This window comes from Arachis ipaensis, chromosome B10 (genome assembly GCF_059453495.1).
Source record: "Arachis ipaensis isolate K30076 ecotype BB chromosome B10, ASM5945349v1, whole genome shotgun sequence".
NCBI lineage: Eukaryota > Viridiplantae > Streptophyta > Magnoliopsida > Fabales > Fabaceae > Arachis > Arachis ipaensis.
The window spans coordinates 143,085,354-143,229,532 of record NC_142435.1 but is presented as its reverse complement, the minus strand read 5'-3'; the positions used below and the strand labels follow the sequence as shown (position 1 = coordinate 143,229,532).

General features: G+C 34.5%; 11 protein-coding genes and 5 pseudogenes across 18 annotated transcripts; 10 read left to right on the top strand and 6 right to left on the bottom strand.

Moving 5' to 3' along the window:
• Positions 1–12,475: 12,475 nt before the first annotated feature.
• LOC107624195 (receptor-like protein kinase FERONIA pseudogene) lies at positions 12,476–15,324 on the top strand (annotated as a pseudogene). The gene has a single exon (XR_015881000.1). The product of XR_015881000.1 is annotated as a receptor-like protein kinase FERONIA pseudogene (transcript).
• Positions 15,325–18,236: 2,912 nt separating this feature from the next.
• LOC107624387 (uncharacterized) lies at positions 18,237–22,606 on the top strand. Its single transcript, XM_016326886.3, has 6 exons — positions 18,237–18,520; positions 19,093–19,474; positions 20,026–20,222; positions 20,513–20,657; positions 21,173–21,326; positions 22,290–22,606. Exons 1-6 carry the CDS (start codon positions 18,456–18,458, stop codon positions 22,313–22,315), a joined length of 969 nt encoding a protein of 322 aa, XP_016182372.2. The 5' UTR covers positions 18,237–18,455; the 3' UTR covers positions 22,316–22,606.
• A 1,032-nt stretch (positions 22,607–23,638) lies between these two features.
• LOC107624136 (small acidic-like protein) lies at positions 23,639–26,289 on the bottom strand. The gene is made up of 7 exons (XM_016326598.3): positions 26,134–26,289; positions 25,936–26,057; positions 25,809–25,861; positions 24,744–24,807; positions 24,583–24,625; positions 24,438–24,485; positions 23,639–24,181 (listed from the first exon to the last, which is right to left on the bottom strand). The coding sequence occupies exons 1-7, from the start codon at positions 26,218–26,220 to the stop codon at positions 23,864–23,866; spliced, it is 735 nt and encodes a 244-aa protein (XP_016182084.2). The 5' UTR covers positions 26,221–26,289; the 3' UTR covers positions 23,639–23,863.
• Positions 26,290–29,662: 3,373 nt separating this feature from the next.
• Positions 29,663–32,851, bottom strand: LOC107621367 (uncharacterized; annotated as a pseudogene).
• A 20,248-nt stretch (positions 32,852–53,099) lies between these two features.
• LOC148581978 (uncharacterized) lies at positions 53,100–56,541 on the bottom strand. Its single transcript, XM_088494774.1, has 5 exons — positions 56,470–56,541; positions 54,955–55,697; positions 54,779–54,866; positions 53,311–54,686; positions 53,100–53,181 (listed from the first exon to the last, which is right to left on the bottom strand). Exons 1-5 carry the CDS (start codon positions 56,539–56,541, stop codon positions 53,100–53,102), a joined length of 2,361 nt encoding a protein of 786 aa, XP_088350900.1.
• An 815-nt stretch (positions 56,542–57,356) lies between these two features.
• LOC107623148 (coumaroyl-CoA:anthocyanidin 3-O-glucoside-6''-O-coumaroyltransferase 1) lies at positions 57,357–66,489 on the top strand. The gene is made up of 2 exons (XM_016325306.3): positions 57,357–57,832; positions 65,539–66,489. The coding sequence occupies exons 1-2, from the start codon at positions 57,359–57,361 to the stop codon at positions 66,487–66,489; spliced, it is 1,425 nt and encodes a 474-aa protein (XP_016180792.1). The 5' UTR covers positions 57,357–57,358.
• A 7,472-nt stretch (positions 66,490–73,961) lies between these two features.
• Positions 73,962–77,695, top strand: HYD1 (C-8,7 sterol isomerase). 2 transcript variants are annotated; one of them, XM_016325307.3, is made up of 7 exons: positions 73,962–74,366; positions 74,628–74,726; positions 74,808–74,961; positions 75,765–76,061; positions 76,727–76,873; positions 77,000–77,108; positions 77,189–77,695. In XM_016325307.3, exons 4-7 carry the CDS (start codon positions 75,920–75,922, stop codon positions 77,454–77,456), a joined length of 666 nt encoding a protein of 221 aa, XP_016180793.1. In that variant the 5' UTR covers positions 73,962–74,366; positions 74,628–74,726; positions 74,808–74,961; positions 75,765–75,919; the 3' UTR covers positions 77,457–77,695. The 2 variants fall into 2 exon arrangements, with proteins under 2 accessions (XP_016180793.1, XP_020970077.1); XM_021114418.2 differs by having other exon boundaries at positions 73,972–74,366; positions 75,839–76,061.
• Positions 77,696–78,367: 672 nt separating this feature from the next.
• On the top strand, positions 78,368–84,396 carry LOC107622765 (PI-PLC X domain-containing protein At5g67130-like). 4 transcript variants are annotated; one of them, XM_088484729.1, is made up of 6 exons: positions 78,368–78,628; positions 79,446–79,583; positions 80,117–80,420; positions 80,541–80,764; positions 80,854–80,937; positions 81,014–84,396. In XM_088484729.1, exons 1-4 carry the CDS (start codon positions 78,512–78,514, stop codon positions 80,708–80,710), a joined length of 729 nt encoding a protein of 242 aa, XP_088340855.1. In that variant the 5' UTR covers positions 78,368–78,511; the 3' UTR covers positions 80,711–80,764; positions 80,854–80,937; positions 81,014–84,396. The 4 variants fall into 4 exon arrangements, with proteins under 4 accessions (XP_088340855.1, XP_088340860.1, XP_088340852.1 ...); XM_088484734.1 differs by having other exon boundaries at positions 80,510–80,764; positions 81,014–84,290; XM_088484726.1 differs by having other exon boundaries at positions 78,370–78,628; positions 80,851–80,937.
• Positions 81,157–84,014, bottom strand: LOC107622764 (receptor-like protein kinase FERONIA). 2 transcript variants are annotated; one of them, XM_088484720.1, is made up of 2 exons: positions 83,749–83,844; positions 81,157–82,967 (listed from the first exon to the last, which is right to left on the bottom strand). In XM_088484720.1, the coding sequence occupies exons 1-2, from the start codon at positions 83,842–83,844 to the stop codon at positions 81,306–81,308; spliced, it is 1,758 nt and encodes a 585-aa protein (XP_088340846.1). In that variant the 3' UTR covers positions 81,157–81,305. The 2 variants fall into 2 exon arrangements, with proteins under 2 accessions (XP_088340846.1, XP_016180270.1); XM_016324784.3 differs by having other exon boundaries at positions 81,157–84,014.
• Positions 84,397–90,271: 5,875 nt separating the features above from the next.
• LOC110268495 (putative ribose-5-phosphate isomerase 3, chloroplastic pseudogene) lies at positions 90,272–91,092 on the top strand (annotated as a pseudogene).
• Positions 91,093–91,751: 659 nt separating this feature from the next.
• On the top strand, positions 91,752–93,167 carry LOC148581977 (pentatricopeptide repeat-containing protein At2g17525, mitochondrial-like; annotated as a pseudogene).
• Positions 93,168–95,346: 2,179 nt separating this feature from the next.
• Positions 95,347–98,248, top strand: LOC107621903 (polygalacturonase QRT3-like). The gene is made up of 3 exons (XM_016323877.3): positions 95,347–95,675; positions 95,868–96,101; positions 96,929–98,248. The coding sequence occupies exons 1-3, from the start codon at positions 95,430–95,432 to the stop codon at positions 97,949–97,951; spliced, it is 1,503 nt and encodes a 500-aa protein (XP_016179363.1). The 5' UTR covers positions 95,347–95,429; the 3' UTR covers positions 97,952–98,248.
• Positions 98,249–100,314: 2,066 nt separating this feature from the next.
• On the top strand, positions 100,315–103,397 carry LOC148581976 (plasmodesmata-located protein 1-like; annotated as a pseudogene).
• A 16,865-nt stretch (positions 103,398–120,262) lies between these two features.
• On the top strand, positions 120,263–120,955 carry LOC148581975 (uncharacterized). The gene has a single exon (XM_088484708.1). It carries the CDS (start codon positions 120,406–120,408, stop codon positions 120,715–120,717), a length of 312 nt encoding a protein of 103 aa, XP_088340834.1. The 5' UTR covers positions 120,263–120,405; the 3' UTR covers positions 120,718–120,955.
• Positions 120,956–121,636: 681 nt separating this feature from the next.
• On the bottom strand, positions 121,637–127,686 carry LOC107621369 (uncharacterized). 2 transcript variants are annotated; one of them, XM_088484704.1, is made up of 11 exons: positions 127,282–127,686; positions 126,656–126,879; positions 126,461–126,549; positions 126,264–126,375; positions 125,996–126,156; positions 124,319–125,832; positions 124,167–124,239; positions 123,069–123,154; positions 122,656–122,761; positions 122,465–122,572; positions 121,637–122,003 (listed from the first exon to the last, which is right to left on the bottom strand). In XM_088484704.1, exons 1-11 carry the CDS (start codon positions 127,462–127,464, stop codon positions 121,879–121,881), a joined length of 2,781 nt encoding a protein of 926 aa, XP_088340830.1. In that variant the 5' UTR covers positions 127,465–127,686; the 3' UTR covers positions 121,637–121,878. The 2 variants fall into 2 exon arrangements, with proteins under 2 accessions (XP_088340830.1, XP_088340829.1); XM_088484703.1 differs by having other exon boundaries at positions 123,069–123,157; positions 127,282–127,635.
• Positions 127,687–129,285: 1,599 nt separating this feature from the next.
• Positions 129,286–132,172, bottom strand: LOC107623413 (protein SPIRAL1-like 1). Its single transcript, XM_016325661.3, has 3 exons — positions 131,963–132,172; positions 130,626–130,957; positions 129,286–129,645 (listed from the first exon to the last, which is right to left on the bottom strand). Exons 2-3 carry the CDS (start codon positions 130,923–130,925, stop codon positions 129,556–129,558), a joined length of 390 nt encoding a protein of 129 aa, XP_016181147.1. The 5' UTR covers positions 130,926–130,957; positions 131,963–132,172; the 3' UTR covers positions 129,286–129,555.
• Positions 132,173–144,179: the final 12,007 nt, after the last annotated feature.

The following is a 144,179-nucleotide window of genomic DNA, read 5'->3' as shown; positions in this document are numbered from 1 at the left end:
TTATTTAAGACAATGTTGGTATATTATGCTTAATTGTTTTAGAATGCTTTAAGTTGAATCTCGTGATGGATATGAAGTTTAGGATTGCCTTTGGCGTCCCAGGGTCCTATATCCTATATCACTGGGAACTGTTACCATACTGAGAACCTCCAGTTCTCATACCATATTGTTGTTGTATTTTTCAGATGCAGGTCGCAACCCACCCCGGTGAGTTGCTTTGGATGGTGAGAGAAAGCGGAGGATCTTGGATTCTTTTGGAGTCTTTTTGGTTTATTTTAATTATACATCTCTCCTTTTGTATTTTGTTTTGCCTAGAGGCATGTATATGAGAGAACAAAACTTGTATAAGCTATTTTCACCGTATGGTTCTGTATATCTGTATATGGCTAGCCAGGTCAAACTCCGCGAGTCGTGACTAGTTCTCTATGATATTATATACTTATCTTTTGTTATATCTTTTCTGTTTCTTATGCCTTAAGTTAGTGGCTTTGCTAGTACGTTTTACGCTTTGAAATCATGTTTTTTGAGCTATATCCTTCATCGGGCTTCTAGATTATACTATTCTTTCTATATATACAATATGTATGAGTTTAAAACTATCGTAATCTCTGATTAACCTTGGCTTTACGACGCAAAGTAAGGCTTAGGCTAATTAGGGTGTTACATCCATCATTTTTATCTATGTCAGCTTTACTCTAGTCTTGAATATAGGTTGTCATAAGAATCCAAACATAGATACCCTCATGCTTTATTACATTACATGAGATGCAGAACATAACGAGTCGTCTTGTGCATTATCAAACAATTTCTAATGGAAATGAGTGTCTTGAACTATTTATATCCAATGGAAAATAAACAAACAACATGCATATACGATCAATAATTAAATCTTCTAAATTAATCACTCCATGTTACAAGATACAATAAGCAATTGACTTAATTAACTTGGTTACATATAGAGATTAATACTTTGATAAAACTACACCTCTCTTTTAAATAAAACAGAGAAAGAATCAAATGTAACATATTACATATGACAATCTGATTCCATCCTTTTATTTCTTAATCCATTGATTATCAGACAAACACACCAATGTCAAAATCCTAACCCAAAAAAACTCCCCTAAAATACTCACAATCAAATTAAAGGTACAGAAATAAAGAATGATCGAACATCTAACTAATAAACTAAGAAATTAAATGATAATCACTGAAAACATAAACCTTAATAGAGAATAAGCATAAAAATTAACATATACTAACATGCAAAGCAAAATGCAAAAATGCATAAAAAAAAGAAGGGAAACCGAAAGTGAAGCAAAAAAACAAAGTATCATCATGGGTATAGAAATTTTTTTTTCATTATTTTCCTTACCTCAAACTTACTCAATGTATGTAAAGAGAAAATGATCGATGCAATGTGAAGTGGTTGAAGAGAAGAGAATCACGACTTCAATGAATCTGATAAGTCAGACTCGCAACAGCGCCATTGAAGAGATGAGAAAGAAGGAGAATAGTCCTATTATGGGGAGAATATGGTATAGTGGTTGTTTAACTAAAACGTTTGTCATCTCTTTAGCCTATATAACGTCGTTTTAGTGGAGTCCAGCGTGGCATTCTATTGTACGCATCATCTCTCCGATAATGACTCTGTGACGGAAACCACTGCAGGGACAAACATGATTAAAATTTAAAAAGTTTAGGCACTAAATAGAGGCAATTGAAACTTCAAGGACTAAATTGAAGCTCGAGTGTAACTTCAGGGACCAAATTGAATATTTTCTCAATGTGTAACTATGTAAGATGGAAATTATGGGGATAATGCCACATCTAAAATAAGGCAACAACTCAAAGTGCAACCCTTATATGTAGTTCACTACAAGAAAAACGTTGAGTACCATTGGATTTACTGTCAGAAAAATGAAAAAAATTGAATTTACCGTCGAAAAGAATCAGACGGTATAAACTTCGCCGGTAAATGTTTACCGTCGAAATTTTTTCGTCCGACAGTAATTATCGTCCGATTCTGCAATAGATTACCTGTTCAAAAAACTATTTGGTTATCAGAGAATTTTTTCGACGGTAATATTGGCACCAAGATATGTTGTTTCTTGTACTATTACCGTTGGATTATTCCAATCCGACGGTAATGTCAATTTAAAAAAAAAAGAAATAAATGATCAATTTTAATTTTTTATTCAAATTTATTTTTTACACAATTAATGGTCAATTCATAAATAATAAAAATCTATTATTTAAAATAAATAATACAAAGTTCAAATAAATTAAAAGTCAAGTACAGAAAATAAATACAATAAAACAATAAAACGAAAATACTAATAACTACAGATCCAGGTAGTCGTCGTCGTCGTCGTTGGTCCCATAGCCCTAAGTCGGCGGTGTAGAAGGCAGTGATGTCCATGCGCCACCAGCAATGATGCTGCCACCAGCAGGGTTGATGTCAACGATGTGCATCTTGGCCTGGTACACTTCCATCTTAGTCTCCATACGCTGAAGCCGCTCCAGTGATTCCCTCAACTTCAACCTGAGTTCATCCGTAGACGTCATGCGGGTGAGGATCTCCTGATGCCTCTCCCGGTAATCGTTCAGCTCCTGAGCCGGCTGGTGAAGGCTGCGCTGGAGCTTCTACACCTGCAGCTTCAAATCTACGTCGTCCTCGAGTTTGACGGCTCAACTAGTGGCAGAGCCTGACGATAGAATCAACGTGGAGGTCCGAAGGCTACTTGCAAAGAACCACCCTGACCGTATACGCAGTTTTTGTATGGCGCTGAGGCGGTCTCACGCTAAAATGCATCAGGATTGATGACTGAAGCTGCTGAGCAATAGGAGGTGGTGTCATCGCCATAAACAGAAGCACGTAGTTGGGGTTAGGGACCATGATGAACGGTTGGTCCGCTAAACCCACAACCTGTGACGTCACCGGGGTGGTCAGAGTAGAGGGAGAGGATCCAAAAGTCTTTGGGATACCGGAAGAAACCCTCCCTCTACCCCAACCACGAGTATGACTTACCAGCAGCCTAATCTGGCAAACTTCTACCTATCGTCATGTGTAAAAATAGCATACTAATTGACAGAAATTCAGAACAACAAATCAATGCTATTCAACAGTAAGTTCAACATTAAGTCAAAACTATTCAAACAAATTTAAGCAAATTCAACACAAATTCAGCATATTCAACACAAAATTAACAACATTATCCATCAATTCAGTTAATTTCCAACACTTTTAGTAATATAACACAAACTAATAATCCTAAAATCAATCTATCTTAACCACCTAAAATCAATATACTTGGCGAAAATTCTGTGTGTATAAATTACAAAAATATTAGCAAACAACTAGCAAATAGCTACGAAAGACAAACTACTAAAATCTTATTGCATGACCAGCTAAAGGCATAAGCACATGCTTATCAAAGCATCAATATCATTATCACAGAAACTATACACACATCCTAAATTTTCAAATCAACGATAAATTCAATATACTTGGCAAAAGAATAAAAAATTTACAGCAATAAATGATTTAACTAAGTGATTTTTTAAACAATACAACAACAAATTCAATCAATTTTCAACAATTGTTCAACAAAATAAATAATCTTTTAATATTAATTCACACAAATTTAACATATTTAACACAAAATCAACAATATTATCCATTAATTTAATCAATTTTTAACACTTTCAACAATATAACACAAACTAATAATTCTAAAACAAATCTATTTTAACCACTTAAAATTCATTAAAATAAAAAATTAACTCTAACTAAATTAACTAACTAAAATTAGAATATTAAAACAACCTAATCAAAACATAATTTGAAAACAAAAAGAATTAAAAAAAACCTTAATGCAAACCTACGAATTGGTTTAATTAATTTGTATAAGAAAGAGTCATAAATACGCACAAATTATGGATGTTAATTTATTCAATATTTTGAAATATTATGTATAAGATAAGAATTTAATATTGATGGTTGTTTTTGTTGATGGCTTTCTACTGTGCTCTACTGCTCATGGTTGTTTTGTGATGTTCTAAGACTCTGACATAGCATACACATATCAACATAGCAATTGACCAATTGTATTGAATTATTGAATTTCTTTTATGTTCTGAAATTATGTATTGAATTGTCTTTGGTGCTATGGTTTATGTATATATTAAGTGTACACAAAAATTAGTAAACAAAATAAAATATATATCAAAATACAAAATACGTATAGAATTATAGAAATGAATTAAATTTTATATATATATATATATATAATGACTAATTTTAGTTACTGATATTTTAGTGCGTAAATTGCATTTTTTATTTTTCTATATATAAATTATAATTGGAATGAGGCATGCCACGAATTGAAGCTACGGCTGGTGAAAATCCAGGTACCAATTAGAGTTCTCAATTTGGAAGTACCACTGGAATCGTTAGTTCTTTTGAAAAAAAAAAAATTACCAGGAATGCTCTTGGAAGTAGAAATAACTTAGGATGCTGAGAGCATGAGATTTCTGTAGAAGGAGATGTGAAAAAAATACGATGCAAACACTAGCATAAGATTTTATAGGTGGAGTTTATACAGTCAAACACCACTTTGCGGGACCTTGTTCCTTGTAGAGCTAACTATTACTAGTGAAATTGATAAGCAAATGTGTGATACTATGAGTAGTTTGCAAATGAATTTGATAATGGTGCGGTATTTATAAGCCACTAACTTATCGGTAAGTGCACCGGATCATACCAAATAATACTTTATGTGACTAAAGGTCGATCTCACGAAAATTGATGGATTAAGCAACAATAGCATTTGATAGGATTAGTTAGACAAATAAAAAATAGTGTTGAGAATTCAAAGACATTAAATAATAGCAAAAATATTAAAGATAGACAGATAAATAAGTTGGGAATAAAATATGGAGAAAACAGTTAAGGCTTCAGAGTTATCTATTTTCTGGATTGACTTTTCTTATTAACTAATTTTAATCATGTAAGATTTAATTCATAGCAAACTATTTGTGACTAGACCCTAATTCCTTAGACCTTCCTAGTCTCCTTTAAAATTCATCAACTGCCAATTTCTTGGTCAATTAATTCCAAACAGAGGGTAATAATCAAATTCTAGTTTATATGCCACAAGAATCCTAATTATCCAAAAATAAAGGGATTATATGTCACGTATCCCGTTAAATACAAACAATTAGAAATTCAGGATAATATGTTTTCAAGCTGTTGTTCAAGTAAAGAGCTTTTCCAAGTTATACAAGAACTCAATTAGAACATGGGTCATACTTCCGTTCCACCCAAATTCATAAAATAAAGAACGAAAACAATTATTGAAATATAAATCAAAACATGAATTAAAATAGAAAAATAATAATATCAATCTATACAATAGACAGAGCTCCTAACCTTAACAATGGAGGATTAGTTGCTCATGGAATATGGAATGTAAATTTGTATGGAATAATGTTGTGGAAAGTTCTTTTTTTGAACCACCATATTGGGATCCCTTTTATAACTAATCCTAATAATTTAAAAATCAAATTTCTAAAATTAAAATTAAAATAATATCTTTTCCTAAAATAAGATTTGAATTTAAATTCGAATTAATTAACAAGTCTTCAGCTGATGGGTGGGGACCACTTGATTTGTCCCTTCTGCAGCTTCTAATCTGTGATTTCTGGGCTAAGAACTGGGTCAAAACAGTCCAGAAATTGCCCCCAGCGTTTTTCTGCGTTTTCTGCACGTGGCGCATGTCACGCGTACGCATCGGTCACGCGCACGCGTCGATAGTCCTTTTTCGCGAGTCACGCGGACGCGTCGGTCACGCATTCGCGTCATTTGTCACAACACCAAACTTAAACTGTTGCTTGTCCTCAAGCAACCAAAAACTAATATAAGCTTAGGATGTGAATTTGCATGAGAATGAGAGTTCGATTAAGCTCATGTCTCTTCTTATAGTGGGGTTTACAACTGCAATCCTGAATAGTTTTGCCATCTCACTTTATCCTTTGAAGTTTAGAATGATTGGCATCCATAGGAACTCAGAATCCATATAGTGTTATTGATTCTCCTAGTTCAGTATGTTGATTCTTGAACACAACTATTTTATGAGTCTTGGCCATGACCCTAAGCATTTTGTTTTCCAGTATTACCACTGGATACATAAATGCCACAGATACATAACTGGGTGAATCTTTTCAGATTGTGACTCAGCTTTGCTAGAGTCCCCAGTTAGAGGTGCCTAGAGTTCTTAAGCACACTCTTTTCTCTTTTTCATCATTCTTTCATGAGCCAACAATTTTAACATTCATAAACTTCACTATCAAAAATATGCACTGTTCAAGCATTCATTCAGAATCACAGAAAATACCACCACATCTAAGTAAGTGAGACTACTCTAAAAATTAGATTCAAATTCTCATGCACTACATCTGTTCTTCTTTCTTTTTGATTTCAAACTTAGTGGAAAATACATGAGACATCTTTCAGAATTAAAGCACTTAACAAAAAAATTAAACTATAACCTATGAATCTACTAATAAAGGATCATGCAGCAAACAAAGCAAACTAGCAGAAAACCAAAACATACATAATAAAAGCGGGAAGAAAAAAAATAAAAGGAACTCAACCACCTTAGTTATCTGAGCGGTCATTTTATTCTTCAGGTTGTGCTCCTCTGTGAAGATGATTCGCCTCCCTTTTGGGGCCATAGGAATAAACAGAAAACCCTTAAGCGAAGCGTCAACACCAAACTTAAAGGTTTGCTTGTCCTCAAGCAAAGAAGAACTGAAAATAGAAAGAGACAAATAGTATTATGAAAGGAAAAGGAAAGGATAAAAGAACAAGAGAGAATATGGATTGGGAGAGAGAGAGAGAAAGAAAACTGGGCGGCGCAAACGACGCGTTCGCGTACAGCACGCGATCGCGTATGTCGCGCATTCTTCGTAATGACGCGTTAGCGTCAGGCACGCGTCCGCGTGTCCTGGATTTTGTGCGATTCGCGCGAAGCCAGCCGCGCGCCCGCGTGACTTTCTATTCGTATGGCTTGGGAGCCAAATTTTCATACGACGCGTTCGCGTCATGCACGCGCATGCGTGGATGGCCATATGTGCAACTGACGCGAACGCATCAGTCACACGTTTGCGTGACCAAATTTGTACTTTTAGCACACTTCTTGCCCCAAGCCGGCACAACTCTCTGCCCCCAAACGCTCTTTTACGTCGAATTTGCAAGTCACGCGTTCGCGTCGATGACGCGCCTGCGTGAATGGCGAAAATCACAAACGACGCGAACGAGTGGGGTACGCGTTCGCGTGGGATCGTTTGTGCGAAAGGCATGAGTCCAGCGCCACTCCCGCACAACTCTCTGTCAATTTTTATTTTTTATGCACACATGATTGACGCGTTCGCGTCAATGACGCCGTGTCGTGTGCCCCCTCCTCTTTTTTTTTTGAAATATAGCTTGAGGTGTTCAGTTCCTGGAAGAACATAGATGCATGATCAGAAAATTAGTAAGAACTCAATAAAAATAAAATAAAATAACTAAGAAAACTACTACTACGAAAAATAGCTAAGGATACGAAATTATCAGGTTGCCTCCCGACAAGCGCTTCTTTATCGTCACTAGCTTGACGGTCAGCTCCTCTAAGAAGGAGGATCATAGGGGCTCAACTCTTCACCCCTTACTTTGAACTTCTTTCCTGTGTCTCCATACGTAGCTCAATATGCTCTAGAGGGAGGATTCTGATTACTGTATAAACCTATGCTGAATTGCTGGTCAACACCACCTTCATTCCTGGGGAGAAACTTTCAGTGGGGATCTTTTTGTTTCTCCATCCTCTGGGTATTTTTTTTCTTTTTGGGGACCTCCTCCTTGGTGGATGATGCAGTTCCAACATCAAACTTAGGTTTGATGTCAGGCGGAATTTTATCGGTTGTCACCACAGGAGGTTTGAGTTACAAATTCTGCTATGCATCATCAGGGAGTTCTTGCAGGTTTGGATCAATAAGCTCAGCCTGCATGCACCTCTCTTCTTCACCTGTTGAATGTACATCTTTGAAGACATGAAAGACCAGTTGCTCATTATGCACTCTAAGCACTAATTCACCCACTTCTACATCAATCAGAGCTCTTCCAGTGGCTAGGAATGGTCTTCCTAGAATTATAGAGGCATTTTCATCCTCCCCTATATCAAGAATTACAAAATCTGCTGGGAGGAAGAACTTACCCACTTTGACCAAGATATTTTCCACTAATCTGTATGCAGGCTTCATAGATTTGTCCGCCATCTGTAATGCTATCTTTGTGGGTTGTGCCTCTTGGATCTGCAGCTTCTTCATCACAGACAAGGGCATTAAATTGATGCTTGCTCCCAGATCACATAACGCCTTCTCAAAGGTTGTACTCCCGATGGTGCATGGAATTTGAAAGCTCCCTGGATCTGGCATCTTCTTTGGTAAGTTATTCTGAATGATGGCACTGCATTCTTTAGTCAGGACCACTGTCTCATTTCCCTTTAAAGGCTTCTTCTTTGACAACAACTCCTTCATGAACTTGGCATAGAGGGGCATTTGTTCCAAAACCTCAGCAAAAGGAATATTAATTTGCAACTTTCTAAAGACTTCCAAGAACTTTGAAAACTGTTTGTCCTTGGTCTCCTTTGAAGTCTCTGAGGATATGGCATTTTAGGCTTGTACTCAGGAGCCTTTGGCAATGTAGGATAAGTGTCAAGAGAGTCTGGGAATGGGTTGTCTACACGCTTTGAAGGGGTGTGCTCCACTTCTCCCTTCTTCTCCTCTGGAGCTTCCTTTTCAACTAGCTCTTCATTGGCCTTGGTCTCAGAGCCAGCTACTTTACCACTTCTCAATTGAATAGCCTTGTAATCTTCTCTTGGGTTCACCACTGTATCATCTTGAAATGTACTTGCAAACCTCTCAAGTAATTGCTTGCTCAGTTGGCCCACTAGCACCTCTAAGTTTCTAATAGAGGCTCTGGTTTCCTGTATAACTTGTGCTTCCGTACTTGCCACTTGTTCACTTATTACAGTGATAGCCTTGCATTCCTCTCTTGGATTTGGAATTGTGTTACCAGGAAGGCTATTAGTGGTTCTCTGATCAATTTCATTAACCTTTGTGGCTAATTGACCCATTTGAATCTCCAGGTTCTTGATGGATGCTCTGGTTTCCTGTCTAAAACCTGTCAATATTGCTTCCAAATCATTGTTTTGCTGGAAACCGCCCTGAGAACTATTGTTGAAGTTCTGAGGTCTCTGAGGTTGGTCCCTCCACCCAAAGTTTGGGTGATTTCTCCATCCCTGGTTGTATGTCTTAGAATATGGATCATTGTTGGGATTTCTAGGGCCACTCCCCATGTAATTCACCTGTTCATAAGAAGGTTGAGCATAATCATGATTATCATTTTGAACAAAATTACCTGCCATGTCATAGGAGATTTTTTGGGGTGGATTTTGAGTGTTGATAGCTGAGACTTGCATGCCACCCATCTGTTGAGTAAGTAGATTTATCTGCTGAGACATCAGCTTGTTCTGAGCAAGAAGAGCATTAACAGCTTCTAGCTCCAACACGCCTCTCTTCTGAGGGGTCTCAGAGTTCACAGGATTCCTGTTAGATGAGTATAAATATTGGTTGCTTGCAACCAATTCAATAAGTTCAATAGTCTCCTCTGGTGTCTTCTTCTTGTGTAGTGAACCACCTGCAGAGGTATCTAAGCTCATCTTGGACATCTCACCCAAGCCTTCATAAAAGATATCCAGTTGGGTCCATTTGGAGAACATGTCCGGAGGGCATTGCCTAGTCAGTAGCTTGTATCTCTCCCAGGCTTCATAAAGTGTTTCTCCCTCCTTCTGTCTGAAGGTCTGAACCTCTAACCTAAGCTTAGTTAGCTTCTTTGGTGGAAAAAATTTAGTGAGAAACTCTGTAACAACCTTGTCCCAAGTATTCAGACTCTCCTTTGGTTGTGAATCTAGCCATAGCTTTGCTTTATCCCTCAGAGCAAACGGGAAAAACATGAGTTTGTACACCTTTGGATTCACTCCATTTGTCTTCACAGTATCACATATCTGTAGAAAATCAGATATAAATTGATTCAGGTTTTCGTGAGGAAGACCATGATACTGGCAATTTTGTTGCACCAGGGTGACCAATTGTGGCTTCAACTCAAAGTTGTTAATCACAGTCAATCTTCAGCAACAACGCCAAAAAATTGGTATGGTATTTATAACCCACTAACTTACCAGCAAGTGCACCGGGTCGTACCAAGTAATACCTTACGTGAGTAAGGGTCGATCCCACGAGAATTGATGGATTAAGCAACAATAGCGTTTGATAGGATTAGTTAGACAAATTGAAAATAGTGTTGAGAGTTCAAAGACATTAAATAATAGCAAAAATATTAAAGATAGATAGATAAATAAGTTGGGAATAAAATATGGAGAAAACAGTTAAGGTTTCAAAGTTATCTATTTTCTGGATTGACTTTTTTTATTAATTAATTTTAATCATGTAAGATTTAATTCATGGTAAACTATTTGTGACTAGACCCTAATTCCTTAGACCTTCCTAGTCTCCTCTAAAATTCATCAACGGCCAATTCTTTGGTCAATTAATTCCAATTAGAGGGTAATAATCAAATTCTAGTTTATATGCCACAAGAATCCTAATTATCCAAAAATAAAGGGATTATATGTCACGTATCCCATTAAATACAAACAATTAGAAATTCAGAATAATATGTTTTCAAGCTGTTGTTCAAGTAAAAAACTTTTCCAAGTTATACAAGAACTCAATTAGAACGTGGGTCATACTTCCGTTCCACCCAAATTCATAAAATAAAGAACGAAAACAATTATTGAAATATAAATCAAAACATGAATTAAAATAGAAAAATAATAATATCAATCCATACAATAGACAGAGCTCCTAACCTTAACAATGGAGGATTAGTTGCTCATGGAATATGGAATGTAAATTTGTATGGAATAATGTTGTGGAATGTTCTTTTTTTTTGAACCACCGCCCTATTGGGATCCCTTTTATAACTAATCCTAATAATTTAAAAATTAAATTTTTAAAATTAAAATTAAAATAATATCTTTTCCTAAAATAAGATTTGAATTTAAATTCGAATTAATTAACAAGTATTCAGCTGATGGGTGGGGACCACTTGATTTGTCCCTTCTGCAGCTTCTAATATGTGATTTCTGGGCTAAGAACTGGGTCAAAACAGCCCAGAAATCGCCCCCAGCGTTTTTCTGCGTTTTCTGCACGCGGCGCATGTCACGCGTACGCGTCGGTCACGCGTTCGCGTCATTTCTGCAGATTCCAGTCCACGCGGTCGCGTGAGCCATGCGTCTGCGTCGGTATTCGCTGGTCATCTCCTTGGTTTCTTCTCTTTCTCTACAGAAACTTCATCAAATCCATCCAAATGCTACCTAAAATGAATAAAATTGCACAAAACTCAAAATAGCATCCATAGTGGCTAAAATATAATTAATTCTTAATTAAACTCAACAAGTTAGATACAAATTCACTAGGAAAAGATAGGAAAGATGCTCACGCATCATATAACCAAACAAGCATGACTGCATGGGTAAGGCTGCTGAGGAAGATGACATTCATGGTGAAAAAAATGAAAGTAAAAAAAAAAAAAAATGAAAAGCAACATATTAAAAAAAAAATCACATTATGAAGTTATTTATTCCATTTCATCCGTAATATCCAAATATGCTTGTAACTAAAGAATAGAAAGAAGAATAATTAACTAAAAAGTAAAGAATACTATTCATGCACCACCACCATTAAACTAAATTTTGGAGTTGAATTAAATTTACTCAGTTTTAAAAGTCTTGATTAGTTTTTTTACTCTCTCCCTTGCTGAAATTTCCTGACTAAAACATCGACCGCGTAAGGTCTCAATCAAGCATAGCATTCATAGTGTTCTTCACCACCCTTCCCTATACGCCAGTTTAATTTTCTAGACGTTGATATTACGGTTCCTAGCTTCCAAGCAAGAACCAAACGAACCAGACAGAGCTTTCAGTTTCAATAATCTTACTTGACTAAAAATAGTGTGTTTAATGCCTCTTGATATATATGTCTTCTTCTTACCCAAAACAAAGTACTAATAATATTCTTTCTCTGAATTAAACACTACGTACTACTCCTCCATCAAATCGAACATGAGCTGCGTTCCCACCATGCTTTATCTTGCATTTTAATATTTTACTACTAATCCACGTCCCATGAAGCTTATGACCCCGTCGTTGCACATACACATTTTCAAAGTGTTTGTATATATTTTTTTATGTACATTTTCTCTTTTGTATATATTTTTTTATGTACATTTTCTCTTTTTTTTTTAAGTGATAAACATTTTTGTTTCATATTTTATTAATCTTGTTAATATAACCATAAGAGTGTATGTAAAAGCAAAACATATATCAACATTAATCTTTAAAAAGTTGAACAAGTCAAATAACGGAAGTACGGGGTCATCACTAGGGTCACAATCACATGCATTTTAGTATTTTATTACTACTTGCCCATTACTTTCAAGCTTTCTTTCTTCCTAGTAATATAACTACCGGCAATCGGAACAATGCCCTCACCTCATGAATTCTACATAATTTCACTGATTCGTTTTGTTCCAAACCACATCTGCAATTAAACACTCGACTCTCCTTTTCAACCATGAACTTGAGGAGTTATAGCATAACATCTGCCATATCCACTATCATTTACCTTTCTTTCTTGTTCCTCTCGGACTTAGCCATATCCATTGAAGCTTATGTTCCAGTTGATAGCCACAGCATCAATTGTGGCTCAAGTGGCAAATCCTCCGACGGTGAAAGGTCATGGAACGGAGACATACACTCAAATCTCTTTACTCTTCAACACACAAAGACCATCGTTGCTCAACCAGCCACACAACCTTCTTCGAACAAAGTTCCATATACCAGTGCTAGCTTGTCTAACTCTGAATTCAGTTACTCCTTCCCGGTCACAGCTGGCCGGAAATTTGTTCGTCTCTTCTTCTACCCTGCTTCTTACGCTGCCTTTGACCGTAATAACGCCCTCTTCACGGTCAAATCCGAGGGCTTCACACTCCTTAAGGATTTCAATGCTTCGCTTAACGCTGATGCTGCAAACAGGGACACCATCTTTAAAGAATACATCATCAACGTGGATGATGGGCAGAGGATCAACCTGACCTTCACTCCAAACACATCCCATCCAAATTCTTATGCGTTTGTGAATGGAATTGAGGTGGTTTCCATGCCCAATGATCTCTACTTCTTTGAACCCAGCGGACAACAAGTTGTATTTTTGGGTCATCCAGGCGTCCTATACGAAATGCTAAACAGTAGTGCCCTGCAGACAGACTACAGGATCAAAGTTGGCGGCGTCACAATCACACCTAAAGGTGATACTGGCATGCTCAGGAACTGGGAAGGAAATGATGCCGATTATTTAAGAACGCCAAGTGCTCTGTATAGTCTACCCGGTGATACGACCGGAAAGATGAAAATCACTGTGAGTCCTGATTATGAAGCACCCATTGAGCTTTACAGAACATCACGTGATATGGGCATGAATGGAACCCTCAACCAAATGATAAATTTGACCTGGGAGTTTCCTGTTGATTCTGGCTTCAACTACATGCTTAGGCTTCACTTTTGCGAGCTAGACCCAAACATTATTAAAACCAAGGACAGAATGTTCAACATCTACATAGCAGGCCAGTTAGCTGAGGACCATGCCATTGTTCTAGCATGGAGCAAGGAAAAGGGAATTGCTGTACAGAGAGACTACGCAGTTATGATCCAAGGCCAAGGGATTACTCAGGACAAGTTTAACCTTTCACTCCAAATGCATCCTACATCAGACACACGGTACAGCGACCCTTTCTTGAACGGCCTTGAAATCTTCAAAATTAGTGACCCTGCGTCTAATAGCCTAGCAGGACCCAACCCTGACCCTGTTCCTCATTCATTTGCCCCACCACACTTCTCTGTCTCTGTTCAAATCTCAATCAAGAGGATCATAATAATCATAATAATCTCTGTTGTCCCTGCTGGATTCATTTTTCATTTCATTCTAGTGTTCTTCATCCTTAGAAAACAGAAGAAAAAGACCAGAAAGAGATCTTCCAAAGAAGCCAACACTCAAACCTTACCATTGCCATCCGCTCTTTGTCGTCGATTTTCCTTGGTTGAGATAAAAACAGGCACCAACAACTTCGATGAGCTCCTCCTTATCGGAGTGGGAGGGTTTGGCAACGTGTATAAAGGCTACATTGACGAAGGTTCAACACCAGTTGCGATCAAACGGTTAAAACCGGGTTCACAACAAGGGGTTCAGGAATTCAGGACCGAAATTCAGATGCTCTCTCAACTGCGGCATCTCCACCTTGTGTCCCTCATTGGTTATTGCTGTGAAAGCAACGAGATGCTCTTGGTCTATGATTACATGGATCGAGGAACCTTACAAGATCATCTCTACAACAATAGTAGTAACCCTTCCCTTTCGTGGAAGCAACGGTTGCATATCTGCATAGGAGCAGCGAAGGGGTTGCATTATCTCCATGCAGGTGCGGTCCACAATATCATTCACCGCGATGTAAAGAGCACCAACATCTTATTGGATGACAAATGGGTGGCCAAGGTTTCCGATTTCGGCTTGTCCAAAATAGGACCCTCTGGCATTTCAATAACCCACATCAGCACTGTGGTGAAGGGCAGTCTTGGGTATTTAGACCCAGAATACTATAAACGACAGCGTTTAACTGTGAAGTCTGACGTGTACTCCTTTGGAGTAGTGCTGTTTGAGGTGCTGTGTGGGAGGCCGTCTTTGATGAGGACAGTGGAAAAACAACAGATGTCACTTGCTCATTGGGCTGTATCTTGTTACGAAGATGGCACGTTGGATCAGATTGTGGACAAAGCATTGAAGGGTCAGATTGCATCGGAATGCTTGACGAAGTTTGGTGAGATTGGTGTGAGATGTTTGCATGAAGATGGTTCCCAACGACCTTCCATGGATGAAATTGTTTGGTGTTTGGAGTTTGCATTGATACTGCAAGAGACTGCTGAGACGCATCAAGAACATCTTCTTACTGCAATTGAAATGCTTGAAATTAGCAATGTATGTGTAACTGTGTAAGATGGAAATGATGGGGATAATGCCACATCTAAAATAAGGCAACGACTCAAAGTGCAGCCATTATGTGTAGTTGAAATTCGGTAAATAATAATTTTGTAATGTTAAATTATTTAATAATTTTTAATTAATAATTTTATATAAAAATATTTGTATGTGAATTTTTATCCTGAAATAATACATAATAATATGAAAAATTTTAGAGAGTCAATTATAACATAAGTCAATTCAAGTTAATTTTTTTAATTTTTAGTTTTAAAATTTAAAAAATTAAGATAGTAGAGAGTTATTTTTTCTTTTTTTTATAATAAACTTTTTATATTTTAACTAATTGAATCTAGTTGGTTATTTCCTAATTGGTTCTTTAGCATACTGTAATAATATTGTTTGATAGACCTAATTCACTAATTGTTAATTATAAGAACATTTTATATAAATAGTTAAAATAAGAAATAATTATTTTTTAATTTTACATTTTAATTTAAAATCTTTAATTTTAAATTTTCAAAACACAAAATGTTAATTTTAAATTCTAAATTTTTCATAAAAATTAAAATTAAAAAGTATAATAAATAATTAATTACTATGGGCTATAAGAAAATTATTTTTTTTTCATATTTAAAATAGCAATAATAGATAGTTAACTTTTCTAACATTTTATCATATTATTATAGTGATATTCTACATTTATTTTCAATAATTTTTTTAACAAAATAGTTTTTAATATTTTAAAATATTAAATAAATTAAGAATTTCGCTATACATTTAAGCATTTTTGTCAATTAAATCAAATAAAATTAGCTCAAACTTAATAAAAATAATTCACATAATTATGTGTAAATCATGTACTTTTTTTTCTTCATGTGTTCTTTTTTCTTTATTGTTTTTCTACTTTTGATGTTTTTGCCTTTTTTGCTGTTTTTTTTTTCTTTTCCTATTATATTTTTGCAACATTTTTTTGTTTTATTTTTTTTATTTTTTTGTTTTTATTCTTTTAAAAAGAATAAAAACAAAAAAATGAGAAAGTGAAATAAAAAGAAAAAAAAGATGATGACAATAATAAAGAAGAGAAAGAAAATTTTAATTGTGCATCATTTATTAGAAAAATAAGATCGACATTTTTTAACTTGACAAAATAAACTTTTTAATTGTGACACCAAAAGTTTTAATAGTGACACAAAAATTTGTTAACTAATTAAAAGTTATCAGAAACAAAAATAGCATCGAAATTTTTTAAAAATATCATTAAAATTTCTCAATCATAACACCGTAATTGCTCATAATATAACTTATTGATCTACTTTTTTTTCATATTTTATCTTTTTTTCTTTTTTCCCAATATCATCTTCTTCTTCTATTTTGTTATTCATACAAATTTTTTTCTATATCTTCTCATTATTTTAAAAATGGAAGATTGTATCTAAATAAAATTATTTTAAACTTAAATTCTATATTTTTAAGTCTTACATAACAACCTATCTTATAATATGGCATGAAGATAAATTTAAATTTTGTGTTATCATAGTAAAATTTTTATATTTTATATAACAAATTTCGATGCCATTTTTATTTCATTTATGGGTTTTATATAAAAAATTTTGAGGTTATTCATCATCATCATTATTATCATTATCATTATCATTATCATCATTTTTTGTATTTTGTTTGTCTTTATTATTCTTTTCTTTTATAAAATTTTTAGAAATACACAAATAAATAAATAAACAAAGAAGATAAATAAAAATAAAAAAAAACGTATAAGAAGAAGATAAAAACCATGCTAATGATGATTACGATAATAATAATAATAGAGGAGGAAAAAAAAAAGAGAAATAAGAAAGAAAAAAAATAAACTCAAAAAGAAAGAAAAAATGAGGAACAGAATGGGAAAAAAAATGAATGAAAAAAAAAGTATGTATGTATTATAAATTAATTGAATTTTTTTTGGTGACTTATAAATTAATTGAATTTAATTACATAAAATGGTTAATTGTCTAGAATTATTGATAAACTAATCTCTATAGAAAAAAAAAAAGCAAATCAAATTTTTATCTCTTTAAAGTATAGATAATTTAATTATCTCCATACTATTTTATAGAAAAATCTAGGATTAATTTATCATTTTCTAAAAATCTAATGTTAATGTGTTGCTTTACTTTGTCAGGAACTAATTTGTTCTTTGTCAGGAACTAACTCAATGATTTTCTTTTCTCTTTTCTACTACGGTACTACCTCACTTTTATTTTCTTCTCTACCTTTCAATTCTCTTCAAATCTCATTAATGAACGACTCTGTTAAAGACACTATTAGAAATATATTTTTTACTGAAATTATAAAGAACCCTGGTATTTTAAATTAACAAAGGCAAAAAAAAAAAAAAAACGTCTCATAAATTATTTTACCGAAATCATAATTAATTTTTAATAAAATAGATAAATAAAAACATTTCAATTGTAGTATAATTCATTTAATTATTTAAGGGTCACTTTGGCTAAACTTCTTAAATAAGTTCTTTTGAAAAAGGAACTTAAAATATAAGGACTTTTATTAATAATAACTTTTAAATAAGTTATTTTGAGTTTGGATAGTTATTATAGAATTCTTGTTTTAAAGTTGTGCATTAAATAAGAGTGATAAAATAGCTTTTGAAAATAGAAGAAGTTACATTTTTTAACTTCTTCAAAAACTCTTAAATAACCTTTTGAAAAGTTAAAAATTTATCTAAAAAATTGTACCAAACACATTAATGTAACTTTTTATAAGTCAAAAGTTGAAAAAAATAACTTTTTAGTGTTTTCCAAACGGAACCTAAGTCTATTATGATTAACTTTAAAAGCCAAATATATCTAAAACATACATAAATAACTTTTGTCCGACATAATTCGTTACAGTGCAGAATTTACATTTTACAGTCTCCAAAAAGTCCAAATAATAATTATGCACTAAAATCCTAAACTTAATTTAAGACAAAAACTCAGCAAAAAGCGGAAGAAAAAAAAAAGAAATAAAGAGAATAATTATTTTTCGGTTCGTGGGTAGCGGTGGTTTGCTTGCTTGGCTGCAAGAAGTGAGCAGAGGTGGCATATTCTCCCATATAAAAGGGTGTGCAGTCCACGGTTCATGCTCTTTCAGTCTTTCTTATTCTTACTCTTCTTCTTTGCCTTCGCTGCGGGATATTCTAATTCAGCTCCATCAAGCGATCAAACACAAGAACTCTTCTTCTTGCTCTCTTGGCCTCACTCTTCTCACCAATGGCCGCTTCCAATGCTCGCGGCTCCACCAACTCCTTCGGTCACACTGAGATTAACTGGGACAAGTATTTTGCTTCTCCCTTTCTTCTCTACTTTCCGTTTCCTCTGTTCCTTTCATTTCGGATTTAGGTTTTTTCTTTTTCTTTTACTTCGATTTCTTGCTTCTGTTCTTTGTGCTATTTTGTAACCTTTTCTATTCTGTGGTTCCGTGAACTGTTTGGCGTAGTCCTTCAAGGAACTGTTTCGTTATGCATTAGCATTTGGCAAAGTTATAGGGAGTGTAGTAGTAACTCTTGAAAACTCTGGTAATGCTTAGAAGCTCAAAGCCTGAATGTTCTTTTCCGTACGCTTGATTTTAAGCAGTGAGGATAATTCCTTGCATTGATTGGATTCAAGATTCAAGAATAGATGTTTCATCCTGGCTGTTTATATAATTTCTCGTTTCTCTATTGGGGATTTTCCATTTCTTTTGTAAATTCTCTCAATGTTAACAATTTTGGAACCTAGATTCTCGTGAAGAGTGGTGATATATTTCATTTGAGTCTTAACTCTTAACTGATAATATATTTTGTGGATGATGATTGAATTTACATATAGAATCTCTGTATCCTTATTTTATGTTCATTTAATGCTATAGGCTAGATAAAACGAAGTTCTATGTTGTTGGTGCTGGCCTCTTTACGGGTGTTACGGTGGCTCTCTACCCGGTTTCTGTTGTGAAAACTAGGATGCAGGTTGCTTCAAGGGATACTGTGGAGAGGAATGCATTTTCTGTAGTGAAAGGGCTACTTAAAACAGATGGCATTCCTGGTTTGTATAAAGGGTTCGGCACAGTTATCACCGGAACAATTCCTGCCAGGATCATATTTCTCACTACATTAGAAACCACGAAGGTGGCTGCCTTCAAGATGCTTGAGCCCCTTACACTGTCTGAGACTACCCAAGCTGCTATAGCGAATGGGGTTGCGGGCATGACATCATCGCTTTTGTCACAAGCTGTGTTTGTACCAATTGATGTGGTATGAATGATATTCTAAACCTGAACTGCTGAGCATGATTTTCTGTGTTTAAATACCTGAAGTAAAATATTTATTCTGATTGATTTGGAAATTGGAACATATTCTCATGTTCTTTAACATTTGGCGCAATTCAATTTGATTATGGCTCTAAAAGTGTTTTATCACACATCGTTCTTCCTTGTTATTTCAAACATTCTGCTAGGATTTTTATTTCAAAGTGAAACATAATATATTCTGTACTCTCAGTTTTGATTGAAAGAAAGGTTTTGCGGTCTAGTGGTTTGTCTACAGGGTTGCAGTGTATTCTATTGGAGAATCTTGCAAGATTTAAAGTAAACGCATGTGTTTTTAGTTTATTGTGTCTCCGTTATCGTGTTCTGCTTATGCTTCTTTTGAAGTGTGTCAACTGATAATGAAATGCTAAAATAAATGAGGGAAATTATTTTAAACTTGTGTTTACATCCTTTAAGCTTTGTTATTGATCAAACGTTTCTTTTATATTAAAAGGTTATAATTCTAAATGTTAAACTTTTACAATGAATTATATTTAGATTAGCCAAAAGTTGATGGTGCAAGGATACTCAGGGCATACCCGATATAGTGGGGGTCTAGATGTTGTTCGTAAGGTGTTAAGGGCTGATGGCATCAGGGGATTATATAGAGGGTTTGGTCTATCTGTTATGACTTATTCGCCATCCAGCGCTGTATGGTGGGCAAGTTATGGTTCAAGCCAACGGTTCATATGGAGGTGAGACATGGTAATGCATATTCTTTAAGTTCAGATGCCAAATAACTGTTGTATTACCTATACATTTTATTTTTATACAATAACAATAATAAATTGATACGAAAAAGCTACCCCTAGACTCTCATCTACTGAACCTCATATTTTCCTTTCAAAGTTGAATTTGAACTGTTAGGCTACTGTACCATGAATGCCATATGTTCATGGTTCATATACCACTATTAAAACGTAGATAGAAGATAGCCCATATATATGGATTTCTAAAACAGCTCATATACGTTCTGTTTATGCAGAGCCTTGGGACATAGTGCTGAACATGAGGAAGGCACTCCTAGTGTGCCGAAGATTGTATTAGTTCAGGCTACTGGAGGGATCATTGCTGGTGCAACTGCATCCTGCATTACAACCCCATTGGATACCATAAAGACACGGTTACAGGTGTTCATAACTTGTCGACAATGTTTCTTTCTCTTGATTTTGTTATTCTGTGGTGATCACAGTAGTGCAGCATTAACTCTTTGCACTTTTTGGGTTTTGTCTTCTGGTTTTCATGTTGGAAAACATTTGATCACTTCATTATTGGTACTACTGCAATGAGTTATATTCACCTCTCCTTAGATCTCTCTCTCTCTCTCTCTCTCTCTCTCTCTCTCTCTCTCTCTCTCTCTCTCTCTCTCTCTCTCTCTCCTTGTAGATGAAATTTTGCCTTTTTTCTGTTTCCTCTCTTTCCATATCCTTGCATGTTTTTGCTGAAATCTTGATTAGCTTGTAGTGTGATTATGGATGCAAAAGTTGTACTGCATGGTTTACTCCAGCATATTTTGGTTTTGGTAAATGTTCTCATTCTAAAAATAGTAACTAAAACAGGAATAATTTTAGAAGAGTATGATCATTACTTATTTAGCCAGCCACTGTCTACTTAATTTTTTCTGACCAAATAACCTGCAATCCAGGTTATGGGACATGAAAAGACCACCTCTGTAAAACAAGTTGTGAGAGACTTAATCAGTGAGGATGGTTGGAAAGGTCTATATAGAGGCTTGGGCCCAAGATTTTTCAGCATGTCAGCATGGGGTACTTCAATGATATTAGCTTATGAATATTTGAGTAAGAACTCTTTCTCTGATTATATCCTCCTTTTTTTTTGTGTGTAGACAGTTGGGTTTATGTATATAATCTTGCCTAAATGTTTTCGAGTAATTATTGTTTTCTTCTATGGTTCATTTTGGGCAACTCTGTCTATAAGAGTTTGTACATCTTAAGTTGTCTGCTTGCATAAAAGTGGATAATCATATATTCATATTGTTTCCTATATTTTATATTGTACTTGAAAAATGCAATTTGCTAACTGAAAAAAGAAGAGCCATGTCTGAACCATTTTCTGAAGCTATTGCAACAGATGGTCATTTTTTAGAGTGACTAATGTTTGAAGCCTTTGATTTCTTCCTATTGATTAGTTTTAGCGGTAATGAAAGGGAGACAACAACCCAAAAATCTAAAGTAACCTTATTTAACTTAATATCCATAATTTCATGCATTTAAGATCCATAATTACATATTTATTACATCTAAAATTACCCAATTATTATAGCATTAATTAAGAAATAAAAAATAAGAAAACTTAATACAAAATAAGATAACTGAGAGCTGTTTTGAGCTGATTTTCTATTATCTTTCAAATATTTTTGTAGTTTTACAATTAGCCGGACTTCCAAACAATGAGTAATAATAGCTAATTTATGGCTTGAATTTTAATTATATATCAGGTTGGCTCGAATTTTAATTATACATCAAGTTGTTCAGTCTAATGAAGTAATGAACTTGTCAAATGTATGCCACACAGCTTTCTCGAGTGGCAGAATCTGTTTTGTATTGTCTCATTTGAGTACATTTATCCGTTGTTTTCCTTTCTGAAAATTGTTTATTTCGTTTATTGCTTCATTAATGTCATATACTTGTTCTTTGACTGAGGTTATTTAGTGATGATACTTGTTATCAAACCAATTTGATGCACTCTATATCGTGGTATTTGTTATCTCATTCTGAAGCTATTTTTATTTCTCCATTCAGAGCGTTTATGTGCAAAAGATGAATAGAAGCAATTGGTCTGCAAGCTGTTCCCATTAGTTAGCCAAGACCTGGTTCCCAAATCTACTTGGTATTTGACAAACAACACCATGAACATTGGAATTGCTGGCTGATAGTTTTACTAACTCATTATTCAAGAAAAAAATGTTAGATTCATAGATATAAAAAATTTTCCCAATAGAAAACTGCTAGTTCCATTCTTTCCCATAGTTAAATGGGATTACATGTATTCTTTTGCTTAGCATTGTTATGGATAGTGTACATTTTGCAATAAAAAATTACAATGAGATTTTGAGATATTTATGAGCTGTTACTTTGCTGCATGCACAAGGCGGAATTCGAACAATCCAAATTGGTTAAAATGGTGCACATTTATTGGGTTTGTTTTTGTGTTTTCATCGTGTTCACTTTTATATCCAAGAACGGAAGGAGTACAGCGAGGTGTGTGCCAAAAAGTAGTGCAAATAATACAACTTTTTTATATATGTATAATTTAAAAAACAAATATCATTTCTGTTGTATGCACAACCAAGTCCCAGTTGAACAGTAATCCTCTTGATTGGTTGCAATAGACTTATTATTGGTAGTGTTGTGTCCTGCCCTTCTAATGATAAGGATTTGTATGATTTTAGATTACATTTAACGTATATTTTAAGAATGTTTTGAATTGTTTATGTTCATTTATAAGAGCGGTAATCTATTTACACCAAGTATAATTTTGTGTAAACAGCCACAATCATCAACATTCAACAATATCAAATTACTCACAACTAACAACATAAACAATTCAAGCAAATTATTAACAGTCTAACATGCCAAGTAGGCAAAGTAACTGAGTAATCGCAATAAAAACATTAACCCATGCGAAATTATCATTCTAATGATCCAAGTTGAAAAACATGCGATGGAAATGGAGACACAAAACAAAAGCGCCTCACAGCTAACAAATAGAAGCAACGGCATGAAGCAGAAGCACGACGCAAAGGCATGAAGCAACGACTGTGCAAGCAAGCAAAAGAGGAGTGTGACTGAGTAAAGATGGGGAGAGACCGAGAATGGCAAGAGTAAGAGACCGAGGAGTGCGAGGGTTGGGAAGGAAATCCTAATCTAACGGGTGTGAAAAAAATAAAAGTTGGCTTCAAAACGATGTCCGACAAACTTCAAACTTGCTAATTCATGAGTAAACTTGCAATTATAACTGAGTTTATGGAGTCCAGACAATTTTACTCATACACGAGTTTGAGACCGAATCAACTCGATTCTGTCACCTAAAATTGTAACCTCGTTCTGCAAATTAATTCGGATTTTTGACATCCATGAACCCACCACAATGATCAATCCATAATTATTAACTAATGATAGCTTCCATTCAAAGGTAAACAAAAATCTATTAGATAAAGGGTTAAATAAATACATTGAAACAAAAAATAACGATACAACTCATCCAAAAAACTTGTATCAAAAACTGAAATATCTTTCAGTAGATATGCCAAGACCAACTCTAAAGAGAGTACTCCGACGATCTTAATTCACGGGAAATGCTAAAACCTCCGCAGTCATTCGTTTTTGCTTTCCTTTGGCTCAGGAACAACATCATTGTGGTCGCTGCCATCATCATCCACCTCCTCCACCTCATCCTCATCATCATCACCACAATCTTCATTCTCACTGTTAACATCTTTGTCATCACAAACTTCATCCTCACTATCATCATCAAATTTACTATCACAGGTTTCACCATCACCATGATCCTTTTTAACTCCATGCAACCTAGCATAATCTTCCAGGGTTGCATTTGGAAATAAGTGCCCAACCTTATTGTCCCTGGTATCTGTTGGGTTATTTCTTGAACTTTTAGGCTTGTCTTTATTCATCTGATACCAAAATTAAACAAAGCAAACAATCAGTAATATGCACGTTTGGGGAGTAGAATGGGTACTCATCATCATATAGAAAATAGATAGCATGTGATTATGTGTATGTGCAAAGTTGATGCCACATACATGCAATGCATCAAAGAAATATCTTTTCAAAAATCCATAGTCATGTTTTATAATAAATGTAGCAAGGGACAAAGTGGAAGCATATATGCTTCGAAACAATTTAACAGACTTCGTTTTAGTATCTTACAGCACGCAATAGTGTTCTCCTTTCTCTCTCCCTAGCATACTTAATAGCCTGCAGGAAGAATACCAGTATTACTATGAGTTTTCACCATGCAAGTCTGAACATTCATAAGGTATATGAAAAGGGGAGCAGAAACAGGAAAATAAACCTCCTCAAGCATCTTTTGTTCCGCCTCAACTTCAGCAGAATCTCTACAAAAAGGTTACAAAATGAATTATAAATACCAAGTCATCTTTTTATAAGATTATGCCATAACTGATGTTCCCAACAGTTCAATACTGATTTTACTAAAAGAAGTTTAAAGCTAACCTTCCAACTATATGGTTCACACTGCAACAACACTTTGCGCATACACGGTGCTCTTTTGCACACCCTACAGCAACATCAAAAACCAATCAATAGATGTCCAAAAAGCACGTCCACAAGTTTCATATCAGGTTAAAAAACAACTAAGCCTTATGCTACTAGAAGGGTTGGCTATGGATGAAACAACGCCATAGTTGGCCTTATCATAGATCATATCTTTGTTTAGTGCATTATTATTTAACTTTCTTTTAATGATTTCTTCTATGGTTTCTCTGGACCCCTCAATACTTTAGCTACAGTGCTATCCTCCATTTCCGTCAGATCCACTATCTTAACTGGAGCTTTCATAGGCCTTGTCCAAACATATCAATAACTTGTAAGACAAGATTCTACCATCTTCCATATAATTTGCACTACCACAGCTCCTCTCTCTAATGCCTCCGTTCATATTCCTTCCTATATAATTTATATCCACTCATCTATCTAAACATTCTCATTGCTGCCGCCTTAAGTTTATGTTCATGTTGGCTCTTTACCGCCAAACATTCAATCCCATATAACATTGTGTGTCTAATAGCTATATGATAAAATTTATCCATACATAATCTATAGTAGCCAAGCTTGAAGCATTCAATCTTAATGAATAACCACCTAACTTGATCCTGTGATCTACATCTTCCTCTGTCACACCATCATTTTAGATAATGAAATCAAGATATTTGGTGGTATGGCATATAAAAAATGCTATGTGCACACCAAAAATTGACTACCAATTCAGCCACCATGTATTTGTCTATAAATACATAGGCTGTTTAACTTATTTTTAATGTGTATTTTGCATTGCAACATGTATTTTATACCGGTGTCTAATTTGAGGACTGATTTTTCTGTCCACTTAGCATGGTTTAGCAAACTCTTCACAAGCAAAAGTGTTCCATTCCAAGTTATAACTAAATATCAATCCTATAAACCCTAAACCCTTTATTCCACTAATTGGGAAAAGTCCACTCAAACAAAAACTAAAAAACAAAAGAATAACAAAAATGAAAGAAGAAAATAGACACTAACCAGAACACAAGTTATGGTAAGCTTGACGAACAGCACGCTTCGAGCATCTCTGACTGAAAAAAATAAATAAAGAAGAAAAGAAAAGAAACGAAAAGAAAGGAAGGAAGAGGTAGTTAGAATTAAATACCATTTGGCAGGTTCAACAAGAGGCTTGTACTTGCCATAACGGCGCTTCCAATCGATCTGGTCCTTGCAGCGAGGGCACACACCAGTTATCTCAGACAGAGGCCTGAACCTTCCCCCAACTTCCTGCGGAAACGAATATGTATGTGTTAATGAGAATGAAGATAGAGAAAAAGAAGAAAAAGAAGGAATGGTTGTGTACAGTTTCATTGATCTTGCGACCGGCGTTGGGTTTCCAGGCAAACTTGTTCTGATGCTTCGGGGGCCCACCCTTCTTCCCGCCGCTCATCTTCTTGTTATTCTTCTCACTGCCTTCTTCCGCCGTCTCGCATGCTTCGTCTATTTACCAGGGCACACAATTATTTCGAGTTTTTATTTATTTAATTTATACAAAATGTTATTTTTACAATAAAATCATTCTCTAAAATTAATTATTTTTGTATTTATGTATAAATATATTATTTGCTTTATTTTTAATATATATATATATATATATATTATACTAATAATAAATTAATAATCAATTTTAATGTATTTTTAACATGCTTGTAATTTATGATAAATACCTTATGCATTTATCAGCATTTTGTTAAAAAAGATAATTATTTATAAAGTATTGTGAAAGTTGAACTACAGTTCGATGCCTACATTTCTTTTTTATTTCTAAAAAAATTTATGGACCATTCATTAAAAGGAAAAATTGCGAAAGGAAAATTTATTTGGGTTAAAATTGTTAAATTTTAAAGATTAATATATCTCATTTTTATTTTATTTGTAAAAGATTATATTAAATTTCAATTTTCAAAACTTTTTTTATAATATATATTTAATATTTAGAATAATTTTTATTATTTTGATCTTTTACTAATTTTTTTTATATTTAAATATTTTAAAAATATTTTTTGTAGTTTATTTATTTTTTTTAATTAGTTTAACTTTCATTTTACTGTAACACAAAATATTTTTATAGAATAAACTATTATTTTATCACCCAGAAAGTTATGAAATTAATTAGTCTTTCAAAAGGGAAAAAATTCATAATTTCTTAAATATAAACACAAAATGTTCATAATATGCATGTCTTTGTCTAAATTTGAGGATATTTTATTAATCGTTCATTATTAGAGGATTACATGTGTTTTCTGTTTCAAGGGTTAAATTATTAGCAATATAAAGTTTATGTACACATAAGATTTATGTTTAGGCAGTGGTGGAGCTTAGTTCAGACAAGGGGTGGCCATGGCCCCCCCAAACTTTTTATAAAAAACTTAGTAGTACTTTTTCAAAAGATAAAAAATAATTCAATTGACTTAAATACTTTATTATGACTTAAAGTATCTAATAAGTTCAATAAACAACACTCTCTCTATCTTTAGGTTCAAATATAAAAAATTAGATATCTTTTATTTATTTAATTTAATATTATTTTATATTTTATTATTTATTTAATTTAATTTTTTATATGATAAAAAATAATAGAATATTCAAAAAGTATTAATATTATTGTATTTGTATAAATTGATAAAAAAAATTCAATAAATATTATAAATTTTAATATTTGTCCTTCTAACTTCTTCTTTATATATTTTACAAGATATATATTCAAATTTTTATATAAAATAATAATGAAAAATTAAAAAATTGATATATTTTTTAAGAGGAAGGCTAATATTTAAGAAAGAGAACATATAACTTTTACAATATCAACACATGTAGATAGTTCTTCTACTTTAATGAATCACGAAGAAAGCGAGATATAACCTTCAAAATTTCAAAAAGTTATATCTGATGACTTTAATTTTAACTTTTTGGAACGAGATCTTAAAAAAGGGCTTTAAATTTGGCAGTATCACCCAAATCAAAGAGATGAGATTAGACGAGCTTATCTTAAATGAGGTCCATATAAAAAAATATTTTGACAATTATTTTCTATTTGCCCCCCAAAATTTTGTTTCAAGTTCCGCCACTGTGTTTAGGGATATATGAATTGAAGTTTATGGTTTAGGATTTATGATTTATGAATTATTATTTATATGTTATGGATTATAGATTTACAGTTTAAAATTTAGTATTTATCATTTAAATTTATTAGGTTCATAATTTGTGGTAAAAGGTTTGTACTTAGAATTTGAAAGTATATACATTTAAATAATTTTATTACATAATATATCTGGTCTATAAAATATTAAACGAAAATAAAAAATATATAACATTTATTATACCAAATAAAACAATGCACATGTTTAACTACTTATTTGGGGTTTATGATTACTAGCAGCTTAATAGGCACGGAGTTGCTTTTTTATAGGATTTAAAGTTAATTATTTTAATAAATTTTAAAATTTTTAATTCAAAGAATATAAAAATAATAATATAGAATAATCAATGATAATATAAAAATGTTTAAATTAAAATAATCATATATTACCTATCTATAAACAATAATAATATGAAAATGATTTAATTATACCGAACACATACATCACCTATCTACAAATCTACAAATAACATAATTCATAAAATATTTATTACAATAATATTTTATCTTCTTCTATATAACTCAAAGTCATAAAAATAAATAAAAAAATACGATTGTTTACAAAAAATGAGCCATATCTAAAAGTCATATTTTTTTCCTTTGTTTAGGGACCTTTTTTTAAGTGGTAAGCCAAAATACGGATCTGTATTTGAAGAATCTTTCTTGTGCCTACAAAAAGTGTAAAGAAGAAAAATAATTATGTCTTTTTTTAGCTGAGTATAGATCAAACTATAAGTAAAAACGTTAAGATAAATCTAAAGTAATTTCTGAATTTCTACCGAGAAAAAATATTTAGCAATTCCTCATACATCTCTTTATCAATAAATTTTTTAGCCTTGAAGAACTACAAAATTTAGAAATCAATAAAATATACCATATGCCAATAAAAATTTCATTATATTTGAATGAAAATTTGACAATAAAAAAAAAATAAAACCTGCAAAATTGAAATTTCTTGTTTGAGGTTGGATTTCCTACACATGCACAACAAAAGAAGCCATTAAACCCTCTGTAGAGCATTCAAATCTATAATTATCCGATATTAGCCCAATATTTTGTGCGGTTTTTTAATCTAATGAAAGGTACCTGCAATATTCTTCTTTACTAATATGAGTTGGTTTCGCTTCTGTGTATTTGTTTCTGGAAAAAGAAAAATGTTTAATTTATTATTACTGGTTTAAAATTATTTTTTGCAACTTTATTCAACATGGGAAACATAATCTCTGTTGCAATTTTAGAGTTACTTTTTAATATTTTAGGCATAAACTCTTTCTCTTTATTTAATGAAAAATGAAGAATATAGAAGGGAGATAGATAATAGGCATATTGATAACATTCTGATTACGATGATTGTATTACCTTGTATGTTGTTGGAACAGTATTTCCTTTTTTATCATCTTCCAGAATTGGGTCTTGTCTGTTTTAACCGTTCCTCCCCAACCAATAGAATAAATTTGAAGGGAATGAACCTATTAGATAACATATGAGTATGATTACTAACATAGAAATAGAAGTATATATATTTAATGCAATTTTCATAGTAATTAATTTAAAAAATTACTTTATTGTCTATTGGTTCGATTGATGCGATTTCTTGCTCATCTTTCCATGCACTCCAGAGACTTTGGAATCCTTCTTCCTGTAATTGATATTTGTTAATATATTTCTAGTATATATATCTAGTATGTCTCAGTTAATCATAATTAGTACGTACCTGTTGCATAAAACAGATGTTCAAGTTCGATGTCTTTATCTCCTGGCATATATTGATGAGCTCCTTTGAAATCAAATTGTCTATTAAAAAAATATAAGTCGTTAGTCGTCAATAAATTGAAGTTTGTAAACAAAAATATCTAAATCTCTGAAAGAGATTTAAATATTAAAATGATATGAAGACTGAATTGTATCAAGAAGTAACTATACACAGATTTACTAAGAACATAAATTACCTGTGGTGAAGGTAACAATATTTCTTTGAAAACTACATTTCTGATAAATTCTCCACTTCTTCCATCTATTTTTCCTTCTTTGACTAAAATTTTTGTAGTTGACTGAGAAATACTTCGAGACAGAGCAACATATAATTGACCATGGCTAAATACATGTTTAGGGAGATAGATCCCTACTTTAGGAATGGTCTGTCCTTGTGATTTATTTATTGTTATTGCAAAACTCAACCTTACAGAAAATTGCTTCCGGATAAGTATAAAAGGCAGTCCTGAATTTTCTGTTGTTTTGTGTTTTATCCGAGGCAAGAAAGCTCTTCTTCCACAGTGATGACCGGTTAAAATTTATACGTCCAACATGTTTTGAAAAGTTCCATGACATAGTAACCTTGTACCATTGCATAAGCCGGCCTTAGGGTCTATGTTTCTCAATAACATCAAAAGTGCGCCTTTTTTTACCTTCAACACATGAGGTGGCAACCCGCCTGTAGAAACTGAGTTAAGGTATTCTTGTTGATATAAATTATTAGCATCTCCTTCTACCTCATCAAATGAGACTAAATTTCGTTCTTCTCCTGGAAACTGGTTGATAATTATATCATTAAGCTGTTGCACATCATGATTTCTGGCGTCAATATTGTCCTTTCTACCATGTAAGAAGCGTCCCACCCATGAGATTGTAAGTTTGGAAATATTTCTTCTATTAACTTGTGCAACGATGTTTCACCCTCCCACGGAATTGTCATATTTGCTTGTATCCGTACAAAGTCTTCATGTATGGTGGGCTCAATTCCATCACCAATGCGCATTAGATACTCAGCAAAAACATGATCATTAGAAGATCGCATATTTTGTCTCAAATGGAGAATTTTAGTGGAAGCCCATAAATGAGACTTAACTATAGAAGCTAAAATCATTTGTGACTTACTACCTTTCGGTACGACAGGTAGTACTTGGCGAAAATCTCCTCCCATCACCATCACTTTTCCTCCAAATGGCATATCGTTTGCTAATATATCTCTTAGAGTGCGGTCTAATGATTGCACCGATTCTTTATTTGCCATAGGTGCTTCATCCCAGATGATTGCCATTGTTTGTCTAATCAACTTTGCAAGATCTGATTGTTTGCTTATGTTGCAAATGGATGATGGTTCTGCATTAATTGAGATCTTAAACCTAGAATGAGCTGTTCGACCCCCAGGCAATAATGTTGCGGCTATTCTTGACGATGCAGTTACCAAGACAATATGACCCTTATTTCTCAATTCTGCAATTATAGCCCTGTAAAGAAATATTTTGCCTGATCTTCCTGGCCCATCAACAAAGAACACTCCACTTTCTCTTCGATCAATTATATTCATAATGCACTTGAAAGATTTAGATTGGTCATTGTTCAATCTTGCTACGGAACACAGGTCTTCCCGAGGTACTTCGACAGACAGTTCTTCTTGGATAACTCTGGGTATCGAGTTGTCATTGTCATTTTCATGAGTTAGAGCTGGCAAATCGTATTGTGTAATCTGTTTTCCGTGCTGAAGGAGTATATCATTTATATCCCTGAGTAGCCGATTTGTTAACACTAAGGCTGTTATGGTGCTGGTTGACGGATAATCATCCACCATATATGAAAAAAATTCATCCCATAAGCTTCTTACATCTGTAGGCTCACAAAATATTAAGATGGTTGCAAACAACCTTCGTAAAGCACATGGCAATCGTAAAACAGAAGCCTCAACCAAACACTCACGGATGCTACTGTCACTCTCTAACAATCCTCGGTGTTGAGCAGATTGCTTGAAGGACGAATATTGGACCACATTCACTGTTAGCAAGTCATCCCAACTGATTGGTCCTCTGACATTAGATAACAGAATACCCAAATAGAATTTTTCTCCTTCTGAAGGTGATACAGTATAAATTCGACCGATGGATCTCCTCTGTGTCTTGCGCCGACGCCATTTTTTTTCCTTGTTGTGCCAAGTGTAATACTCTGGAATTTTCCTGTACAAAAGATGCCTAGATTGTTGGTTCTCCTCACGATTCAGGGCAAAGAACTTAGTGAGCATTATTCTAGAGAAATAATCATCATTAAGTATTTCAGGAATGGTTTGGTGATCATAGAAGCTCACTTGATGTTGATTTGGCAAATGAATTTGTAACCTTTCCACTGATGGATACATTCAGTAAAGGTTAAATTTAAATATTCTCCAACATGCCTCTGGAGCAGCAATCCATCTTGCATCAACAAACTGTTGGACCTCGTCAACATTAGAACCGTTGTGAACTTCCATTGCAACCCGGTCTGGACCATTGTAGCAATATTTGTAGAGATACTTTATACTCTTGATGCTACTACATATCTCAACATTAATATGGCAATCATACTTTAGTAGTAGCCAAGGGTTGTACGGAACTACCCATCTATTGTCAACCGTGACATTTTGGTTAATCTGTACTGGAGTGTCGAATCGTCGCCTATATTGCGGATATGAGTCGTCACCTCTTCGTGTTTCTGCTGCGAACTCTTTTGGGTAGTTGCGTTTACATTGGCCATTTTTCATGCAGGGTGAAGATTGATCAAGTGTACCGCAAGGACCATGAATCATATGTTTTAGCACTGCATCATGTAGGTATGGTTCTACTTCTTTAGATGGTATCTCTGCACGTACCAAACTATCATAATGCTCCGGGTCAATTAACTGATCATTGTTTTCTAAGATTAGCAACATATGTACATGTGGCAACCCTCTTTTTTGAAACTCAGTGACATAAATATAGCTCTTCACCTTTCCCAAGATACCCTTAGTAATTACATCCTCTTTTAGCTGTTCAAATTTGGCTCGAAAAATTCTTGTTGTTAGATCTGGACGATCTTGTGGAGTTTGAACTGGGTTGAGTTCTGAAGTTATTTCAGTCCAAGATGGATTGCATGTCATTGTGAGAAAAATATCTGGCTTGCTGTAACACCCTCACTACCAGAATGTCACGCTTCCGGCTGCGCCACTCTGATAGCAAGAAGTATTACGACTACTTTATATACTTAATATTAAAATAGGAGCCTGTGACTCAACACTGTATCGCTGATTTCTTTGAAAATCGGAAAAAAATACTTTATCTTAAGAAAAATACAAGCAGGCATAGATTCACATTCAAGACTCCTTACATAATAATTCATAATATAATATACATATAAAACATACAACTCTTATCCCTCTTAATAAACTTGTAATAATAAAGACGAGGGAAAAAAAATAATCTAAGTAATACAACATATAAACCAAATGCAATATAACTCTTCTTAATGCTTCTTCATCTGGTTCCTGAAAAGGTAAAGCTGTAGGGGGTGAGAACCTAACCACACGGTCTCACCACGAAGTTTCAAAGTTGTCATAAGAAGATATTTAATAAGAAAACTGTTTTCAAGCTTAGTGATTATCATTATTTTATGAATCTTTTAAAACCAATAGGAAACCGTTCAAAACTTTTTCAAATAAATAAAGTTTAATCTTTCAGAAGTCCGAAACCTTTCCTTTCTTATAAAATAAATCTCAATCAGAAACCAACCACGCAATCAAACAACACAGTCATTAATTCAGCACCAAAGTTCATTCTCAAATATAGCACGCTAGGACAAACACAGGCAAGACAGACAAGGAAAGCACAAGTATGTAGCAGTTACAACAAATAGTTCAAGTAGCAATTAATAACAGTTTAGCAATTAGGCAAACCAAAACAGGTTCAAACCCAAGCAAAGCATACAAATGCATATGATGCATGCCTATCCTATGGCTGATGAGGCTCATCTGTCGGTTATCCAGCCAACCCGACAAGTCTGAATTGTCCTTAAACTGTCCCCCGACGTGCATCCCCAAGAGTCTATGCCTAGCTTTTTCTCAAATAATCAATATTGCTCAATGGGGGTAACATTCCCGGAAATTTATATAGTGCCTGGTCACACTTACGTCGTAGGGTCAACAGAGTATCGTGTTTTCAACCTGGTACACGTGGTGGCAAGCCACGGCACTTAATCCAGGGAACCTCGTATCTCAGATATTTCAAATTCATAAGCCATATAAACCATTCATTCATCATTCATCAATATCTAAGCCATTTTCAATATCATCATCATTCATCAATCCATATCCCATTTCCAAATTCATTCAAAAATCATATTTCAAATCAATTATCATCATCCTTCTTTCCATTAATCAACAATCTCAATTCAAAACATAATTCTTTCTTTTCTAAATAAATCAATCTTAAATAAATAACGTTTAAGAACTAAATCTTTTTAAACAATTACTTCAAACAAAACTTCCAATTTTATAAAATTTTGGCAGCATCTCCTCTAAAACTCGGATTCTGCCACCCTTTTTGGGTCCCAACCAAACCAAACTAAACACCTGTTAATTAGTCAAATCATTCCCAATAACAATTTTCACAACAACCACACTCAACACAAGGAAATTGCAAAATCCAGAATCCAACCAACCAGTCCTATAAATCGCAATCTAAATCAATATCATTCAATAGCATTAATCAATAATTAAGAACTCTCGGTTTTCTCAAACAGTTTCAAACCAAACCGTTCCTCAAATCCTGTTCGAACCATTTCCAAAATAGTAAATTATTCTCAATAAACAAACCGTTTTCAAATATCAGGTCCTTTCCAAATTTGTTTTAAAATCAAATTCCGATATCAAATCGAGTTCAATATCAAATCAAATTTCAATACTAAACCTTTCCTAAAATAGAATCATTTCCAAAGTTAAACTAAATGCCATTATTAAATATCTTCAAATAACTCTAGAAAAACTACTTTAACAACATCAGTCAACTAATCAGAATATTCAACTTTCTCAATCGATCAATCAATCAATACAACTAATAACCTCATTCATCCAAAATAACTCAATTCAATTCATAAGACTTACGAAATCACCAAAAATGTATTTTACGCATTAATATTGATTTATAACAACTCTAAAAAGTAAACAAGTTTAAGAAAAGCGCCCCTACCTCGACTCGCTGAATTCAAGAATCAAAGGCGACAAACCCACTTATTCCAAATTAACAGCAACAGCAGCAATGGCATTAGAATCAGCAGTAGTAACAGCAGCAACATCAAATTTGATGGAATCAAATGCAGAAACAACTCTAAAAATTCAAGGTAATACCGAAAATAAAATGGAATTAAAATCGTAACAAACAGATAAACGAGCCAAGGCAGTTCAGAGTATAAAAGTGAAACAGAGTCAGGAGACAGGCTAGACCTAGGGCAGTGACACTGAACTTGAATTGGGGCAAGTCAACAGCATCGGTAGCAACGGTAGAACTGGCAGTAGTAATTCCAGTCACCCCAGCAGCGACGATTCTTTCAGAGCATCAACCATCACAGTCCACAGTTGCAGCAGCTTAATCCTAAAACATCAACGTCTTAAACTTCTCAATCAACGGATAGCATGACAATAGCAGTGGGGGTTCAGAAACAAAAATGACTTACAGTAATTAAGGAAAACAAGAAAATGAAGCGTAGCAGTAGTAGCGCGGTGACAGCAACAGCAACAGGGAAAATGGTCTCCTTCCCCACCTCAGCTCGTGGCTCCGGCAGTGGCGATGGCGGAGAGAGCAGCAGCGGCAGAAACCCCCGCAACGCCTTCTCTCTCTCCTCGCGTTGTTCTATCTCTCTCTATCTTTGCATCGGATTCTTCTTGAGGCTCGATAGCAGCTCGCAGCGCCGGTTCGACGGCAACGACTCCACAGCGGTCCGACAGCGATGGTGATGATGAGGTGCAGCGAAGCTGGTGGCGCATGGCGCGACGGCGGTGGCGACGTTCCTCACTCGCGCGAGCTTCCCCTGCTCCGTGACACACTCTCCTCACTCCTCCTTCATCGGCGACGACGGTAGCGCGACGAGCGGCAGTGACTCGCCGGCACGCTCTCCCCCTTTCTCCTCCCTCCTGATTCGCACCCTCTCCTCTCTTTCTTTCTTTCTGTGGATTTTTGGCTGCTGCTAAGTGTCGTGTTAGTGAGTTTGATTTTGGAAGAAAAGGAAAGGGGTATGGCGGCTGAAGGGATTGGGGTAATTAGGGTTGGGACAAAAATGAAATTAATAATTTTAGGTAAATTGAAATTTGGTAAATTTTAATAAAATTAAAGTATATTGTATAAATTTGAAATCTAATTTAACCTCTTAAAATTACTTTAAAAATACTACTTAATTATTAATTTACTAATCAGTTTTTAATCAAATATTCTAATTTTTAATTAGAAATAATATAATTTAATTAATTTTTTTTTTAAATTTATGGGTCTTACATCCTACCCACCTTATAAAAATTTTCGTCTTCGAAAATTGATACAAAATAAAAGAGATTTTCATATTACTCCTCTTGAACTTATTTAAAGAAAAGGCGAAAAGTTCTCAATATATATACATATAGTTTCAAATACCAGGATTTTCATATAAAAATATGAAGGGTAAAAGTATGATGTGAAACAAGGTTACAAGATAGGCTTGATGCACAAAATGATATGTTTCAAACATGTGATAGTAAAATAAGGCGATAAAAGGTTATAAAATAGGTTAGGATTAAAACAACGTGCTTAACGTTCGCATTTGATCTCACACCAACTTCAGAGAGTCAATTATTCAAACTTTAACTTAACTTATTCCCTCCATCCTCAATCGTACTTCATCGAACAACTCATCTGAAGGTTTTCAACCACATCAAACACTTTGCAAATCTTAATGGTCACAAACCCAACATCAACAAAATCCTTTCACATGAAATAAGGTTCCACAACTCCCTGCAACATCGTACATTTACAAATTTCACCTTTTACGTCCACCAAACGTACCCTAAAGAATTAATGTGTCGTTTACTAAGTCCAATAGGTACACAAGATATCAAAACTAATCTCGAGTATACTCAGAAGGATAACAGACCTTAGAAAAGAAGGAAAAGTAATAAGGACCGTGTTCGCGAGAATTTGAAAGAATTGTTGAAATCACAAGTAGACAAGGATAAATAAGTAATGAAGAATGTTGGAAAAAGGATCAATTGATAACTTTAAGGGTAACTCTTGAGTCGAAGGGATTGGATAGGATCAATAAGTTGAAAAACAACACAGTATTTTAAAACGAATTCAAGCTAAATCAAGAAATATGAGGTTTACAGAAGAAGAATATCCAAACCAAAAACAAAGTTTATAGAACTCAAGAGTATGGTTTAAAAATAGTTTCGAATGCATTGTTCGTAAAGAATGGAAAACTTAAGGAGAAATCATTTCATGTTCTGAAAGAGAAAATGGGTAACAAACATCCTTCAAAAGATTAATAAAAGCGTAAATGTGGCATTATTTCAATATAAATTCAAATGAAAATAGATTACACAAACTTTGTAAATGGAAAGATTAATTTGGCTAAGAGCTAAATTGTATTTTCTCTTTTTCAAGCATGTATAAAAACTACAATCTTGTTGGAAAAAAAACTTGACATAAAGTTTTACTCATAAAAGAAAAGATGATGCATTACAATCGAACAGGTTTAAATCATATACAGGAATTTTCAGAATATAAAGTAAAGGAGTGTAGGCTGAATTGAAAGCGATTTTATTAAAACTTTAATAGACGGTTATATCGCCCCGAAACAAGTTCAAATCACATCAAAGAGAGGCACTGCTCAAGTAAGACAATTCAAAGTCAGGGACAACTTTGCATAAGAATAAATCAAAACCTGTTTAAAAATGTTTAAAACAAAACTCCAATAATATACTTGAAGTCACAACTTTATAAGGATGTTCAATAATATTAAGATGCGCTAAAAAGGAACTCAATAACTTAAAAAGTTGATTCAAAACTTAAATTTCTTCAAAAGAATTCAAAACTTCTTCAAAATGGTTCAAACTACCAACAAATAAGAATGGTCAAAAGTCATGAAGTATGCCGGAAGGAAGAATCAAAATGCAATTAGGAAAAAAATTTAATTTCAAAGGACTCCAATAGAAACCATAGAGGAAAACAGGGCAATTGTTTACAAAATTTAAGAAAATTATCAAAAACGTAAATATTACGTCATGCTAAAACAAATTCAAGTCGAATTAGATTATGCAAGATTTGTGAAATGAAAATTAGTTAGACTAAGGATAAAATTTTTCATCGAAAACTTTGAAAGACTTTTTAGATAATTAAATAAGAATTGCATAAAAACATAAGCTAGGAAATAAAGTTGTAATCCTAAGAAAGAATTTTGAATTTAAGAACTTTGATAGGAAGAATCAAAAGGAAGAACGATACTTTTATTTAAACCGGATTTTGAGCTGAGGGGAAAAGAAGACTAAAAATCAATGGTAGCGTTTACAAAGAATGGATAATCTAAAGAAGGAATGAATTCATTTTCTCAAAAGAAATACAAAAAGTTTAAATAAGGTATTACATCAAAACAATCGTAGTTAAAATAAAATATGCAAAGTTTGTAAAATAAAATTTAATTGGGCTATGAATAAAATTTTATTTTATTATTATTATTATTATTATTTTTTTTTTTTTTTGAGAATCTTGAAAGATACTCGGATGTAAAATTACATAAGAATACGTTTAAAAACTATGATAAGGTTGAAAATAAATCAAATTGTAGTTAATAAAGGAAATTCAAAGTAGAAATTGTTTTCTATAGAAGAATAGGTGAAGCTTTACAGATAAACAGATTTAAACCATATAAAGAAATTTTAGAATCCATGTAGGAAAGTATATGCTAAATTTAATAGTAATCTTATCCAAAAATTTGAAGGATGATTGGGAAACACAATTAAGTAAGAAAAAGATCAATTCAAAACTTTTCCAATCCAAAATGAGCTCAGATTACGTCAAGGAGATACATAGATTACGTAGAGAAATTCAAGGTCAGGATTTTATGATGCTGAGAATTTGGAAGATAATCAAGAATATGGTAAGTTTAAGGTATACATTAGACATGAAGCAAAAGTATCAATTTACAAAGTTAGCTTAGTTCGAATCATAATTTTCAAGGTTCAAATCGCTCAAGATTTAAAGATCATACATTATGCTAAAACAAGTTCAAGATCAGATCAATGAGCACAGGATTCTTGAAGAAGAATATAATCAATGGTAAAGACAGATGTTTTTAAAAGACTCAAAACAAATTCTTAAGAATATAATCAAATAAGATTATGGACGAATAATGAAATACGGTTGGAGAATGATCAATCATGGTTCAAGAAAGGAATCCGAATCAAAGAACTTCAATGAGGATAGTAAATAAAAAAAAGAAACGATATGCCAACCTAAGCGACGTAAACAAGAATCATAAATCGAAACCAAGCACGAAAAGCGAACCCTAGCATCCGCGAACCACGTGACTCGCATTAACCATTACATATCAATTCCTTTTCGCCTATAATAACCTATTAACTTTTCCGTTCACATAAGCCATCAACATTAAGTTGGCCAGACTTAACATCAACAGATATGCAACAATAAGCTAACAATGTTAATTAATAGGCAGTCATGTGCTTAAAATTCTAGTTCTCGTTATTCAAACAAGACCTACTACATGACAGACTCTGAGTATGCAATTGAAGCATAATCAGTCCATTCCCAAGGCTCTATAGGAAAGACCGCTCTGATACCATAATGTAACACCCTCACTACCAGAATGTCACGCTTCCGGCTGCGCCACTCTGATAGCAAGAAGTATTATGACTACTTTATATACTTAATATTAAAATAAGAGCCTGTGACTCAACACTGTATCGCTGATTTCTTTGAAAATCGGAAAAAATACTTTATCTTAAGAAAAATACAAGCAGGCATAAATTCACATACAAGACTCCTTACATAATAATTCATAATATAATATACATATAAAACATACAACTCCTATCCCTCTTAATAAACTTGTAATAATAAAGACGAGGGAAAAAAATAATCTAAGTAATACAACATATAAACCAAACGCAATATAACTCTTCTTAATGCTTCTTCATCTGGTTCCTGAAAAGGTAAAGCTGTAGGGGGTGAGAACCTAACCACACGGTCTCACCACGAAGTTTCAAAATTGTCATAAGAAGATATTTAATAAGAAAACTGTTTTCAAGCTTAGTGATTATCATTGCCTTATGAATCTTTTAAAACCAATAGGAAACCGTTCAAAACTTTTTCAAATAAACAATGTTTAATCTTTCAGAAGTCCGAAACCTTTCCTTTCTTATAAAAAAAATCTCAATCAGAAACCAACCACGCAATCAAACAACACAGTCATTAATTCAGCATCAAAGTTCATTCTCAAATATAGCACGCTAGGACAAACACAGGCAAGACAGACAAGGAAAGCACAAGTAGGTAGCAGTTACAACAAATAGTTCAAGTAGCAATTAATAACAGTTTAGCAATTAGGCAAACCAAAACAAGTTCAAACCCAAGCAAAGCATACAAATGCATATGATGCATGCCTGTCCTATGGCTGATGAGGCTCATCTGTCGGTTATCCAGCGAACCCGACAAGTCTGAATTGTCCTTAGACTGTCCCCCGATGTGCATCCCCAAGAGTCTATGCATAGCTTTTTCTCAAATAATCAATATTGCTCAATGGGGGTAACATTCCCGGGAATTTATATAGTGCCCGGTCACACTTACGTCGTAGGGTCAACAGAGTATCGAGTTTTCAACCTAGTACACGTGGTGGAAAGCCACGACACTTAATCCAGGGAACCTCGTATCTCAGATATTTCAAATTCATAAGCCATATAAACCATTCATTCATCATTCATCAATATCTAAGCCATTTTCAATATCATCATCATTCATCAATCCATATCCCATTTCCAAATTCATTCAAAAATCATATTTCAAATCAATCCTCATCATCCTTCTTTCCATTAATCAACAATCTCAATCCAAAACATAATTCTTTCTTTTCTAAATAAATCAATCTTAAATAAATAACGTTTAAGAACTAAATCTTTTTAAACAATTACTTCAAACAAAACTTCCAATTTTATAAAATTTTGGCAGCATCTCCTCTAAAACTCGGATTCTGCCACCCTTTTTGGGTCCCAACCAAACCAAACCAAACACCTGTTAATTAGTCAAATCACTCCCAATAACAATTTTCACAACAACCACACTCAACACAAGGAAATTGCAAAATCCATAATCCAACCAACCAGTCCTATAAATTGCAATCTAAATCAATATCATTCAATAGCATTAATCAATAATTAAGAACTCTCGGTTTTCTCAAACAGTTTCAAACCAAACCGTTCCTCAAATCCTGTTCGAACCATTTCCAAAATAGTAAATTATTCTCAATAAACAAACCATTTTCAAATATCAGGTCCTTTCCAAATTTGTTTTAAAATCAAATTCCAATATCAAATCGAGTTTAATATCAAATCAAATTTCAATACTAAACCTTTCCTAAAATAGAATCATTTCCAAAGTTAAACTAAATGTCATTATTAAATATCTTCAAATAACTCTAGAAAAACTACTTTAACAACATCAGTCAACTAATCAGAATATTCAACTTTCTCAATCGATCAATCAATCAGTACAACTAATAACCTCATTCATCCAAAACAACTCAATTCAATTCATAAGACTTACGAAATCACCAAAAATGTATTTTACGCATTAATATCGATTTATAACAACTCTGAAAAGTAAAAAAGTTTAAGAAAAGCGCCCCTACCTCGACTAGCTGAATTCAAGAATCAAAGGCGACAAACCCACTTATTCCAAATTAACAGCAACAGCAGCAATGGCATTAGAATCAGCAGTAGTAACAGCAGCAACATCAAATTTGATGGAATCAAACGCAGAAACAACTCTAAAAATTCAAGGCAATACCGAAAATAAAATGGAATTAAAATCGTAACAAACAGATAAACGAGACCAATGCAGTTCAGAGTATAAAAGTGAAACAGAGTTAGGAGACAGGCTAGACCTAGGGCAGTGACACTGAACTTGAATTGGGGCAAGTCAACAGCATCGGTAGCAACGGTAGAACTGGCAATAGTAATTCCAGTCACCCCAACAGCGACGATTCTTTCAGAGCATCAACCATCACAGTCCACAGTTGCAGCGGCTTAATCCTAAAACATCAACGTCTTAAACTTCTCAATCAACGGATAGCATGACAATAGCAGTGGGGGTTCAGAAACAAAAATGACTTACGGTAATTAAGGAAAACAAGAAAACGAAGCGTAGTAGTAGTAGCGCGGTGACTGCAACAGCAACAGGGAAAATGGTCTCCTTCCCCACCTCATCTCGTGGCTCCGGCGGCAGCGATAGCAGAGAGAGCAGCGGCGACAGAAACCCCCGCAACGCCTTCTCTCTCTCCTCGCGTTGTTCTGTCTTTCTCTCTCTCTTCGCATCGGATTCTGCTTGAGGCTCGATAGCAGCTCGCAGCGCCGGTTCAACGGCAACAACTCCACGGCGGTCCGACGGCGATGGTGATGACAAAGTGCAGCGAAGCTGGCGGTGCACGGCGCGACGGCGGTGGCGACGTTCCTCACTCACGCGAGCTTCCCCTGCTCCGTGACACACTCTCCTCACTCCTCCTTCATCGGCGACGACGGCAGCGCGACGAGCGGCAGTGACTCGCCGGCACGCTCTCCCCCTTTCTCCTCCCTCCTGATTCGCACCCTCTCCTCTCTTTCTTTCTTTCTGTGGATTTTTGGCTGCTGCTAAGTGTCGTGTTGGTAAGTTTGATTTTGGAAGAAAAGGAAAGGGGTATGGCGGCTGAAGGGAGCGGGGTAATTAGGGTTGGGACAAAAATGAAATTAATAATTTTAGGTAAATTGAAATTTGGTAAATTTTAATAAAATTAAAGTATATTGTATAAATTTAAAATCTAATTTAACCTCTTAAAATTACTTTAAAAATACTACTTAATTATCAATTTACTAATCAGTTTTTAATCAAATATTCTAATTTATAATTAGAAATAATATAATTAATTAATTTTTTTTGAAATTTATGGGTCTTACACTTGCCCTCGTTAAGAACAATCGCCATTCCATCTTCATATCGTTGGGTCATGTCACGACGGCTACCAATGAACGACAATGGTAATATTGTTCTTTTTCTTCCAACATTTTCTGAAGACAAATATATAGAGAAATATTATTAGTTTTAGTAATTATTTTGGGTAATTCTTAATGATTTTCGAAGTAGCAATTAGATACAACAATATTTACCTGCATTGGTTTCTCCTGTATGCAAAGCATCTTGTTAACCTTGGTATAATTCAGCCCGTAATTTCTTCTGTCTAGTTTGAACCCATCTTAACTTTCCGATTTCAATTTTCACATAGTTATCAACAACATATTGTTGTAGTAGTCGCCCTGCTTGCAATATGGTGGAATGATCATCGGGGCGGATCTACAAATTTTTAAGAATTTGCAAAAAAGATTAGATACATTGATCAATTTTTTGGCAGAATTTTATTGAAGTCTATACTGCGTAGGAAATGGGGATTGGTACATGGAGCATATAACTATTATATGTTCGGCATGATACTTTACCGACACTTTGACTTCGAGTATTGATATCCCATCCATGAGTTCCAAATGAAAAAAGAAGAAGATATTGTAGTGGATCGTAATAGCCAACGAATTCCTGAATCCTTCGTAGGCTACCAGCATGAGTTTGCACCTTAATATCTCGCCCACGAATCATTGTTTCAACGTCATCACCAACAATTATAGCTGCTACCTGTGACGCAGTTGGAAGACTATATTGTGGCTGATTAGCAGGTCGTTCTCTAATGACCAAACTACACTCATGTACATCTGACCGTTGTGCAAGCTGGCGAAACACATGGAGAAAAGGATTATACCGGTGTAGCAATTGTTGTAACTTGAAAACCAATGTTTCATGTAGTTGTGTGTTCTCCAGCATCCTATTTTGCAACTCGTGCTCAGTATCATATATGTACAGTTGCAAAAATCGTGGCCGCATGCCCTGATCCGGATAAAATCCCCTATATTGTGATATATTGAGCCTTGAGCACGAAATGTATATATACCTCGACCTGTTATAGCCAGTTGTTCGTCTATGTGCACACCACACGAAGTGAAGGAAAATACATGATTGTATCCACGAATGTTTTCTAAAATGGTTTCCTTCTGCAAAGGGGTCCAGGAAGATTTCAAGCAATTCCTGAGGAGTATTTACTTGGGGAAGAGAAACTTTCCCCCCATTACAGTACATCTCGAACGTCTCATGGTGAAATAGACGTGCGCTACAGTAATGACATGTCCTTGGGATTGGTAGCGGAGTTCGAATTATTGTTGCATCCTCTTGAAAATTTTGAGCACAATTATGGGATACTTGAACATTTTGTCTAATTTCTGTACTCGTTTTAAATTAACATATATTTGGTTACATTCATAATGAAAATCAGAAAATGATGAATTTTGTAACAACTAAAAATAGTTCTTTGTTGATTATAAATACAAAGAATTACTTCCATTATAGTGATCATCATAAAAAAAAGATAAGTAACTATCAAATAATTAAGTGATGTTTCAATCATTTTTTTTAACTTTGTTACACTGTATAATATTGTGATGTTGTTTGACTTTATTTTTTTAAATTTTGTCATTCAGATGTATTTAACAACAATAATTATAAAATATTTTATTTTATTCTTTCTAAAGATGTTTTTTATTCGTTAAGTAAATGTTTTTATTCTGTTAATTATAAAAAAATATTATTTATTGTGTAGCAAAATAGTTTTATTCTTTTTTTAATAAAATCATTTTGTTTAAAACCTTTTATTCGAAACTGTTATAACCAAATTAAAATCACATACGATTTATAACAACATTATATTATTTTAAATGTTTATTATTTCCTTGTTCCATTATATGTTTTTGTTTATATGGTAACACTATGTTTGTTATGGATTATTTTTTTTAGATTAAATAGTCAATACAATATAGTTTGAGTCTGAAATAAATAATTTTTTTAAAAAAATGTTATCTTTATATATCATAAATTTTTTTTTTGTATAAAGTTCTCTGTAAGTTGTCTTATAACATTTTTTAGTTAATTATCTTATATAGGGTATGACGATTTTTGTTTTTGTCCAAATTTTTTAGTTTGTATGTTTTGTTTCATGTTTTTTAAATGTTTAGATATTACTGGTCGAAATAATATAATACATGACGATAATATTGGTTCATATTTTATTTGTTCTATTACTTCTAATAATTTTTATTTTGTATGCTTTCGCCTAGAGTTATCATTTTAATTTTTATTATTTATTGTATTTCTTAAAATATATTTTATGTAATTATTTTATGTTGTCATATTTGTGTGAATTATAATAAAATGATTCAACAAAATATAAAATTTTTTAAATTAATTATTTTTTGTTTTTGCTAAAGTTTACATTTTTTTTCATTTTGATTGGCAAATAAATATTTTAAGTATTATGTTGGTTTTTATAAATTTTTTTGTGTATAGATTTTAAATTTTTTTTTGTTAGGCACGGGCACTCTTTTTTTATAATTGGTTCTTGTAATGATCTTAAATAATTAATTTTTTTAATATTTTATTTAATTTTTTTATTTTGTCATGTTTGTGTGAATTATAACAAAATGATTCAACAAAATATAAATTTTTTTAAATTACCTATTTTTTTTGTTTTCGCTAAAGTTTACATATTTTTTATTTTAATTGGCAAATAAATATTTTAAGTATTTTATTGGTTTTTATAAATTTTGTGTATAGATTTTAATTTTTTTTGATTAGGCACTGACACTTTTTTTTTATAATTGGTTCTGGTAATAATCTTAAATAAATAATTTTTTTAACATCAATTATGCTCACACTTAATGTTTAATATGAATACATTAATATGCTAACATATAAGGATAAAATAATAATTTTTTTATAAATTTATTTACCTATTAAAATTATGTCACAATACTAAATATATAAAGAAAAAAAGTACAATACTAACCAGTTATATTTTCTTCACGTCTACTGTTTTGATCAGATCTATTTCCATGAATTTCTGATATTATGTAAAAAGAACACATTAACAAAATTATAAAATTATTCATTAAATTAAGTCTGTACAGTATCAGTGGTAATTGAGAGGTTACTTTATATAAGAAACAAATCATATAAAATTAAATTGATTGGAAGTAATAGAATACATAGAATACCCATTAATATCATAATAATTATCCAAAGTTTGATAGGAAGTTTGAGTTCCTGTAAAAAGTTATCATTTGAAAAATAATTCAAGTGTAACCGTATAATAAATTTATTAAGTGAAAAAATTATCATTTATTTTTTACATTGTTATATATATGTATTAAAAATATTTTAACCTTTTTCGTGTATTAAATAAAATGTTTAAAAGAATTGTAGAATATTAAAAAAGATATGAAATGTAAAATTCTATTAGATATTAATTGGACCACTATTATTATGAGTATCTGAATAATAGCAATCATATTATCGGAACGACAATAATGTATTTTAAATGATTATATTTTACAGTGTATAATTTTTCTTTAGAAATAAATAATCCGTGAATATAAAAATTATGTTGAACTGGTAGCATAATAATTATATTAAAAATAGTAAATTTATCAATTTAAATTTATATAGTGAAGAAATTAATACTTCTGATATATCTATTTTTGATAAGGAAAAGTATAAAAAAAATATCGAAATACTAATTATTTTTGTTATACAGTAAAAAAATTTAAGTAACAATTATATTATTAAACACATATATCTAATATAATTTTTTTTATAATGATACAGCGTGAGAACATTTTATTTATTCTTATAATAATATTATATTATATAGGTCAATAATAATAGAAGGTTTATTGAATCAAAATTTATGAAAAAATAAATTACTATTAAGTAGATAAATATAAATATACAGGAGTTCTATCCATATTTATTATCATTTGGTCTATTACTTGAATCAGTTTCGCTTTTATTATGAGTTTCTAAATATTTAAAAAATTTATTATTAACATGAAAATAATGTATGTTGAGAATTTAAGAGTACATTCGGTAGATAAACTACAGATAAATAGTACTAAGAATACATTAACATAGAAATGTTGTAGAAATATTCAAATTAAATGGCAATCTAAATTGTAGAAAAAAAGTTAAAAAAATATACCAGAATTATTTACTAAGTTTTTTTGTTACAGAGTCAGAAAATTTAATATCAAATATATTATTAAACACTGAACATATATATTTTTCTTATAATAATACAGTTATAAAAATTTTATATTTGTATAATATTATATTAAAAATTATTAAACTATTTAATAATTGAGATTATATAATTATGTAAAGTACATTAAGACAATATAATGATATCTATAATAATATTATTTAGGCCAATAAGAAAATATTTATTGAATCAAATTTAAGGAAAAATAAATTATTATTATTAATTAAATAAATATAAATATATAGGATTCCTACCCATATTTGGACTGTTTGGGAACGATAATAATATATTTTAAATGATTATATTTAACAATGTATAATTTTTCTTTAGAGATAAGTAATTTGTGAATATAAAAATTATATTAAACTGGTAGCATAATAATTATATTAAAATAGTAAATTTATCAATTTAAATTTATGTAGTGAAGAAATTGTCACTTCTGATATATCTATTTTTTAAAAGAAAAATATGAAAAAATATCGAAATTATCAACTAATTTTTTTGTTATACAGCGAAAAAATTTAAGTTACAATTATATTATTAAACACATATCTAATATAATTTTTTTATAATGATACGGCGCGAGAACATTTTATTTATTCTTATAATAATATTATTTAGGACAATAATGGAAGATTTATTGAATCAAAATTTATGAAAAAATAAATTACTATTAATTAAAAAAATATACAGGAGTCCTACCCATATTTATTACCATTCGGTCTATTACTTGAATCAGTTTTGCTTTTTTTATGAGTATCTAAATATTTAAAAAATTTATTATTAATATATAAATAATGTATGCTGAGAATTTAAGAGTATATTCGGTAGATAAATTATAAATAAATAGTACTAAGAGTACAGTAACATAGAGATATTATAGAAATAATTTAAATTAAATGACAAACTAAATTATAGAAAAAAGTTAAAAAAAAATATACCAAAATTATCTATTAAGTTTTTCTTTGTTAAAGAGTCAAAAAATTTAATAACAAATATATTATTAAACATTGAATATATATTTTTCTTATAATAATACAGTTATAAAAATTTTATATTTGTATGATATTATATTAAATAATTATTAAACTATTTAATAATAATTGAGATTATAATGATGTAAAGTACATTTAAGACAATATAATAATATCTATAATAATATTATTTAGGCCAATAATAAAAGATTTATTGAATCAAAAATTTAAGGAAAAATAAATTATTATTAATTAAATAAATATAAATATAAATATATAGGATTCTTACTCATATTTGGACCGTTTGGTATATTACTTGAACCAGCTCTGGTGTTATTGTGAGTATTTATATATGTAAAAAATTTATTATTAAGATGAAAATAATGTAATTTGATAATTTAAGGGTACACTCAAGAAATAAATTATACATAATTGGTACGTACTAAGAGTCCAGTAACATAGATATATCGTAAAAAATAATTCATATTAAATGATAAACTAACAACATAAATTTATTAATGGGAAGTATAACTTAGAGTACCTGATACAGAGTATTATTGTTGAGGGGTATATTTGTGATATGTTGTAATGGTGTTGTCATGTTAGTTGGTCCACTTGATGTATCGATTTGTTTTCCTCGTCTAATACTCTTTCTGTAATTGGCACACCTTCTGGCAAGGTGTTCCTGCCTCTGTTCTTCACTCATATTTTGTCTTTGTTGTCTAGCATAGTCTTGCCAAGTTCGTCGACCACTTCTACGTGAATCTTTTATTGGTATGTTGTCAACTGTAATTAATCAAAGAAACATATAAAAATAATTTTACACTTTTATTTAATGAAGAAAAATAAATTACAGTAGGTTTTTTATTATGGAGTAACTAGTGAAGTGAGAGAGATATGGAGTAACCAGTGAAGTGAGAGAGATTAAGAGGAGAAATTGGTATCCTATTAGTTATTACGAAAATGAAGTAGTAGAATTCTGTAACTGGAAGTAAGTTATTAAAAAGGATAAAAATGAAAAAAAAAATATTGGAAACTAAAATGGATTTTCTATTGTTTATATATTGTTATAGAAATGTGCATATTTTGTATGTCTTCTGTATGACAAATACAATACTTTATATAATTAAATATCAAATTCAGTACTCTAAATAATTAATTATTTAAAAAATTAGTATATGAATATTTTAAGAAACACTTGATAGGTATGATTCTCTTGCATGCATTATATACCAATTAAATAACTAAGCCAATATGCCAAACAAATAATATTGTAAAAGGCAAAATTAATAAATTTTCTTGTAATATAATTTATTTATCTTAGTTTAATTTAAAAATATTTATATACTCAAATTTTAAATACAATATTCTAAGTAATAAAGTATTTTAGAAAATAAAAAAAATTATCCCATTAAAAGCAATTTAAAAAGAAAAATATTAAAAAATATTTTTAAAAATTTTTCATCCCATCATTGTAGTTAAATACAAACATGTCAAAAAAATAAATAAAATGTACATATAAAATGTAAAGAAACTATTTTTTTGTCAAATCAAATTAATGGGAGAAAAAGACATAACGTTATTTGTCTACGTGAAAAATTGATAACAAATTAAAAATTTTAAAAATGGATTAAAAATATAGATTGAGTAAGTAAATTGAAAAAAAAAATTTATAACCGCAGTGGAGGAAGGCAAAGGAGGAGGATGGAGGCAATTCAACTGAGAATGTTAAAAAAAAGAGAAAAAAACATCAAAAGAAATACAACAATGATAAATTTTTTTAAGAAACTACAACAAAAATTCTAATAAAATAAGTAGAGTGAAGCTACAGAGTATACTGTACTCAGAACAAAATGGTACAATCTAAAACTAAGATAAAACTAAATAAAATTTAATTTAAATGAATATCACAAAATATAATAAAATTTACCAAAAATTACTTACCAATATGACATATATATAATTTAATTGAACACTTCTTCCATCATAAATTATTCTTTTGTTCTTTTCGTACATACTTCTAAAACCAACATTTATCATAGTCATAGTCTATTTTAGGAAGTTGTCTAAAGAGTTATTCAAAAAGGTGAAAATATTAGAGTTGAGCAAGAGAAGTAAAAAAAATTAAAGAAATGATAAAAAAATAGATTATTTAAATGGAGGATTGAGAAAGAAGTTACGTGTGAATTTTTTTTGTAACTGGTAGTGAAATGCATAACTGTAAAATTAGTTTTGGATTATGTTGGTACTTAACGGGTTAAAATAGAAAAGAAATTTGGACACCAAACTTGAGGTTTTCGCATTATATATTGTTATAGATACATTTTTGATTCATAATATATGATTTATGGTTATTAATTTTGTTATTGGGTGTTATATTATACAATTTAGTATGCATAATTCTTGTTAATCACTTAAACTCTAATTCTAACCCACAATTTAAAATTCTAATTTCTAAATTTTAAATTCTAAACTCGAATCCTAAATCCAAATTTTGAAAAATCTAAATTATTCACCTTCGACAATACATTATTAACTACAACTTCATTTATCAAATTCTTTTTAATCACTAATTATTTAAATTAAACACTCAAATTTTATTTATACAAAATAAAACTAATAACTGCTCATAATTATACGAGTACAAAAAATTTATACATACTTTCTTTTTAACTGTTTTTTTTTTTTTTTTTGTCATACAAACACACTCACTGACACAGACACACTAGTCTAACCACCATGGCTAGAATTTAAACTTGGGTGGCTTTAGTTTGAGACAAATACTTTTCCAACTACATCACATGTCTCAGCCGTTTTTTCCAACTCAAAATCTACTAAAAACATAGGTCAGATATTCTTTGACCTATTTAGTGTGTACCTCAAGCCTTTAAATATACACATGTTCACAAACTCTATTATATTTCGACGTCCAAAAAATAACAAATTAATTATACTTTTATAAAAATCATTTAACTCCGTCCAAAAACTTGAATCAGTCTAACCTTGCACCAAGAAAAAGCCCACCTATAAGCCCATTCATTACCCCACATTGATTACTCCTACTTTCTAACATTCACAAATTATTAACTTAACGTCTTAACCCATCACGTGAAACACTACAGAGTACTACAATACTACATCGAAGAATTCGCCACAATATAATTGGTAGCTTATTGTACGGGCAAAAAACCAGAATAAACCAAGGGAAGTTGAAAATTACTTAAATAAGCCAAACTGAAATTCGTTTATGCAATGAGCCAAACCCTATATTTATATAATTCGAATCAGTGTGGTTCGAACTCAATTCATTAGTAATTCGAACCAGAGTGGTTCGAATTATGAAGAGGGAAATTCATTCAAGTAAATCGAACCAGGGTGGTTCGAATTACTTGGGAGGAAAACGTATCACATAATTCGAACCACACTGGTTCGAATTATATAGGGAGAAGCTGCATCAAGTAATTCGAACCAGGCTGGTTCGAATTACACAAATTGAATTCGAACCAGTCCGGTTCGAATTAGTGGTAGACAGTGCAGTATATATATGGTTCTAAACGTGAGTTGCTCTCATAGAGGGTGTAATATGGCTAGTGAGGAGAGTTTTGGGGTTTTGGTTCACCATAGAGGATCCATTAAGAGAAAAACTCGCTCCGGTGTGAAGTTCACAGATAAGGATCCTCTCTGTATCGTCGTGAAACCAACGACGAGCTATGATTATCTTGTTAGATCTGTGCTGATGAAACTCGGTCTGGAAGGTGCGAAGCGAGTGAAGAAGTTTTTCTATCGCATTCCAATCACTGTCTTGCAGGATACGGTGAAGTATGATTGCTTCACGATTGGTAGTGATGAGGACCTGCAAGTCATGTTTCTATGTCGGAGGCAGTTTCCCGAGGTTAGGACACCAGAGTTGTTGGCAAAGTTGGTTGATGTGGTATCCAGCTCAGGGGGTTCGAACCGGAATGCCACCACTGAAGCAGCGGCAACCGGTTCGAGTTCAAGGCCTGCCGTTGCTTCTTCGTCCGTCCCTGTGTACGAGCCAGCGGTCGAACCAGTCGCCTCCCCGTCTTTTGCTGTTGATCTGAATGATGGAGTAGGCGACGTGGTAGGATCAGTTGATATTCTGCCGAACGCTTTACAGGGAGTTCCACCGGTTGGCGTCGGTGACGGAGTGTTGGGTGATGTAGAGGAGGACGACGTCGAGCCGGATATGATTGAGGATGACAGCGGCGACGAGGTTGGAGCGACTGAGCCTGCTTTGGTAGTCGGTGGTTCTAGTTCTGGCACACAGCAGTATCCACCACATTTTTCCTCTTTGGACCTAGATGCCATGAGGCAAGAGGGTGTTTCAGGGCACTCTGTTGGATTCGGAGCTAGAGATGCTGAAGGGACTGCTGGTTTGACAGAGTTCCAGGTTGGTCAGCAATTTCAGGATAAAGACGAGGCCCTGTTAAGTGTGAAGACTTACAGCATCCGGCGAGGGGTACAGTACAAGGTTGTGGAGTCTGATCATCGCCGTTATGTGGGCAAGTGTTCTGAGTTTGGGAATGGGTGCACATGGTTGATTCGACTGAGTCTGCGGAAGCGCAAGGGCATTTGGGAGGTCAAGCGGTACAATGGACCTCACACTTGTCTTGCGACCTCCATCTCGAGTGACCACAGGAGCTTGGATTATCATGTGATTTCCGCGTTCGTTATGCCAATGGTTAGGGCCGATGCATCCGTCAGCATCAAGGTGCTCCTAAATGCCACGGCAGCACACTTCGGGTTTAGGCCGACTTACAGGAGGGTCTGGATGGCGAAGCAGAAGGCAATTGCCCTCGTATATGGTGACTGGGATGAGTCATACAACGAGCTCCCCAGGTGGGTTTTGGGAGTCCAATTGACGATGCCGGGTACTGTTGCAATCCTACGGACGAGCCCCGTTCGAGTTAGTGGACAAGTAGACGAGTCTCAAGCTTTTTTTCACAGACTTTTCTGGACGTTTCCACCGCTCATCCAGGCATTTCGCCATTGCAAGCCTTTAGTTAGCATTGATGGGACCCATCTGTATGGGAAGTACGGGGGTACTTTGCTCATCGCGATTGCACAGGACGGGAACTCTAACATTCTACCCGTTGCATTCGCACTAGTAGAAGGTGAGAATGCAGAGTCTTGGTCATTCTTTCTCTCCCACCTTAGACAGCACGTGACACCGCAACCCGGTCTTCTGGTTATATCGGACAGGCATAACGGCATAAAGGCTGCGCTTGAGGGTCCGGACGGGGGTTGGTTACCTCCATCTGCATACCGTGGCCTCTGACCTCTGCGGATGAACGGCTCCTCATCCTCTATCTCATCTGCGTCCTCATGCGGGGTAGGCTGTGCGGGTGGCGTAAAATGGAGTGGTGCGGCAGACGGCCCGGCGACAGACTGTGATGCAGCGGTGTAAGCGGAATGTGGGGTACCTCCCAAAGCAAACTGGTCACCAACAGGAGTCGTAGCAGGCTCGTTCAAATCAACATCTAAGGGTGCCTGCGTGGCAGGGGTTTGAGGACGCCTCCTGCCCGGCTCGTCCTCCTGCATGATAGCCGAAATCTCCGCCAGAAACCGTGGACTGCCGAAGTCCGGATCGAGCGTATCTGCCCCAAGGAAGTCCTGCCACTGTGATCCGGGAATAACCCATGGAGTACCGTCCTGCTGAGGCTGGTCGTCGGTGGGTACTCCAACAAAGTAATGTCCAAAAGGACCGGACCCAAGTCCAGCGTCACTAGGCTCAGCCCCGTCACCCATCCCGGAGCCATACCACTCACCTCCGTGAACCCCATCCTGGGTACTACCACCAGCAACAGAGGCCGCCCCTGCACCATCCCCGCCCTCAGGCCCATGCTGATCATCGTCATCGTCCTGAGGGTCAGGTGCAGCGGCATGAACCGCAGCACGCCCTCTACCTCTGCCAGGATGATGTCGTCGTCGACCTCTAGCGGGGCCGGCCTCGTCGCCAGCCTCCATAGCACGCTCAAGCCAACCCCAGTCACGCTGGCTACGACGTGTGCCCACGCGAGCTCTCCTATCAACCCGCCTCCTATCCGGCACGTCGTCAGGCCGATCCATCTCAGGTACTTGCCCAGCTCCCCGCTGTGAGGCCTCAACAGGAATAGCAGCGGCTCTCGGATCGCCCAACTGCGGATCCGGAGACAAAAACCTCTTCCCGTGCTGACTCCACCAATCCAAGAACAGATGCGACGGACCAGGGTCAGCAACAACATCGAATCTCAGCACGCTCTCCATACGGTCCTCCCAATACTGATGCCACTTCTGCAAATGGGACGGGAACCATCGATCGCCGCCTCTGCCGTCCTTCGACATCAGAAAGTCGATGTTCAGGGCGGCCTGTGGACGGGGCTGCACCCCTCCAAACTGCGGAAGAACTCTGTCTACCTGATGCCACTCTATGACGGCAAAGTAGATAAGCGATGTAACAGACCGCCACAGCACCATATGCCGAGGCTCCAAAACCTCGGGATGCACGACCTGAAGTACGTCAGGGCTACTGTACGGCATCCAGATAAACTGCACGCAGAACGATACAATGTCAGGGCAACTCGTGATGCCAACTCGTAAATTGTGGTTAAATAAAAAAACTTATTAAGTTACATACTGACCTCTCTATCCTGCAACCGGTCTATCCATAGCCTCCACGTCTGAACTCTAGGACCCTTCTCGCTACTGGAAGGGATGTAACCTGACCACCTGCAACATGCACATGTGTTACCGCTACTTATATGTGTGCTTAGGGTATCCAATAGTAAATTGAAATAGACAAAGATTAGGGAAGTACCTCGAGGCCAGTGGCCAGCTGAACGTCTCAAATCCTGCAGGCCTAAATCGAGGAAATCGCCAGAAAATCCATGACTGAAGTAGCTGAAGTAGGCCCGCTAGCTTGATAACATTTCTGTTCGCCACACGGCACATGCACCGGTACAACCATGCCAGTGCTGCAGAACCCCAGCTGTAGGTCCCCATCTCCTCCAGCCTAGCTACAAATGGAAGCCATCTGATGTGAACGCGGTTACCCGACTTGTCCGCAAAAAGCTGCGTGCCCAACAACATCATGATGTACGCACGGGCATAACGACGCACAGTATCCTCATCAGCTCCCTCCGGGCACTCACCAAACGTCTCCTGAAACCAGCTGCAGTTGACCGCGTACTTCTGAACCTGGCTAGGAGGAGGTACCACTCCAAACAACTCCTCGAACCAAACCCAGGCTGGACGGCCACCCTCAATGTATATATGGAACTCTGATAGGCAGCCGCTGACGTAACGCCCGTCCACTGGCAAACCCAGCTGGTATGCCACGTCCTGCAGTGTGATAGTGCACTCTCCGAACGGCATATGAAACGTGTGAGTCTCCGGACGCCATCGCTCAACAAACGCACTCACAAGGGCCTCGTCCAACCGGAACCATCTATCGTTCAACCTTGCAAGATGGTAAAGACCAGCCATCTGCAGGTACGGAACGTATCTGTCATCCAGGACCATGCCCTGCTGCCGCCGCATGCTCCTGATGCATCGCTGAGGCTGCGGAAGAAATGAACCGCATTCTTAGAACCAGCTTAATTACCGGTGACAAACATAATCAACACGATAATTGATAAACCAAAAAATCTTACTATGTATAGCCGCTTAAAAATACCAAGAACGAGAACCATTTGCATAAGAAACTTAAATTAGAAACCCCCATAGGCTACTGACATGAAAGATCTAACATTATAAAACCACAACTAAACCGCCTACATAAACCACTACTAGAAACCACTAACGTAAACCGTTAACGTAAACCGCTTACATAAACCACATACATAAACCAGTAACATAATCCACTAACATAAACCACTAACATAAACCACTAAGATAAACCACCAACATAAACCACTAACAAAAACCACTAACGTAAACCGTTAACGTAAACCGCTTACATAAACCACATACATAAACCACATACATAAACCACTAACATAAACCACTAACATAAACCACTAACATAAACCACTAACATAAACCACCAACATAAACCGCTAACAAAAACCACAAACGTAAACCGTTAACGTAAACCGCTTACATAAACCACATACCTAAACCACTAAGATAAACCACTAACATAAACCACTAAGATAAACCACTAAGATAAACCACCAACATAAATCACTTACAAAAACCACTAACATAAACCATTTACAGAAATCACTAACATAAACCACTAAAATAAACCACCAACTAAACCAATATCTTACTCGCATGCCAAACCACAAATTCACATGTACCGGTAAAACAAAGTTATTTCCGTACTAACCTCTTCGTTGATGACCCCAGCTATATGGGCGACTCCGTCCAAGCGATATAACCGCGCCGGATCGTCTCCCATGAGCAGAATATTGCGTTCAGGTCTTTCGCGGAGAGAATCTGGGTCGTTTTCTCTGAGATTTGGTGGGGCAGGGGAAGGTGAGAATGGTTCGAATGAGGCTGATTCGAACTCCTTATATAGCCCATTCCCTAGTAATTCGAACCAGGGTGGTTCGAATTACTAACAACCTTGCTTAAGCGTAATTCGAACCAGGGTGGTTCGAATTACATGAAGAACACATTTCCCCCTAATTCGAACTGGAGTGGTTCGAATTACTTGCATAGATAGTTCGAACCAGTCTGGTTCGATTTACATTCAATTTTTTCTTCGAAATTCGAACTGGTCTGGTTCGAATTATTTGAGGATGAAGTTCGAACTACCCTGGTTCGAATTACATAAAAATATGATCTGGCTCATTGCTGTATCGATTTTCATTTTGGCTCATATAGGTAAATTTGGATTGATGTTGGCTTATTATAGTGTTTTGCCCTGATTGTATTGTATTTTGTTAGTTTTGGCACTATTAAACTAAGGAGTTTTTAAAGATTTTAAATATTATTGTTATCGTACATTGCCGTCGTCTACTTTATAAAATTATTGTGCATTGCCATTTGCCGCCCTCTACAATAAAAAAGGGATCAAAATCTCTAAAATGAAAGTTAGTAAATAAACATTTAACTACCTTTACATTAAAATACTAAAACTCTATAAGAAATTAAGAATTATAATACTTTTCTTCACTTAATTTTATTAGTTTATTTGTTTCTTTATCTATATATACCGTATATAGAGATCACGACTAGTTGACAGGCATTACCCAGCTCCTTCTTCGGTTTCCATGGGTCAACCCCACCATCACGGTGTAAAAATTATTGAGCAATGTTCAATTTCACCTCCACCAGATTCCGTTCCACAAACTTCGATCCCCCTAACATTCTTCGACCTCCCTTGGTTCTACCTCCATCCGATACAACGCATATTCTTCTACGAGCTTCCTCAACCCACCACCACTAACCAAATCTTGCAAACTGTGGTTCCCACTCTCAAACACTCTCTTTCCCTCACTCTTCAACACTTCTTTCCCTTTGCCGGAAACATTCTTGTCCCTCTTCACCCCGGTAACTTCCCTTACATTCTCTACTCCGATGGTGACTCTGTTTCTTTCACTGTGGCCGAGTCCCATGAAGATTTTAACAACTTTGTCGCTAATGCTCCAACACATCTTAGAGACCTTAACCTTCTTGCTCCGGTCTTTCCTTCTCCGCTTACAACACAAGACGGTGGAAAGTTGCTTCCTCTAATGGCGGTTCAGGTCAGCAACGAATCAAAACATTCAGCTCATTTTTAAAAAATATCTTATATTTTAAATTTTAAGTACTAAATTTTACGAAAATACATACTTCATATGCAATTATGCTGATCAGCATCAGCCGCTCCTTACGATTTGATATTTAAAAATTCAAAAATATTATGAGACACTAAAATTAAGAGAAAATTTCACTTTTTTTTTTTTGCGAAATGTTAAAATGACATTATCTTCTCATCTCTTTAATCAATTTTAAATTTTTTGTGTTAACTAATGTTAATTTTATCCATTTTTCAAAAAAAAAAAATTACTTTTTACAAAAATACCTCTTAGTAAAAATTTTATTTTTTTTGTCATTAAATTTTGCTTACCAAAATATCGTTTAATTACTTATTTTTTATTGATTAAATTGTATTTTTAAAAAAAATTTAATAATTAAATTATTTTTTTCTAACTCAATAATTTTTTAATTATTAAATTATGATTTTACCAAAATTTTTATTAAATTTTTTTTATATTTTATTATTAATTTTTTGATATTAATATATATTATTTTAATATTAAAAAAATCTTAGTAAAGTTATTTTTTAATATCAATATATATTAATTGTTATACATATTAATAATGGTAAAATTTTTTTTATTTAATGTTAAAATAATATACATTCATATCGAAAAATTAATAGTAAAATATAAAAAAATTATTAACAAAAATTTTAGTAAAATCATAATTTAATAATTAAAAATTATTGAAGGGTATCTTAGAAAAAATAATTTGGTTATTAAATTTTTTAAAAAAATTTGGTAAAAATAAGATTTAATCAATAAAAAAAATTATTAAATGATATTTTGGTAAGTAAAATTTAATGATAAAAAAATAAAATTTTTGTTAAAGGATATTTTTGTAAAAAATAATTTTTATTTTGAAAAATAGATAAAGTTAACATTAGTTAACACAAAAAATTTAAAGTAGATTAAAGAAGATGTTTTTAAAAATTATAAAGGAGGAGAATGTACATTTTATAGATAGAAAAAAGGAGAGTGTCATTTTAACATCTCGGAGAAAAAAAGAATAGATTTTTTTCTAAAATTAATTATTAATGTATTTATGTATAAATATATGGATAGTTTAATTTATTTTTAGAGGAATGCTAGGGGGCAGCAATTTTGGTATTTTGTAAACATCAATTGGCCATCAATAGTGTTTTGAATGGTGTGAGATTACATCTAATGGTGGACAATCGCTCACTTTTGTTTTGATGGTTAAGTGCTGGCCAGAAAACACAAAAGTTGCTGGCCCTTAGACTTTTCCTTATTTTTAATGTATATTTATATTTATAATTATTTTTAGTGACTGATTTTAATATACATATAATATAATCATTAAAAATTTTATATTATACTGATTTTTTTAAATACATATTTTTAATTATTTTACTTATAAATATAAATATTTGAGTGATATTTACAAATATATATTTTATTATTTATTTGTGTACGGTGCCATCTAAGAGGAATGTTAGGGAACCGGTAATTTTTGTGATTTGTAGCTATCAAATAGTCATTAAAATAGTTTTAATAGTGTGAGATTGGTGTGAGATTTCATCTAATAGCTCACTTTTTTTTGCTAGTTATATGCTGGCCAAAATTTAACAAAATTACTGGCCTCTAGACTTTTCCCCATATAATTAGTTTAGGCATATTTTGGGTGCAATTATGGTAAGACACGCAAGTTATCTTGGGTGTAAATGAGTAAAGTTAACACGCACACAACTAGTTTAGGCATATCTTGGATGCAACTATGGTAACACTCAAGCCATCTGTTTTGATACGACTATACTTAACTAACTCTAACTGTATAAATGAAATACATTTGTCAGGGCGTCTATATATTACCTATGAAGCAAGAAGCTGCTCAAAATTGTCGTATCCAGCGGTTAGATATATTTTAGATACGATATTTATTAAATTATATATATATTATATTTAATTATATTTTAATATAAAATAAAAAATATTTTTTAAATATATTTTAATATATCTAAATAATATTATAGTAGTATCTAATTTTATTTTTAATATATATTTTTAAAATAAATTTAAAAATAATATATATTATATATTAATACAAAATTTTTTTTAAATATTTTATATAATTAAAAATATTAAAATAATTAAAATATTAGTATAATTTATTTAAAAAATATTTTATATTTTATGTATATACCATATTCTATATCTTATAAAAAAATTAAAATTTACATATTTTATATTACCGTATTGTATTTTGTATACGTGCCCATATTATTGTATAATATATTACTCGTTGACCATGCCTCATTTCATTCAATTTGGTTATTTTGTCCACCTCTAAAGCCTTTTTGAGCATTCTTCTGACCTTAGTTGAGATTTTGAAATGGTGATACTCGTTCACAGGGCGCATTAACAAGTTATTTTGCGTTCATGCTCATTAGTATTAGATTTTTTAGCTCAGATAAAAAAAAATCGAACAACAAGTGCATAAAAGAATTGGATTCTCGCACTAAAAAACAACCCTTTTCACATAGTTTTTAACGGGAGAATTAAGATAAACACTTACAAAAACATATCATAAATAGTCATTCTTAAGAAGCTTATAGAAAGAGTTGACAAAAAGTGATATTTGTGAGAAAATTCTCTAGATACACCTCTTTATATAAATAAAAACTTTTATTGTTTCATATGTCGTTTATATTAAAAATGAGATAATTTTATGTATATTCCATTTATAATGCAAACAAAAAGATATAAACAACTAAAACTTTATAATATATCACATTTGCACTTATCGGCTTATAAAATTCTTGACTTATCTCATTTAAACGAAACAAATGATAAGACTCTTAAATTTTTGAGAGAAAAATAGAATAAGAAGATAATATTATATGTAAAATTGTTGTATTAAAATTGTTGTTACATGATATAAGAGTCAATCTATTTAGAGGGATACTAATATTTTTATTTGTAATAATATTATGGGAATATAATTTTTTTAAAATTATGGTCTATTTTGTTCTGACAGTATAAATTGTGCATGACGCGACACAAAAAATTTATAAAATCAAACTACTTTTACAAAAAAAAGTAGTAGATTGATAAAAGTCTCTAACTAAGAAGACCAATGCATCGAAAAATCAAATAATAAGATTTTTAGTTATTATTTTTATATGAAAAAGTCTAATTTTTTATTAATAATTAATTTTAACATTCGTTATCTAAAATTTAAAATAATTTAACGCGTATACTTTTACATTTAATTAGGTATTAAGTCTGTTGCACAAATAGAAATAATTAATTTTTATACTTGCTATTTAAAAATAATATTTTTTCTCTTTATGTATATAAAAATATAATTAGATATTAGCATACAAAAATTATACTGATAGTTATAAAATTAACTCAAAATTAATTTTTTTAAAACAACTGAATCTTGATTCTAACTTTTAATTATAACATTAGTATTCTTTTCAAATTATATGTAATAAATATTTGAAAGAAGAGAAATAAAAATATAGATTAAAAAGATAAGCGGTGAAAATTTAAAACTAAATAAAAAACTAACAAATATGTATATAATAATAATATTTTTTATTTAAATTATATTATTTTGTTAATTTTATTTTCTGTAGAATAGAAAGATAGAAAAAATAGAGAATGAGAAAAAAGAGACAGAAAGATAAAGATGAAGAATGAGAGTGAGAGTCGGAGTTTGTTAATTTTGGAAGAAAAAATTTATTTTAAATGTAAAAAAATACCGGATGACATATTTTGATTTGTCAAAGTATTAATATAAAATATAAATTATATATAGAGTAAAAATAGTAGAGAGAAATAGAAAAATAGAGAGAGGTAGATGAGAGAATTTAGGAAAGGAGTTTATTAATTTTGAAAAAAAAATCTTCTCTCAATTTTAATAAGAGGATGTCATGTGACATATTTGATTATTAAATTAGATAGTAATATGTGATACATAATATATGTATATTTCAATTTTAATTTTAATTTTAATGCAATTAAAAAATATCATATTGCACATTTTGATTATCAAATTAGTAATTAGTCATTAGTTATTGATATTGATAATGATATATAAAATAGATAGAGTGGTTGAAAGAATGAGAGAAATAGAGAAAGGAAGAGGGAGGAGTGGAGAACTCTTTAATTTTGGAGGAAAAGATTTGATTTCAATTGCAATGAGGGAGTGACATGTGGCACATTTTGGTTGTAAAATTAGTAAGGAGGGGAGAAAAATTCTTTAATTTTGGAGGAAAAGATTTAATTTCAATTACAATGAAAGAGTAACATGTGGCACATTTTGGTTGTAAAATTAGTAAGAAGGATAGGAGAATTTATTAATTTTGAAGGGAAAGATTTGATTCTAATTACAATGAGAAAATGACATGTAGCATATTTTGGTTGTAAAATTAGATATATATAATAGATTACCAGCTAACCCGTAAATATTCATTTACTAACTACTAGCTATTACTAACTTAACTCCCAACTACTAACAACTCTAATAATATTTTAAGAAGTAATGCCCAAAATGGTCCTTGAAATTTTTAACTCGCTTCAGATTAGTCCCCCACTTTTTAAAATGACCAAATAAGTCATTCACTCTCAAAATTGTGAATCTCCATTAGTCCAAAAGTTACCAAACGTCTTAACGGCGCTGAGGTCGCTGATATGGACACACAATGAGTTCAACTCAAATTGGTATCCCAAATTTGATTAAAACACCCAAATTGATCCAATTCGCACTTATAACACCCTAACCCCAAATGTTCATCTTTGTTCTTCATATTCATCTTTGTTCTTCGTTTCCACTCCTCTCCTCGTTGTTGTTATTCTAACCATAACAAACTTCACACATCAGAATCATAAGCAACAAAACAAAAAAGAAACAAGAAAGTAAATTAAACAAAAATAAAAATATTAAAATAATTTTTTAATTTTTATTTTGTGTGATTCAAACTATTCTGAACTTCTAAATTTCTTCCCACATATACACCACCTTTGTAAGCAAGAAACAATCTCAAGGAAAGGAAAATCGAACCTTGAAAATAAACTAATAATCAATAAAAGAAAATCAAATGCATCCTTATTCCAATCAATGCAATAATGAATCCAAAAGCAGCATCACCCCTTGGTTGATTCTAACCACTATCTTACTCTATATTTTATATTCTTCCAACCTTCTCCTCTTCAACAATAATGACCAACAAGATTGCCTCCTATTACCACTACCACCACCACTGGACTCGACGACACCGCAACACAACAAATCCTTTAAATTAGTACCGACAACAACACATTTATAACCACATCAACTGAAGAAAAAGAAGAAGCTTCCAATGAGAATAAAAAGAAACAACAACAAAAAGCTTCCAACGACAAAAAAAATGAAGACGAAGAAGAAGCGATTACGTCGTCAGAAGAAGAAGTAGAAAATAACTACCCCGTGGTAGTTCGGTTAACCTCGGAACAAACGACACAAACAACCGAAACAGAATTGAAGCACATTGTTTTCGGGATTGTCGCATCATCGAACTTGTGGGAACAAAGAAAAGAATACATCAAGGTAAGGTAGAGACCAAAAGAAACTAGAGGTGTTGTTTGGTTGGATCAGAAAGTAACAACAACAAAAAAAAAATGAAGGGTTACCGGAGATTAGAATATTCTTCAAATTAGTGCCAAGATGAACAACATCAACGAGGAGGAGAGGAGTGGAGACAAAGAATAAAGATGAACATTTGGGGGTTAGGGTTTTATAAGTGAGAATTGGATCAATTTGGGCGTTTTAATCAAATTTGAGATACCAATTTGAGTTGAACTTATTGTGTGTCCATATCAGTGTGCAGTTAAAACATCTGGTAACTTTTGGACTAACGGAGATTCACGATTCTGAGAGTGAAGGACTTATTTGGCTATTTTAAAAAGTGGGGGACTAATCTAAAGTGAGTTAAGAATTTTAGAGACCATTTTAGGCATTACCTCAATATTTTAATATACCCCCGCAAATTGGTGGATAGAAGACGTTAATAATCCCCAACTTGAATAAGTTTCGATGAGATGGTTGAGGAAAATGCGTAAAGCGCCGTAACATAGAGGAATAGACGTGTGGCGCGAGATCCAGAAGAAGACAATGACGAGAAGGAGGAACATGGCTTCTGCTCTAGTTTTGTTATCTGTGTTTGAGAGTGAGACAGGGTGAGATAACCAGGAAGGAGTAGGAAGAAAAAAAAGAGAGAAGAAAGGGGATGTCGGGATGCCGCGACGATACAGAGTGACCAGCAGTGGGCTGAATAGATAGATAACGAAAGGGAGAAAATGTGCAGACAGAAGGTGATTCTTGACAGAGGAAGAAGGAGAAAAGGGACGAATAAGAAGAGAAGAGAAAAGAGCGAAAAAAAAAAAGAAGAAAAGTGATAGTGACAACAAATTTTGAGCGGAAATGTTTGGTAACCAAAGAAAATCAGCCAAAAATAATTTGTCTCCCTAGCATTACTCATTTTGAGAAGGGCTTCAGTTCTCAATGGCCATAATTTTGGGTCCGTTGGACTCGGAAGGGCAAGATGAAAATGATGGATTATTTGGTGAGATGAGAAAGTATTAAATCAGTAACAAAAACAAAGAAAAAATTATGAATGAAAAATATTTGAATGAAAAAAAAGCATGGTGATTTTTCACCCAAAAAAACTAATGACTTATCCTCTTCAAGTGGTTCTGATACTATGTTAAATGTATGGGAGAAAAGCAGAATAAGAAGATAATATTATATGTAAAGTTGTTGTGTTGAAATTGTTGTTCATAATATATAAGAATCACTCTATTTATAAGGATATTATCAACTAACCTCATAAATATTCATCTATTAACTACTAGTTATTATTAACTTAACTCTCAACTACTATTAATAACTATAATAATATTTTAATATACATATTTGTAAATAGCACTTAAAATGTCTATATTTATAAATAAAATATTTTTTTAAAAGAATTATATTATGTTTTTATAAACACATTTGATTATTCTGTTAAATCAAGATTCACGTGTAACTGCTATTATATAAAGTTGATAATTGAGAATATTAAATAATTTAATATAGTTTACTAAAATAATGTCTAATAGTTTTTGGAACTTTTTATTTTTAATATTAGAATGGTAGTGGTATTTTTTTAAATGTAGATATGCAAAAATCAGACCATCCGATTTCTGATAGGTACACAAATCGGACTGTTCGATTTGTATTAAAAAAAATAAAAAAATTTAAAGTACAGAAATCAAACCTTCCATTTTGTGTACTTTCCACAGTTTTAAAAAATACAAAAAATTACAATATTAAAGTATATCACCATTTCTACTTTCATAATAAAAAAAAATGAAAAGTATAGGTAGATAATGAAAATATTAAACAATGTGAATAATAGATATATCGAATGTTCATTTTATTAGTGTACGGATAGTTATTTTAATATTAAAATTTAGATGATTAATTTAAAAGTGTAGTATATTTTTATTTGATTGGTGGTTGTTCATGTTATTCAAAATAGTCATTCTTTCTCTACCATTCCCCTAAAAAAAATTAGCCTAGTTTTTGCGCATGTAATATTTTTTCTTCAGATATGCATATAACATAAATCTAAAATTCCAATGGACCATGGTTTCAGATCACTGTCCTACCCAACTATGGCTTCAGCATGTGCGTCGGCTTTAATCACGTTGTTGCTGACGGAAGAGCCTTTCATCATTTCATCAAGTTCTGGGCTTCCGTTTGTAGGACAAGAGGTGAAGACATGGATTCCGTTAAAGAATCTCTTCAACTGCCACTACACAACAGAGACGCCATCGAAGACTGGAGAGGGCTAAAGCTCGTTTTCTTGGAGGAACTTTCAAGTTCTTTTACGAAGATCGTGAAGTCTTTTGGCATACTTGTTGATGTTCCCAGTGACAAGGTTCGCTTTACGTTTACCCTGAGCCGTGAGCAGGTGGAGAAAATCAAGAAATGGATATACCTTGAATGCAAAAAAATGGGATTAAGTACAGAGTCGTTGATCATATCGACCTATGTGGTGACTTGTTCTTTGCTTTGGGTATGCATGGTAAAATATTATTACATTAATACTGATGCCTATGAAACATGCAAGTTTACATTCCCAGCAGATTGTCGAAACTGTGGAGAATTGTCTATTCCATCGACATACTTTGGAAACTGCCTTTCTCGGCCGGTCGTGGAACTCGAGAAGGGCAAGCTAGTGGTGGAAAATGGGATTGTTGAAGCAGCTATTGCTATTGAAAGCAAAATTAGAGAGTTTAAGTGCGATGGTTTGAAAGAGATTGAAGATTTGATGACACATTTTAACGAGTTAGGGACATCGGAAGAATGTAGGGTAATAGCTATAGGGTCAGCAAAGCATGATGTTTATGAAACTGATTTTGGGTGGGGAAAGCCCAAGAAAAGTGACGTAATTCATGTATTGCATTCAAGGGTATTCTCTCTGTGTGATTCTAAGGATGATAATGGTGGAGTTGAAATTGGACTCACTCTTGAAAGGAGTGAAATGGAAAATTTCAATACTATTTTGAAAGAACACATTACAAGTATTATAGGTTGTGATTAGACTCTCCTTTTGTGTGTAATCAGAGATGATCTATCTGAAACTAACTTTTGTTCTATTATTATTATTATTATTATTATTATTATTATTGCTATTGTTGTTGTTGTTTTTGTTGTTGTTAGAGAAACATGTTAGGAAATTATTTGATTTCCTAACTTATTTGTGGGCAATACATATATTAATTATAATCACAAATTATGCTATTTCAAATTAAATGACTTATATAATGGTGATCTCATTTATTGTTATAAATGCTAAATTGAATAAGTCATTATTACTTTTGATTTGGAATTAAATGAGAATAAAACCGGATATTATCTTTTGTTCCTTAGATAATTATCTTTTTGGATTTTAGATATATTATCTTTTGGGCTTTAGATACTATTTTATTTGGGCTTAAGGGTTTAATGGGTGCCATGCTCAAATATAAATAGACCTTCAGGGTTTCGGTCCCCAATATACCAAAGCCGCCTTTGTTGCTCTTTTCCCATCAAAAGAGTTGCAGTTCAGCCTCCTAGGAATACAGAAGGCTTTGGTTGAGGAAGATCGAAAGAACCACAAAATCCAAACTCTTCCAATCGTATGATTCATGTTTATGAATTCAGGTACGCTTCCGCATTATGTTATGACATATTTTTGGTGATTCAATATGGATGATCTGGGTTATTAAAATTAATTTATTCTAACAAGTGGTATCAGAGCCATCCATAATTAAATCATCGAAAATATTCGATTTTATTTTAATGGATCAATATATATACATATGCGTTGTTCATCCGAAATTGTTGCACAAATTGTTCCCATTATGTGTCTGCATCAATACGTATATATACGCATTATATATATATAAAACATATTCCGGTATACTGTTTTGGTTCGCTATATATATATGTTACGCATATGTATATTATTGGATGATATATACAACTTTCACGGTATATAACATGTAATTATTATTATTATTATTTTTTTTTTTTATGTTAATGTTGTCTCGGTTACATATATATATACGGTCAAATAGATATTTTTTTTATCATGTGTTTTTCGTATATTTTTGTAACTGTATATAATTGGCATTTAGTTGTGTGCCATTAATTTGGTAAACTTAATTGATTATCCTTTTAGGATATAAGGATTAATATGTATATGTTACTTATGCGAATATTAATCGATCTAAAAGGAGATTTATATTTGGCCAAGTTATGTATATATATTAATAATAATATTTGAATAATAGAAAATATTATTTTGTTGTTACATAAGGAAATTGGTAACAATTTGGATTAGTATACCCATCTATTTTATAAAGATTTGGTTTTGGAATAAATTAATTGAACATTATGCTGCCAAAGTAGCCTCTTTTGTGAAAATTGATTTATTCAAAACATAAGGAATATGGTGTTATATAATTCATGCGAATATTGATCGGCCCAAAGGAAGGTCTATATTTGGTCGAATTACATATACATATTGATGGTAAATATATATTTGGGTAACTAATTAAGAATAAAGTAATGCTTATTATTTATGCGAACAATAATCGGCCCAAAGGAAGTTTATTGTTTGGCCAAATAATAAGCATTGTACACTTTTGTTTATTTTCTATTAATTATGCGGTCAATAATCGACCCAAAGGAAGGTTATTGTTTGGCCAATTAATAGAAAATATATGCGGTAATAAATAGGTTGCGAAGTTTAAGTTTACATGTGCACATTAAGTCGGTCCAAAGAAAGACTTAATGTGTGACAGGAATTTTGACAATATTTGATTACTGCAATGAGAGTATCACTTACAGTTAATTTTTCTATCCAAAGATTGAAAATTAATGTTGTGCTGGATATCTCAATATGGATTTTTACCCATTAATTAACTAATATTTACTGCATGTTCTTTTGTTCTAATCCAGAAACTATGACTTTAGCTACCAATGTTTCTGCGCAAATTAGCAGTATTTCTATGCTGAATGGTTCAAACTTTAAAGTTTGAAAAGATACCGTGGAGATTGTCCTCGGTTGTATGGATCTAGATATAGATCTTCGAGAGGAGAAACCCACTTCCACTCCGGAAAGTCTCAATGAGGTTAAAATAGAGAAGTGGGAGAGATCCAATCGAATGAGCATTATGATCATGAAACGCTCAATACCTGAGGCGTTTCGGGGCTCAATTACTGAGGATAAAGATGCCAAACAGTTCCTGAAGGATGTTGAAAAATTCTTTACTAAGAATGAAAAGGCGGAGGCAAGTAGCCTTTTGAGCAAACTTGTCTCCATGAGGTATGAAGGTAAAGGGAACATAAGGGAGTACATTATGGAAATGTCTCATCTTGCTTCAAAATTGAAAGCACTAAAGTTAGAGTTGTCTGAAGATTTACTCGTGCATTTCATTTTGATTTTCCTTCCTGCACACTTTGGGCAATTCAAAGTGAGTTATAACACTCTGAAGGACACTTGGTCCTTAAATGAGCTTATATCTCACTGTGTGCAAGAAGAAGAGAGGCTACAATAAGATAAGACTGAAAGTGCTCACATGGCTTCATCTTCTCAGTATAAAAGAAAGCGTGATACTACTACGAATGTGCCTTCTCAGCAGAAAAAGGCTAAGAAACAAGATCAAGTTTCAACTTGTTTCTTCTGTAAGAAGGTGGGACACATGAAGAAGGATTGTACCAAATATGCCACCTGGCGTGTAAAGAAGGGTATAATTCTTACTTTCGTTTGTTCTGAGGCTAGTTTAAGTTATGCACCTGTTGATACTTGGTGGGTAGATTCTGCTACTACTACTCATGTAAGTGTTACTATGCAGGGTTGCCTGTGGAGCCGACCGCCAAGTGATGCTGAAAGATACATCTATGTGGCAGACGGTAATATAGTTGCAGTCGAAGCTATAGGAACCTTTAGATTATGTTCCACGAGTGGATTTTACTTGGGTTTATTAGAGACATTTTATGTACCGTCATTTAGACGAAATTTGGTTTCTGTTTCTCGTTTGGACAAATCAGGTTATTTTTGTTCATTTGGAGACAATAAAGTCAGTCTCTTTTACAATTCGAATAATATTTGCTCTGGTCATTTGGTGGATAATCTATATAGGCTTAACTTAAATTCCTATAATAATGAAATACTGCAAACGGGTACAAAACAAAAAAACTGAATGAGAATTCGGCATCATTATGGCACAAACGCCTAGGCCACATCTCTAAACAGAGAATTCAGAGGCTCGTGTCGGATGGAATTCTCGGACCCCTAAATTTGGCGGACTTTGAAGTCTGCATTGAGTGCATAAAGGGAAAAAGGACAAACGAAAGGAAATTAGGTGCCGAGAGAGCTAAAGATGTCTTAGAACTAATACATACCGATATATGTGGCCCATTCCCTACTGTCTCTTGGAATGGACAACGGTACTTTATTACGTTCATAGATGATTACTCTCGTTACGGGTATCTATATTTAATTCATGAAAAGTCCCAAGCCTTGGATGTTTTCAAGTCTTTCAAAGATGAAGTTGAACTTCAACTTGGAAAGAAAATTAAAGCTGTCAAATCTGATCGTGGTGGTGAATACTACGGAAGATATGACGGTTCAGGAGAGCAACGTCCTGGGCCTTTTGCTCTTTTCCTAGAGGAGTGTGGTATTGTTCCGCAATACACTATGCCAGGCAAACCTAGCATGAATGGTGTTGCAGAGCGAAGGAACCGAACTCTTAAGGACATGGTGAGAAGTATGATTAGTCATTCTTCCTTGCCTGAATCACTCTGGGGAGAAGCCTTAAAGACCGCAGTGTACATCCTTAATAGGGTGCCAAGCAAAGCAGTTAACAAAACCCCATATGAAATTTGGACTGGGAAAATGCCTAGTATAAAGCATATGCATATTTGGGGATGTCCAGCTGAGGCGCGACCTTATAGGCCGCATGAAAGAAAAATTGGACTCAAGGACAATTAGTTGCTACTTTGTTGGTTACGCTGAGCGTTCACGGGGGTACAAGTTTTACAATCCTGCATCAAGGTCTATTTTTGAGACGGAAAATGCGAGATTTCTTGAGGATGTTGAGTTTGGGGGGGAAGGAAATATTAGGAATGTTGCTTTTGATAAGGATTCTATAACTGACAATGATCAGGACCTTGTGCCTATTATTGTTCAAGATACAGTTATAGTACAAAAGCACAATGAGAATCCTGTTGTAAATCCAGCTACAGTACAAGAGAACAATGAGAATATTGTTGTTGCTCAAGATACTGCTACAGTACAGGAAAATAATGAGAATCCTCCTCAAACCCAACCCATACAGCAAGCTCAACAACCTCAAGAAGTGTCATTAAGGAGATCCAATAGAAAAAGGAGAAAATCCATCTATGGTCTCAAACAAGCTTCTCGTCAATGGTATCACAAGTTTCATCAAGTCATTACCTCATACGGTTTTGAGGTAAATATTATAGATGAATGTGTATACCGTAAGTTCAGTGGGAGTAAATACTTTTTTTGGTCTTGTATGTTGATGACATTCTATTTGCCAGCAACAATATAGGCTTGTTGCATGAAACTAAGAAATTTCTATCGAACAAATTCGAAATGAAAGGTCTTGGTGATGTCTCTTTTGTATTAGGAATCGAGATACTAAGAGATTACTCTTAAGGTATTCTTGGATTGTCACAAAAGAACTATATCGAAAAGATTTTAAGTAGATATGTCATAGAAAGTTATAGACCAATGGACACACCCGTAGTTAAAGAAGACAAGTTTAGTCTCAAGTAATGCCCCAAAATGATCTTAAGAAGACAACAATGCATGATAAATCTTATGCATCAGCACTAGGGAATTTAATGTATGCTCAAGTCTACATACATCCCGATATATCATTTATAGTGGAGTGTTGGGTAGATACTTGAGCAATCCAGATATGGATCATTGGATAGCTGTTAAACGCGTAATGCGTTGTTTAAAAAGAACAAAGGATTACATGCTTATTTATCGGAGATCAGAAAATTTGGAGATCATTAGGTACTCTGATTCCGATTTCATGGCATATGGTTGCGAAACTTTGTCACTAAGCTTCATATAGTAGATGACATTGAAAGGTCATTAAAGATATTTTGTGACAATAAGTCAGCAGTACTATACTCCAATAACAATAAGAGCTTGACAAAATCGAAGCATACAGACATTAAGTTCTTAGTTGTCAAGGAGAAAGTTTAAGAAAAAACAGATTTCCATAGGAGATATAGGAACAGAGTATATGCTAGCAGACCCATTAACCAAGGAATTGATCCCTAAAGTCTTTCAAGAGCACACTGCTCGAATGGGTATCAATATTTGTGATGCTTTGGTTTGGTGGGAGTTTATGCTATATGTCCTATGACAGATAATGAGTTATTTTTCTGCAGAATTAAGTTGATGGTTTATTTCATGTTATGTGAAATGTTCATTTTGCAATATTTGTATTGTGTTTGATCTCAATAAAGTTGGACCAGCTGGAAATAGACATGCATGAGATCACTTGGCATGTAATTTCCATATTACTCATCCAAATTTGATCTATGTCGTTGAGTATATTAGGATGGTGATTGGCGTGGTTTAGTCACGGCATTTAATGTGATAAAAGTTGCGGTAGTTCCATATCTAATGTATGAGACGGACCAGATTGTTAAAGTAATGAAAGAAATAGCATTCAGATGCGCGCATAAAGTTTATAAAGATGTGATTATGTCAAGAAATAATATATGTATAGCCCAAGTGGGAGATTGTTAGGAAATTATTTGATTTCCTAACTTATTTGTGGGCAATACATATATTAATTATAATCACAAATTATGCTATTTCAAATTAAATGACTTATATAATGGTGATCTCATTTATTGTTATAAATGCTAAATTGAATAAGTCATTATTACTTTTGATTTGGAATTAAATGAGAATAAAACTGGATATTATCTTTTGTTCCTTAGATAATTATCTTTTTGGATTTTAGATATATTATCTTTTGGGCTTTAGATACTATTTTATTTGGGCTTAAGGGTTTAATGGGTGCCATGCTCAAATATAAATAGACCTTCAGGGTTTCGGTCCCCAATATACCAAAGCCGCCTTTGTTGCTCTTTCCCCATCAAAAGAGTTGCAGTTCAGCCTCCTAGGAATACAGAAGGCTTTGGTTGAGGAAGATCGAAAGAACCACAAGATCCAAACTCTTCCAATCGTATGATTCATGTTTATGAATTCAGGTACGCTTCCGCATTATGTTATGACATATTTTTGGTGATTCAATATGGATGATCTGGGTTATTAAAATTAATTTATTCTAACAAAACAGGGATTTATTATGAAATAAATAACACATCCCTATCGAAATTTAAAGGTAATAGACCAGCTTCAACAGGCAACTTTTTTTTAAAGCTAAACTAATATTGAAGTTATCTGGTTTGAACTAATATTTCTCGCTTACTATATACTGAACCTAATCTTTAAACATGTCTAATCTAATTTAAAAATTGAAAGATATGTATAGTATTTTGTCAGTATCAAATTTCGTTTGAAGATTGAAATATTGACGCCTTAAATTCATTTTTTTCATTATTTTAAGAAAAACAATTTAAGAGCAAGTAGAAATTATTATTTTTGGTTAATTTTTTAGTTATTAGTTTAATTTTTTTTTTAAGTTTAGTAATCCAATAAAATATTTTTATTTTATAATTTTAGATATTATTGATTAATTATTCACTAAAAATAATAATTTTTTTTATTTTTTAGCATTTTTTGTAATATAATAATTTTAACTCTTGTTAAATTACGCGAGTATGGTTTGTCTCGAAGTTTATCTTTATGATTTTTAGTGTTAGAAAGGGTAAGGAAGAGTAATAAAGAAAGAATTTGTTTGTATTCAAGTTATATGAAATGATACGATATGTAAAAGTATTTATACGTCTTAAAAAAATCAAAATAATAAAGACGTAATTAATACCTTATAATAAATATTCAGATATGCTAAATAATTCTAATAAATACTAATTAATTTTAATAATTCTAACATTTAGTAATGTTTAAAATGTAGAAAAGGTAGTGTTACACTCTTGTGTTTAGTACATATTAATCTAATTTTATTTATGGAAGTTTTGTTATTTTTAGGAATGTAATATTCTTATTTATATAATAGATATTTATTTTTTAAAATATTATTTATATACTAAAATTAATTATTAATATATTTATATATAAATATATAATTTAATTTATTTTTAATAATATTTATATTTTAATATAAATTTTATACTGTCTTTAGTAATTAATTTTAATCAATATTCTGAAAACCGATTTGAATCGGTCGGTGGAACCGGTCGAATCGCGAACCGTTGATAAATACGATTCGAACAGAAAATAAAACTGACAGATTTAAAAACCGACATTGGACCGTTAAATCGGTCGGTCGAATTGAACCGTGACTCGGCCGGTTTTTAAATTTTAACAAAAACGTTGCGTTTCATCGTGCAGAGATGGGCGACCCTAAATTCCCTGATCCATCTTCTCTCTAGTCTCCACTCTCCAGCAACGCGAAGCAGCAGTCTAGAGTCCAGACTCCAGCCCCAATTCGTCTCAACCTCATCGAAGCCCCCGGTGCAAGTCCGTCCAGCCACCGCCGCCATCCCAACTTCGAGCTTCTAGGGCACCGGCGCAACGTCCTTCCAGCCACCGCCGTTTGAGCTACGAAAATCGAAGCCACCATCGCCGGTCTCGCCTCCTGCCTCCGTCGCGCAGCCACTTCCCGCCGGCGCCAACTCTGTTCCACATCACCGCGTCGGCCACTGTCTTCCCAGCCACTGTCCCCAGCCACTTCCACACCACCGCCAGCTCTGCCCTGTTCCAGCCTTCCAAGATCCAGCTTCTAGCCCTAGGTATTAATTTTTTTTGTAATAATAATTGTTGAATAATTATTTTTTGTTACTCTGTTGCTGCTTTTTTTCTAATTTCTGAATGTGAAATTATGAATGGAAATCAAATAATTGATTTTGTGTTGTTGAAATTATTGCTAAAAATGAATTTGTTATTCTGTTGCTGCCTTTTTTATTTTCTGCATGTGAAATTGTGAATAGAAATCAAATAATTGATGTTGTGTTGTTGAAATTATTGCTAAAAACGGATTTATTTCTTTGTAGCTATCATTGGAGCCATTCACAGTTTCACAAACCACTTTGGCCAAGCTCTCTACTAAAGGCCAAGAAGCTCTTTCTCAAGCAGGCAACATTGTTGAACAGGTTAATAATACACCAAAGTATTAATCTGGGTTGGTGTTGTGATTGGTGTTGATGTTGTTGAGGCTTTTGTTTGTTTTGCAGACTGTTGTTTAAATCAGAGTGGTGTTGGCATTTGTTGGGGAGAATAGAGCACTGCAAGCTAAGGTTACTCATCTACACTGAGGATTGCTCAGCAGCGGCTCCGGAAAGAGCACGATTGTGTCCTTCATAGAGAGATTCTATGACCCTTCATGAGGTAAAGTTGCATTCTTGTTAAGTTACAATTTCTCACTTAATTTGAGTGATGGCTAAGTAGAGTTGCATTCTTGTTTAGTATGTAGTTTACTTGCTTGTTAAAAAAATCTGGAACTGAAGTTATGCATATTAATTAAAGGCCATATGATATGGTATGGTATGTTATGTGACACTAATTAATTGAAGAAATTGTGTGTAGGACAAGTTTTGCTAGATAGGCATGATGTTAAGAGTTTGAAGCTAAAATGGTTGAGGCCGAAAATAGGAGTAGTGAGCCAAAAACCGGCTTTGTTTGCGACAACAATTAGAGAAAACATACTCTTAGAAAGATCTTATGCTGACCAAGTTGAGATTGAAGAAGCTGCAAGAGTAGCCAATGCTCATTCTCTCATTTATCATTATTTTTTTTAATTAAGTGAAAGAAAAATAAAAAAAAAAGTACTATATGCACTCTGAAAATAAGAAGATAACATGGATAAAAATTATGTGTAAAATAAAAAAAATAACTATAAAAAAATGAAAAAATTAACTGATATTATATTTTTAACTAATTTTAAGATGACAATTATGTTAATACTATTTATTAATAGCATTAAGAATTTAAAATAAAAAAGCGAAAGTTAGACATCAAATTCTCTTTTCTCTATATATATATTCTTATAGATTTTTCTCTCTATATATATTCTTATAGATTTTAGGTAATTGGTTAATGTTGAATTAAATTTGGAAAAGCCATATTGCGTAAGTTATTTTAAATTTTATTTTTTTAATAATTTTTTACAATTATTTATTTATTATGATCAGATGATTGGGCTCAACCAGTGATTATCTCATTGAAGTCTAATTTGATAAATATTGTCAACACCCTCAAATAACAGCTAGACTTATAAGTCCGAGTGTGCGCGTTCATTCTCGTTCACACTCCCATCGTTGAAGAAGAAGAAGAAAGTTTGAAGGAGATGGTTTCAGAGGGTCATCCCTACAGTCCAAGGGACTTGCACCTTCCCGGTTACGTTCCCTGCTCCCTCTCTCAGTCAAACATTCTCTCTGTCTTCGCATTCTTCACCTTCCTCCTCGTTTCTCTCACTTGGATCTTCTCAGGTACCTCACTCACATTTATTTCAATCAAATCTTTCAATTTTGCTCAAAATGAAAACCTAGCAAATTGTTTGTTAGATGGTTACATCTTATATACTTCTTTTGTGTTCCTACTACAAAATGATTACAATTGAGCCTATATTATTACTAATGAAAAATGATCTAAGCAACACACACCAATTTTTAAGAGCTCTCAAAATGTTGCTCATGACACAACATGTTGGATTTTTGTCAATGAACCTTGTTTGCCATTTGTCACAATAGTTAGATCCAGTTTCGAAAGCTCTTTGGTAAATGGATGATTAGTTTAGGATGTAAGATAGATATATTTATGCTACAATAAAATTTACTAGGTAGATCTATGATTATCTTTGGTCTGCTTGTTATTGAAAAAATTGCAAGAAAGAAAGAGAGAAATTTTGGTCTGGCTGTAATTTGTTAACTCTATGGTGTGAACTTATTCAATTGTTAGTTAGTTCCCATGGCAGTACATTTCTTTACAGTATGAGGTTGACCTTTGATGCAGACGTTGAAATCTTGGATTTATAGAAGCCAACTTGGTAGTTTGTGGTTTCTCTCTGAAATAAAATCATTTATTACACTTTCAACTCTGAGAAATCATCTTAGGGTTCCTGATTTTGTTTACATTTCTTCTGTGGTACTCCTAGGGCGGCTACCTAAGAAAACAAAAACTGATAGACTGTTGATGTGCTGGTGGGCATTTACGGGCCTCACTCACCTGATTGTTGAAGGTTACTTTGTTTTTGCACCAGAGTTCTACAAGGATAAGACTGGCTTCTACCTAGCTGAAGTTTGTGAGTAGTTCTTTGACTTCTTTCACACCACACAACCCTTACATAAAGCATTGTTGGAATTTCGCTTACGTTTCAAATAAATCTTCAGTTTAAGTTGATGAATGTTTTTTATGAAACATTTAACAGGGAAGGAATATAGCAAAGGGGATTCAAGGTATGCTGGAAGGGATGCAGGAATTGTTAGTGTTGAAGGACTAACAGCGGTTTTTGGTGGTCCAGCTTCCCTTCTAGCAGTGTAAGTGTTTTCTTAGTGTGCGTTCTAGAGAACTTTTCATTTGTGTAGTTTAACTCTGCAGTTGCTATTATGGATGACAGGTATGCAATAGCTACTGGAAAGTCATATAGCCACATACTTCAATTTGCCATCTCATTGAGCCAGCTATATGGAGTTGGTGTATATTATATAACAGCACTCTTGGAAGGTGACAATTTCGCTGCAAGCAAATTGTACTATTATGCGTACTATATTGGAGCAAATGCTTCTTGGATTGTAATACCCTTGATCATAGCCATCCGCAGCTGGAAGTATACTTGTGCAGCATTTAAGGGACAAGACCAGACAAAAAAACATAAAGTTCGTTGACCAGGCATTTTCAAGTTGTTAGTTAACAATGATGTCAATTAATTGTGTCAATCAATTGGGGTGGATGCATGGTAGTTGAGTTAGGCAACAGGGTTTCAAGGATTGGGTCAGTTAATTTGTGTGATCAAGTTAGGGGGATATGTCCCAAGAATTGTGTCAAATGATTCTCTTAAACTACATTTCTCGACAATACAGGTCCGGATTGTGATGTGAGAATTTGATGCTTTTAGTTTTGAACTATATTTTTTCCCTTATTATTCACATGAAATTTAACGCTGGAAAAAAGCCCATGCTAGAAGATATAAGCATGGTGCTTCTGCTACCTGTAGCTATAATTGCTCCACCCATTTCCTTTACTTTTGGATAGAGAAAATATTTGTTATCTTATGCCAGAATTTGATCTTAGCATTGAATTTTATAGAGTGAGAATGGTTCTGACTTCTGATGCATTAGTATTGCTGCATCAAGTGAAGCATGTTTACTTGAATTGTACTGTACAAGTCTCAATGGATCCATTGTTCAATACAAAAATACGGTCTCTTTCATATACTAAGACTTTAGAAACTAGCTGAGTGAGTGTTATGATTTTTAGTTTTTTACTTTCAGAACTTCCACAAGTTGTGAAGGAGGAGATTTTAATCAACTGGAGAGAACTGTTTGTCAAATCAAAAATCAAAAGGTAATGTTCCTTGGTAATTATCACCCCAATGGTTGACCAACCACAATCTTTTTTTTTTTTATTATTATTATTCTTTTCTACCTAAAGAATGGTGCACTTAAATTTGACCAACGAAGGAATTCATTGTCAAACTTAACTAAAATTTACTTATTTTGGATGGCAAAGGATATTAATGAGTCTTTTTTAGTAAACTTGGTAAGACTACAAATTACTCTATATTTGGAGAGGAGAATCAAACTACTGATCTCATGAAACTTACAACATACGGAACTAATCACTAAGTCACTAACAAGATAGTTCACCCTACTTTGCCAAACATATCCTCCATATAAAAGTCCAACTCACCTCTTTCAATCGGTATTACTATGCTTTATTAATGGTAGAAGGTAGTCTGGTTGGTGAAGAAAACTTGCAAAATAAGCAACACAAGCACATAGCCGTATTCCCCTTTTGGCTCTGCCGTGTTCCATTGTTCATACTTGCCAATGTAAATGTAAATAATTATCATATTAATTACTAAAATAATAGTATTGTTTCAGCATTAGCCTTGTTTATACGATTCTCTATATTCTCTCTTTTCATTGAATTTCTTTAGGACATACACTCCTCTAATATCCAATCCAATCCAAAACTTCTCTCTTTACAAAAATGGGTTCTCTGCTGTTCTTGCTTTTGGTAATTTTTACATTGTGCAATGATGCTGCTGCTGATTGCTCTAATGGAGACTGCATGGTTTGTGTTTTCCACCTCAACTTCTATCTAATCATGCCATCTATTTATGGTTTTTTGTTTTTGTCTTATTGGCTTAAATTAAAATATTTGATCAGCTTCTTGATAATTGCTCCTCCAATGATGACTGTGGAGCTGGGCTCTATTGTTTCTCATGTACGCTTGGATTTTCAGGCTCTAAGTGTGTGAGATCATCCACCACAGATCAATTTTTTTTTTTTTTTTTGGTCTTGCACCACAGATCAATTTAAGCTCATAGTAAGATGCTATTTATCTCTTTAGAATGACTTCGTGATCATTATTCATTTTAGAATAAGAATATTGTGCCATAGAAATAATACTCTAGAATAAATAGTGTCCTAATATATAAATCAGTTTTGGAATGAAGGAAGCACAGAAATAAATATATTAGTCAATTAGTGCAAATTTTTTTAGCATTATTCTTTCATTTTCTCTTTACAGTTTGCTTGTTTTTCTTCATAACATGCATATTGTCGTAAGGTGAAGAAAACCGGAAACTCATGACTATTTATCTTCATCTGTTGTTCATTGTTTGTCTCTCTTTTTTTTTATCCTAACAGAATAACTCTCTTCCATTCAACAAATATGCATATTTAACAACACACAACGCTTTTGCAATTGATGGAGAACCTTCTCAAACAGGAGTTCCTCAAGTAACCATCACTAATCAAGAGGACAGCATAACGCACCAGCTAAGTGTATGCCATTAACTGCTAATAACTTTTTGTACATGCTTGGGCCATCTTTAGTTCCTTTTTGGGACCGTGCCCACAGGGATACAGAGACACAAAAATTTGTACTGTATTGTGTTTGGTTATAGGTAAAATTTTTTAAAAAAGAATGAGGACATGCTACAACACAAGAGTTTTTTTTTTTGTATCCACTGTCCGATCAACCAAACGTCTTGTCCTCTATTTCTATTCAACTATAATGAGTATAATTCATGGGTCACACTTTTTAACCATTTGTGTTATGATTCTTTCTTATTACTAAGCATAGTTTATAAGGTCACAATTTTTGTTTTTCCATCATTGTCTTTCATTTGTAGAATGGAGTTCGGGGACTAATGCTAGGCATGTACGATTTTGATGGAGATGTTTGGTTATGCCATTCATCTCAAGGCCAGTGCCATGACTACACTGCTTTTGTATATAATTGTGTAACTATTTCTCACTAGTTATGTTTTCTTTTTGACCTATTCTAATAAATTAGCACCTTTTTATACTAGTAGGAACCAGCTATAGGTACATTGAAGGAAATTGAAGCTTTCTTATCAGCTAACCCATCAGAAATTGTCACACTCATATTGGAAGATTACATTCATACACAAAACGGATTGAAAAAGGTCTTTAGTGTCGTCGGCCTGAAGAAATTTTGGTTTCCGGTTACCAATATGCCGAGAAACGGCGGCAATTGGTCTCTAGTGAGTGATATGGTTGCTAAAAACCGAAGATTAATTGTGTTCACTTCAGTCAAGTCTAAGGAACAAAGTGAAGGCATTGCTTACCAATGGAATTACATGGTTGAAAATCAGTGTATGAAAAACACCATCTATTATAATTTATAACCCTTTTCATTCTTAACACGTACAATGTTCTTGCTTGATTCCATTCTCAATTTTCAGTTTGGTGATCTTGACTTAATGAGTTCCGCAGATGGAGATGGTGGAAGAAAAACAGGTAGCTGCCCAAACAGGGCAGAATCATCAAATCTTGATGACAAAAGCAAATCCCTAGTGTTGGTTAATTACTTTCGTTCAGTTCCGCTTAAGCCAGTTACTTGTTCAGATAATTCGGCATCTCTTATTGACATGCTGCAAACTTAACATGGTGCCGCCAGCAATCGATGGGCAAATTTCGTTGCCGTTGATTATTACAAGGTAGGGGGAATAGAAATAGTTTCACTTTTTCTCCTCTTCTTTTTTTTTTTAAGTTGTTAAACTACTAATTTTGGGTTATTGAACAGAAGAGTGAAGAAGGAGGATCGTTTCAAGCTGTGGACATGCTAAATGGGAAGCTCTTATGCGGATGTGATAACGTTGATTCTTGCGTGGTAAGTAAAGTGATTAATTCCACTCTTGCTTTCTAAAATCGCAACAGATTAAACATATTGAATCTTTCATTTTCAGGCTGGGACTAGTTCACAAGCTTGCTCACCACATTAGGCAGTGAAACAAAAATTGTCCATTATTGCATGCCATATAGTTCCATTATCAACCTCTACAATTTTTGTGCAAATATACTTTCTCAATATCATATCCTACCAATGCCATTTACCAAGAGAATCTTACACGTCTTTTATTATATAGAAGAAATTAATTCATATACAATCTTAAAAGCAGCTTCCAACATAGACTAACCATATAACTCAAAAAAGTAAGCGCAACCAATTATGGAATTTGTTGGCGTTTGATTTTTGCGTCAGCGAGCCTTTGGATCCATAATCTCAGAGAAAACAGTCCCAGACAAAAACCTATCAGTGTCCTTATTACCATAACTATTATCTCCACTACTACTCATCATACTCACACCACTACTCTTGTTAAAGTCAGAAACTTGCCCAACGCTGGTTCCACTACTAAACATGTCATCACTCTCTTCTCTCTTCTCAACCGCACGATCCTCCTCATCATCACCATCAGGCATCCCAATCCCAATCGCACGGTCACGCTGCTCCGCACTCTCTTGAAGCTGCAACGCAAACTCCAGCATCCAAACGACGTCGTTCATGGACGGCCTCAGCGTTCCATCATCCAACAAACAACTAACAGCAATCTCACCGAACTTCCTCAAACACTCGGGAGCAATAGAGCCTTTCAAAGCGGGGTCCACAATCTGACCCAACGACCCGTTGTTCCAGCAGTGTCTCGCCCAATCAACAAGCGATACCTGTTTCTTCTCAGCCGTACGGATCAGAGGCGGCCTTGCGCATAGTATCTCAAACAACACCACACCAAAAGAGTACACGTCAGACTTCTCCGTTAAACGCTGTCGTTTATAGTACTCCGGATCCAAATACCCAACGCTACCCTTCACTACTGTGCTCACATGGGCTTTAGTATTACCGGTAGGCCCAATTCTCGATAAGCCAAAATCAGAAACCTTAGCCACCCACTTATCATCCAACAAGATATTCGTGGTTTTCACGTCTCGGTGGATGATCGTGTGCTTCGCGCCTGTATGAAGGTAGTGTAGTCCACGCGCTGCACCGATGCAGATCTGTAACCGCTGCTTCCATTTGATGGAAGGGTTTTCGGTGTTGTAGAGATGGTCGCGGAGGGTTCCACGGTCCATGAAATCGTAGACCAGGATCATCTCGTTGCTCTCGTTGCAGTAACCGATTAGCGAAACGAGATGAAGGTGGCGAAGCTGCGAGAGCATCTCGATCTCGTTCATGAACTCGTGTTCTCCCTGCTGGGATCCTGGCTTGAGGCGCTTGATGGCGACGGGGGTGGTTCCGCCGTCGATGTAGCCCTTGTACACGTGGCCGAATCCTCCGGCACCGACGATGAAGAGGTCGTCGAAGTTGTTTGTGGCGGCGCGGATCTCGACGAGGGAGAAGTGGCGGCAGAGATCGGAGGGGAGTGAAGATTTCTGTGTGCTGGTTGACTTGGTCGTGGCGAAGGAGAGTGGGCCCCACTTGGAGGTGTTGTTGGACTTTGAGTCCTTCAGGATAACGCTCGTCTTTGTCTTGTTGCGACGGCTGAGGAGGAAGAAGGCGATAGCAGAGAGCAAAACGACGCCGCATGCTGCGCCCACCACGACACCGATTATAGTCGCCTTGTTGCTGCTCTTTGAGTTGGTTGACTTTGGCGGGTTGCGTTGACCCGGGACACTGGCCAGGTTCGGGTTCGGCCCGGCGAGGCTGTTCGAAGCGGGGTCACTAATCTTGAAGATTTCAAGGCCGTTCAAGAAAGGGTCGCTGTACCATACGAATGATGAAGGATGCATTTGGAGTGAAAGGTTAAACTTGTCTTGAGTAGTCCCTGGGATCGTAACTGCATAGTCTCTCTGTACAGCAATTCCCTTTTGTTTGCTCCATCTTAGAACATTGGCACGGTCCTCCGCCAACTGGCCTGCTATGTAGATGTTGAACACTCTGTCACCGGTTTTATTAATGCTTGGGTCTAGCTCGCAAAAGTGAAGCCTGAGCATGTAGGTGAAGCCAGAATCAACAGGAAACTCCCAGGTCAAATTTATCATTTGGTTGAGAGTTCCATTCTTGCCCATCTCACGTGATGTTCTGTAGAGTTCAATGGGTGCTTCATAATCAGGACTCACAGTGATGTTCATCTTTCCGGTCTCATTAGCGAATAGCATATACAGAGCACTTGGCGTTCTTAAATAATCAGCATCATCTCCTGCCCAATTCCGGAGCATGCCAGTATCAGCTTTAGGTGAGATTGTGTTGCCGCCAACTTTGATTCTGTAGTCTGTCTGCAGGGCGCTACTGTTTTGCATAGTGTATGCGGCGCCTGGCTGACCCACAAATACAACTTGTTGTCCGCTGGGTTCAGTGAAGTAGAGATCAGTGGGCATGGCCACCACTTCAATTCCATTCACAAACGCGTAAGAATTTGGATGGGATGTGTTTGGAGTGAAGGTTAGGTTGATCCTCTGCCCATCATCCACGTTGATTATGTATTCTTTAAAGATGGTGTCCCTGTTTGCAGCATCGGCGTTGAGCGAAGCGTTGAAATCCTTAAGGAGTGTGAAGCCCTCGGATTTGACCGTGAAGAAGGCGTTATTACGGTCAAAGCCAGCGTAAGAAGCAGGGTAGAAGAAGAGACGAACAAATTTTCGGCCAACTGTGACCGGGAAGGAGTAACTGAATTCAGAGTTAGACAAGCGAGCACTGGTATATGGAACTTTGTTCGGAGAAGCTTGTGTGGCTGGTTGAGCAACGATGGTTTTTGTGTCTTGAAGACTTAAGAACTTTGAGTCTATGTCTCCGCTCCATGACCTTTCACCGTCGGAGAAATTGCCAGTTGAGCCACAGTTGACGGTGAAGCTATCAACTGGAACATAAGCTTCAATAGATATGGCCAAGTCCGAGAGGAACAAGAAAGAAAGATAAAGGAGAGTGGATATGGCAGAGGTTATGCTATACGTATAACTCTTCAAGTTCATGGTTGAACAAGGAGAGTCGAGTGTTCAATTGCAGATGAGGTTTGGAGCAAAACGAATCAGGGAAATTATGAAGAATTAATGAGGAGAGACCATTGTTCTGTTTGCTTGGTAGCTGCTAGGAAGAAAGAAAGCTTGAAAAGTATTGGGTGGTGATTTTTGAACAATTGAAAGCAGCCAAGTAGCAAAGTCTACGTGACTCCAGTGAATCAGTGACCCCGTACTTCCGTTATTTGACTTGTTCAACTTTTGAAGAGCAATCATCATCATATATGTCTTCTATTTTGTGTATATTTTTTATTTTTGATATTAAAAATTAGTTAATAAAATATAAAAGAACATACACAAACAAACAATATACAGTAATAAAAATATCATTTCTCAACTTGAAAACGTGTGCAGCTATATATATATATACACCAAACCCTAATAGATTAGATATTATACTAAACTGCTACTATCTAAGGTGATTTGACTTTGTCTGCACGATTAGCACACCCAATTTGATTATCTTTTTTTTTTTTTTTTTTTTTTTGGTTGCAAAAATGGTATCCTCTTGGTCTTGGGCTCTTGGCACATTAATTAACACACCCAATTTGATTTTTTTTTGGCAAAAATGGCATATAAATATATATTATTTTATATAATTTTAATATATATTTTATATGAATAATTAATTTACTATATAATTTTTGTATACATATAATATAGTTAATAAAAAAACATTGTCTAGTATCAAAGGATAATGTGATGAGAGGTTATGCATTTTGTATCTAGTAATTGTAGGCATAAAGTTTCGCATTAATCAATTTATTTATTCTTTTATTATGGCTTTAGTTTTTGTGCATCCACGGTTTCAAAACACAAATTTTATACATACAAATAATTATTTCTTAAATTATGAATATTATTAAATAATTATGTAAAAAATTTTATTGTATCAAAATTTATTACCATTATTATTATATCGTGTTCTTCTTTAATTATTATATGAATATTTTAAATGTGTTAACATCATCCTTCTGGCTCGCACAACTTCTATCTTCTATTAGTGGATGACGCGCGCTTCTCCATTGGATTGTAGTGTTTGGAGCTTGCATCTTGAGACCTTTATTTGTTCAAATAATAATAATAATAATTAAATATTTTTATGAAATGCCGCTCGAGGCTATTTTTTTTGGGTATAGAAATAAAAGTGATGATATATTCTAACATTATAATTTTTGGTATTTTTTAAAATTGTGAAAAGTATATAAATTGAAAGGTCTGATTTTTTTGTATCTCAAATTTTTTAATATAAATCGGACGGTCCGATTTATATACTTCTACAAATCAGACAGTTCGATTTTTATATTTCTAATAAATTGGATGGTCTAATTTTTATTTCTCTAATTAAACAATTCTACATTTAAAAATAACTGAATAACACCCCAACAATTTATATTTTTAAAAAACATAGTTACCACTCCAATATTAAAAACAAAAAGTTCACCCCTCGAAGCATACTTTTACTTTACTGGTATATATACACACGATTCCATTTTATTGTAAAGCCATTTCTTAATGTATTTTATTTAAAGTTAATAATATTTGCAGATACTTTGATTGAGATAATTGGGTTTTTGGGGTGGGGGGTGGGGTGTTGTTTTACAACTCCCTTTAAACAAGGGAACTTTAGTTATAAGCGGTAGTTGGTAATTGAATATTTAGGGTTACTAAAAGTGTTTGTATCTTGTGTCAAGTGTGTACATGTATGTATTGTATAATCATAACAAAATGTTTTTGGTATTAAAATATAGGAAACATTTCAAGTGCACCGGGAAGTACCGGTGCACCAGTTATTTTAACCGTTGATTTCAATTAATATATATTATATATATTTTTTATAATTCAGATCAATGGTTAAAACAACTGGTGCACCGGTACTCCCGGTGCACTTGAAATGTTTCCTAAAATATAATCACAACAAATTTGATTAAATGCAGTAATGCACTTTCTTCCAAATTGGATTATGGTTTGTGGATCATAATAACCGCGGCACATATGCACAAGTCTTTTATTTTTATTTTTTTTGTACAAATGTTATTGCTGATTTTGGTGAGCGTACATGATTATTGATTAATGGGCTCAATCAATGGTCCACGCAGAATATAGATGAAGCAACAAAAGTAGAATGCCCAATTATAAAATAGCAACATTTGATGGAAAAGGAAGCCCAATCATAAAACCCTAACTACACATCTTACTAACTAACTTTGCCTAAATTGAGTAGCACTTCATTTATTTCCTTACTTTTATATTTTAGCATTAATTAAGTGTATTATTTCGATTGAATTAGTACTGCTTTAAGGTAGCATTTGGGGGAAGGATATTGAGAGATGGAAACTCAGGTGCAGTCGACTTTACGTGAAGTTGATAACTAAGAGCCATTAGATGATTTGATTGATTTGACTAAATTTTTATCTAACGGCTCTCGACTATTAACTTCACGTGAAGTCGACTGCACCTGAGTTTTCACCATATTAAAATTGAGATGGAAGGATTGGTGAATCAACGGAGTTATAAATCTCAAAAAAAATAAAAACAAAACAAAGAAAAATAAGATCTTCTCAATATAAGAGATCCAAACAAATCAAAAGATAAAGTTGACATAAGATCGGAAGGAAGTTTTTGTCCCTTCTTTGCTATATGGTCTGCTGCATAATTGGCTTTTCTGAGCGAATGGCTCCATCTCACATTATGAATTTTTCTTGACAAAATTTTAATATCTTCCATCAAAGTAATGCAAGGATGAGTGGAAGGATACCATTCTTTACAAAACTTTATAGCCATAAGTGAATCAGACTCAACAATAATATGTTGCATCCCTTTAGTGATAGCTATCTGAAACCCTTTAATAATACCCCATAATTCTGCATGCATAATTAAACAACTTCCAAGGTTGCAAGAGAAAGCCGAGATGAACCTACCCAAATGATCTCGGAACAAGCCTCTACATGTTGCATTATTGTTATGTATATAAAATGATCCATCTGTGTTGAGCTTAATAAATTTTTCTGGAGGAGATATCCATCTAATAAGACACTCTTGACTCTTCTTTGTAATTTTGAATTTCTTCATTATATTGAGGATCTCCTGTGTTCTTATGTTAACCAACTCATAGATAGTTACTGGATATGAATAAGCTCCTTCAAAGACCCATTTATTGCGGCTATACCAAAGAGATGAGATTGTAACACCAAAACGTGTGGCCCACTCTTTATCCTTTGTCAAGTTACTAATGAGCCAATTCTGAGTAGATAAGTTGAAGAACTCTGGATCACTATTTTGAGAAAATAAAAGTCTCCATGTCTCTTTAGTTAGAGTACAATCTCTAAGCACGTGCATGGTTGATTCTTCAACATCACCACACCTCGGACGATTAAGATTAATTGACAAATACCTTCTTCTCCTTTCCATGTTAGTTATAATGGCTTCGTGAGCAACTAACCAAAAGAAGGCTCTAATTCTTTTCGGACCGCACCAGCTCCATGCCAACTTGAACACTCTATCAGAAGGTGCTTACTCCTCAAGAATAGCGTTATAAGCTATTTTTATAGGTTAAATATTCCATTGGCAGAGGGCGCCCAAGCAACACGATCAGAGTTCTTCCAAGGAGAGGGCGGAGATATGGCTAAGATGCTGCCCACCACTTGCTTCGGGAGATACTCTTGCAGCTTCTTTTCATCCCAATCACCTGAGATAGCAAGAAAATCCATTAGATTTGTATAGTTATCAGTAGGAGTAATTACCTTAGTTGCATGTTAGTCAAATCTCCCAATAATTGGCACCCAGTTGTGCTCCCAAAATCTGATTCGAGATCCATTACCAACTCTCCAAGTTGTATTTTCTGCCACCTTATCCCAAGTTGCACAAATGCCCTTCCACAAATTGAAAGAGTTTCTTTTTCTTGTAATATTGGGTAAAATATCACTTCCACAATTATATTTAGCTCTTATGACTCTTCCCCATAAAGTATCATTTTTTTCAATGAGACCCCAACCTACTTTCATCATAAAAGCATGGATGAGGTCTTTGGCATGACGTATTCCAAGACCACTAGCATTCTTGAGCTTACTAATTTGCTTCCAACTAATAAGGTGGATCTTCTTAACTTGCTCTGTATCACCCCAAAAAATTTTTTTGTATTTTTTGTCAATCAAATTACAAGTAGAAGAAGGCAGATAAGCAATTTGCATAGTATACTAGGAATAAAGGAAATGATAGATTTCACCAGAGTGGTTCTTCTGGCAAGAGATAAATTAGAGGCTTTTCAACCATTGAGTCTGGCATTGATGTTATTAATGATCCCACTATATGTAATATTGCTAACTTTTGTGTGCAGGAGAGGAATTCCTAAGTATTTTTCAAGGTCATCAGTTCTGGTGAAATTAAGAGTGTTGCTAATTTCGCTTCAAACACAATTACCAACATTGTTAGAGAAAAAGATGCGGGTCTTTTTATTATTCACTTTCTGGCTCGAGCTTTGGCAAAAGGCATCAAGAACCTTCTTAATGACTTCAGTTTGATCCATTTTAGCCTCCTCAAAGAGAATAAGATCATCAACAAAGTATAAGTGAGACAAAATTGGTCCACCTTTTTTTATTAAGATGGATTTCCAAAAGTTATGCTCCACAGCTGCATTTATGAGGTGGGACAGCCTTTCCATACAAAGTACAAAAATGTACAGGGATAAGGGGTCGCCTTGACGAATCCCTCTAGACGGCAAGAATTCATCAAGAGCCTTTCCATTTCAAAGCACTCTCATTCTAACAGTGAAAATACAAGCAACAACAAGATCAATGATATGATGGGGTATACCAATATCAAGGAGGTGTCTCTCATGAAGCTCCATTTAAGCCTATTATAAGTCTTTTTTAAATCAATTTTAATTATCATCCATCCTTTGACTTCTTTCTTGTTTCTCATTGAGTGAATAACTTATTGGGTAATTATAATATTATCTGAACTGTGCCTTCCAGAAACAAAACTGCATTGAGTAGAAGAAATCAATTTTTCTATCACTCTTCTCAGACGTCTGGCTAGCAACTTGGTAATAACCTTATAAGAAACATTACACAAACTGATAGGCCTCATTTGTTTGAGAGAGAAAACAGGTTCAAATTTTGAAATCAAAATAATTAGTGTCTTATTTATCTCTCCTACCTTATGAGGGTGAGAGAAGATGTCTTCAACCAATCTGTACAAATAAGTCTCTACCGAATCCCACTTACTTTGATAGAAGACCGCATGTATACCATCCCTCCCTGGAGAATTAATACAGTAAGACGTAGCCATTATTTTTAGAGAATCTCTATCAGTAATCCAATTACCCAAATCATCTTGCAGAGAAGTGATTTTGTTCCTCCTCCTACGCACCATAGTGATACTATGAAAATACTTAGTATTTCTATCACAAAATTCAATTTTCTTGCACCTTGATTTTTGGAACCACAATAATTTCTCCTGTGTGAGAATTTCTTCATATTCCTTCGAAAGATTAGCTTTAAGATTATCCAGAAATTTGTTTATATTTGGTGATTAGAGATTGAAAATTAAATTTTAATTTCTGTTCTTAAAAATTTTAATCCCTTCAATACTTTTACAAAATGAAAATACATGAAACCAAAATTTTAAAAAACGTAGAGTGAAGTTTAACAATAATTTCTTCTAAAAATACCCTCATTCAACCTTTTAAATTTCAATTCTATCCTCCCACAACCACCATCTCCCTTCTCCTCCAACTATCGCCGCCCCATATTTTTCAGCCATTACCGTCCTCCTCTTCGGTAATCGATACAATAGCAAAAAAAGTAAATCTAACACAACTCAACTTTAGTAATCAATACAACACAATAGAAAAGAAAAATAAAACAGAAAAGTGAACTAGAGAAGAACAGTGAATTTTCTGTCATCAACAAAAACGAACAGCGAAACTCATGAATGATGACGGAAGAGGGGGGAAGGGAAAGGGATGGCTAGATTTAGAATTTTTTATTTTTTTAATTAATAAAGATATTTTAGTAATTTCAAATATTTTAATTAATCTCTATTTTTATCTCAAATCAAATAGGATATGAGACATAACTCAATCTTGTGCATTTTACACTAAACACAATACTAAAAGAGTTTAGAACTTATTTCAGTCTCTATCTCTCAATCTCCTGTCTCTCTTTCAAAAGCTACTTATTGTCCGTTTGACGAAATGTGGAATCATTACGATGATCAATCATAACATGTATGAAAGGTGGAAAAAATATGGAAAAGTATAGGAAATTAAGTGTCTAATCAGCTAAGAATTGAACAACTCAATTAATTATAACTATTAATAATTAATTTTAAATTTTTTAAATTCAAAATTCGAATAAAAGAAACTGATAAGCAAACCTAATTAATAACTGTAAAAGCATTTCTCTTCTCTCCCACATTAACCTACACACTCCCAACAACAACACACACAGACCCTTCTCCCTTAACCTCAGGCCCTCTTCGCCGCCCTGCCCTCACCCAATATGACCTCAAGAAGCTCGCCGTTGACAGGGTCGTGGAGTACGTCAAGTCCGGCATAGTCCTCGGCCTCGGCACCGGCTCCACCGCCGCCTTCGTCGTCGCCAAGCTTGGTCATCTCCGCTCCACCGGTCAACTCTCCAACATCATCGGCGTCCCTACCTCCAAACGCACTGAGGAGCAAGCACGCTCCCTTAGAATCCCGCTCTCTGTCATCGACGACAATACTCGCCATCGACGGCATCGACGAGGTGGACTCGACCTCAACCTTGTAAAAAGCCGCGACGACGTTCTTCTCTGCGAGAAGATGGTGGAGGCCATCTTCGACAAGTTCGTTGTGGTAGTCGACGAAACGAAGCTCATGTCAGGGTTCGGCGGTAGTGACCTTGCGATGCCAATGGAGGTGGTGCAGTTCTGCTGGAAGTACAATCTGGTTCAGTTTCAGGAGTTGTTCAAAAAAAAAAAGAGTGGTAGAGCATGGGCTGTTCTTGAACAATTGCAAAAGTATATAAAAAAAAACGTCCATTTAATATGAAAAAAAATCCTAATACTTAACAGAAGAAATATCCAGTTATATTTTGGCAAAAACAATTAGATACCTATAGGATTTAAAACTTTAACTAGTTTGTTATGTTTATTTTTCTTAAATTTTGAATAATTTTTTTATTAGTTTTAAATGATTCTTTTTTCTATGTTTTGTATGTTTTTTTTTAGGATTTGGATGATTCTTTTTATTAGTTTTGGATGATTCTTTTTCCTATATTTTGTATGTTTTTTTTCTTAGAATTTGGATGATTATTTATCTTATGTTTTGGTATTTTTTTTTTGAGTTTCGAAGTTTTTTTGGAAAGAAGAATTAGAGTTTGCGTAATAAATGGTAAAAGTTGAATTAGAGTAAAGGCCCGTCGGGAAGCTTTAAAAGTAAATTTTTTGAGCTTTTGACTTATGAAAAATAGTAGTATTAATGTCTCGTGCAATTTTCAAAACCAAATTGCAGCTTTTTAAGAAGCTATTTAGGAGCTTATAGAGAAGTTAAAAATAATGACTTCTCTCATAATAAATTTTTTTTTATCATATTTCTTTTAAAATAAATACTTTTAGAACTAAAAATCCAAAAATAAAATAATTTATTTATAAACTACTTTTAATATAGTCATTTATTATTTAAACTATTTTTAATTAAGTCGTTTATTCATGTTGGGTCTAAGAAGAGGTAATTAATATATCATTAATTTTGTATTTTTTAAAAAATAAAATCTAAATATTACTAATTAATGATAAAGTACAATTTAAAATTATTTGTTGACTTATTGTTAGGTACATCTGTTGATTTTTTAACGGAATTTAAAAAATATTTATGAGTTAAATCTCAAAGTAATTCCTAAACTTGTACTTGAGTCTTAAAGTGATCCCTGAAGTTAATAATTATTCAAATTTGTCTCCAAAATCGTCTTTCAGAACTCATAGTAATCCCTAAAATAATTTCCGTCCATCTTTACCATTGGAGATGACTGAAATCACGTCATTTTGTATTTAAGAAAACCCTTTTGAGTCCCCTCCCCAACCAGCACTATTCTTCTTCAATTGGGCCTCCAACCTCCAACCCAATCCCAACAACTACTCTCACACGCACCACTGTTACACCGCATAACCGACTCCCTTCTCTCTCACTCCCTCTTCTCCACCGCTCCAACAACCTCCCCGACTCCTTCATTTGCAAATTCATCATTGCTCTCGGCAATCATGGTGATATCAGGGGCGCCATTTACTGGTTCCACAAAGCCAAGAGCTTTTCACATGGCTAATACTTGTTATCCTGTAACGCCGTCTTGGGTGTTCTTGTAAGAGCCAATCGGATCAATTTGTTAAAGTTTATTTTTGACCAGGTTGTGGAGGAGGGTGTATTTGAGCTCGACGTGTTCACTTATACTACCATGATTAGGGGCTTCTACAAAATAGACATGGTCCACAGTGTACTCAAGGTGTTCGATGAAATGCGCTATGCGCCCAATTCGGTTACTTACAACACTTTGATTCACAGGTTTTGTAAGAATGGTGATATGGAGGGTGCCAAGAGGATTTTTGATAGAATAATGAAAGTAGGGGGTCAGAGTTGTAAGCCGGATATGGTGACTTATACCATTTTGATTGATGGATATTCAAAAAAAGGTGAGTTCTGCGAAGCTTTGGAGTGTATGGAGGAGATGGTAAAATAGGGTTGTCATCCAAATGTGTTCATTTATAATGCGTTGATTGAAGGCCTTTGCTTGGATGAGAATGTGGACGAGGCCATGAAGATGATGATTAGGATGCGGTTGAATGGTTTAGAAGACAATGTTATCACAAACACCAGCATCATGAATGATTTTTGCATTGTGGGGAGGTCTAAAGAAGCTATCATGCATTTGAAGAAAATGGACGTCGTTTCATTCCTCTCTAATGATAAGGATAGACAGAAATTATTTTAGGAACCACTATGAGTCTCAGAAAACAATTTTAGGGACGAATTTGAGTAATTATTAATTTCAGAGTTCACTTTAAAACTCGAGTGTAAATTTAGGGACTACTGTGAGATTTAACTCAATATTTATCGTATTAAGTTATAACGCAGACTTACGTCTTATTACTACCGCGTGAACCTTTTACCTTAATTAGTTCAGCAATAATAACATTAATGGTTCATGTTTTGTATATCACTGCCTCTGGAATTAACACACATTGGCTAGCTAGGTCAATTTTGAAATTGAAGAGTTAGATTAGAGCAGAATCGTGTGAAGTGCAAAGTGTGGAGTAGTCTTGTTTAATTTGCAGTTGCCTCGTGTAATTTGCACATATTGACCAAGCTTCCGTGGATTGCGCGGTTAAGCGAAAATATTTTGTACAACAAAACATGTATGAATACTTCTAGTTTCTAAGTCAACCATGACACAAAGACCTTCAAAACTACTATTCAGACAAAAGAATCATTTTTATCCCGAATGTTTAGAATAAGTGTACTTAATGTTGTCACTAATGTCTCAATGTTATACCATCATTACCTCAATAAAAAATTATTAATGAGGGTGATCTCATATATGATATATGTGACAAACTTTTAATTTGGTGTGCAATCTGCTGGCTTGAATATATATTTAAAATATTATTTATTTTTTAAAATTCAATCTTTAGTCAATTTTTTTAAAAATGTATTATTATTTAGTTAATTTAAAATACATATTTTTACATACTAATTATTTAAAAAATTAAAAAAATTATTTATTATTTATTTTTTTTTATAAAAATTAAATAATAAACAATATTTAAAAGATATATATATATATATATATATATATATATATTCACGTTATCTTGTTTAGGATCATCATGTTATACAAGGCCTACTTACCCAAACAGCTAAACCACATCAAAGAATGGAACAGTTACCAAATATTACCAACCACATCTACCATTTTGTGCCATGAATTTACTAAATACATTTTAATATTAGTTAAAAATATTATATTTTGCATATCTAAAAATAAAATATTTATAGATATATAATAAAAATGGAATTTAATTTAAATATTAAAATAAGAATCACACTAAAATTAATTTATAGGTGGTAAAGTAAGTTTGACATAGCATTATCCTTTATCATCATGGGAATTTCCCCCTTGTTTGCAATCCTAATAGGTCCCCACTTGACTTTGATATATATCTTCACTTCATCTCTAAGATATATATAATTTCATCATGGCCCTTAGCTTCTATAGTTCTGTCTCTCCATCTAATGAATAGTTTCCGAATTCATCTTGATTAAAGCAACCAAACTGGTTGAGTATAAGACTATAAGACATTAATTGTGGACCCCCTTTTACTCTATAATTCCAAGATATAATTCTACATCGCCTAAAGTACCTTTTCACTTCACAAGAAAGCTTCTATACCATGTCAAAAAGTATTTGTTGTTCACCTCTGACATTTCTCTTAGGTCGGGTGAACTATTTTCTCCCTTTTATCTAACTCTCTTTTTTCCCCATTATTTAAATACAGGTAAAGACTGAAATTTTCAACCATCTCTAAAATCATAGTCCAAATAATGTGTTTTTAGTGTTAAATAAGTAACAATTATATGAGAGAGACACGCTATAGTTTCAAAGAGAATTTATATTTATTTTTTTTAAAAAATCACTAATTAAAATATCAAGTTTGATTTCGTTTAGATTTTAAAATGATATTAGGAATAAAGACGAGATCACGAGAGACACCCAAGTCTCTTTAATTTATATTTTTTCTATTTTATTTTTAGTATCTTTTGTAAAACAACATTTATTATTCTCTTTTTAAAGTTCTAAAACAAAACATAAAAACCTAAAACATAAGATAAACATACCTTAAAAGCCAAAAAATAAAAAAGGAGTAATATAAAACATTTTAAAAATATTACGTATATACTAAAAATAATGATCGTATATTTTTTTTATATAAATACATATTTTATTTCACACACTTTTAATATTTATTTTATATTTTAACGTGTATGTTATAGGTGGCCGATTTAATGACTACAATTTCATGTATTAATTTAAAAATATTTAAACCAATTTAGATTGTACATTTAATAATTTATTGATTAAGAACAAACTTTTAAAGAAACTTAAATCTATAATAAATTGATTTTGGCCTACAAAATTAAAGATACCTTAAAAAACAAAAAAAAAAAAGTAAAAATATTGATATATATATCCTAATATTGCATATTTATGAAATCTTAAATGTTTCTTCAATTCCTTCCTTATTTATAGCAGCACACAAAGAAAGAGTCCTTTCCCCAACTACTTTTCCCTAACCTGATTTTTGCTTAAACAGATTATCACCAAAGGGAAAGGTAAAATGGCAAGAATAGCTCCAATGTGGTTCTTGCTTCTGAATTTGTCTTGTTTCTTTCTAACTCATCATACTTCTTATGGTGAGAACTTGTATATTCCAAGAAGAAGGACCAATATTATTTCTCATGGCAATCATCATGAAGCTATGGTTAGAATGAAGGCATTATTTAAGGCCTCTCTTATTAGCCATGACTCAATTGCTTCACCACCATCTTCCTTCTCACCTTCTCCTTCTCCTCTTCCATTACAAGTAAGTCACAATTAATCATAACACTTTAAATCTCTTCAATTTCTCTGCCACAATGTAAGCCATTTAAAGCCTTAAGTTACTTTATGACAAATTACACTACTCTCTCATTAATTTATTATGTTTAAGGAAAGTTAGTGTCACATTTAGTAGTATCTAAATATTATTTGATGGTTTAATTTGGTGTTAGTGTAGGATCAGAAGAAACCACATGTGTACCTTGTGACATCATATGGTGCTGATCCAACAGGAAATTCGGACAGTACTGAAGCTATTCTTGAAGCCATTGGAGATGCAACGAAAGTTCCAAGTCAATGGTCCTTGATGAAGGGCATAAAAGACCTTGGTGGTGCCCAGATTGATCTTCAGGGTGGAAATTACATTATTAGCAAACCATTGAAGATGCCAGTGGGGGTTGGAAACCTTATGGTATGCTTAATGTTTTAATTTCTTCATTCATTCATTCATTCAACAAGATGCAACATTTTCTTTTCTTTGAATAGAAAACACAACTACTTCAATTGAATTTATAGTCCATTGATCAACGGCATGAAAAATATCTTCCTTCCACGAAATAGAACCTATTTTTTTGACACGTGGCACCACTTTAGAGTTTAGACGAACCAATAGTTTACTCTTTTTTTAATCCTAATGGTGAAACAGTTGGTCTAACAAAGAGCTAAGACAAAGGAAAAATTTTAAGATATTTACATTTTAAATTTACGGTTGGAAGTAAATCAAACTCATGAACTCACTCAAAGAAAATAATTTATTATGAATTAAACCAACATGTGATACATTTAATGGACAAAAATTTCAAGAAAATACTCTCAAAGAACATGCCACCCTAATTTTACGAAAATCAAGGGAAAATTATTTGTATTTTCCCCTCCTTTGTAAGTCATTATAATTAGGTCACAAAAAGAGCTGAAATTCAATGAAGAGAAAAGGACAATTGTCCTGACCTTTTGTTCCACGAACATTTTCGTCCCTGACTATTAAAAGATATTTTTAAGTTATTGACTTTTACAAAACTTGGACGGATCAGTCCTTGACGGAGGCATTTGAATGGATCAGTCCCTGACGGAAGTATTTGGACGGAGGGACTGATCCGTCCAAGTTTTGTGAAGGTCAAGGACTTAAAACTATTTTTCAATAGTTAGGGACAAAAATGTCAGCGGGACAAAAGGTCAGGACCTATTTGTCCTTTTCTCTTCAATGAATAACTTTGATGTTAACTCTTGTGTTGGAAACAGATACATGGAGGAACCATAAGAGCCTCAAACACTTTTCCAAATAACGGACACCTCATAGATCTGTCAACTTCAAGTGAAACCAAGAAAAGTTCAACTTCACCATCCTACAACTATGAGTTCATAACATTCAAGAACCTCTTGTTGGACTCAAACTTTAGAGGAGGGGGCATTTCCGTAATTAACTCACTCAGAATCAACATAGAAAATTGTTACATAACACATTTCACAACCACCGGAATTTTAGTCCAAGGCGGCCACGAAACCTACATAACAAACTCATTCCTTGGCCAGCACGTCACCGCCGGTGGCGACAAAGACGAACGCCATTTCTCCGGCACCGGAATAAGCCTTCATGGGAACGACAATGCCGTCACGGACGTGGTAATTTTCTCTGCCGAGATTGGAATAATGGTAACCGGTCAAGCCAACACTTTTTCCGGCGTGCATTGTTACAATAAGGCGGCGGGTTTCGGCGGCACCGGGATTTATTTGAAGCTACCGAGTTTAACACAAACTAGGATTGTGAATTCTTACATGGATTACACTAACATTGTTGCTGAAGACCCTGTCCAAATTCTCATTTCTAGTAGCTTCTTCCTTGGAGATGCAAATGTTGTGTTGAAATCTATCAAAGGCGTTGCCAATGGTGTTACAATTGTTGATAACATGTTCTCCGGATCGAATAGCGGAGTAGAAATCGTGAAGCTGGACGAATCGAATTGTCGTTTCGATAAAATCGAACAGGTTTTAGTTGATGGAAATATTGTTGATGGTATGAATTTGAAGGCGACGGCTGCGAAGATTTCTGTGCATGGGAATGGAACATTATGGAAAGCTGATTTTAACGATGTTCTTCTTTTTCGCAACCGAATTAATCATGTTCAGTACTCGTTAAGTGCCACGGGGAACACGTTCCCGAATCATGCTCTAAGGAATGTGTCTGAGAATTGTGTTGTGATTGAAACAAGTGAGGTTGTATCTGGTAGTGTTTTTGTCACGGTGGATCAAGGTGTTGCAACTTGAACAATTCAGCTGTACGAGTGGTCACTTCACTTCCGTTTGAGCAAATATCGTGGATTGAATCCAGTCTTATATGCAGGAACTCATTAGCCGCAAACTCTTAAATAGAGCTTAAATTCAGGACGGATTAATCTTTAGGTGTTGTGTTAGAAAATACTGTAATTTTTTTTACAATGATAGTAAAAATGTAAAATATCAGTCACAATTAATTAGATTGGTAACATATGCGAATTTTGTTATATTGATATAAGAATAATTAAGAGTTTTATCTTTTTCAATTTAGAGAGCAGGATCGAATTCATGCATCAACATACAAAAAAAAGAGTTTACGTATAGACATTTTTTCAGGTATAGGGATTTTAGATTATTACTAAATTATTGTAAGTGGTGAAGAAATATTGAATAGCATGTAATTGTCATCAGCTTGGGTCAAAAAATGGGACTTGGTTTGCATAATGGTGTACATCTTTTGGGCTTCTTTTTCTCTCCTTGTTAAGTCTTCTGCTCACGAGAAACTTTCCCTTCCCATGTGAAACTCTTCTAGAAGCTATAGGAATTATTCTTGGTGACCAATGACCATACAAATATATTTTAACTGAAACATTAACCAAATCGGGCATCAAATATTTATCAAATTATATAATCCCATTAGGTAACCATCAGGGATCCAACTAACTCCTACCAACTTCTATTGGACTGGACGCAAAGCTCATTAAAAAAATCCGCTCCATTTATACTCCTCTTAATCCTAATTCCAAAAAAAAAAACATACAGCCGTCTCACTTTCTTACTCCGCACGCCATCACCCGCACCGTCAACCTCCATCACAGATCATGTCCGCGCCGCCGTCACCTCCTCTAAGGCTGCCGCGAACGAACCATCGCGTCGTGTTACTTTCGCTGCAAAGACGTCGTATGCCTCTTCCGCCGCGCTGCATAGTCTTCCACTCCATTGCCACCGCGTCGTTGCGCCGCGCCGTCTACCTCTTCCGTCACGTCGCATCTCAACTGTCTCCTCCGTGACGCCGCGTCTCTTCCTCTTCCTCCATAGTGTCTTGCCTCCTCATCCTCTTCCATTACGCCGTCGAGTCACGTCCCATCCTCCAAAGATTAGTGGATGTTGTTTCTTCGATTTACTAAAAGTTCCTTTTATTCGGGATTGGATGTTTCTTTTATTAGAGATTGGATGTTTTTCGTCCCTACATCAGCGATGTGAACGGCGTTCTGCACGGCAAGACAATGGTCTGTGCGACAAGAATGGTGGCGCACTACTTGACGGACCACACGCGCAACTCACGCAAGAAATCCGGCGAGAACAACGACACACCACGGAGGCAGCAATGCGACAGTCTGTGTGGCAGGAATGGTGGTGCACTGCAGCGGCAGCGAAGCGGTGGTCTGCCCAAGAGAGAACACCGACGCTATAAAAGAAAAGGTTGATGGCACTGTGTTTAGGGAGTGGTTAATTTACCAATTCCTTATTATTCAAAAACGTAATAAATGTCAATTAATCAAATTCTGATTTTAAAAAATAATTTAAAATTAATTAATATTAGATAAAATTATTTAAAGTTGGTTGATTTAGGAGTTGGTTCTTAAACTTTCTCTTAAATTTACTCTCAATCTGTTGTGCAATTAAAGAGGAAAAAAAAAAGGAAAAACACAATTAATGATCAACCAAAATAGTTGAATTATAATTGAAGCAAGGTTGCAAGATCCGGAGCAGTCAATAAACTGGTAAAGTTACTGATTTACTGATTCATTAGTTCGACTGAAGTTCAACCGGTTTAATTAAATATTAAATAAAATTATTAAAAAATCTATATATAATTTCAACCTATAATCTTTTATTAATGGAGCTGAGATGTTCTGAGTTTCATGCTTTCTAAGACCAAAAGAAATAACTTGATAAGAGAGTTTTCAACTAAACAAAGACACTTTTCATCACAAATCATAATCAACAACAACATAAAATTAATCCAAAAAATTAATAAATTATTCCAAAATCATTCTAATAAAAAACAACTCAGAATCATTATAATCAATAAAAACAAAATAAAAAAATAAAAAACAGCAACTCATAATCGTTACAATCAACAAAATAAAAAAAGAATGCAATAGCAACAAAAGTTCTGTCTGACAATTAGACTCCAAAATCAACAAAAATAGCAATTCAGAATCTGAGAATCATTATAATCAACTCCAGTTTCATAAACATCGGCAATTCAGCAATAACAAATTCTTTCTAGAAAATTTAACAAAATAAGCAAAAATTAACAAAATTAGTAACTAGAATGACAAACTCTAAATCAGCAACTCAATTATTAACAACAATAAACCAACAAACGTAGAGGAGATGACGAGGAGATGGCGACACTGGCGAATACAGTATTATCAAAATCCAAGTCACAGTGCTTACTGGCGGCGAGGAGGAATGGGAGTGACGGCGACGACAGAGGAGACGACGACACCGGCGAACACAGAGAAAGAGCTCGAACAGAGGAGATGACGATGGCCACAGAGCTTCCACCCGATGGCGAGGGAGCTTCCTACAATGGTGACACAGCTTCCTAGGACGGCGACGGAGCTTTCTACGATGGCAACATAGCTCCTGCGACGACAACGGAGCTTCCGCACGCGACGCCTCTATCCGGCAGAGACGAGTTTGGCGATGACAACGAAGCGGGGCTGCGGGGCGAGGCTACGGGGCTGGGGGCTAGGGTTTCTTTTTTTTATTAAGTGAAAAATGGCGCCATTTGGGAGGGGTTTTTCCAAACCGGAAATCCTTTAAAAAATCGGCCAGTTCTGACGATTCATCACTTAACCGTCGGTTCGACTAGTTCTATAACCAATTTTTTACCAGACGGTTTATGAGTTATCCCGGTTGAACTGATATGTCCGGTTTGATTTTTAGAACTATAGATTGAAAAGTCAGGCGGTCATACCCAAGTGTTGATCAATCTTCTTTAATTTTTCTTTGTCTTCTTATCAATCAAAACCACTCTTAACTTTAAATTAGGGTTAAGTACGATTTTGGTCCCTAAGATATAGGCCGAAATTTTTTTTTGTTCCCAACCTTTTCTTGCATACAAAGTTATTCCTAAGGTTTAACTTAGTTTTAAAATCGTCATTTTTACCAAAATTTTAAATTTTATTCTCAAATTACCTTTAACTAAAAAAATTTACTAAATGAAAAAGGAAAAAAAAAAACAGACGAAGAAATAACGTGGAAGGGAAGAAGAACTGGGGGGGGGGAAGAAGAAGAAGAAGAAGAAGGGGAAAGGAAAGGGAAGAAGAAGGGGCAGCTCCCACTCCGGCGTGGTCTTCTCCCTCGGTTGCTCTCTCCCGAACTTGCTGTCTTCATCGTCCTTCTTCTTGCTAAACTCAACGGCGATGGTTTGGCAACAGCGTTAGAAGTTCGGCGATGGCTCTCTCCCGAACTCGCTGTCTTCATCATCCTTCTTGGTGAACTTAACAGCGGTTGTTTGGCAATGACGTTAGAATCTCGGTGATAGTGCAGCGGCCCCCTTCTCCTTCTTCGATCTGTTCTCCCTCTCTGCCCTTTCTCGCTCACACTCTCTCATCTCCCTCATGGTGCTTGATGGCGACTACTCCACGCCGCTGCTTAGGGTTCCAATTCTGCTTCTATTTCTGATTTACATTGTTAATCATATTGATTATGATTTTGTTAATCTATTGTTTTGAATTCTGATTCTATTAATCCATTGTTAATCACATTGTTTCCAATTCTGATTCTGTTTTTGATTTTGTTAATCCATTATTCTTCTACTTCTGTTTCTTCTGCTTCTGTTTTTGATGCTTCAGATTTTGTTTATGTTTGTGTTGTTATTTCTTTTTTCAATTATGCTTCTGCTTCTTTTTTCAATTCTGTTTTTGCTTCTGATGTTGCTTCTGTTTTCTACTTCCTGTTGATGCTATGAATTGGAAATATTTTTCCATTCATGCTTGTTGATTTATTAATTATGTTGTTCTTTGAAATGCAAATTCTGTTGTTCATTCTGCTTCATTTCTGCTTGTTGATTTAAAACTTCCATTGTTGTTTGCTGTTTCCTTCTTTGTGGGTTTCGTTTTGAAACTTTCATTGTTGGAGAGTAGTTCCAATGGAGATTGCCACTGAACTGGTTGCTAGAGATATTGAGGTTGAGGTTGAAATTTGTTGTTCGTCTTTATTTTCTTTATGATTCTTTGAAAAAGAGAGAAAGAAAGAAGGGAGGGGGAGTGGGAGAGAAGCCGAGAAGCAGAGTAGGATCGAGAGGGACAGGTGAGTGAGATGGTGATAGGGTGAAGTGAGGGTATAATTGTCCGAATGATGATTTTAAAACCAAGTTGGACCTTAGGGACGATTTTGTATGCAAAAAAAAGTTGGGGACGAAAAAAAATTTTTGGCCTATACCTTAGAAACCAAAATCGTACTTAACCCTTTAAATTAACATGCTTTATAATGGAAAGAGATAAATTATACCCTCCCTTTAAATTAAGCTATTTTGGATGGAGCTATATCTAAGGGCATCAAATAAGCCCAAAAAAAGAGATAAATTGAAATGGATTTAGACACTTTTTCTCTATTCATACCATTTAAACCTCACTAGTAAAAACAATTCCTTTAGACACCAATATATTCTTAATTTTGTTGGAAAAACAACCATTGTATTCATAAAAATTTTGTAAACGCTGACAAAAGTACCCATCAAATAAAGAAAGTAATGTTATACTCATGAAAGATGGGTTTCGTGTGACAAAAGTACCCAAACACTAATTTTTTGTTGACATTCTAATAAAATTTTCAAATTATCCCACTCTTTATCTTTAACCTCAACTCCACTACCATATCTCTTCAATTCCAAACGTTTATCTTCTTTCTCTCGCTTCCAATTCTCCTCCTCTTCTTATTTCAAATTCCGACACAAATTAAACCTCCTCTTCAAACACCACAACCTTAATCTACAAAGGTTGCACCAATCAAAAGCTTCAAGACCCATCTGGCACCGCCTCTTAGAACCTAAAACTCTCTTGAACGCACTTGTCATACAGTCCTCGCAGAAGAACTTCGCTGCCAGCCGTCGTCGGAGCCTACCAATGCAGAGACGGCCTAACAAACTCCGACCGCTATGACTGTGAGAGCAAGATCCCAAACATGCTCGGAAAAACTCTGCGACGGTGATGTGCCAGCGGCGAGGATCCAGCTAAGTGGGTGTTACCTGAGGTACGAGGTTGTCAGATTTAAAGAGGTGCCGAAGACGCAGCTTCTTTACAACGTTTGCAGTTCAAAGGAAATGAAGAACGATGGTGATGTTGGGTTTGAAGAGAAGAGAGACTCGGCATTTGAGATGGTAGAGGATGGTGTGAAGGGTAATCATGGTAATTTGTTCTATACTGGGAGTTATCAGATGGCTGTGAAAGTTTGGAATTTAAAGAAGAAGAGATGGTAAGGTTTGGGTAATTTGAAAACTTTATTAAAAGATCAACAAAAAATTAGGGTTTGGATACTTTTGTTATATGGAATTCATCTTTCATAGATATGACGTTTGTTTTCTTATTTGATTGGTACTTTTGTCAGTATTTACAAAATTCATAAATACAAATGATTATTTTTCCTAAGTTTTTCTATTAAATTTAGAAGCTTTTGCATAATTTATTTTTTACAATATATAAATTAGGAAATAGATATTGTCATTCATATCTTAATAATACTATTTCATTTTTTTATGAATTTATATAAATATATAATATAAAAAATTCACAGTGATATAATCAAAAATAAAAATGACATTGTTAGTTTCTATCAATTATTTTTTATAAATAAACACATTATACAAATAATATAATAATACAAATAAAACAGTTTAGTTAATATGTATCTTAAAGACTGTTGAGTTAAGAAATTAATTAATAGAATTGATGATGACAAACATTTTATTAGTGGGCTAATCACCCAATTAGTTTTGATTATTCTTGATAAGTGATGCAGGCTAAAAACAAGTGTTACAGCATCCCAACATCAAACAAAAGATTTATGCTAATGGGATGAATGGTAAGTAAAAATAAAGACAAGTCCAAGTCATTCATCTCAAGCAAAATTTCTTCAAAGAAGCAAGGCAAGGCACCAACGGGTTGTTTAATGGAAAACCAATCCAAGCCCGTATCCATCCCACAAAGCTTCTCTTGTAAGATTGAAGTCTTCTCTCTTTCAAAGTGCAACGTTCATCTCTCTATGACCAAGTCAAATCAGCTTCAGAAAAGTAAGAAAAAGAAAGAGAGAAAGAGCTTCTTCACCAAGATAGTCACCAAAGAAGCAAGAAAGAGAAACTAAGCTTGAAAGGCAGAAGTCATCTCAACAAATCCAAACCAAATCAAGCTTAGGTTATAGGTAAATCTTTTCCTCATACATGCAACTTGGTTACATCTCTTCTTCCCAACTCTCTGCTCTATCCGAAATGGGATACAAGGGAAAGAGGATTTCTGTTCTTCCCTGCTGTGTATCTACGGTCTTAAACAAGACTTGGGAACCAAGTTGGTTTTCAAGGGCTCAGATCAAGTTGACCTTTGGAAGATTTCTATGGTTGCTGTTTCATGGATTTCGGTCAAGATGAGGAAGTCAGAAGGAAAGTTTCTTCTCTAAGGATTAAGGTGAAAAAGTGAATCTGTGAGTTGGTGAAGCTCAAGGCTCAAGGTGTTGACCTTGGAAGAAGAACTCAGCAACATGCAAGGAGATAAAAGAAGCTTGCTGTTCATTCAGAAGGTAAGGAGAGAAAACCAGAGTGTGTAAACAGTGTTATGTTTAGAAGTTCCTCTACTTGGATAATGCTTTCTTTCAAAGAAGCATTCGGCCAATACTGAAGAACTGCATCTGAGGTTTGCGAATCTGGTTTTGCACATAGGAAAGAGGCTGTTGATGAAGTCAATCTCCTTCATGTTTTACAGATTGTAATTTACTTTTCAATGTTTATCTTTCTGTAATTTCTTGAGAGAAAAGGCATATTGAGAGAACTCAAGTAAAAGCCATGAGTGAAAAAAGGCTGAGTGATACACTTGAGAGAAAAGCCTAGAGTTATTTTCTGATTTCTTTAGGTATGTTTATGTCTTGTATCTCGTACCTGTGAGATATCCCTTTCTTAGTTGGGTTAGCACTAAGAGGATTAGTTAGGTATTAGCATAGCCAATGTCAAGTTAGGTTAGAACTTGAGTGTGAAAGGATTGGGTTAATCCTGTAAAATTGGTGTATGTAATACTGTTAACTATAGTGAAATTCTTCCATAGTTGTGGAGGAGACTGGATGTAGGTTGCATAGCACAAGGCAACCGAACCAGGATACATGCTGGTGTTAGCTTTTCTCTTCTCTGCTGAGTTCTGTTTTCTGATCTTCATGAGACAAAAATAAATTGTCTCATAAATTTCCGCTGCAAAGTTCAAACAGAACCTGAATTGAAAGTTTGTTTAAAAGGGTAATAACAGCAACTAAAAGGAAGGCATAGATTCAACCCCCCTTCTCTAAGCCTACCACAACCTTCAAAGACCCATAACAAATTTATTATTCGTAAAAGATTTTAAATTTTTGTATTCAATAAATATAAAATAAATATATTAAAAATTTAAATTTTTTGTATTTTTAATAAAAATCTAAGGGTCATGCTACATATCCATGTAATTTTGTATCCAAGTCCATCCAAGTTGACCCAACACGGCAACACCAAAAAAATCTAATACTATTAAATGAAACATGTAATACACGTGCCCAACACACAAAACGACTGTTCTTGTCCAACGCTTCTTCTCTTCTTCTTCTCTTCTCTTCTCTTCTCTTCTTCTTCTTCTTCTCACGCTCGTTTATGCACGAAGTGTCTTCTTCTTCTTCGCCTTCTTCTTCGCGTTCCTCTTCCTCCTCATTCTCCTCCTTCTTTTTCGCATTCCTTCTTCTTCACGTGTTTTCTCTTTATCGTCATTCTTTTGTTGTTGTCGCTGCTGTATTTTTTGTCTTTTCCTTCTTCTCTCTGGTGAAAAGCAGTAGAAGGTGAAGAGGAAGAGTTTTGAATTGTGCAGAACAGAAATAAACCGAACACGTCATTATGGTGAAACAATTGTATAGTACTGAGTGAACGAAACATAATATATTATATAAAATCAAATTCAAACAGTTTTCGCATAATGAACTGAACCACGTACTCATGGTGAAACAATTGTATAGTATTGAGTGAACGAAACACAATACATTATATAAAATCAAATTCAAACAGTTTTTCTGCATAATGAACCGAACACAGTACTCATGGTGAAACAATTGTATAGTACTGAGTGAACAAAATATAATCAATTATATAAATTCAAATTCAAACAGCTTTCTGCATAATGAACCGAAAACATAAAGATCCAATGGCGAACAACTTGGGCACAACCACAGTTGCCTACACCCTCACTGAAGGCCAGTCAAACAACCGGCCACCTTTCTTCAACGGGAAGAACTACTCCTATTGGAAAGAAAGGATAAGGATCTTCATCCAATCCATTGACTACAACATATGAAAGATCGTCGTGAACGGTCCAAAGATCCCAACAAAAACAAGTGCTGACGGAGTGGTGACTCCAAAAGAAGAAGTTGAATGGAATGAAGATGATAAGAAGAAGATAGAGCTGAATGCTAAAGCAATCAACCTTCTTCACTGTGCTATCAGCTTTGAAGAGTACCGGAAGGTGTCTAGATGCAAGACAGCCAAAAAAATCTGGGAAAAACTCCAGGTTACACACGAAGGCACCAAACAAGTAAAAGAAACGAGGATTGATATGCTGCGAAAAGAGTACGAGATGTTTAGCATGAAGGATGGAGAAAGCATTGATGAAGCGTTTGAGAGATTCTCAATCATAATCAACAACCTTGATGCTATGGGTACAAACTATGCAGAACAAACCTTAGTGAGAAAACTCCTTAGAAGCCTCACAAAAGAGTGAAAAAACACGGCCACTGTCCTAACCGAGAGTAACAACATAAGTCCCATAACCTATGATGAGCTGAGAGGAAAACTCCTTGCCTATGAAGCCACACACACAAACACAGACTCAAAGAAAAAGAGAATAGCCCTCAAGTCACAAATAGAACCAAAAGAGAGTGAGTCTAGTGATGGTATTTCAGATGACGAACTTTTGTTTTTTGCTAGGAGATTTAGAAGAATGATGAAGAGCAAGGGCAAATACAAGGGTTCAAGTTCAAAGGAGCACAAAATAGACTTGAGCAAGGTGACGTGTCATCATTGCAAGGAGGCTGGACACTTCAAGTCAAACTGTCCAAAGCTCAAAAAGGAGGACAAAGGAAAGAAGGAAAGGAAGAGAGTACTCATGGCAGCTTGGGAGGATCTTGAGAATGACTCAAATGAAGAAGAAGAATCTGAAGGAGATGACAAAGACTGCTTCATGGCTGGAAACAACAATTTTGATGAGGTAAACTATTATGATTTGACCATTGAGGACTTGCATGCTATTATTGATGATCTCACTTTAAACACATCAAAACTGCTTGATAAATACAATGAATGCAGATCTGAAAGAGATGTGTTAAGAGCTGAAAATAAATTTTTAAAAGAAAAAGTAAAGGAAACTGAATGTGCTTTGGATATTATTGAAGAAAACAGATTTCTAAAATCTGAACTTGAAAAATTAAAAGGAAAGCACATTGTGGATCCTTCCCATGAGTTAATTGCTGAAAATGAAAGATTAAATGATATGATCAAAAGGCTGAATGGTGACTTAGCAAAATTTGCTCAAGGTTCTAGCAACTTGGATAAATTACTTGCAAGTCAAAGGCCATTGTTTGAAAAATATGGTTTAGGCTACATAGCCAAGGAAGATGTAGTTTCTAACACTTCCTCTATAAAATTTGTGGCCTCTTCATCAAATACCAAACCCATACCAAACAAATCAGGTATCGGATATGTTTCAACATGTGAAGAAAAATCTGATGAAGAATACACAAATGAAGCTGAGCCTTCACCAAGAACTGGTCCGAATTCAAACCGGCCAGGTTTGGGTTACATTTCGAAAAATGAGGCTGCTTTCAAGAAACCATTTTTTTACAACAAAACTTCATTTTCGAAAGGTAAAAATGTTCAAAAAAATTCTGGTGAAAATGCTTTTGCAAAGAGGAATAACTTTAATAAAAATCAGTTTGTCAAAAGAAATGCATCTCCTCCAAAAACCAGAAAATTTCAAAACTTTAATCATTTCAAGCAATATAACTCACATCAGTTTCAGCAACACACACCAGAAAATCATTGTGTTAATTGCAAGAAATTTGGTCACTCATATGCACAATGCTTCATTGAAAAGAGAGTTGTAGAAAACAATGTCTACAATGTTGTTTGTGATTTCAATGCACTTGGGCAACCAAGATGGATTAACTTCAAAGGATCCAAATTAATTTGGATACCTAAGGCTACTTGAAACTCATCATGCATATTTGCTTAGCATCCAAGAACAAAAAGGACATGTGGTACATGGATAGTAGATATTCAAGGCACATGACTGGAAGGTCAACCTACTTCATCAAACTAAATAAGTATGATGGAGGTTTTGTGACCTTTGGAGATGATGGTAAAGGTAAAATTATTGCTGTTGGAAAAGTAGGTAATGAGCAATCTACTTTCATTGATGATGTACTTTTGGTATGTGGTTTAAAGCACAATCTTTTGAGTATAAGTCAGCTGTGTGATTTAGGATATTTAGTTGTTTTCAAAAGGCTTGAATGTTGTGTTGTTAATGAAAAGACAAATGAAGTGATGTTTGTTGCCAAGAATTTCAATAATATGTATGGACTTACTCTTGATGAACTAAAGGATCAAAATGTAGCTTGTCTTCACTCTAAAGAATCTGAAAAGTGGTTATGGCATAAGAGATTGGGCCATGCAAGTATGTTTCAAATAAACAAACTTGTAAAGAAAGAATTAGTAAGAGGTCTTTCTTTGATAAAGTTTGACAAAGACATCACTTGTGATGCTTGCCAAATGGGAAAACAAACAAAAAGTTCTTTTAAACCAAAGGAAGACATCTCTACTAAAAGACCACTTGAGTTGCTACACATTGATTTATTTGGTCCAACAAGAACTCAAAGCCTAGGTGGTAAACATTATGGTTTAGTAATTGTGGATGACTATACTAGGTTTGGTTGGGTTTTATTTCTTGCACACAAAAATGAAGCCTTTTCGGCCTTTGAACCTTTTTGCAAGAAAATTCAAAATGAAAAGGATTTGAAAATCTCTTCTATAAGAAGTGATCATGGAACTGAATTTGAAAATAATTTGTTTGAATCCTTTTGTGAGGAATTTAGAATATCTCACAACTTCTCTTGTCCAAGAACACCACAACAAAATGGCGTTGTGGAAAGAAGAAATAGAAGCATACAAGAGATGACAAGAGCTATGCTTTGTGAGAGTAATGTTCCAAAATTCCTTTGGGCTGAAGCGGTTAACACAGCTTGCCACATTTTAAATAGAACAATCATAAGGAAATTTTTGAAGAAAACCCCTTATGAACTTTGGAAAGGCTACCCACCAAACTTAGATTACTTGCACATCTTTGGATGCAAATGTTTTGTTTTAAATAACAAAGAAAATTTGGGAAAATTTGATCCAAAGGCTTATGAGTGTTTGTTTGTAGGATATTCCACAACTAGTAAAGCATATAGAGTTTATCATCAAGATGCTAGAATTATTGAAGAGTCCATACATGTTACATTTTGTGATACTAACTTGGTACAAGGCATTTTGGAAGATTGTGATGTAGGAAATCAAGCTCAAAAGGAAGATGAAACTGCTCAAAATCAGAAAAAAGAAAATTCTAGACAAGCTGAACCAGAAACTGCAAATGCTGAAAATTCAAGAGACAATTTCATTTTGTCTCATGAATCTGAAGGAAATTCTGCAGCCAGCAGCGCCCAGAATCCCTTGGTGAATGAATCTGCCTCCAAGTCCACCAGACCTCGTGAATGGAGATTCTTGAAGAATTATCCTGAGGAATTTGTCATTGGGGACGTCTCTCATGGAGTGCAAACAAGGTCTTCCACTAGAAAGGCAAATGAAGGATCAAACATTGCCCTTCTTTCACAAATAGAGCCTCAAAACGTCAAGGAAGCACTCAGTGACCCCTCTTGGGTTAAAGCTAAGGAGGATGAGCTTCTTGAGTTTGAAAAGAACCAAGTATGGACTTTGGTTCCAAGACCAAGTGGAAAGAAAGTGACCGGCACCAAGTGGATATTTCGGAACAAGTTGGGAGAAGATGGTAGCATTGCAAGAAACAAGGCAAGGCTAGTGGCTCAAGGATATGATCAAGAAGAAGGAATAGACTTTGATGAATCCTTTGCCCCTGTTGCACGAATGGAAGCTATAAGACTTCTCTTAGCTTATGCTGCATATTGTGGTTTTAAATTATATCAAATAGATGTGAAATGTGCATTTTTGAATGGAGTGATAGATAGAGAAGTGTATGTGGAGCAGCCTCCTGGTTTTGAAAATAAAGAGCATTTTGATCATGTTTTCAAATTGTCTAAAGCTCTCTATGGTTTAAGACAAGCTCCTAGAGCTTGGTATGAGAGACTTAGTTCTTTTCTTTTAAAAAATGGCTTTCAAAGAGGCACCACTGACACAACTCTATTCATCAAGAACTCTAATGATTCTTTTATTCTAGTCCAAATATATGTTGATGACATTATTTTTGGATCAGCAAATGAATCCCTTTGTTCTGAATTTGGAAAACTCATGACAAGTGATTTTGACATGAGTATGATGGGTGAACTTAATTTCTTCCTTGGGCTGCAAATTAAACAAACTGAAAGAGGTATTTTCATTCATCAAGAGAAGTATGCCAAGGAATTAGTTAAGAAATTTGGTATGGAAAATGCCAAACCCATGGGAAGTCCCATGCATCCTAATTCTAAATTAGATAAGGGAGAAACTGAGAAAGATGTTGATGAGACTAGGTATAGAGGAATGATTGGTTCCCTTATGTACTTAACTTCCTCTAGGCCCGATATTGTGCAAAGTGTTGGATTGTGTTCTAGGTTTCAATCCAAACCAAAAGAGTCACATCTTTCTGCAGTCAAGAGGATCATTAGATATGTTCATGGCACATCCAATTTTGGTCTTTGGTATCCTAAGATTGATGATTTTTCTGTAGTTGGTTATTGTGATGCAGATTTTGCGGGTGATAGAGTTGATAGAAGGAGCACTTCTGGTTTATGTTGCTTTCTTGAGAAGTCCTTAAACATTTGGTCAAGCAAGAAGCAACCAACAGTGGCCTTATCCACTGCAGAGGCTGAGTATATAGCTGCTTCTTCTTGTTGTTCTCAGCTTTTATGGTTAAAAACACAGCTTGCTGATTACAAATTGAATGCTGAAAATATTCCCTTAATGTGTGATAATATGAGTGCCATTAATATTTCTAAAAATCCAGTTTTGCACTCTAGGACTAAGCATATTGAAGTGAAATTTCACTCAATAAGAGAACATGTCCAAAAAGGGGGATATTAGTATTCAATTTGTTAAATCGGAGGAGCAATTAGCAGATATTTTTACAAAACCATTAGCTGAGGATAGATTCTGCATGCTTAGGACTTGTCTAAGAATTTTGAATTATGATTCTTTATTTGAAAAGTGCTGATGTATTTGCTGGAGCTTTTTGTCTCATAAACAGGCATGAGACAATTCTGGGCAGGTGATAAACGTTTCCCTCAAGTCAGCATGTTCTGGGCTTGTTTCAAATGAACCTCAATCTGGGCCAACCTCAATATGCAGATCAAGAGTGGTCCAAATGTGTTTCATTAAATTCATACCACTTCAAGGCCCAAATATGAATGTTACAATCTTGTTTGTTATTTTTGATGACTTGTGTGTTTCAGTTTTCAAGAAGGTTTTTACTAAATGTTTTGTGGCCCAAAAGGTTTTCAAGTGGATTTAATTTTGGCCCAAAAAGTGTTTCAGGTTAATTTTGTTGTTTTTCAATTTTTAAAATTAATTTCCTATTTTAATTTTAAATCAAATAAAACCATAGTTGTCAGAACCAAACCGGTGATCGAACCGGTCAGGTTACTGGGTCACTGGGTCACTGGTTCAACCGGTGGGTCACTGGTTGAACCGGTTAACCCGGTCCCACATAAGTAAAACGTATAAAATAGCTAAAAACTTAAAAATTAACAGTTAAAAAACATATCTCCAATAACATTTTAATAAACATTAAGTCTCAAATCCTAAAAATAAACATAATGTGAATGTGGTAACATGGCCGAGGATTCATGAAGAAGAAGATGGGTCCAACACTTCAAGCCTGCCGCTGTGGTCCCATAGAACATGCTGACATGAGCATTCATAGCCACAGAAACTATTTCATCAGCAACTCAGCAAACAATGAGCTGAATCTTAATAGATATGGCTCCCTACAAGTTGTTCCTTCTGGACATACTATCAAGTCACCTGTTTTCCACACACCAAATCACAATCTTGTTTTCTATCCCTTGTGAGTCTAACAATCCTAATTGGAGCTATGAACTTTGACACCTTACTCAAGCTATATGTGACTGCAATCAAAGGCTTAGCCAAACAAGTGCTTAAAAAAACAGGATCAAGGAGTGTCCTATGTGTGCAAACATATATAACACTAATCTCCAAGAATAATCCACAACAACAATCCACTAACTACTAAGAATAATATACAACATCAACCAACATATATAACACTATAACAGATAACAATAACAATCTAACAACAATGGATAATCAAACAGAAAAACATGTGGAAGTATTCATGTTCTCATCTGCCAACATACAGAATCAATCTACAATAATCAATTAATTCTGACTATCAGTACTAAATCAAACAGAAAAACATGTGAAAGTAATGCCAACATACAAAAATCAAACAGAAAAACATGTGGAAGTATTGAAAACATACAAAAATCAAACAGAAATCAAAGTATCAAACATATGTGAACAACCAATTTGGGTAAATTCTAACAGAAATCAAACAGAAACCAGCATACATAATCAATCTACAATAATCAATTAATTCTAAGTTTCTAACTATCAGTATTCAGTAGTAGTTCGGTAATAAATTATTGAAAATTAACTTCAAAAAATGAAAAAAATTAAAACTACATACCTGGACGGCTGGACGGCTGGACCCTGGAGGGATAGAGGGACGAGCAGAGCAGAGAAGAGGGAGACAGGAGGTGGCGACTCACGACTGACGACCTGGAGGCAGTAGGCGACGAGGAGGCGACTGCTTCTTCGCGGTGGTGAGTGGCGCACGAACTCTGGCTGAAGCTGCTGGCTGCTGAGTCTCCGCGCCGGCGACGAACTGAAGCAGAGTAGCAGACTCTCTATCTCTCAGCTGTCAGCTCTCATGGCCAAAGTAACCGTTTGGGAAGGGAAAGGGGGAAACAGGGGATAGATGCAGTGAATGAGGGTATGAGACGGATGGAGGCTAGGGTTAGTTTCAGCAGCAGCTCATTTTATTTTTATTAGGAAACGACGTCGTTTCCAGCGAAAAGGAAAAAAAAAAAAAGGTTCAAACCGGCCCGGGTTAAATGAAACCCGCCGGTTCTCCGGTTCTTACCAAACCCGGCCGGTTCAATCCGGGTCATTCCGGTTTGATTCCTTGTCCGGTTATATGTCTCGCCCGAACCGGTTATAGCACCGGTTTCCGGTCCGACCGGCCGGGTCGGTCCGGTTCTGACAACATTGAATAAAACCTTTCTTGTATGAGGTCATGTCTTTTCAAGTCTTTTCAAATGGTGATGCAGTTGCATGGTTTTAGAAATTTGCTTTTGGGTACGGTTACCAACACTCCCTCTCTTCCCTCCATAACTCCTTCTTTATCCCTTCGGTTTTTACCACTACCCACATTACTCTCTTTCTTCTTAAATAAAAAACCACCAAATGAGGAAGAAAACCATAGCACACAAGCCTCCTAGAGAAAAGGTGTATAAACTTCCATCCAAACCCTCCACTCGCTCCCAAGACCGAGCCTTCACACCTTCACTGTCTCCTCCTACCTCTCCTCCACGCACGATTCCCATGGCGCGAACCAAGACCACTCCAAGGCACCCTGCTCCTGCCAAGCCGACGCCACCACCTAAGACGACGCCCTCCAAACCAAGCTCTTCGAAACCTGGCTCATCCAAGGGGAAGCGTCCTGCTGTTGAAGAACCTGTTCCTGAGACAACAAAACCTAAGTCAAGGTCTGTCCCTGTTCGATCACAAAGAGGTAACCCTCATCGCCCTCTCAAATCTGTTAGAGAACCAGACATTGATCCTTTTGCTCACAAATCACACTACATGACATCTCACTCAGAGTTTAACCCCCATCGTTTCAAATCTGCCATGAACCACGATTTTTATGAGGGAGTTATTCAGTATCGTACTCTATGTCCATCTTTTCTGGCTGATTTACCTGATTTGAAAAAGAAAGGTTTTTCTTTTGTTGAAAATTTGGAATTTTTAGACTGGAATCATCTTTTCAAAATAAAAAAACCTGTATATCCTCAGTTGGTCAAAGAATTTTATGCAAACATGACTTACCATGAAGGAAGTGTGCATTCGTATGTTAAGGGCAGAGACATTATCTTGAATAATGAAACTATCAGTGACTCCTTGAAGTACACTGATGTTGGGCCGTGTGCTTATACTTCTGTAAAGTGGGATGATGGGGTTGGTATCTCTTACCAAGATGCTTTGGCTCACATTTGTGAACATGTTTCCTTAATTGATGGCATCACACCCACTCACAAAGCCCTAGGATATGAACGTGCTCAGTTGCACCGAATTGTTAATCACATCTTGATTCCTCAAAGTGGTTCATATCAAAGGGTCTCTTACACGGACACACTTGTTTTGTATGCCCTAATCACTAAAACAGAAATCTCTTTTGCCTACTTGATGACTAGATACATGGTTGATTCTGTTCGAAGTATAAAAGATAAACACTACCTTATGGCATGTTTTTAACTTGCATATTTGAGAATTTTAGTGTTGACCTGTCAAATGAGGATTATGAAAACAGACATTCATACCTAAAAGGTTGTGGTTCAGTGAAACAGCAAAAATGACCAACTAGATCTGAGAGAGTGGTTCTAGATGATGATGATGAAGAGTTCATTCCTGATGACTCTCCTCCTCCTTCCACCAAGGGTACTTCCATCTCAACTGGAAAGAAATTTGCTTTGCTGAATGTGGTCAAGGATGTCGCTCAAGAGTTTGTTTCCCAATCAAATCACTTGATTGCCATGAGCAAGGAACAAAGGAAACTAGCTAGCAAGCATGAGAACTTTCTGAAGAAATCAAGGGATAGGGTGGCTGTGCTTATGACCTTCATTGATAACCTTCACAATGATGAAGACATTTCCACTGATGTTGAAGAGGAAGCTGCTTCGGAGGGAAATGGTTCTGATGCCTAGGATTTGTCTCATAAAAACTGCTGCTGCTCTTTTTTTTTTTTTGTCTCATGAATTCTGTTTATTTTGCTACTATATGCCTAGTTATTATGTTGGATGACTGTAATACCTATTAATACCTTTGTTGGCTTAGTTGGAACTTTGGACTGTGGGCTGACCGTTTCTTGCAGGACTCTTAATGTTGTTTTTGTGGATCTTGCTCATTATCCACCCTTGATGACAAAAGGGGGAGTAATAGCAATGCAATAGCAATAGTGTTTTGTTTTAGTTTTTTGGGTGTTTTTGGGTATGATTTCACTTGCTGATGATATTAGCTTGATGTTGGGCTAATTATGTGGTGTTGCTTATATGTTATCCCCTAGACAAGATAAAAGTGCATAGTTCTTTATTGTGCTTTCTTTAAGTACAATGTGAAACATGAATAAAGAAGAAAGCATAAATCCAGGGGGAGCTAATCTTGAAAAAGAAAGGGGGAGCAACACTAAAGCAAGAAACATCAAAGGGAAAGTTTTCTAACTTTATCAAAATTTTAATTCCTTTGATCATTGCTTGATTATGTTTGTCATCAAGGGGGAGATTGTTGAGTTAAGAAATTAATTAATAGAATTGATGATGACAAACATTTGATTAGTGGGCTAATCACCCAATTAGTTTTGATTATTCTTGATAAGTGATGCAGGCTAAAAACAAGTGTTACAGCAGCCCAACATCAAACAAAAGATTTATGCTAATGGGCTGAATGGTAAGTGAAAATAAAGACAAGTCCAAGTCATTCATCTCAAGCAAAATTTCTTCAAACAAGCAAGGCAAGACACCAACGGGTTGTTTAATGGAAAACCAATCCAAGCCCGTATCCATCCCACAAAGCTTCTCTTGTAAGATTGAAGTCTTCTCTCTTTCAAAGTGCAACGTTCATCTCTCTATGACCAAGTCAAATCAGCTTCAGAAAAGTAAGAAAGAGAAAGAGAGAAAGAGCTTCTTCACCAAGATAGTCACCAAAGAAGCAAGAAAGAGAAACTAAGCTTGAAAGGCAGAAGTCATCTCAACAAATCCAAACCAAATCAAGCTTAGGTTATAGGTAAATCTTTTCCTCATACATGCAACTTGGTTACATCTCTTCTTTCCAACTCTCTGCTCTATCCGAAATGAGATACAAGGGAAAGAGGATTTTTGTTCTTCCCTGCTGTGTATCTACGGTCTTAAACAAGACTTGGGGACTAAGTTGGTTTTCAAGGGCTCATATCAAGTTGACCTTTGTAAGATTTCTATGGTTGTTGTTTCATGGATTTCGGTCAAGATGAGGAAGTCAGAAGGAAAGTTTCTTCTCTAAGGATTAAGGTGAAAAAGTGAATCTGTGAGTTGGTGAAGCTCAAGGCTCAAGGTGTTGACCTTGGAAGAAGAACCTAGCAACATGCAAAGAGATAAAAGAAGCTTGCTGTTCATTCAGAAGGTAAGGAGAGAAAACCAGAGTGTGTAAACAGTGTTATGTTTAGAAGTTCCTCTACTTAGATAATGCTTTCTTTCAAAGAAGCATTCGGCCAATACTGAAGAACTGCATCTGAGGTTTGCAAATCTGGTTTTGCACATAGCAAAGAGGCTGCTGATGAAGTCAATATCCTTCATGTTTTACAGATTGTAATTTACTTTTCAATGTTTATCTTTCTGTAATTTCTTGAGAGAAAAGGCATATTGAGAGAACTCAAGTAAAAGCCATGAGTGGAAAAAGGCTGAGTGATACACTTGAGAGAAAAGCCTAAAGTTATTTTCTGATTTCTTTAGGTATGTTTATGTCTTGTATCTCGTACCTGTGAGGTATCCCTTTCTTAGTTGGGTTAGCACTAAGAGGATTAGTTAGGTATTAGCATAGCCAATGTCAAGTTAGGTTAGAACTTGAGTGTGAAAGGATTGGGTTAATCCTGTAAAATTGGTGTATGTAATACTGTTAACTATAGTGAAATTCTTCCATAGTTGTGGAGGAGACTGGATGTAGGTTGCATAGCATAAGGCAACCGAACCAGGATACATGCTGGTGTTAGCTTTTCTCTTCTCTGCTGAGTTCTATTTTCTGATCTTCATGAGACAAAAATAAATTGTCTCATAAATTTCCGCTGCAAAGTTCAAACAGAACCTGAATTGAAAGTTTGTTTAAAAGGGTAATAACAGCAACTAAAAGGAAGGCATAGATTCAACCCCGCTTCTCTAAGCCTACCACAACCTTCAAAGACCCATAATAAATTTATTATTCGTGAAAGATTTTAAATTTTTGTATTCAATAAATATAAAATAAATATATTAAAAATTTAAATTTTTTGTATTTTTAATAAAAATCTAAGGGTCATGCTACATATCCATGTAATTTTGTATCCAAGTCCATCCAAGTTGACCCAACACGGTAACACCAAAAAAATCTAATACTATTAAATGAAACATGTAATACACGTGCCCAACACACAAAACGACTGTTCTTGTCCAACGCTTCTTCTCTTCTTCTTCTCTTCTCTTCTCTTCTTCTTCTTCTTCTCACGCTCGTTTATGCACGAAGTGTCTTCTTCTTCTTCGCCTTCTTCTTCGCGTTCCTCTTTCTCCTCATTCTCCTCCTTCTTTTTCGCGTTCCTTCTTCTTCACGTGTTTTCTCTTTATCGTCATTCTTTTGTTGTTGTCGCTGCTGTATTTTTTGTCTTTTCCTCCTTCTCTCTGGTGAAAAGCAGTAGAAGGTGAAGAGGAAGAGTTTTGAATTGTGCAGAACAGAAATAAACCGAACACGTCATTATGGTGAAACAATTATATAGTACTGAGTGAACGAAACATAATATATTATATAAAATCAAATTCAAACAGTTTTCGCATAATGAACTGAACCACGTACTCATGGTGAAACAATTGTATAGTATTGAGTGAACGAAACACAATACATTATATAAAATCAAATTCAAACAATTTTTCTGCATAATGAACCGAATACAGTACTCATGGTGAAACAATTGTATAGTACTGAGTGAACAAAACATAATCAATTATATAAATTCAAATTCAAACAGCTTTCTGCATAATGAACCAAAAACGTCATTATGGAGCAACAATTCTATAGTACTGAGTGAACAAAACATAATCCATTATATAAAATCAAATTCATACAGCTTTCTACATGATGAACCGTACATACTCACGGTGAAACAATTGTGTAGTACTCAGTGAACGAAACATAATCTATTATACAAAATCAAATTCAAAATACCTCTGTCTACAATTTAGATATTATCAATTCAATTCAATTCAATTCAGATTCAGAACACCTCTGTCTATTCAATTCAAATAAAATTAGCAATTGCATTCCATTGGATTCGATTCAAAATTGAATAATCCAAATCGTTCTCATTCAACTTATTTGAAGTTTATTCATTCATTGTTTCAATTCAAAAGTCCATATCGAAGAAGAAAACAAAGAAAAAGAAGAACGACGAAGCTTATTACGTTGAAGTCAATCCAGATCTATAACGAAGAACACGAGTAGAGAAGAAGAACAACAAGAAAGAAAACGCGAGTAGAGGAGAACGACGAAGCCTATAACGCGAAGCCTATAAAAAAGAAAATGCAAGCAGAGAAGAAAGGTTTACATTGAGTAAAAGCCATAGAAGGTTTACGTTATATGTGGCGCGTGAATCACAAACGATTTGAAGATTGAAGAGGCACGTATAGCAAAAAAATCTTGGATAACATCCATATATTTTTTATATGGACGTGGAGCATTATTAAAAATTTTTTAATTTATAATGTTAACCTATACGTTTAGAGTACATGATAGATGATCTTAACAAGTGTATTAAAATTTGCGCAACATAAATTCTCTCAAATTTTAGTTACAGCTAGAAAAATAGGACTAAAATTTTGAAATTGACATTTCCTTCATTCTATTGATTGGCATGCCATACCCATACACCACATTTAGCTTAGTGCATTGTAACATTTTCCAAATGAAGTTTATTGATGATAACACAAGTAACAACAGCGACAACCGTCCATTTTAAAAATAAAGAAGTTTTTGCAAAAATAAATGGCCACAAATTAAATCAAGACAGCTAGACCTTATCCACTTTTTTCTTAGATAAAATTGAGTCCTCACCTACCTATTTCCCTCAACTTAAGCAGCCCCGCTTTCTGCAAACCACCTAAATTATTTCATTTAAATATTTTATTTAAATGATCAAAACAAAAAATATCAAGATTTTTTTAGTTTGTGAAAATCCTTTTCATCAATAAGCACTTTTTAATCGTTCATTTTTTTAAAATTTTATTTCCTTATTAATAGTTTTCTAATTAATAAATTGATATAACTATTTTATTTTTCTTAATCATACCACTTATTAATTCATATTAAATAATTAAATATTAAAATAATCAACCTACTATAACAAAATAATCAACCTACTATAATATAATCAAACATATTTTTATATAATAATTAGTTGATAACTAATTTTCTGTGTATACTGTATACTAAACAATGGAGTGTTTGAGTAGTGTACATCAAATCTTAAGCTGAAATATCGCAACTGTCGTGATATGTATCAAATAAAAAATAAGGATAAACAAATTTTTTTATGAACTAAGTCTAGTTAAATTAAATAATATAATTTAGAATAATATTAATTATAACGAATTTTTATTATATTATATTAATTTAATTAAATTTAGTTAATAAAAAATTTAGATGTATAGTATTATTTAAAAAATAAATAAATAATTAAATAGTTTTAGTTTTTATTTTTTTAAAAAAAAAAAAACAAGGTAGTTATTTGACATATATCTCTAAAGTCAATGTTTGTTCTTCCCTTAAACTTTCCACTCTACCACCCACAGTGGTGGTTGCAAAAAGATTCCTCTCTTATTTTACTCCAACAAGACTCGTTCAAATTCACAAGATAGTATCAATAATTCACAACCCCCTTTGTCCTTCTCCTCCATCAAATAAAGCTGCCGACAAAGTTGTTAATCATCACCATCCTCAATAAGAAAAAATGAAGAATAAGGGTTTCTCTCTGGCACTGGTCTTCATGATCATCTTCCTTTGCAGTTCTTCTTCTTATGGAAACTACTGTGAAGGTGGTGATGATTGCCTTATTGGAGCCGATTTGGAGTCAGAATTCTCGATGAGTTCTCATGCTGCAAGAATGCTCTACGATGTGAGTCAGTCAACGACCGGAAAAACCAGCAACAGAAACGGTCCTTCTGTTGATTGTCCTCGGAAACAAGGTTACCGTACCTGCTTGCCTTCCAGAAATGGTCGTGGATCTAACCAAAATTGTGGTGACTACACAAGGGTTTGTTAATTTATTTAATTAGCAAGGTGTAATTTATGATTTGTGATGATGATCAAGATCAATTAAAGTTAAATTTCGTTTCTTGATGTGAAGGTGTATGCGTATGTTTGGATTTTGTAATAATAATGTGATGAAGTATGTGAAGAAGTATTTATGATTTGATTTGATACTTCGTTTTGCTGCATAGTCAGTCGGTGTAATTATTGTTGAGGAATAAATTCCATGTGAGATGGAAAAGTTTATAGTAGATGGTGGGACGACAAATTCATTCCTGCTTTGTACCTGGGGGAACACAACATTCCTGATAAGTACTAATCCCAGTATTACTCAAGTATTTGCAATTCTGTTTTCATTCAATTCAAATTACTGCTTTTCCTAGAATTTTAGGGCATGTTGGTGAATTTGGTTTAAGAATTTAGAGGGTATATTTTTCTTTTTTATCCTCTAACTCCATTGATTAAGGACTAATTTCTTGCCGATCTAAACTCCATTTAAGAGTCTATTATTGACCAATAAATATTGCTCGACCGGACCGACCATATTTAACCCATATAATTTTGACAAATTGCAGTAGCCTACTCCGTTTTTTAGTAGGTGACCACAAGACAAGGCAGATAAACTGCTTTGGCACTATAAACAAATAGAGATGTATTTTCTTAATTTTTTTTAATTAAATGTGTAAACTATAAAGTGTAATCTCTAATTTTTTTTAATTTTTTTTATTTCTCGTATTTCTTCTTAGTTCCATTTATAGAATATATGGTGAGAGAAAAATTAAAAGGATCGAACTCCGAAAAAAATACCCAAGTTTGTCTCTGTCAATTTTCACCAAAGATCACCTAACTTCTAACAAAAAAAATAAATGATAAAACGATATAATCCTTAACTTTATAAGACGTATCGATCTCTTCTAATCCAAAGCAACATATTTTTGTTTAATAAAAGAAAACACAGGACTATCGTGCAATTAACAAGTTAAGATCCATTTATACATGTCCGTTTTCCCAATGAGAGTGTTTCAACAAAGGGGAGGAGTAACTTGAGAAGGGGGAAGTTCTTTCTTGTAATAGTAGCAAGGCGAATTAGAGAGCATACATTCTCCCCTCTTTGTTACAAGAGCAAAGTAAAATTAGGACGTTCAAAAACATAAATCGACTAAACTCATTACTTTCAATATAGAGAAGCCAGCTCCAAAAGATCTTTGTGTTCATCGGATACATAAGATTTCACCTTCATAGTGGGTTTCCCATCACTTCCTGGTGAAATGCACTTAATCCCAATGACAGTGGCCAAACCTGCACAGATAAATTTTTGTCAACCCAACGAACAATGCCAAGGACAAGTAAAAAACATCTAAGGACAGTGACTTTCACAACTTCACCTCACACTCAAAGCTAATTGATACAGCCAATAATAAATTCTCAGCTTTTTTCCTATAATGCAGAATCTTTGACCCATTTGCTTGTAAAATACTTAGTTACATACTAAAATGTTACACTAATTGGCAACAGACTATTATACGGTGATTTCATAACAATTTTTGGAAGCGAGCAAACAACCCAGTGCAGTGGTTACATTTGTAACTGTAAAATATTTTACACTGGAAATGTTTTAGATTAGATTGTGGACTTGACAACAAATAGTAAGGGAAGAAATCAAGTATAGCAACATTTCCACCATCAATAAATAAAGGATGAAGCTAAATTCCAGCTTCACCGAGTGTGTTCCCATGATAAAGCATTACGATTATACTCACTATTATGTACGCGACCATACACCATTCTTTCCCCTTTCCAATATTCCAGAGGCCTTGTCCTGATCCTGGTGCTTCTCCTTAGTCCAGCCTCCCATGATGTACCGGCAGCTGGGAAGATAAAGCGTAAGTTAAGGACTATAACAGAAATATTATAGAAAATAAATCGATGAGATCAACGAGCAGTAGAAAACCTGCAAGGGACTGCCTCCGAGAAAGACTTCTATCTATATGTTGTTTTCTCGAACACCTATCTCTCCTTTGTCTATTATCAGGCAAAGAATTACCATCTGTCTTTTCCTGTAACCAGGGACAGAGATTCAGCTCCAAAACCATAACTTTTGTAATTATTATATTTAAATGCACCCTGTCTATTAATAGTCTTAAATGTATAGTACAATTTGGCTTTTCCTTTAAGATAGGGAAGAGTGTAGGGAAATGAAATTTCTGTAAATAAAGCCCAATACATCATTAGTTCAAGACAAGAAACTGTTTGAATAGAGGCTACTATCTACCTTGCTAATACATGATATAACGAATAATTGAAATGAGATTCAAATACAAAGACTGAAAGGGGAACAAAAAGGAAAGCAGCAAAGTTGTTAACCTGTAAACATTGTTCTGAACCATCATCTGATCTTCTGGAATCTTTATCACAATCATTGGCTTGAAACCCAGTAGTGTCTGACTGATCTGCTAATCCATACAAACAACTGACTTAGAACTATCAACAGTAAAGCTAAAGGTAATACACAAAAGATGTCCTCCCTTGATTTCAGATCAAAATAATTTATCAGGGAAGTATCTGAATTGTCATAATGTGTAAACAACAAAATTAATCAAAACTTATCCCGCTAAGACCAACGACATTGATAAAATTAATGGCAGCATTCAGCTCTATCGAAAAGCGAAAACTGGCAGTTTTCAACAAATCCACACACACACACTCTCTACAATAGGTAAATTAAGTCTATGAATCCTTAGAAGAAAAGATTAAAAAACCATAGGTTAAATGGTGATGAAGTATGACAATTGTTTTGCAGAAAACAAGGGATCAATAAAGTTGTTTATGCATTTAAGATAAAACTGGCTTAGTGTACCAAACTGCTAAAAAAAGGTGCATTTCATTTCAAGTGAATTGATTAAATGACTATGGCAAAGAGATCTCATGGGAAGAAAATAACAATAAAAAATATTTTTTTGAGTAATAGGAAAAGTAGATCTCTAAAGAATTTTGCGAATTTATAGGCCCTTAAATAAAAATAAAATACCAAGTAAATCTCTCAAAATTTTGTAATGGAATTATAGGTCTTGAGAAAAAAAAAAGTACCAAATAAATCCCTGGAGAAAGGAGAATTGAAACACGAGATTTATAAGTCCCTAGAAAATTGAAATATTAGACACAATTCATCCTTCTAACCCATAAGTCCACCCTTGCAAATTTTCAGGATTTACTTGGTAGCTTTTTTTTCTCTCAGGGACTTATAAGTTGATCGTAATGTTTCTTTAAAAATCTACTTGATACTTTTTTTCCCTAGGGACTCAAGCCCATCACAAAAAATTTCAAGAACATACTTGTCTTATTACTCTATTTTTCTTAATTAAAATAACAAAATGGAAACATTATAGAGATGGCTTGGGGTCAGCCATGAATTAACCAGCCATTGTGCATGTATATCAGAACCAGATGAAAAAATGTGCATACCTGGAGGATTCACCAGGTTAATATTAGAATCATCTGATGGCACAGCAGCTGCATGTGCCTGCATATTCTCTGCCTGTATCAAAACATAGATTGATTCAGAGCTACAAAATTTGCCACAATTCAGGATGAAAAAGCTTGAAATATAAACATACGTCATCCTCGATTTCACAGGGTCCACTTGTTTCAATATTTGGCATCCCTACTCTGTCATTCATACCACTGTCTCCAATACCCACATCCATGTCAACATGAGGACCATTTGACTCAGCATTAGCATCAAACTCAGGCTGCCTTGGGTTATCCTCCAGAGACTTTTGGGGTGTACTAGCACAATCTCTAATGGCGTCTTCAACTGAATGCATCTCACTGTCTCCAATATCCACGTCCATGCCAAAATGAGGTCCTTTTGACTCAATATTAGCATCAGGCTGAGGTTGCCTTGAATTATCCTCCACGGACTTTTGGGGTGTAATAGCACAATCTCCTATGGTCTCTTCCACTGAATGTGTCTCAATTGTTGCAATTATTTCTTCAAGTAAGGGTTTATTCAGTTTAGTGGGTACCATCCCAGAACGATCTTCCTTGGATTCTCCAGAAGAACTGGAGCCATTCCTGACTGTGTCACCTGCTGAATTTGCCTTACTAATAGCAACACCATCATCAATTATGTTTGCAGAGTGTACTAGCACATTCATACCACTGTCTCCAATATCCACATCCATGTCAACATGAGGACCATTTGACACAATATTAGCATCAAACTCAGGCTGCTTTGGATTATCCTCCAGAGACTTTTTGGGTGTACTAGCACAATCTCTAATGGTGTCTTCAACTGAATGCATCTCACTGTCTCCAATATCCACGTCCATGCCAAAATGAGGTCCTTTTGACTCAATATTAGCATCAGGCTGAGGTTGCCTTGAATTATCCTCCACGGACTTTTGGGGTGTAATAGCACAATCTCTGATGGTCTCTTCCACTGAATGTGTCTCATTTGTTGCAATTATTTCTTCAAATAAGGATTTTTTCAGTTTAGTGGGTACCATCCCAGAACGATCTTCCTTGGATTCTCCAGAAGAACTGGAGCCATTCCTGACCGTGTCACCTGCTGAATTTGCTTTACTGATGGCAACACCATCATCAATTATGTTTGCAGAGTGTACATTTGACGGCTTCCCAGAAGCAATAAGATTGGGCTCCTGGTGTATCAGAGGGACTGGAGAATTTGTTCTGTTGGATAAAGGATCACTTCTATCAGCTGCAAATGGATCCACTGATGGCTCTGCGCGTGAAATGTGCTGCTGCAACAAAGGTAATAGAGCAAATGGACTTCTTGGCGGGGTAGGTGAACCTGATTGCTGCAAGAGGCATCCTATGTCCTGTCTAATAGGCGTCCTATTATTAAATCCTGTCAATAAATTATCGAGGTTGGACAAAGGTTTCCTCTTCCTTGGCTTTGATGAGTTCCCATGCAATGATTTCATATCAAGAATTTGGCTATTATTTGGGAACTCAGGAACAACTAATTTCTCTAAAGCAATTGGTTTGATCTGTAAAGTCTCCTGTAAGAGAGTCATTGCTCCATCCCCTTCTAGATCTTCAGAATTGCATTGAAGCAATCTATCCAGTACGTCATTGGTCTTGTTCTCTTCAATAGCAGGTGAATCTGCAGCAAAATACATCATATCAATATCTGAAGTCTAGAAAACCAGAGAAATGTAAAGCAACTAATGCTAGGAGGGAAGGCCAAAACTCATTGACGAATAACATATACCCAAGAGAGATTAAAAAAAAATCAACCTGTGCTCCGTAGAGTGTCATTCACTTACCAATTACTTCATTTTCCAGCGGAGTAATACAAGCTCCACCTTCGTCTGCGCTCTCACCAACAGAGTCAAGACAAACAGATTCACTTGCCTCTTGAGAGGGTGGACCATAATTGTTATTGTCAAAAGTTTCTTTTGGATACCGATGCTTGTATTTGACCCGCCTGAGCCATATGATATTATGACGAATATTAACAAACTAAAAATAAAAGGATGACAAACATCATAAACAAGGCAATGAGAGTTGATTATTTAACAATTAGCATCGTACCTCTCATTATTCCCTGAAAGTCCTGGTCGACGTTGTCGCGGCTTAGTGCTAGTATCAGACGGATTTGACTCAAGTGACACACCCGTCAGCTTTTGTATCTCTCTTTTTGCATCTATCCATCAAATGCAGACCGAACAAGAGAAAACGTTAGAAACAACATCCAATGTGTACACAGGAAAAGAAATATGGTGACTTACTTTCTAGCCGTTCATGGGCCAAGAAGAATTCCACTGGATCTTTCAGTTTATCAAGGTCTTGCCTTGGTATCAAACTCTCAACAGATTGACTGTCAAAACAATAAGAGAGAAACAAATTCAAAAAAAAAAAATTTCAGCATGACAAAATGGGGGAAGGGATGGGATTGGGGGTGAGCCTGGAGAAGGTAGTTTTACATTTTAGTTGGCTTTAAAGAGAAACGAGCACGCTTCAGGCCTAAAGCAGGTCTCCGTTTTCGAGGAAACTCCAAAACCTCTTCAGCAACAACATCATTTTCTTCATGACATGCTGGATTATCATTTTCTTCATGACATGCTGGACCACTCGAGATTTCAGAGTCAAACAGTCCAGGATTTTCACATATCACAGCCTTCAACTCGTCAGCAGGAATCTGCAGTATCTGTGAGAGGCATGGATGGCAATTAAAATTATGGTTGTCACATCCATTACAACCACTCTAATTCTTCTGCTTTTTTCATTTCTTATAAAAACTCAAGTCAAACAATGAACTCAAATTTTGAAACCCATGCATCACACCATCTATTCATACATAAAAAAGTAGCAAAGTAACTTACTCCCGTCGAATTTCACCCAAAAGAAAGGAACAAAAATTGCCCACACACAATGCACTTTGGTGATTTACTCAAAACCCTAAAATGCCACTCTTAGCTGGAACAGAAGATCAGACACAGACACAATAATTGGAAAATTGACAACACCTAGTGAATAAATTCCGACCTGCGGAAAAAAATTAAAAATAAAAAGTGAAAATGAGCTGAAAGGAGTTGAAGTGGAATTGTACCGTGGATCGGAGATGGTTATGGATGGAGTCCAGATCGTAGTTGGGATCGTAGGGCTTCGAAGAGGAAGAAGTAGTGACAGCAGAAGAAGAAGATGATACTATTTGGGGAAAGAGGGAGAGACCCCAATAGTTGGCGAGAGGATCCATCACTTCACACACAGAACTTTCTTTCTCCATTTTCATTCATTCTTTCACTTCAAGATTTTCGGTGAGTCTGAAAAGGTTTTGGGGCTTTTGTTGTGGATTTGCGATGGCTGTGGCCGCAGTAACGGTGGCTGTGGTGGTGGTTGTGTGGAAGGGTGATGAAGATGATGAAATTGGAAGGATGATGATGAGTGTGCTTTTTGAATGAATGAATTTCCCGGTTCAATTCCGATACGGAAAACAGACACCAAATGCAGAAACAAACAAAATTCAAAATCATCTTATTCTTCAAATTTTAACGACGTCGTTTCGTAGTACATTGATAAAAGCTGTTAATTCACTTTTTTTTCTCTAAATTAAATTGGTGTAATTATTATAAGTATTTAGTTTTAAAAAAATACTATGTGTACACTAAAATTAATGACTATGTATTTGTATATAAAAATATATATTATTAATTTATTTTTAATATATATTTTATATTTTTATATATATTTTACAAAAATATTATTGGTACACTAAAATCAGTCACTGTATATTTGTATACAAATATATGTGTTGTTTAACTCGTTTTCAATATATATTTTATATTTTAATATATATTTTATACTAATGACTTATTTTAGTATATACATAATTGTATATTTTATTCTAATGACGAATTTTAATAATTAATTTTAATGTACAACTAATATGATAGTTAATTTTGGTATTCACAAATATCTAATTGTATATTGTCCCAAATATCTAATTATATACACAAATATGTTAGTAGTTAATTTTAATGTACACTTAGTATGATTGTTAATTTAGATATATACCTAATACTAGTAATAAATACCTAGTAATAAATATATAAATTTGCTTGGAGTGTCAAAATTAAACTCCAAATTTAAACAGAAAATATTTTTTTAATAAAAATATAAGTATTTATCCTGAAGACTAAGCTCTTACTTATAATTAATTGTGTATTAATCTACCTTTAAAATTAATATAAATTGAACTCAAATAAGAACTTCTTCAAAGTAAAATACATAAAAGACCCTGAATCTTAATGGCAATAGTAATTCTGGGAGTCAATCATCGGTAGAATATTCAGACACTATGGTGAGGCTAGTCAATAATTCAATATCACATGGATTAACCAAAAATGGTATAAGTGTAAAAGAACAAATTACAACCTTTTGCTCTCATTAGTACACAACACACATGGAATGGAATTTAATTATTTTCGGAGGAGTATGAGGCTGAGGGAGTGAAAGAGAAAGATGAAAATGTGGACCATTGTGATTTTTTTAATCTACTTTTTTTTTTCTTTACCAATTTCGAGTTGCTTTGTGTTTGTTCGAGTGCAGTGCTACCATAGATGAGAAAAAAGTTGTGGGTTGGTGTCTCTGTAATTGGTAGGAAGGGAACAATGATTGGGTTAAAAAAAGAAAAGACAAAAATTTAAGAAAACTTTTTTAGTTTTAAATAAAAGAAAATATGATTCAAACCATAATTATTTTTCTCAGACTAAATTCAGGAGTCCAATTATCAAACCCATTCTAAGTCTAAAGCAGGCAGAGAACAACTAATTATAATCCTTAATCCTTGTGAACAAGAGATATCCAACCCTCCTCGATAACGGTTATTCAATTTATTTACCATTATCACATAGGAAAAAGTTGACACAATTTAAAACCAAGAAGGAGGGGGACCTAATCTTAACCCAAGAAAATTATATTTCCCCTCATTGCTGCTTTGCATAGCAATTTCACTATATCAGCAAGACACAAGGGTTGATTGCAATAATTGCCATGAAACTTTAAAATTGCCATGAAACTTTAAGATAGCCAAATAAAGATGAAGTTATAGAAGTAGGACAACAATTAGGGGATACTATTTGCTCATAGGCAGAGTATTTTACATTAAATGACACACACATAATTGCACATCACAATAAACCTATGAATCACCATAGTTCGGGCCATTGGCCACTCCAACATTTTCAAGGAAATGGGTTTATTGTTGCACAAGAAACAACTCCATGAGTCTAAACATAGGGAAATACTATCTATTTCACAAAAGGGTAAGTCACATATGAAGGACTTTAACTCTTGAATGAAAAGCATTCTTCACAGTGATGAATTACTTGTTCTCAGGAGGAGGACCACCAAAGAGGTAATTCAAGGAAGACCCTCCACCTGGAGCCGCATGAACCTTGGTAGATGGTCGATCCTGCAACCAAAGGAATCCATGATTAACAATAGATGATAACTCAGCATATCGAACAAAGCTTATAACCAAGGAAGACAATGTTCACTGGTATGGAAATTATCAATCTTCACTCCTAAAGATAATAAAATGAGATGTAATATTACTCATTTTGGCCAAATTCACTGAGCTGACCTCCACCATTAGGTGGAATGTGAAACTTATATCGGTGTATGAGATAACCTATCTCATATATAACTTATTGCATAAAAATGAAGAAAGAATTGGGGACATGACAAGGCAGGAAGAATTGCTGTATGGTGCAAAAGTTACTACTAATATGTCAGTAATAGTGAAAACTATAATTGCAAATGCACCTTCAAACACATTGGCTGAGATCTTGAAACACATTAAGTGATAAAGTGTGTTTGAAGTCAGCAGACAGCATCATACACAAATAATTCAGTGAAATACCATAAAATTTTATGGAAATGATATAATATCAAGAAAAGCACCATATGAAATTGCTAGTACAAAGATATATCACTATCAGAAAACTTCTTTATCATGTGCCACAAAGTGTAAGATACAACTCAAGCTCATGTACTGAGAAAGAAAGTTAAAACAATGCCTTATCTTATGAGGTGGGGTCGACTATGAGAAAGAAAGTTAAAAATAAAATAAAGGAAACACAATACATATAAAGCTAAAGATGGTCAAGGATAGAGAGCAAGAAATGCCAATCCTTAATATGGATAATTCAGAATTGCATGATCAGATATCTGTCAATCGAAATCCCATAATTAGGATTAACGAAACAGCATAATTTTAAGAAAATTCTACAGCAGTTGGAAGTGAAACACCCCCCTCTTGGCCTTTGAAATACTAGAAAAGGCTAAAGGATATAGCAACAATATTGAGAGCATAAACAACAAGGAGCGCAAGTATGCAGTACAAATCAAATGACCACATCGACAACAAGAGATGTTAACATGGGTTAATACCGTGAGGAAGTTGCCACAGTTTTGTCCATCAGCACGATGGTAATTGTTTTTGAGATTCCCAGGAATTCCAGCTGGAATTTGCTTATCAATCGGTGATGTAACAGTAGCATTTTCGGTATGACCACCATCTGCAGGCTGACGTTCACGGCTTGCAGCTGGTGCAGCTGGTGCAGCTGGGGCATTGTTTACAGCCGGGGCATTGGCTGCAGCTGGAGCTGGGGCATTGTTGGCAGGTTCATTAGTGCCAAAGAGATAGCCCAAAGAACTCTGACCTCCACCGGCACTGACACCACGACCCATTATCTGTCAGTTTAGAACTTGTGCGGCTAAACCTACATTGCAGCATTGCATGTAGCTTTAGTGGAATGACAAGAAGATAACTTCAAAGCAAATTGGATAACAGAAACCAACAATAATAAACAACGGATTTGATAATCAAACCATTAGAATGTGTACGCAGTCCAATAAATAAGTTGATTACCTCTTAGTGCGTGCAGATAACTGTTTTAACATAAGAAAAATATGAAAAACATCAATCGTATATAGCTAACACCGACAATGGAATCTTTTGCGGGCCAGCAAATTCTTATTCATATTTATAGAGGCCACCATAAAAGTTTAAAAGCTTTTCACTCTCGTTAACTAGAACATAACCAACAGAAGTTCCTCTTCAATTATCATTTCTTATGCATGAATCTTATGAGCAATTTCTGGAAATATACTTTAATTATGTAAAGAAATCTATCAAAAATTCATCTCTTTTGCTACTATCTTTAGACACTGTTCACAATACAGATCTAAAGAAAACGAAACAATTTCAGAGCCTGTAAACCACATCACACTCAAAGTACTTGCAATCAATGATAAAAGGTATCAAATGGAATTAAAAAAAATCTAAAAGCAAGTGACCCCATGAACAAATCAAAGCTAAATAAACCAGTAGCCAGTAATTTTTTATATTTCCTTTTGTGAATCAGAAACCAAAAACACAGAAAATAGCAAGCCACGAGAGTAACTTTGCAATGTGATTTCAATAATAGTTAATCTAAATCTCCAACCCCACATTCACACAATTAACACCGATTGGCCATAACAAAAGCAAAAATTATAAGCAATGCCTTTTAATTATAAAAAAAATACTGATCAAGTAGAATTTTACAACATGTAATCAAGAAAAAAATAATAATCATGAACAATGTGAAACTTCACATCAAACTCAAAAACAACACATAAGATTCCATATTCGATTTGGAAACTCAGAAAGGGGAATTAAGCTCGTTCACTGTGCGGATCGAAATGGAGAAACAGAAACAAGTGAGATCAGAGATTTTGCTTACCTTTCTTTTTCCCGAGATCGCTTCACCGGAAGATGGTAACAGAGTCGGTGAGGTAGTAAGAACTAAGAAGAGAGGCACACACTGTGACTTGAAGATAAAATGAATATGGAAATGGAATATTTAAAATGGAGCCTTTTTTTTTTTTTAAACCTCCGAAAAATAATATAGTAAATATTAAGTTATTTCTTATTGTTATTTTGTTAACGTCTCAATTTATTTATGGATTCTAAATGGAGGAAAAAGGCCAAAAAAGGTCAGTGAAGGGAGCTGGCCAATGGGTCCCACATTGTGTATATGGATTCATTGGCCCATGCCGGCCAGTTACTAAATAATTGCGCTCACGTGCATATGCATCGCTTGTTGTTAACGCATTTTACATTTTTTTTTATTTAATATTCAAAGTGGTCTCTCAACTTGCAGTCGAACTTTAAAATCGTCTCTAAACTGATAGTGACCTCAATATTATCTCTGAATTTAACAAAAGTGATTTATAGTTGTCTCTAAAATATTTTTCAACGAAAAGATGATTTGAATTGACGGAAATCACGCTGAACTTCTAAAACGACGTCGTTTTTTATTTGGCATCCAAATAGGATAGAAACGTCGTCGTTTAGTATATATAGAGGGGATTTAACATGCTGAATAACTATTCTTCTCTCAATCCAACGCAATCTCTTTTTTTTTTCCTTATTTTCTTGAATGCACCACTTTGAGAGGAATTTTCTCTAGCGTTCTCTCTCAAAAAAAACAACCACATTGTAATTGTCTCATCTCTATTGCATACATAGTGGTCTAACGAAAAGCATTTTGGTTGTTAGAAGTAACTAAAATAAAAAGGAGAAACAAAATAGCCGCCGTCTACTTCTCTGTTTTTCTTGATCATGACTTTTTTCTATATTGTTAAGTCGATATTCATTCGTTCATCCCTTTTATAATGTTGTGTTTTTTCTAAAAATTTTTGTTAAGATTTTATTTGTATGTTGTTGTTTCATTTTTATTGTTTATTTTTGTCCGTATGATAGTAGTTATGGTTAGAATGTGCTGAAAATAGAAGTATGTATGTAGTTTATGTACGTAGTTTATGTGTTTTCATGGTGGGTTAAGGTTTGGATTTATTGTGCCTTCCTGGTTGACGATAATTTTAATGATCATTTGTTGTTTGCAGATGACTCTCATTACTATTGGTGTCACCATGGAGATCCTTTTGTGACGAGTGAAAACGGTATCGTCTCATACATCAAGAACCATATTTCAGAGATTCCGAAACTTGACCTAGATCGGTTAGATATATTTTTCATCAGGGAGTACTACAAAGAGTTTGGATATGATAAGGTGGAACACTATTAGTGGTTGGTTCCAAAGAGGCCCTTAGAGACTAGTCTAAGGGAACTAAATTCTGATGCTGAGCTCTTGGAAATGTACTTCTATGCTGAAAGAAACCACGGAAAGGTGCATGTGTACTAGGAGGATGGAATATCTGTTCCAACGTATTTGGACGAACTACCATCCAAAAAAAGTAAGGAGGTGGTGGTTGAAGTCTCTACCCAACCAGTTTTACTGAGAACAGGACCAAGCTCCAGGGCCATTCCTCCTAACCCAGTTCCAAACTCATGTATCAATCAACCTAAAACTACTGAAATTTTAAAACCTACCCAGCAGCCAACCTCTACCATTATGAACCCAATTTCTATGGCTGATACTCTTGCTCCACCCAACCAAGTTATGAACCATATTCATGTACCACCTCCAACCACCAATTCAACCCTAATTTCTAAATATACTCCAATATTAGTGCCTAATTCAATTATTGTTCTCTTTTTTTGTTGCTTTATATATTTTTTCCATCTAATTAAATATTGTCCTACAGGTTACAACAGCTGTTGTGCAACCCCAGGCAAGACCAGCAAAGCTCCCACAAAAAAGAAGATAACCTCATCCTTCAACTGTTTCACCATCACCAACTGTACAAGCTTCAATCCTCTACCAGCTAGGGCTGGCAATGGGTAGGGTATGGTAGGGTTTGGAGCCTACCCTAACCCTACCCGCAGGTTGAAAATTTTATTAAAACTCTACCATATCCTATCCACGGATTGAGAATCTCTCAACCCTAACCCTACCCGCACCCTAAAATTCTAAACCCTACCCTACCCGCAGAAATATCAAATTTTTTCAAAGTAAATATAAAATTCAATCATTTCGAATTTTATACATATTAATAACATAAAAAATAAAAAAATAATGCTCTAAATTACTAAATTAACTAACTAGTTTTAGTGGTTGTTTACTTATTGTAAGTCATTGCATAAGGGAGGTTGTGGGTTCAACTCTCACTTCTTTCACTATATACCTAATTTTTATAAAATATGTTTTATATATGAGGTACGAGTAGGGTAGGGTAGGGTACACCCTAAACTCGTACCCTACCCTACCCGCAGGCATACTCGGACTGTACCCTACCCTACCCGAACGGGTTGGACCGGGTTGGGTACCCGCGGGTAGGGTATGTTGGGAATAAGACACCATTCCCCCTTGAGAAAACACCTTTGACAGAGAAATAAAATAGACACAATCACAACACAAGAATTTAACGTGGAAACTCCAATTACCGGAGAAAAACCACGGCCGTTGTCAAATGACAACAAGAGAATATCACTATGTGAAAATTGTTACAACACATAGACTTCTTTCTCTCTAACACCGGCACCCCAGTACACCCACACTCTCTCAAAGCAAATATCTAACTACGCCTCACAACACTCTCTAATCAAAGAGTACAGAGGAAAAGAAAAATCAGATACAAGCTTAAAGTGTTTCTGACTGGTGTAAAAACAAATGGAGAACTTAGCCTCATATTTATAGCCTAGGCCACCCACTCCATTTTCTATCCTAAGCAATGTGGGACTAATTCAACCAAATCCTAACAATCTCCACCTTGATTGAAATAGTCACACATCTTCAGCTTCCATTGTCAACACTGACAATTCTTTGCTGCCATTGTCTATACCGACAATCATAGTTCAGAGAACTATCATACTCCACCATGAAAGTATACTCACTTGGAATTAGACCACTCCAAGCATTTCCCCTTGGTAGAGATCGAAACCTTGCTGAAAATTCATGGTGCAACTTCCAACTTGGCTTTTCCTGGAAGTTCTTCAGCCATCGACCTAACTCCGCCACACACCTTGCATCTCAACGCCAACCAATGCCCGTGTGCAATTGTGGACCTGATTGCCACAACTTATCCTTATCCATGGCAGTGCGGTAATACCATGAGGATACTTCTTGTCTTCTAGAGAACATCATCTTCCATACCAGAGATCTTCTCCTTCAATGCCTTGTGCAAACCTGATTGTATCAACACATCCTTGACTTGTATTTGTCACAAGCCAAAATTGATTCTTCCATCAAATTTCTCTATTTCAAGCTTCACAGCACTTGAATATCCTGACATTGTTGCAACCGTATACTGGAATAGTATAACTCAACTGTAGACCGTGCACTAGGAAGGGTCCCCAGGAAAAAGAGGTGGGTCACAATGGACACACTTAAATACCAGGTCTTTTCTTAGTCAGAACCTTTCCAAACTGCACTCTCACAGTGTCATACTGCCTTCCAGCAACAACAACAGCAACCAAAGATCAACCTCAAGCCACAGGACAAAATTCTTTTCTGATGTGGAAGGTCAGACTAGGCTGCAACCACAGAGCATACTAAGAATAAATCACACCGAACCGAAGCTCTGATACCACTTGTTGGGAATAAGACACCATTCTCCCTTGAGAAAACACCTTTGACAGAGAAATAAAATAGACACAATCACAACACAAGAATTTAACGTGGAAACTCCAATTACCGGAGAAAAAACCACGGCCGTTGTCAAATGACAACCAGAGAATATCACTATGTGAAAATTGTTACAACACATAGACTTCTTTCTCTCTAACACCGGCACCCCAGTACACCCACACTCTCTCAAAGCAAATATCTAACTACACCTCACAACACTCTCTAATCAAAGAGTACAGAGGAAAAGAAAAATCAGATACAAGCTTAAAGTGTTTCTGACTGGTGCAAAAATAAATGGAGAACTTAGCCTCATATTTATAGCCTAGGCCACCCACTCCATTTGCTATCCTAAACAATGTGGGACTAATTCAACCAAATCCTAACAGGGTATGAATTGCCAGCCCTACTACCAGCCACTAGTGCTCCTCCACGCTCCTCCACCACTCACTATTCCAGTTTCAAATACTCCACCACCAACAACTACTCGTATTGATCTAATGGTTGGTGCATCTGCAGCTATAGCTTCAAGGTTGCGTAACGTTCTGCGATTTGTACCAACCCTGGAGTTCAAACTACCAAGAAAATTCAATAATTGAACATTTAGATTTTTTCATTGAGATATTTTGGTTTTAAACATTGAACTTTATAATTTCTGAGTTCCATGTATCAGGATGTATGTGTTTTGGTTTGAGTTAAATACTTTATGTTGTTTTTTGATATTGTCTAGTTTGACACAGATAAATTTAAAAACAATTAACGTATGCTAAATGTTATAATTGAATGTTTAAAATTTTATTATTGTTCCTTACTTTCATATTCCTTCATTTCTAAATTACAATTAGCAACAACAATGACAAAATAAAATATTGTGTTATCATTTCTATTCATTTGTTCATAGGGTACAATAATCACAACCATCACATTTCTGTTTTTCTATTACACAATATCCAAATGGCCTTTACTACTTTCATGCTACACAAACAACAATCACAATTACTAACATAACAATAACCAACAATAAACAAAAAGCCAGTTTTAGTGTAAGACCCAAAAAATTTATAAAATGATTAATTAGATAATTAATCATTAAATTAAAATAGTTAAAATGCGGCCGGATAGGGTCAAAAATTAAAACTTAGGAATTTGAAAATTTAACGATGATAATTGGATTCGAAAAATTTTTCTGAGTGGGAACATATAATATATTTCGAAAAAATACGTAAAAACGCATATTGGTAATTTAACCGGCAGTACTAGCTCTTAAGTCTATCTAACACTACAATTGAGACAATTAATTATGAGTGAAGAAGGTTAAGAAACTAGAATTTATAATTTAGAAAGTAAAAATAATTGGAATACGAATTAAAGCGCCAATTTTAAAAATTTTGGCCCAAAATTAAGTCAATTGATTAAAACAAGTGAATCGGGCCCAAGGCCCACAAGCCAACCCTTATAACTCTCACCCAAAGAGTCATCAGCTCATTTTAGCAAGGAGAGAGAGAGAGAGAGAGAGAGAGAGAGAGAGAGAGAGAGAGAGAGAGAGAGAGAGAGAGAGAGAGAGAGAGAGAGAGAGCATGCGTTAGTGAGAAGAGAGTGAAAAGAAACAATTTTTACTATTCATCATCTTCTTCTTTGGCCCATAACTTTCTCTCTGAAACTTTGATTGATAAGTCGTTTGTGGCCACACGTTCATCTCAAAATCCTCTTCAATTTTATCTAAACAAAGTAGTAAGAAATTTCAAATTCTGTGCTCAGTTTCTTATTCTTTCTAATTTCGTATTTTTGGGGTTAAATATTAAAGGATTTGGTTTTTGGTGTTTAGGTCCAACCTTGAGTGCTATTGAGGTTTCAGCCCAAGGTTAAGTGAAGCAAGGTAAGAAATCTCAATTCCTCCTATTTTTTTCATTTTATGCGAAAATCTTAGGTTGAGACTATGTGAAATTATGTAATTAGATGGATTAGAACTTGTTGGATTGATTTTGGGCGTAAGGCAGAGCTTGCTCGGCGTGATATTGGTGCGGGAGTAATTACAAGGCTCCGAGAGTTTGGAAATTGCGGACATTAAGGTATGATTTAAATTTCATTTAAATACCATGTACTGTGATATGAAGTCCTAGGTTAGGTGCCCCTAGGATTAAGTTTCAATTGTGTAATTGGATGGAATTGATATGTTGTAATTGATGCATTATTGAAATTGACTTTGGATGGTGATTGTGTATTTATAATTTACGAGTTAAATTGATGAATGTTGGGTCGGAGGCCGTGAATTTTGGGCCTGAGACCATAACCGGGTAAGTGTGATAGATTGGAATGTGTGATTTATGTTTGGATTGGTAATTATTAAAATTGGTATTGAATATGTAAAAAGTTTTTGGAATTTTGAATTGTTGATTGAAATGGTTTGGAAGGAATGATTAGGCTTGGAATTGGATGAAAATGGGTGATTTAGGACATAAATTATTTTGATATAATTTGAGAATGATGATGGGTCATTCAGGAGGTTTAAAATGTGGTTTGAATTGATTTTTGAAATGAATAAGTTGATAAAATGCATTGAATAATAAGGCATGAAATTAAGGTGTGAAAATGATGATTTAGAGTTGTAATATGTAAATTAAGTAAGCTTGAACTTGGTTGATAGTAAAGGAGTGAATTGAAATATTTGAGAGGTATTATATTGATGAAGAAACTCATATGGCTTATGAACCTCTTGGAAATTGATAAATTCTACTTTTGGGTAAAAATTGGTTTTTGGCCAACTTCGGTGGGCCGTAATTCGATCCTCGGAGTTGAAAATTCAATGAAATAGATTTTTATAAAAATTATTTAATGATCTTTTCAATAGTTCAAGAATGGTTGAAAATGAGGTTTGTATAAAAAGTTATGAAAGTTCAAAGTTTGGATTGAAAAATTGAATTTCTGCATCATAGCAGCTTTTATGAAAAATCCGAATTTGTGTGTATGCGGCATGTCATGCGTACGCGAGCAACAGGTTCTGCCAAGTGCTCTCGCGTACATGAACGTGGTCCGCGTACGCGACAATGCCATTTTGAAACTCATGCTTACGCGGAAGGCATACGCATGACTACCTTAGCTTGTTTTGCTGAAAATAAATTTTTAAGTTCTCATCCATTCTTCTAACTTTCTAAACCTCTATAAACCGGTGTAATAAAGGGTGGATGAGTTAGGAATGAGATCTAATAAGGCGAGACAATAAATTAGAGAAAGATAGATTAAATGTAATGAGAGATATGATGAGGATGATTATGATAAGGCGAAATGATGATGATTGATTTTGATTGAGGATGATTATGATAATGGTAAAGCATTATGATTGATTTTGATTGAGGATGATGAGCATGATTAAGATAATAAGAGATAACGATGATTGAGTTTGAATATGATTTTGAATGAAGTGAAATGAGATTGAGGGTGAATTTGATAAAGAAATTGACTATGATTGAGATATACCTGCTTGGGTAGATGCAGTGGCATTGTTCTACTTGCTCTGGGTTAGGGTTTGAGCTCCCAGGATAAATGCAAGGGTGTGGTTCGCCCCACTTGCTCCTGGTTGAGAATGATACCTCTGAGGTAGAGGCAAGGAATTATGGTTTTCTCTCGCTTGTTCCCAGTTGGTAATTGAGATCCTAGGATAGATGCAAGGATTGTGATTTTGTCCCGCTTGCTCCCAATTGATGTTTGAGATCCTGGGATAGACGAATGATTGTGGTTTTATCCCGCTTGCTCTCAGTTGATGTTTGAGCTTCTGGAGTAGACGCAAGGATGGTGGTTTTGTCCCAATTGCTCCTAGTTGGAATGTTGACCCTCCGTCGTAAGATGTGGTCAGACACTTAGACCTTTCCGGATGTTTTTTCATGATATTGATATATGATTATGAGCTCGGGGAAGCGCACATGCAGGGACATCCAAGGTTAGCTACCAGACATGTTGGGTTTGACTGTATAACTGACAAATGATATCATTGGCCATAGGGCAGGCATACATCATTTGCATTTGATTAGATTGTTTGGATATGCTACTTGTCTTGGCTTGTTTAACTGTACAGATTATTTGACTAAGTGCTAATTACTTTACCTGAATTTACTTGTGGATTATTTGTTTGTCTTGTTTGTGTTTGAATATCTGAGAGGTGCGTCATGCTAGTGTCGGTTGACATCGAGGGTTGTTCTATTTGGAGTTTGGAGAATTGTGGAACTTTGAAAAAGATGAAGTAGATTAGAATCCCCTATGATAGCTACCTAATTACAGATTAATGAGAACTTAGGATGGAACGACTGATGTATGGGAGTTTAAGATTGTTTAGAGCATTCCTGTTAACTTATATTGTATATAATTGGCATTTGTACCGTACTGAGAACCCATGGGTCGGGGGTTCTCATTCCGTATATATTCCTTGTTTTTCAGATGCAAGTCCTGATATTCCGCAGTAAGCTGGAGTTCGTCTAGAGGATGGCAAAGTTTAGTTTGAATTTTGTTTTGTATTTTGCTTATAGGGACTTTGATGTATATTTGGGAGAGATAGGAAATGTTATCAACTATTTTTGTTGCTGTAACCCTAGTCGACCTAAACTTCGCAGGTCGTGACTAGTGGCTATATATATATATATATATATATATATATATATATATATATATATATATATATATATATATATATATATATATATATATATATATATATATATATGTATGTATGTATTGTCTTTACTCTATCTTCCTTTAAGTTTTAAGTTTTTATTTTATCTCGCTTTTCCGAACGCGCTATATTCGATACATATGTGTTTTTGCTCGTGATTTTCTTTAATTCCTTTTCAAGCTTCTCGTTTAATAATTTCTTCTAACTATGTATATATTACAACTCCACCTTGAGTCATACCACCTTATCATTGACTTATGACTCGAGCATAATAATATGAAGAGTAGGGTGTTACATTTAGAGCCCTAACTCCAGACTCCAAGCTTCCAATCTTTCAGGCAAATTTCATTCTCCACTCCTCTATTTCAAATCTAGGATTATCTCTGACATTTACTTCTTCTTCATCTGGAACTTTGTTAGCCCACATAAAGAGACTACATCACCTCTTGCCAACACTCTGCAAGCACATTTCATGCCCATGGAGATGAAATATTACAAATTGAATGAGCAATGACACCAGCTATATACATTAACAAAAATTACCTACATTACAGTTAGGACAACCATAAAATGGTCTTCCTGGATTCGCCTCTGTTCCTGACCATTTGAGGACGGGTTGGCTACCACACCCACACCTATCTAGAAGTTGTTCGTGACTACTTCTGGTGGTTCTCCTCCAACAGCTTCCCTTGGATCGTCGGTTACTGGAGCTACCAATAAGGTTGCTGCCTCCACCCATCATGACCCATTCAAACCACGCTTAACAACGGTAGATAAGTAGAAGGAGAGCAGAGAAGAAGAAAGAGAGTGGCTTCTAATGGTGGACACAACTATCTGGAACTCAAATTGGGAATTAGGTTATAAACCACTTTAGAGATTAAATTGAGTTAAATAGCGATAACAACCATGTCATATAGTCGTTACCTATCCACTATAGCGTCTCCCCATACATGTCATCACACCGTTAAGGAAAATACTTCAAGGACGACTGTGAGTCACGTTTGTTAAATTCAGGGACAATATTGGGGTCAATGTTAGTTTAGGGATGACTTTGAGGTTCGATTGCAAGTTCAGGAACCACTTTGAGTATTAAATCTATTTTTTTGCCCATGGTATCCCCGACCTGACAGGACAATGATTAATCCGTCGCAGATTTGAGCTCCATTTAAGGGTCTACCGTTGATCAATAAGTTACTCTATACACAAAGCGGAATTCGAAATCTCGACACTTGTTTAAACGAACAAGTGAGCTGACTATTCGACCAACCCAAATTACGCACTAACCCGCCCCATTTAAGCCCATTTGTTATGTATGTTTCCCGTTTGTCTTTGGGTTAGACTCTGCTTGGCCCAAACTCTGACAAAAAATAGGCGGGCCGATGCAGTAAGGCTTTCGTCTAATAGTGATTATTTTTGTCTTGCAATATGTGTATTCAAGTTTGAGATTCAGCTAAAGTTAAGTAGATGAAAATTCTTAGTGTTGTGTGTGTGAATGGGACTAATGGTTGGAGTTATCCAATTCGTTATTCTGACACAAAAAAAAAGGATGAACCAATTATATATTTATATATCTATTTTGTACTAGGTTCAAACCCATAAAATGAAGTCATAATCAATTTTGATCCCAAAAATATTTGAGAAACAATATTCGGAGATTTGCATTAGTATGCAAGAATCATGGAAAATATCATAACAACTACATAATGTCTATACGTATAACCGATATACGTTGATTGCTAGTAAAAGCCTCATTGAATATGACAAACTGTTAAGTGTTAACTATGAAATTGACCGTGTAAGAAGAAATAAAAAAATGACTAAGGGAGTATGCTTTCTTCTTTGAAATATTTTTACACTCTATTGATCTATTATTCCTCATTTAAGCATTAAAGTATCGTTGGAGAAGTCGGGATGTTCGGATAATGACGTTGACAGTGAGCCGTACCAAGTAGAGCAAGGTGGTAGTTGGGTTGCAGACTTGGAGGAAAATAGAGTAGCTTGGGATTTGGCGATGGAATCAGGAGCTGTTCCTTATGATGAAGAAGATGATATTATGGTTGCTCTTCAAACCCAGAATGAACTTATTGCACAGAAAAGAAAGCAAGCAAAACAAAAAGAGAAAGCAAGAAGGAGTCGTCCTAAAAATCGGAACAAGGTGTGTAATACAATTTTTAAATGATTTTAGTTTTTGAATGTGAGGGGCTTAGGGGGTGTTGGAAGCTTGAGTATGGTAAAAAATTTAAGACAAAATATAGTTTGAACATGTTAGGATTAATAGAGACGAAAAAGCAGGTGGATACAAAGTTGATGCAGTGTAATTTTGGAAAAATGATGCAGTGGGTTGGGTTCTTGTGAGTTCTGGACGGTGCTTTTAGAGATTTTTTGTTGTTGTGGGACATACTGATATTTGACTTGTGTAACTGCTATAAAGGGGATAGATGGTTGTGTGTGGAAGGGGTGTTGACGAACAAGAATTTTAATTTTGCGTCCTGCTGGTTGAGTTTTATCTATGGTTTGTTTCAAGTCCCTATTTGCTACATGGGTGACTTTAATAAGGTTGTGCAAGTGGAAGAAAAGAAATGAGCTAGTATGTTTACAGTATCAGCAGTAGTTTTTAAAACATGGATACAAGATATGGAGCTGGTGGTTCTAGAGCTGAATGATCGGAAGTTTACGTGGTTCCGAGGTCAATCGTGCAGTCGCTTTGATCGGGTATTGGTTAGCGTAGGATGGATTGAAGAGTTTTCTGAGACGATACTGAAAGGCGGACAAAGAGGTTTATCTGATCATTGTCCTTTGATTGTGGATAATAGTAGATTGCTAGGGAGTCTGAGGCTATTCCGGAGTTAAATTCTTGGATCACTCATGAGGGTTTCTCAAAATGGTAAAGGAGGACTGGTGGGGGTTAGGGAATTTCTCAGGTGTTGCGAAATTTTTCAACAAATCAATTAGGAGCTACAAGAGTGGACTAAGTTTGATCTTTTAGTTGTTGACGACATTGCTAGATATGACTATGGAGGGATGTCTATTTGTTTGATTAGCATTTGTTTTTTGTTTATTTGTTTTGTTTAGTTCCTCCACCTTGTTGTGTTGAACTCTTTCCTTAAAAAAAAAAAGTATCGTTGGAAATACAAACCTCCACTTGAGAATAAGATCAAAATTTGTTGTGAAGGTATGAACAACTTTTCCTCGAAAAAGATCATATATATATATATGGGTCTTTAAAATACAAATTTGGCTTATTTTGGAAAAAAATAAAATTTTACGTTTAAGCAAAATACTTAACTAAGTCTAACCAAGTTGTTATAACCGCTTTTTAAATCACGTACCTTCTTTTCTATTTCTTTCTCTTTCTCCTCCTCTTTCTTTTTTCTCTTCTTCTTACAAACATCTCAGTTGCTATTTTTCTTTTTCTTTTTTTTTTAATTTTTCTTTCATCATCGTTGTCACCACCACCATCACTACCTTTTCTTCCTTCTTTTTTATTTTTTTCATTTGATTTCTTCTCTTCATTCATTTTTCTCTTCCTCCTTCTCCATCATCATCATCATCATCATTATCATTATATCGTCATCGTCATCTTTATCGCTATCGTCGTTATTATTATCGTTATCGTTGAACTTTTGTCATATTAATGACGTTGTCTGATCCAAAATTAATTTCGATGTGTTTTTATTCATAATTTAGTCTTGTTTTAAACTGAGTTTGCGTATCGCAATCATTAAGTAATTTTGGTGTAAAAACTAAAAAATTTATATGTATTTGTTATGA

Coding starts and splice junctions, on each gene's coding strand:
- LOC107621369 (XM_088484703.1), bottom strand. CDS start 127,464: ATGAAAATGGAGAAAGAAAGTTCTGTGTGTGAAGTGATGGATCCTCTC. Junction 125,833..125,995: donor GCTGGAAAATGAAGTAATTG/GTAAGTGAATGA, acceptor ATTTTGCTGCAG/ATTCACCTGCTATTGAAGAG. Junction 124,240..124,318: donor CCTGTGAAATCGAGGATGAC/GTATGTTTATAT, acceptor GTTTTGATACAG/GCAGAGAATATGCAGGCACA.
- LOC107624387 (XM_016326886.3), top strand. CDS start 18,456: ATGGCCGCTTCCAATGCTCGCGGCTCCACCAACTCCTTCGGTCACACT. Junction 19,475..20,025: donor TGTTTGTACCAATTGATGTG/GTATGAATGATA, acceptor AATTATATTTAG/ATTAGCCAAAAGTTGATGGT. Junction 20,223..20,512: donor AGCCAACGGTTCATATGGAG/GTGAGACATGGT, acceptor CTGTTTATGCAG/AGCCTTGGGACATAGTGCTG.
- LOC107623413 (XM_016325661.3), bottom strand. CDS start 130,925: ATGGGTCGTGGTGTCAGTGCCGGTGGAGGTCAGAGTTCTTTGGGCTAT. Junction 129,646..130,625: donor ACTGTGGCAACTTCCTCACG/GTATTAACCCAT, acceptor CTTTGGTTGCAG/GATCGACCATCTACCAAGGT.
- HYD1 (XM_016325307.3), top strand. CDS start 75,920: ATGGTTTCAGAGGGTCATCCCTACAGTCCAAGGGACTTGCACCTTCCC. Junction 76,062..76,726: donor TCTCACTTGGATCTTCTCAG/GTACCTCACTCA, acceptor TGGTACTCCTAG/GGCGGCTACCTAAGAAAACA. Junction 76,874..76,999: donor CTTCTACCTAGCTGAAGTTT/GTGAGTAGTTCT, acceptor AACATTTAACAG/GGAAGGAATATAGCAAAGGG.
- LOC148581975 (XM_088484708.1), top strand. CDS start 120,406: ATGAAGAATAAGGGTTTCTCTCTGGCACTGGTCTTCATGATCATCTTC.
- LOC107623148 (XM_016325306.3), top strand. CDS start 57,359: ATGGGTCAACCCCACCATCACGGTGTAAAAATTATTGAGCAATGTTCA. Junction 57,833..65,538: donor TTCCTCTAATGGCGGTTCAG/GTCAGCAACGAA, acceptor CCATGGTTTCAG/ATCACTGTCCTACCCAACTA.
- LOC107624136 (XM_016326598.3), bottom strand. CDS start 26,220: ATGAGCGGCGGGAAGAAGGGTGGGCCCCCGAAGCATCAGAACAAGTTT. Junction 24,626..24,743: donor GTGAACCATATAGTTGGAAG/GTTAGCTTTAAA, acceptor ACCTTTTTGTAG/AGATTCTGCTGAAGTTGAGG. Junction 24,182..24,437: donor GGAGAACACTATTGCGTGCT/GTAAGATACTAA, acceptor TTTTGGTATCAG/ATGAATAAAGACAAGCCTAA.
- LOC148581978 (XM_088494774.1), bottom strand. CDS start 56,541: ATGGGAGACGATCCGGCGCGGTTATATCGCTTGGACGGAGTCGCCCAT. Junction 54,867..54,954: donor AGCTGGCCACTGGCCTCGAG/GTACTTCCCTAA, acceptor TGCATGTTGCAG/GTGGTCAGGTTACATCCCTT. Junction 53,182..53,310: donor GGTGTCACGTGCTGTCTAAG/GTGGGAGAGAAA, acceptor CTTCCCATACAG/ATGGGTCCCATCAATGCTAA.
- LOC107622765 (XM_088484729.1), top strand. CDS start 78,512: ATGGTAGAAGGTAGTCTGGTTGGTGAAGAAAACTTGCAAAATAAGCAA. Junction 79,584..80,116: donor GCATAACGCACCAGCTAAGT/GTATGCCATTAA, acceptor TTATACTAGTAG/GAACCAGCTATAGGTACATT. Junction 80,421..80,540: donor TTACATGGTTGAAAATCAGT/GTATGAAAAACA, acceptor TGAGTTCCGCAG/ATGGAGATGGTGGAAGAAAA.
- LOC107621903 (XM_016323877.3), top strand. CDS start 95,430: ATGGCAAGAATAGCTCCAATGTGGTTCTTGCTTCTGAATTTGTCTTGT. Junction 95,676..95,867: donor CTTCTCCTCTTCCATTACAA/GTAAGTCACAAT, acceptor GTGTTAGTGTAG/GATCAGAAGAAACCACATGT. Junction 96,102..96,928: donor TGGGGGTTGGAAACCTTATG/GTATGCTTAATG, acceptor TGTTGGAAACAG/ATACATGGAGGAACCATAAG.
- LOC107622764 (XM_016324784.3), bottom strand. CDS start 84,014: ATGAACTTGAAGAGTTATACGTATAGCATAACCTCTGCCATATCCACT.